The sequence below is a fragment of the Sapajus apella genome, unplaced genomic scaffold, assembly GCF_009761245.1.
Source record: "Sapajus apella isolate SASKATOON/1434 unplaced genomic scaffold, GSC_monkey_1.0 scaffold30, whole genome shotgun sequence".
NCBI classification, from domain to species: Eukaryota; Metazoa; Chordata; class Mammalia; order Primates; family Cebidae; genus Sapajus; species Sapajus apella.
The window spans coordinates 523,953-645,952 of record NW_022436970.1 but is presented as its reverse complement, the minus strand read 5'-3'; the positions used below and the strand labels follow the sequence as shown (position 1 = coordinate 645,952).

The 122,000-nt window shown below is 37.0% G+C and overlaps 1 pseudogene; it reads right to left on the bottom strand.

Annotated features, from left to right (window-relative positions):
• Window positions 1-29,687: 29,687 nt before the first annotated feature.
• On the bottom strand, window positions 29,688-101,963 carry LOC116561683 (annotated as a pseudogene).
• Between the last annotated feature and the right edge of the window lie 20,037 nt (window positions 101,964-122,000).

Here is a 122,000-nt window from a genome sequence, read left to right as displayed (position 1 = left end):
GGGATTACAGGCACGCGCCACCATGCCCAGCTAATTTTTTGTAGCTTTAGTAGAGACGGGGTTTCACCGTGTTGACCAGGATGGTCTCGATCTCTTGACCTCGTGATCCACCCGCCTCGGCCTCCCAAAGTGCTGGGATTACAGGCTTGAGCCACCGTGCCCGGCTCTGCTTTTTCATGAACTCAGCAGAAGCCTGACTCAAGGTCTCCTGCTTATGATATCTTCTCTCCACCCCTAACTAACTTCCCCAGGCTCATGTCGACCCATCTAGGCAAAATAATGACCTTCCCAAAAATGTCCAGACTTAATGCTCACAGATATGTTAGGTAATGTGGCAAAGGAGAATTAAGATTAAAGGTGGAATTGAGTTGCTAATTAGTTGACCTTAAAATAGGGAGATTCTCCTGGATTATCCAAATGGGACCAATGTAATCAAGGGTCATAAAAAGTGGAAGAAGGAGACAAAGTGAGCCTCAGAAAGAGATACGACTGAAATGATCAGAGATATGCAATTTTGAGGGCTTTGAAGATGGAATAAAAGGACCATGAGCCAAGAAATGTGGGTAGACTCCAAAAGCTGGAAAAAAGCAATAAACCAGGTTCTAGAGACCTGTAGAGGGGCTCCTAGAGGCTCCAGAAAGCGCTTAGTCCTGCCAATATCTTAACTTTATCCTAGTGAGATCCATGCTGCACTTCCAACCTTTAGAACTGCAAGATAATTAATCTGTGTTGTTTTAAGTCACCAAGATTGTGTTATTTGTTATAGCAGCCATAGAAACCTAATATCTCATTTTCCAGGTCTCAGTGTGAATCTCACTTTCCAATTTAAATTAATTCTTCTACTTTCACAACCTCTCCAGTACTGTGTTCTTTCTTAGGACTTACCACAGTTGGTCATTAAGTATTAATTTTGTGATCTGTTTAATATCTATCATGCCTCTTGAATCCAAATTTCCACAAGGGTGGTAACTGTGCAATTTTCATCATCATTATATCTCTAAAACTGGCATATGGTGGACCTTCAGTGAGTATTCATTGAATAAACACATAAAATAATTCTACATGTCTACAAGGTATTTAACAGCTTAAAAAAAAAATCAAAGTTCAGAAAGGTGTAGGCTGCAGATTTGGAATCCAGACATCAGTCAATATCATATTAGATCCAGGTCTTCCTTCTAGGCCTGTGGCTGGGTCATTCATTATCCCTTTCTTAGCAGAACTTCTAGGGGTAATTCCTGCTAACGGTTATTCCCTCTCGGTGAATAATTCTGTCCTCAATAACTTGTGCCTTTAAAGACACTAGAAGTTCTGCAGCTCACATTCAACACCTTTCAGATTTGACTGAGACCCACAGGCTACCACATCCATATCTACTCCTAAACTGATCCACTTGAAACCCCAATGCTTATTCACAAAATAAAAAATAAAATAAAAAAACAGGAAAATAAAGAATCTTAGCCTTTTTTAATTTTGACCTTTAAATAAAGAGATACATGTCAGGGGTTCTTCATAATTTAGATTTTCTAATTCAGAGTACTCGATAAGAGTCAATCAACCAGACAACAATCAAGCAGTGTCCCTCTCTTATCAGCTTTGCCATGACCTTTCATCATGCTCACCCATGCACACGCTCATTCATTCGTGCATGTACTCAGTAAATGTTTGCTGAGCCTTTTTCTGTGCCAAGCCCATGTTAAGCCCTTCATAGGCTTTCTTTTTCATTTAATCTTTGCAACTGCATTTATAAGCAGGTAATATTAGTCTTCCCATTTCACACCTAAGGAAACTGAGCTTCTGAGGTGTCAGAACTTGCCCAAGGTCACACAGGCAGTGAGTAATTGAGTTCCAGTTTTCCTCCTAGCAAACTTCTACTTTTCTTTCAAAACCCAGATTCAACATACATCACCACTTAATCACATGTTTTGAGTGTGGCCTTGGGAAGCGCTTCTCCTGTCTTCTGCCCCCATCGCCCTCAGTCTTGCAAGTAAATGGCTCTTAGATCAGTGATTTGTGATTATCAATATTTACATCTATCTTTCTAAAATTTGAGCTCCTCATGGTATGAAATGATAGAGAATTTTTTCTACCATCATCTCTTAGCTAAAAAAATTAGTGAACTAAACTACTTAAAGGTGAAGAAAAACTCTTGGCATCCATAAGAGGCCAGGAAGTGTAATTGAGGACTTTTATTTTTTTCTCTCCCATTTTTGGTATGCATGATTCAGGCTTAAATAACGTCTGAAAACTCATACAACTGAAATTAGGGAGAAAAAGGAAAGTGTTCCTCACCTAGCACGGTGCGACATAACCTCAGTTAATACCTGCCCATCTCCTCCAAGAGTCACACACCATGCCAGTACTAGCTCACCCAAAGCCTAGGCTGCCCTCAGGCCTCCCAGGCCCCAGAGAGGCCTCTGTCTCAGAGGGTGGAGCCACTCACTTTTTCCAGGTAAGGGACTCACTGTAAAATTCAGGTCAGCCACACAAAAATAGCTTGCTCTAGGGATTAAGGGAGGGACTGAGGAGAGAAGAAAATCCAGGACACAAGAATTACCACAGCTTGGGGTGTTCAGACTGTGGGTCCTAGAAACAAGACTCAGTCTCTTAGTGGCATCCAGACTCTGTATCCAAAATGGAGGTCACAAAGCCCATCCCCTAATCCATGATGCTTAGAAACTGACATCTCTCCATAATAGAGCTTGTCCAGCACCAATTATTAAGTAGGAAAAAGAGGCATTTGTATTGTAAACCTAAAAAAAATAAGAGTCATTTATTTACATTTCTTTAACAAACACTTAAGGACTTACTAAATTCCACCATCCCTAGCTTTGCTGGGGCTGACTAGTGATTCAGAAAGCAGTACCTGAATAAGGAGGAAGTAGCTTCCAAAGACCACGGCCTTATACAATAAGATAGATTTCCTAATCCCATGATCACTGAGATCACTGAGGCTAAGGAAGCCAGACTGTCTTTTCCTTATAAAGTGTAATTGACTTTTTTTCTCTTTTTTTGTCTCCCATTTTTGGTAAGAATGATTCAGGCTTAAATAACATCTGGCATATGGTGAACTTTCAATGAGCATTCATTGAATAAACATAGAAAATAATTCTACATGACTGCAACATATTTAACAGGTTAAAAAAATCAATTATCATCATTTTAACTGGCATCCAATCATGTAAATATGCTAGGGAACAGATAATTTACTAAAGAAGAAACTCCAAAAGTTAACAAGCATAGGAAGAGATATCCAAAACCATGAGTAATCAGACAAAAAAGCAAATGAAAACACTAAGGCAACACTTTACACCAGAGAGTCCCTACCCTGGCTATGCATAAGAATCACCTGGAAAGATTTTTTTTAAAACCTAACAATGCAGGCCCTACCCTGAGAAATTTAGATCTAAATATCCTGGGTGGTGCTTAGGCATTGCTTTTATTTAAAAGTTCCTGGGGTGTTTTTCTAGGTTTTGCATAGCTAGAATTAAAGGCCTATTGCACTGGCAAAAAATGCAAAGCTGAATAAATGCTGGGCAGGGTGGCAGCAATTTTAGAATCTGGACTACAGGTCCTTGGTCAAATTAAGGCCACACATATCTATGATCCAGCAATTCTGCTCCTAGGTGTGTGTATGAATATATGTATGTATGTATACACACACACACACACACACACACACACACAGAGGCATAAATTATATAATTTATACGTGCATGTGTATTATACATAATTCATGTGTGTTAGATTCACTCATCCCTCTGCACCTACTTTATATTATATATTTAATATAAATGTATATATAACCTTATACACACATACATAGATATACATACCTAAATATATGTGTATATGTGTGTGTATATATATAATTATACATATAACTTTATATACTTACACACTAACCCTATATATAAAAAACCCTATAATGTGTGTATAAAATTATATAGCTTATATTATATATAAATACATACACTATATATATTATTTACATATTATATAAAGTGTCTATAAAGTAATACATAAAGTTTTATATATATATAATTGGTTATAAATATATATACTTATATATTTATAAGTATAAATATTTATAAGTACAGGCTCAAAAATAATATTTCTGGGCCAGGTTCAGTGGCTCTTGCCTGTAATCCCAGCACTTTGGGAGGCCAAGTTGGGCAGATCACTTGAACTGAGGAGTTCAAGACCAGCCTGGACAACATGGTGAAATACAATAAAAACATGATAGACTGTAATCCCAGCACTTTGGGAGGCTGAGGCAGGTGGATCATGAGGTCAAGAAATCAAGACCATCCTGGTCAACAAGGTGAAACCCCGTCTCCACTAAAACTACAAAAAATTAGTTGGGCATGGTGGCGCGTGCCTGTAATCCCAGCTACTCAGGAGGCTGAGGCGGGAGAATTGCCTGAACCCAGGAGGCAGGCGGAGGTTGCGGTGAGCCGAGATCACGCCATTGCACTCCAGCCTGGGTAACAAGAGCGAAACTTCGTCTCAAAAAAAAACAAAAAAAAAACATGATAGAAAAGATTTTAAAAGGTATATCTGTGTAAGACACCATGAATGGAGCCTGCGGAACTGAAATTGCTCTGGGTGAGTCAGTGAATAAATGTGAAAACTGAGGACATTATCACATACTACTACAGATTCTATAAACACTGTACACTTAGCTATACTAAATTTATTATTTATTTATTTATTTATTTATTTATTTTTGAGACGGAGTTTCGCTCTTGTTACCCAGGCTGGAGTGCAATGGCACGATCTCGGCTCACCACAACCTCCGCCTCCTGGGTTCAGGCAATTCTCCTGCCTCAGCCTCCTGAGTAGCTGAGATTACAGGCACGCGCCACCATGCCCAGCTAATTTTTTGTAGTTTTAGTAGAGACGGGGTTTCACCGTGTTGACCAGGATGGTCTGGATCTCTTGACCTCGTGATCCACCCGCCTTGGCCTCCCAAAGTGCTGGGATTACAGGCTTGAGCCACCGCACCCGGCCCCCTAAATTTATTTTTTAATGTTTTTCTTTCTTCAATAATAAATTAACTGTAGTTTACTAAAACATTTTTGCTCTACGATCTTTTCCATTTTTTAACTTTTTGACTCTCTTGTAATAGCACTTTCAGCTACTATCCTTATTCTGTAAGCTTTTCTACTTTAAACATTTTGAGTTGTAGTATTTTTAAAACTTTTTTATTAATAATAAACACAGAAACACACACATTAGCCTAGGCCTACACAGAGTCAGGATCATCAGTATCACTGTCCTTCATCCCCCCATCTTTCCTCACTAGAAGGTCTGCAGAGGCAGTAACAAACCTGAAGCCATCATCTCCTATATCATTGCCTTTTTCTGGAATATCTCTTTAAGGTCCTGCCTGAGGCTATTATATAGTTAATTTTTTTTTATAAGGAGAAGGAGCACAAATTAAAATAATAAACATTTAGTATAGTGAACTAATAAACCAGAAATATAGTTGTTTATTATCATTATCAAGTATATGTGGTATACCTAATTGTATATACTGTATTTTTATATGACTGGCAGCACAGTAAGTTTCTTTACACCAGCATCACAAACACATAAGTAATGCATTATGATAAAACATGCTAGAAATTGTTCAGCTCTATTATATAATCTTATGGGATCACCTTCATACATGTGGTCCATCCTTGATTTAAATGTCATTATGTAGAGCAAGACTGTATTTTATAAGTTTCCTTCTAGTCTTTTACTATAAATATACAAATATAGAAAGTAAATGAGTATATTTTTATTAAAAAAGAATTATGCCAAACCCATAGCATAACTCAACTTGGTTTGTACCTTGAATACAGTGTAACAGACTTCTTTATATAACATTTCATCTTGATCTACTTTGTATCATGAGTGGCTATACAATATTCAATAGTATGAAAAAAACTATAATGTATCTGATCATTCCCCTGCTCATGTTCTTTGATTTTCAGTTTTGCAGTATTACACATAATAAGACAATGAACATCATTACACAAATATTCATGCATATTTGCATGATTATTTATTTAAAATAAGTTTCTGTAAGTTGAACTGCGAGATCAAAGGGTATGTGTGTTCCTCATTTTTTATAGGTTCCATTTACTTGAACTTACAGAATTTATATCAACAACACTATTAATCTTTTCATATTTTGCAATTCTGATCGGTAAAAAAATCACATCTCATTGTAATTTTAATTTGTGTGTCTTCTTTTCAGAAAAATTATGTCAGTAATTGATATAGAATAGGCCCTCATAATATATATACATATTATTATATATATATATAAAACTATTATAATAGTCCAACTAGAATAAAGAATATTATACAGGTAATACTATAATAGGCTGCATAAAGTAATAGCTTTTTTCATCATCTCAGCTAAAAATTATCAAATAACAGAGAGTGCCAAACTTAGCTTCTGGTTGAATGCTACTGTTTGCAGTTGCTACTTACATACGTTAAGCACTTAATATACGACAGGAATTAGATTCATTACTTTTTGTATATTATCTCATTTAACTCTCACAACAACATATGAAGTAGATGGTGATAGTATCTCCATTTTACAGGTAATGAAGCTGAGTTATATATAAATGTAAAACTTGCCCAAGGACACATACTGGTAAGTAGCAAACAGAAAATAAAACCAGAAAATCTGACTCTAGAGTTCTTGTCCTTGACTGATATACTCTGCTGATCACAGTGTACCACACAGAACCTATGAGGGCTTTATCTCTGCTTTTATAGTAATAAAGAATAATAGATAAAGCTCCTAATTTTAAGCATAATTTGAATAGAGGAAGATATGTGACACATGATTAGGTAAGTTTTCTGTGATGATTAGTTGTCTACCTAATATAGAAATACGATAGCAATATTTCCAAGTTACATTGATTTATAAAAACTTATCAATTATCAACTATCTTTCCCAAAATGACAGGTCTGCCAAATAACAAAGGAATTAAAATTAAGATTAAATTAAAATAGGAGGCCAAAAATTAATGTAATTTAGAAATATTATATCTCTGTATTTTTGTACTTTTTTTAACAAATAATTTGTGTTTAAAAATAAATGTTTATGTAAATTCTGCATCTGAAATTATCAAAATAACCCCCCCATGTATAGGATCCAAGGAGTCTTACGTTGTGTTAAAGTGCTATCTACAGCAATCATTGAAATATCTGCACAAAATATGTCTGCAGGATATTCCTTTCCATGTTTATTTCAACATCAACTCCTTACATTAAGTGCCACTCCATCAGCCATGGTCCATGTTTACTCCGTGGTTATTTTCACTCATTATTAACATCTCTTGGAATGCAGGAAATATTTCTGAAAGGAAATGAGCCAGGCAGACATATCTGGAGGCTTCACAGATGGCATTTTTTTTAGAATAGTTTTGTTTTCATTTTGCTATTGAAAAGTCCTTCTAGACCCCTTTGCAACATGCAATAATGCACTCACATTAACCGATACATGATGCGTGCTTCTGCTATTTTTCCTCTGCCTCGCTTGGCAATTAAACACATGATTTCCCTGCAAATGACTATAATTTTTTGCTTCCATAATATTTATGTCAACTCCAAAGGAGCTGGGAGTTGGCATCCTGAAAACCTGACCATCTGAGGCAATGGCAGAAGCATGTAATTTCATCTGTATCCACTAATTACTGGATGATCAGAACACCAGAAATAAAAAATCATATGCTAAAAAACCATAATGTGTGCCCTCAGCTGGATAAATCAGTAATTTGAAGCTATGTGCAAATGAGCACATAACTTTCTGAGTGATTTATTGCTGTTTTGAGAATACAGACTGAGCTTTGAAAATATCTCATTTGACCTGAACTACAAACTTTAAGATGACTGTGAATTAAAGCCCCACTCAGATGATAAAAGACGTCTATAGAAGTGGCCCTTTCTAGGTCAAAAGGTATGATGAGAGAGCACATGTTTTGCAGAACTGTCCATGAGATTGTCTAAACAAGGTGGCAATAAGTTCAAGGCAGAATTCAGACACTGAAACTCCCATAGTTATTTGTATTTCTGCATTTGAGCCTCGTGAAAAGATGATGATGTGCCATTTAAGTTTTTGTTGCATCCCACGAACTACTAGCTCCCTCTTTTCACATTCTAAGTTCACTAGGCCTTCAACATTAAACTAGTCAAGTTGCCCCATTTGCATATGATGAAATTGAGGTAAAGAGAGATAAAATTATTTTCCCTGAGTGACATATTGAAATAGTGGCAAATGCCGGCCAGGCACGGTGGCTCACGCCTGTATTCCTAGCACTTTGGGAGGCTGAGGTAGGTGGATGATGAGGTCAGGAGATTAGACCATCATGGCCAACAAGGTAAAACCCTGTCTCGACTAAAAATACAAAAATTAGCTGAGTGTGGTGGTGCATGCCTAAAATCTCAGCTACTCGGGCGGCTGAGGCAAGAGAATCGCTTGAACCTGGGAAGTGGAGATTGCAGTGAGCTGAGATGGTGCCACTGCACGCCGGCCTGGTGACAGAGCAAGACTCTGTCTCAAAAAAAAAAAAAAGAAAAAAAGAAAAGAAATGGTGGCAAATGCCAACTAGGAGGCTGACCCAATCATTCCAGAGCCATTTCCACATCATCATACAGGGCCCTGACAAGTTGGTTCCTTGCTTCACTGTAGAGGATTCACTTTGGTTTGTTGGACTGGGCCTTCCCCACTCATGGTAACTGCCCTGACCAACAGACAGACTCCCAAGACCTAACAGAACCTCTTCCCTGCTCTGAACTTCCTACCACATTCCTGGTTTATAGTCACTTGGCAAAGATTTGGTGGACATTGACTATTTCAGTAAATAAACGTATATTGAGATTTATCATTCCCTAGGCCCTGGAGCTATAAAAACAACATGCAGTCAATTGCTGTTCTTCACGGTAGTTATATCCTATCAGTCACCACAAACAGGAAATTGGCAAATACTGAACCATTGCTCCTAAAAGAAATACTGGGCTAGGTTCCTGAGAGCCTTTGGCTACAACATTTGAATCAAATGATCAACACATAATCTTGTTTTATGTTTGTTTCTGTTTAAAAACACCTAACATATACTGCTAATACATTAACACTGAACTCATGGCAACAGCATTATAACTCATGCCTGAACAAAGCTTATCTAGTAAATGCATTTTCTTTTTTTGAGATAGAGTCTTACTCTTGTCACCCAGTCTGGAGGGCAGTGGCACGATTTCAGCTCACTGTAACCTCTGCCTCCCAGGTTCAAGTGATTCTCCTGTGTCAGCCTCCCAAGTGGCTGGTATTACAAGCAAGTGCCACCACACTAGACTAATTTTTGTACTTTTAGTAGAGACAGGGTTTCACCATGTCGGCCAGGGTTGTGTCAAACTCCTGACCTCAGGTGATCCACTCACCTCAGCCTCCCAAGTACTGGAATTACAAGATAAATGCATTTTCTCAGTAAGTAGTGTAATGGCCTTCTTAAGCTTAGGAACACTAGACAGCACATCTTCACTATATTTGAAAGCTTTAACCACAAAAACATAAAAACTCAAAATACAAGTTACTAAATAGAGCAGGAAAGGGACACTTGTCTATAGTACAAGCAGAAACAAGAAGGCAGAACATGTCCTTGTTTGACCTTACCTAAGAACATGCTTATCAAGAGACTCAAATATTTTGCCACTTTGCACATCTTCATGAATGGCCACAAGAGCACCTCGGATATTGATTTTAGAGTTACAAATAAAATGTAGTAAGTAACCATTTACAAATATAAAATCCATGAATAATCAGGATCAACTTTAACCCCTGCTCCTGATGAACCCATAGAGCTAAGTGCTGCAAGAGTCAGAGGAGAACACAGGTAGTAGAGTAGCTGGGGAAAATGTCGTAGAGAGAGCACATAAAATGGGTTTTAAAGAACCGGCAAAATCTAAATAGACAAAAAGGAGTGTTCAGGTTGATTCTGTTTTTCTTTCTGTTATTCTCTTGTATAGTAAGATAAAAAATGTTCTCTCTCTTCTGGAAAATCTGTTTTAAGGGTCTTGCTACCTTAATAAAAAGAAGTAGGAGTTAGTTACCAGACATGGCCAGTGTGGACTAGAGCTCAAAACACCTTTTAGATCTCTTGTGTCATATAATTAATAGAGCAATATATATTCCCCTTAACATCAAACATAGCATAGGGTCATAGAAGAACTGCCAGTGCAACAACAGAGGCATTTAGCAATCATGGCTAAACTTATAGGATACAGTGAAGGAATATCGACAGCTTCGTAGTTCCTGCCTTAAGGGTAAAGCAACAACAGGATGTGTCCATGGTATTTCTGAAAGCTCCTAGTCAACCTGGGAAGGATCATGAGCTCAAGAAAGGGGACCTATGACCTTCATTTATGAATTAACAATCAGTACCATCCACACAATCCCTTTCCAAAAAATAACTTTGGTCATATTAACTACTGGAAGGCCCTTGTTAATATGGATCATTAGACCAAAAGCCTGTGCTATTACAAAGACCTCTGTCAAATTTATAATTGGATTATTAGACCAAAAGCCTATGCTCCTTATAAAGACCCCTGTCATTGGTGGTCTACTAAAGAACTCTCACTGGCTTATTATACTGGGTATTAAAATCCTGGTAGTATCAGGGGATTCATGACTATTCCAGGGCCAGCTAAGCAGATAGATGATTGCTTAGATATTTTCACAGTCCTTCTTCTCCAAAGAGAATGAGAAGGAAAAGAAGAGATTGTAATGTGTGTCCGTCAAATGTATTGTTTATAAACTTACCTTTATGAGAATTTGATGGGACTAAAATTTGGAATTCATAGTCAAAGTAGGATTTAGAAGCTATATAAGAATTCTGACATAACTACTTTCAATATAATTACCTTTCCCTGCTTCTCCTTCTTTCTCTTTTTTTCTCTAATCTTTACACTAAATCAAAATAACACTTTACTAGCAAATGCAGAAAACCCATTATATAGTCATTTTGAGGTTTTCTATTTTTAAATATTAACAGACAAATAAAGATTGAATATATTAAAAATATACAATGTGATGATTTGATGTACATGTATATTGTGTGATGATTACTACAATCAAATTAATCAACACATCCATGATCACTCATGCTGTACATGAGATCCCAGAACCTGTTCATCTCATAAATAACAATTTGCACCCTTTGATCACTGTCTCCATATTCCCCTCATCCCTACTCCCAGACCCTGGCAACCACTTTTTTCTGTTTTTTGTAATTTCAACATTTTTAGATTTCACATGTAAATGAGATCACCCAGTATTTTCTTTTTCTGTGTCTGGCTTATTTCCCTTAGCATAATGTCTTCTGGGTTCATCCATGTTGTTGCAAATGGCAGGATTTCCTTCTTTTTATGGTTGAATAATACTCTCTCTCTCTCTCTGTCTCTCTGTGTGTGTGTGTGTGTGTGTGTGTGTGTGTGTGTCTGTCTGTCTGTCTGTCTGTCTGTCTGTCTGTCTGTCTGTCTATGGTTAGAATATGTCTCCTCGAAAATTCATGTTGAGACTAAATCCCCATTGTGGTAGAATTAGGAGGTAACGTCTTTTGGCAAGTAATTAAGTAAGGAGGGCTCTGCCCTCACAAATGGATCAGCGCCTTGTAAAAGGGCTGAAGGGAACTAGCTTAGGCCCTTTGCCCTTCAGCCTTCCACCATGTAAGGATATATCATTTGTGCCCTTTGGAGGATGCAGCAACAAGGTGCTATCCTGGAAGCAGCAAATGGGACCCTGGTAAGACATCAAAATCATCAGTGCCTTGATCTTGAACTTCTCAGCCTCCAAAACTGTGAAAAATGAATTTCTGTTCTTTATAAATTACCCAGCTTCAGGCATTTGTTATGGCAGCACAAATGGACTAAGCCAGAGAGAGAGAGAGAAAAAAGAGGGGGGGGGGAGAAACATTTTCTTTATCCATTCATTTGTCCACAGACACTTAGGTTGTCATCATATCTCGGTTACTATGAATAATGCTGCAATGAACATAGTGATACTGATATCTCCCCAAGATACTGATTTCATATCCTTTAGATGTATAACCAGCAGTGGGATTGCTGGATGGTATGATAATTCTATTTTTAATTTTTTGAGGAAACTCCAAACTGTTTTTGGACCCTTGTTTTATACCATATACAAAAATTAATGTTAAATGGAATAAGGACTTCACTGTAAGATCTGAAACCATAAATCTCCTAGAAAAAAATACAGGAGAAAAACTCCTTGACATTGTCCTTGGCAATGATTTTTCAGATATGACACCAAAAGCACAGGCAACAACAGCAAAAACAAACAACTGGGACTACTTCAAATAAAAAGCTTCTGCACAGCAAAGGAAATGACAAAATGAAAAGAAACCCTACAGAGTGGGAAAAAAAATTGCAAACCATATTCTGATAAGGGATTAATATCCAAATCATATAAGAAACTCATACAACTCTAGAGCAAAAACAAACTTGATTTAAAAATGGACAAAGTACTTGAATAGACATTTCTCAAAGAAATACATACAAATGGTCAATAGAAGTATAAAAATGTGCTCAACATTGTTAATTATGAAAGACATGCAAATCAAAAACACAAGGTATCACCTCACATCTACAGGCTGGCTATTACCATCATGTATCCTTCTGAAATTTCTCTATCATTCTGGTTACTTTAGTTAGGCAAAAAAAATTTATCTCTAGATAATTGCTTAGCTTAAATAAGCTTGAATAAATAGAGTTCTAACATAATTCTGGAGAAAATATTATGAAGATATCAATGATCTTGAAATTAATTTATATTTTAATATATAGTTCAGAACAAAGTCTAAAATATACCTGAAGGAATAAATGAGTGAGAAAAGCAAAGTTTTGAAAAAATTCATTAATAGTAAAAATATTATCAAGCCCTAATTTAGAAAACATTTTAAGTGGGTTACTTGCTGTCAAATATAGCTGTAGATTAATAGAGCAGAGTGAAATTCAGGAGTAGGCCTAAAAGAATATAGTTTAGCATATGACAAATCAGAAATAAGTGGTTCTACTTCAATAGATAACTGTTTGGAAAAAATACATCAAATCAAATTATTACCTCATACCATATGCTAAAATGTATCAGATAAATTACAAAGTTGTAAAGAAGGATATTACTGGAAGAAGTATAAGGCCTATACAATAGAGGGACAGCACCTATTTGTGCCAACATAAATGACTATATAACTCACTAAAGCTCTCCCACTACAAGATACCAGGAAATGAAACTATGGAGCAATACAGGGAGTGTGGAGGACTCTTCGTTATAGTAGAAATCAGGAACTGAAGTCATATCTTCCATGAAACACTATTTTGGATTTTAATGGCCTCAGCAGGATTGGGGTCAAAGCACAAGGTGAGGAAATGAGATTGAGAACCCCACAAATTTCAGCTATACCCTCAGAGACTAGCCCTCACTCAGGTGTAGAATTAGAATGCACACTTCTTCAATGGGACCAGACACTCCAAGCAAGGGCATTACTTCATATTTCCCAGATGATTGCACCCTAGGGTATGTAGCAGATGCAAATGCTGGTTCTCTTTGTGGAAAGCCATTCTCAACCCAGGCTTCCCAGGGTTTCCACAGAGAGAATCTCAGTAAACATAAAGTCACAATCAAAAATTTCAAAATACACAGGAAAACACTGCTGAATCATTGTCTATTTTGGGGGTTAAAAAAAGCACAATTAAAAATAACACTAATAAAATCAATAGCTAAAATTTATGGAGCATGCATTAAATGGCAGATTCTGCTAACTGCTCTATATACATTATCCCATTGGGTTTCCTATAGTAACCCTTTAAGGCAGGTAGTGTTATCTCCCATGTGTAGAAGCCCCATCATGTATCAACTATTAGCAAATATTAGAGCAGTTTGGTGGTCATGTGCTCACAGAGAGACAGAATTTCCCTACACTGAGGGCTAAATTATACCTGATGTAATACCACTCTCCTTGCCAGTGATAGGTTTAGGCACAGGCATGTGATGCAATTTTGGTCAATGAAACCTGAGAGTGTGTTTGCTTGATATTTCTTGCTCTTAAAAAAATAATGCAAAAATATGCTTTATTTTTGCCTCTGGAATTTTCCATCTGCATATGCTGAAGCCAGCTTGAGACTTCAAGAGAAACCAGTCTAAGGGTACAAGCCAACAGGTTGAGAATAGCAGTGCAAAAAGATCCAAGAATCTAAGTCCAGGGTGGTGTGGAGCTGCAGGAACTACAAAACTTGCAACTACCACACCTTTTTCTAGACCTGTGCTTCTCAAAGTGGGGTCCATGTAATAGTAGCTGTTGTGAACTTTGTTAATAGGCCTCAATAAGATATCATATGCTATGCATAAAGCAGCGTGCCATTTTCTTCGCTGAGAAAGTCTCATTACCAAAAGAAAGGTTAACAAATAGTGGTTACTTATCTACAGACCTACGGGTGTTTGTTTGCTTTCCCTTCTGAAGCAAGCTACTTAGCTCATCACTAGCTGGTATAAAATAGTTTGCAAACTGGCATTTAGAGTAGCACTGTTGGAATTTTTTTTATTATGGGAAACAGTAATTGCCTTTATTGTTTTGGTCATTCATATTTGGGTTTTCCGTGGTTGGCAACTGAAAGCATTTGAACCAATGGTGATATCAAATATGGTATGTTCGAATAACAAGATGTTATGCACCCATATTTCCAGGAATTATTTTGTAATACGCCTACAAATATTACATTAAAAAGTAGGATACAAAACTATGTATGCAGTATGATCTCACTATTCTACATACAAGGTAACATATACCAAGAGTAAAAGAGATACACCAAAATGTTATTGGTGAGTTAGCTAACTAAATAGTATTAGGCACATGCTATTGGTTAATGCTAAAAGTCAAGGACATAGTTCCCCAAATTTTTGTACATATTTTCCAAAAGTGCCAGAATGAACACATATTAATTTAATAATTGTTAAAAATTTTTAAATGTGCCTTTTCAAAGTAATAAATCCCTACACTAAAAGAAAGTTAATGTTCTGTTGAAACTATTTGGCTTTTTTAAAAAAATGCCAAAGGGTTAAAGACTTAAATATCACAAATTTAAAAATATAACAAGTTATTAAGAAATATATTGATAAATCTGAGGTGAAGAGGAGACTTTCATAAACAAGATGAAAAACCCAGAAGTCAAATGCAAAGAGACACACATTTTCACATACATAAAAATTGGACAATAAATAAAGTCAAAAGATAAATGAACTCATAAAAGATTGCCCCATATAACAGACAAATACAAAATATGTTATCTATAAAAATAGAAATTATAAAACATACTATAAAAATCATGTCTTCATGTTGATAAGGAAAAGACACAAGCCAATAGAAAAATGGGCAATGGATATGAAAGACAAGTCTCACAAGAAAAAAATCTAAACTAAAAATATACTCAACTTCACTTGTTATCACTGATCCAAGTGGTAGTACTGATACAAATTCATAATCCAAGAAAATATAATTTTCCCCCAATATATTGGCAAAGGTTTTAAGAAAGCAGTATCATCCAGTGTTCAAGAATATGCACAAAAACAGAAGTTGTATACACTGCTGAACAGTTACATTTTGCTGGTAAGGTTACAAAATATTACATTTTTAGAATGCAATCTAAGATTTAAATAACTATTGAAATTTAAAATATCTTTTTTTTCGTCTTTTGATTTCGCCTTCTTTTAAGAATCTATCTTACAGAAATAAAGGCACTATGATACAACAATATATATACAAAGATGTTTGTTGCCAAGTTGCAATTCTAAGAATTGTAAACCACCCCTGAATGCCCATCAAGGAGGGACTGGTTGAATAGGTTATGTGTTATTCATACTATTTGAATATATTGCAGTTATTTCTTGATGGTTTGATATCCATTTATGGTATTCCAAATATCCTGCTAAGTTACATGCTACTTATTTCAGTGATGCCATCTCCACCATCTTTCATTTAGTCACACATCTCAAGAAATCTCTTCAATACAGGTTTTATTCACCAAAGAACAGCCTCCCCAAGACCCTCAAAAAACACCTTTAAATCTGCATTGACTCTACTGCTTGGCTTTTCAAGCATTTCCATATGATCACTAGAAAAGGACTCTGAGGCCATCAGCACTCTGTTTAGAGAGATGATTTTATAGACCTACCTGACATTGGCCTGACCTCTTTCTTACAAGGAGTCTGTCTGGTTATGGTTTTCATGGTATTTGTCTTCTCTCCTGTGAGTAGAAGTAATGGTAACCTACTGCACATAGCATCTAATATCCTATGAGGTTGAGCACATTGTATCACCCTTAAGGCATATGGATTGTAGACAGTGGTATGTCAAAGAAAATTTGCACCAGTTAAAACAAGCAGAGAAGACTTTGTTCAAGACTATTGCAATAGTGGAGAGAGATTCAATTTAACTCAACTGAAACAAAAGGAATAACAGATGTTAAGCATTGGGCAGAGCCAGGGAAAAGGCACTGCAAGATATTAGAGGCGAGGCTGGTCAATATGATAAAGCCATCTGTACTTGTAATTGGTGCTTATCCAAGTTAGGCTCCTACTCCGCCACAGAGATGGGGAGACAAGGGTGCTATTTTCCTTGATGATTACATCTAAAAGGGATGGTTCCCAGATCCTGAAGAAAACAGTCCTGGGTTGAGCAACTAGCAAGACCCTGGGAGAATATTTCAAAGGGGCAGAGAAAGAATTGACAACAGAAATTTTTCTAATGTAAATGCCCTAAGAATCCAAGAAGAGCCTATAGTAAGGAAGAATCCTATCTACAGTTTAGTCAAACTAAAGGGACTCTGAAGTTGTCTTGGCCCGGTGTTATGACGAGTGCTTAACAACCAGCTCTTGGGAGGGAGGGCCTGCTTTATAGCCTAGGACAATTGCCAAAGTGTAAATAAATGTTCCCACAATGGCCAGTTTCAAGCTGCCAACATGATGTTACTGAATGCAGAGTTGGAAGGCCATGATGACAGTCAGCTCATGTTGACAGTCAGACCATGTTGAGCTGACAGGAGATGGCAGAAGCTCCCCACTGGCTGAAAGACATGTTTACTCTGTCCAGCCCTGAATATGGCCCAGGAAAGATATCCATGATGTATTAAGTAAAATCTGAACATTGTTACTCTGCATAAAATCTAGAATATTATTCCATTTTTAAAATGTGTATATGGCTACAAATTTTGATATAAGCATAAAGAAAGATGAAGAGAATATACATGATTAACAGCTGGTTTAATTGTTTATGGTTATGATTTATGTCCCTGTTGGTCATTAACTAGTTCTGTGTCTAACCCAAGAAATTTATCCTAACATTAACTGTAAATACCTAACTTCTCCAAAGATCTTTAAACCTGTTTTTAAATCTTACTGGTTCTCTTGGTAATTAATGAGTTGAATACAGTATCTGATATTCTTTGATATGTGTCCCTTTTATATTTGCAAGAGAATCATTAGAAAACCTTCTTGAAAATTATGCTTTAACATTTTGTTTATTGCCTGCCTCCTCAGATTACCATATAAGTGCATGACTAGTGCCAACTGCCATTCCAGGCATGTTGTGAGCACAAAACTTTGAACATCGAGAATTTCATTTTCAGAAATTCTAAATTATCTTGAACATCTTTCTTCTTTCTTTTAAACATGATCCTATAAATCTCTGCTTCTCTTTGACTTTCTTTTTCCTCATAAGAGCTAGAGGACACACAGGCAAGAAAAGGGAGTTTAAACTGGTTTCTGTTCTGTAATGGGACGTCTTTCTTTGTACAAATTTGTGGTCAGACAAGGTACTTAAATAAAATGTCTAATGAAAGAGAAAACGAATCCCTGAAAAGTACCAATAAATCATGCCTGTTGCACATATGAGCAGAGGCAGGTCACTTCAAACTAAACAAAAAAAAAATGTGGTTACTAGGAAAGTCACTGACTTGCAAAGAAAACTCATCTTATGGTTTTCATCTATTCATTAACTGAAGGAATTTTTATGAGAACTTTGCTCAACTCATTTTAAATCAAAGTTTGTCTTCTCTCCAACCAGGAGTAGAAGGAATGAATGAAGAAAACATGTTAGAACAGGAGGAAAGAATGATTGGGTTCTTATTTTCCACATAACCAACCTTGATGCCTGCTTTGGAAGTTTAGTTAGCTGCCAAATGGATGGATTCAAAACTCCATTGAGGCAAGGATTTGTGCCTTTAAAACACACTAGGAAGGATCTTGGGGAACTCTATTCAATAGAAATACAATGTGAGCCACAAATGCAAAGCACATATATAATTTTAAATTTTCTAGTAGCTACATTTCAAAAAGTAGAAATAAAAGTGAAATTAATTTTAATATTTTATTTAACTCAGTACATCCAAAATATTATTAGTTCAATGTGTAATCATTATTTTAAAAATGAAATATTTTGCCTTTTCATGCTAAGTCTTTAAAATTTGGTATATACTTTATACTTACTACTCATCACAATACAAGACTAACCACATATCAAGTGTGCAATAGCCACACATAGCTTGTAGCTACCATACTGACCATGGAGCCCTGAAAGAGGTTATCTTTTTCACATAGCCCTAGACTAGTCATTTGTATCTACCCTTTTGCAATCCAGTGGTATTGCTGGAGAAGTTATCTTAATCTGGCTAGGTGAGAAGACAGAACCAAAATTTGTCAAAAGGCCACCAGAGTTCATAGGGAGCAATGATTTTTTTTTTTTTTTATCATTTTGATTCCTGCCGAGAATAAGGCTTTAGGCCATACCTTTAATCAAAAATGTATCCCTGAAGCAATTTCTTCCTGAGAGCTTTCTGTCATATATTAGTTCACTTCAATGATGAAGGCAGTTTTAAAAAATGATTTAGAAGTATGTGAAGGGTTAGATTTTATCATGTATTATGCTTTGGATTTTTAGGCTTCTTATTTTGCTTCCTCTAGTTCTATGGGAATCCACACAAGCTAAAAATTATTCCTTGGGTCACCAAACTGCTTTTTCCCAGTATCCTCATTTTAACCTAATGATCATAATTGTTTCTAATAATAACCATAATTATCCTTCATATTTATATTGTTTTTTCACACATATTATCATGTTTGAGCCTCAGAGCAATTTCATGAGATAAACCCAGCTTATGGGGGAAGGGACCATGATTCCCATTGGGGTCTGGGGCTTAGCTTTTGTAAGTGGGGAAAAAAATCACAACTGAAATAGGTCTTGGTTCATGAACATGTGTAAACAAAAATTTTCCTGAGGTGAATTTTTAGATATTTTTGGTGCTGGTTTTATTTTTTTTAGAAAAGTTAATTATAACATTATTAATATATAATCGTGAACATTAGGCTGCACGAATGTTTGCTTATGAAATTTTCTTGGACTTAACCAGTTTCCTATGCCTATTAAACAAATCACCACTTAAGTTTTCTGTCTCCCCAAGGCAATGATTGGAAACTATTCAAGAGTGAGTAACCCCTAGCCTATTGCTTGACACACAGTCAATTCAAAAAATACTTTAATGAATTAATATACTAATGCATGAATTTGTTTCCAGCCATTTTAAATACTCATGTTGAGGCAATGAAGAAGGAACAAGCCATAGAATGTATTTGTCTTATTTCATTGAAGAGGAAACTTATACACAAAAAGGTCATCTTAGGTCAAGACCCAGATGTCTAGTAGAAACATAATCCAAACCACATATCTAATCTTAGATTTCCCGGTAACCACATTTTTAATGTAAAAATAAACAGCGAAATTAATTTTAATGATAAATTTATTTATTCCAATATGTCCAAAATATTATTTCAACATGTAGAAAATGTCTTTTTTAATTGCTGATGAGATAGTTTACATTATTTCATTCATTTCAAATCTTGGACATTAGCTGTGTGTTTTATACTTGCACTATATTGCAGACTGATTCCAGTGCCTACCAGCTACATGTGGCTAGTGGCTATTTCACCAGATGCTAGAGTCTCTATAGCAGAGAGAAAGAGAATGTCAGCCCTATTGTCTTCCCATTCTTCACCATCCCACACATATTTATTAAGTATTCACCTTTATGTGGTACTGGAGGTAGAATTTGTGGGGGAAAATCACATGAGGCCCTCAAACTGTCACATATTTGAGGAACACTAAACAGAGAAATTGAGTATACAAATGGACGATGGCCAGACCATATATGATAGTATAACTATGACCCACAACTTTTGGCAGCAAGCAACCAGCCAGAGAAGCCAAAACACAACCTAGGCAACAACAGGCCTAGACTGGTCAATGACTGTCAGTTTTCATAATTTTTGCCCTCTCTACCAACTCAGGACTAACCAGAGAAAACCAAATATACTCCCCAAACCAACCAGAGAGAAAAGCTACTTCTAGGTAGCCCCTTCAGCTGCCTCATGTTGACACCTCTGACTGGGGACACCTGAAGCCTTCTCTGTTTTTCACTATTAAGCTTTCCCACTCCTCTACCTGCCTCTTTGTGACAAATACAAATGATAGTGGCTGATGCCCTTCAAGCTCTGAATAAAGAGTTTCTCTTTGTTCTCATATGAGTACTATTTATTTGTTCCCACAGAACCATCTTCTCATAATAATTAAAATAATCAAATGTCCTCTTAGTTTTTCCTATGGGTTCAGTTTTTTATTTCATTAGCATCATTCATTCATGCAATGACTCTTTGCTGTGTTCTATCAGGTGTTAGCCATTGTGCTAAGTGTTAGAAAGTAAGTAAAGGACCAAAGATCCTTTCTAGTCTTTCCCTCAGGGAACTCAGAACTTAGTAAAGCACACACAAATAAATGTTTAATAAGCTGTACTAAACACTACAAAGGAAAAACGCACTATGAATAAAAATCTATAATGAGACTTCAACATTTTAATTTTTGTAAGATGTGACTGCCAATTCTTTGCAAGAAAAAACTCTTACCCTGCTACTTACTTGAACCTCAACAAATACTTGGCAAAATAAAAAATATTATTTTCCCAACAGACTTGCACATTGAAGATCAGATATTTTTCCTTGTCTCCCTATTTTCTTATCCCATTTTGCTTTTTTCTCTTGTTACTTCAATAAATAACCCCAAATGGTTTTGGCATTTCTTCAGCAAATGATAAAAGAAAGAAGACAAAAATTTTCTATTAAATAAAATAACTATGAATCACTTGGGAGTAGTCTAAATAACTGTTCTCTAATTTTATGTTTATTAATAGTTCCCATTTTGCCCAGGCAAAGAACTGTGCTATGGTTTGATTGCATTAAACCTGAAATTTTTTCATCCCAGCTGAATTTCAGATAGTTCAAAAACCAGACGTGTTTTCATTTCTTCACTTGGGCACTCTAAAAAATTTTACTAAAATTAATTTTAAATCTTGGAAAAATACATTGACTCATAGTTTTCTTCTACACTTATTTGAAAACCACATACTTTTCAATGGTTCTTTCATTTACTATACCTGAATCTACATGGATTCTCTTTGATTAAGAAAAACTCAGAGACCTAACCTGAATATTTTATAAAATAATGCATGAAGCGTTCTGAGATCTGGAGCTCTCATTAAAGGCATCCAACACTTAATTTCCCTTCATAAAGGCTTAAACAGATTATCTGAAAATTTACTTTTAAAATGTCAATTCTTAATTATATGTATGCTTTTATTACCCTTTTGTTGCCAATATCCAATACCCAGGGAGTTCTCATATCTAACTGATCTAACATCATAAAATCTAGACTGACTCAATTAATTTAAATTGGAGGCACAGCAACATATCTGTCAACCCCACTTAATGATAAGTCAAGTTTATCTTTCAAGACCATCAAATAATTTAGATTTTAAAAATTGTATATTTTATGAAATTCTAATGTAAATTATCAAATAAAATATGAAAATTCTAATAACACACATTTATCAGAAAAAAAACTTGTGAAAAATAAAAGCCTTTGAATTCTTCAAAATGAAACAAAATCAAACACCAAAATGCTATTACTCTCAAAGGGGAACTCTGAATTCTTAGATAATTCCAAGCAATAACTGCCAGAAGAACTAGAGTTTTTGTTTATATTGTCACTTGTAAAAGAAGTGCTTTCATTCAGAGCTTAAATACAAATCATAGTAGATCATTTTATATCCTATGAAAATCACATCAGTTTTGTAAAGCAGTATAATCCTTCAATAATGAACAAAGAAGTAAAACAGGAATAGATACCATTATAATCCCCTCTTCATTTACTGCTTCAGAGAACCCTCTTCATTTACTGGTTCCTTGTACTTCTGTAAATCATGCTTAGAAGGGCAAGGGCCTCCCTGCATACTGAAAAGAACATCTTTCCTGGTTGTCTGTCTGTCTGGGTTTTGCACAATGTAAGAAGGCTTTTCCTGTGCCTTATGAGCAAGTCCCTGAAGCTTTGGGGTAAGAGATCATAAATGACAGACAAGAGTGTTGCTGTTTATCCACTCATGACTGAGGAAGGAGCCACAGAGATCTGAAAGGGTCTCTGACACAGGGGTCACAGATATCCTGACATGGAAATTCTCCCTCAATTTCAAATATATGCTCTCTTATTTCTCACTGTCCTTAAAGGAACAATTTCTAAAAGAATAATTCTTCCTGAGAGATAGGTCATTTTACTCTTGTCCTCTAACAGTGATATGGTTTGGCTCTGTGTACTCACCCAAATCTCTTCTCGAATTGCAATCCCCAGGTGTCGAGGGAGGGACCTCGTAGGAGGTGACTGGATCATGGGGTCCTCATGATTGTGAGTGACTTCTTATGAGATCTAACGGTTTTATAAGTAGCAGTTTTTCCTGGTATCTCTTTCCTACTGCCTTGTGAAGAAGATATTTGCTTCTTCTTTGCCTTCTGCCATGATTGCAAGTTTTTCCTTAAGCTTGAAGTTTTTCTTCAGCCATGTGGAGCTGTGAGCCAGTTAAACCTCTTTTCTTTATAAATTACCCAGTCTCGGCTATTTCTTTACAGGAGTATGAAAACAGACTAATCTGCTCAGTATGGAATTTAGTTATTTCTTCTTCCAATCCAGTAAATCAATCCTCACTTAATGCTATTTTCAAGACCCTTCATTCTTTAAGTCCCTACTTACCTTATTGTTTTTTTTCTTTTTTCTCACTAAATTTCTCCTGACTACTCCTAAGGCACACTTTCTCCTCTAAATTTCTGTAGCTCTTGCTATGGCTACCTGTCATCAGACATGTAACCTACGCTGTTATTATTTTTTCTGTTTTGTTTTTCCAGTTGGTGTATGAACAGAAACCATTGTCTTAGATTTAAATGTTAACATGCACTTGATCAAAAATACCCAAAGCAGTAAAAGTCATCCCAAATGATGTTTTTTAAACCCAGGAGAGAAAAAAGCTTTGCATGAGTTTACATTGTAGAGTTTAGGTTATATTAAAATAAACTAATTTATAAAAATGCTAAAACTTCTTAGCAGAAAGATTTATAATGAATTTAGTAAGCCCAAACTCTAATCTTCTAAACTATGCCTTATTTATGAAGAAATAAATATACTACCTGGAGAAGTTGGTAGGTCTAACATATATAAAGAAACTTTGCCATTTGGACTATCTGAAATTTTCAAGGAATAATCCAACAAGAGCAAGCAAGATCTTTTTGTTATATTTTTGCTTTTAAGCTTGTGTTGAATATTTCTTAAATAAAAGTTTTTACTCAGAGAGATTCAACAACAACGACAAAAACTATCAGAATGTCCTAAGGAAGGTGAGAAATACAAGTATGTCACCAAATATCATGGTCTCCCACCAAATGGACTCCCACTGCTCTATATTTCCTGCAGTTCTTCCAGATCTCTTAAGCAATTGATCAGCTCGGTCAAGTCCTACCCAGCACTCCATTACAAAACTGCAAATTAAGACCTGGAACCCAGCAGCATTTTTGTCATATGTCTTGGTTTAGCCAAACCTGTGAGGTTAAACAAAGAAACCTTAAAGAAAAAGAGACACCACAACACTTCAAAGAGTGAAAGAATAAATATCCTTTACATGAATTGAAGAAGGTTCCTTTTTAACTCTTCAGAAACTCAATAATGGCAGAGCACAATGGCTCACACCTGTAATCCTAGCACTTTGGGAGGCCAAGGCAGGTGGATCATCTGAGGTCAGGAGTTTAAGACTATCCTGGCCAACATGGCGAGACCCTGTCTCTTCTAAAAATACAAAAAGTAGCCAGGTGCAGTGGTGCATGCCTATAATCCCGGCCAGCTACTCCGGGGGCTAAGGCAGGAGAATCGCTTGAACGCAGGAGACAGAGGTTTCAGTGAGCCGAGATCCCACCACTGCACTCCAGCCTGGGTAACAGAGTGAGACTCTGTCTCAAAAAAAAAAAAAAAAAGCAAGAAGTTCAATAATAAACATAGCTGATGCTAGCAGTGCTTTGAGCCATGAGCCTGTCTCTTGGCATGTTGCTCTATACTAGCTGCTTTACCTCAGTGTGCTCATCTATAAAGCGGAAATACTGTATAATAGTACCTCACAAAGTTGCTGCAAGGATTAACAAGGGAACTCATACCATATGCAAAGTATCCTGTATAAACTAAAAGTCATCATCTACTTCTGATGTTTTAAGTCAGTCCAACAGGCTTTAACTAGTAGGTAACAGTATATTTAAAAGACAGCCCTATTGTTATACTAGTTAAAATATTCCCAAGGACTTTCCTTGGGAAATAAATAAATGCAATTGCATTTATCTCTTTTTATTTATTTCTGACCTGTTGTGGTTCACACTCGGACTTTGCATGATTCTGACCTTCTAACACCCTATTTTGCCTCTGGCTTTGAACATAAGTTGTTCTTAATCGCCCCATCCCATGAAATGCCTCCCCAAATACTTTGTCTCAAATTAGCCTTCTGCTACCAATAGCTTTAAATAACGCTATTCTAGGGTTCAGTGTCTAAATAAAGAACATTCAAATACACAATTGAAATGTAATAGGAGCCTAATATTCTTACATTAAAAAAAATAATAAAACGTTGATTTAAAATAATTTTAGATTTGCCAAAAATGTGTAAAGTTAGTAGAAGGATTTTCAAATATACCCTTTGCCCAATATCGATTTCCTTAAATATACCATGTCACATTACTATGGTACATTTGCCAAGCCTAAGAAACCAAAATTAACTATTAGCTAAATTCTAGATGACTTTTTTTGGATTTCACCAGTTTTTCATTAATGTCTTTTTTCTGTTCCAAGCTCAAATTCAGGATTCCACACTCCATTGAGTTAATGTGTTCCTTTAGTCTTCTCTTGTCTCTGACATTTTCTTCATCTTCCTTTAAAATAAGAATGAGCTAACACCTTTGAGGGTACTGGCTAGGTCTTTTGTAGAACGTTCCTCAATTTGGGTTTGCCTCATGTATTTTTCTTACCATTAGATGGGGTTATAGGTTTTTGGAAAGAATATCCCCTAAAGGTAAAGCACCCTTTCTCATCACAGCATTTCAAGGATACTGTATCTGATACCCACATGACATAATTGAGGCTATCAGCCTTAAAGGTTAGGTAGTTTTTGTCAGGTTCTCCACTATAAAGTCACTTTTTATCTCTCGTCTTTGGAAGTGCAACTCTTACATTTTTCAGAGACAGGCAAATTTAAAACATGCTAGGGGAAACTTAAGGGACAGCAACCAAAGAAGTAGGAAGAAAACCCAGAGAAAGTGTTGTTCAAGTAGCCAGGAAAGATAAAGGCATTAGGGGATGAGGGCATTGTGAACAATGTCAAATGCCCCATGAACTAAACTAAGATAATTACCGAAAAATGTGAATGGGAGGTAGAAATGACTCCAGTAAGAGCAATTTTAATTGTGTGATGGAGCAAAACCAAAATGTAATGGGATAGGCTAATCACAGAAAATGAACCTAGAGTGTAAATGACTGCAAAGAAAGTATGTGGAACCAACTAACGGGGGATAGAGAGGGAGTCACAAAATCAAAAGAAGTTATTGAGGATTCTGTGTTTTGTTTCATTAACGTAGAAGAGACTTGAGAAAACTCATATGCTGAGAAGAAAGAGATCACAAAAAGGGAAAGAGAAAGCTGGGGGTTAAAGATAAAAGCAACTTTAGTGGGTAGAGTAAGTGTACATGGCCATCACAGTATCTATCACAAAGTTAGTTTAGTCTCCAATATGTCTGAATTATTACTGATTACTGTAGTTTGTTGAGAATTCTCAGAGATTTACTGAGATAGAGGCTACCAGCTCAGAAAGCACATTCCTTTATAAAAATAAAATAGTGATTATCATCTTTCACTGGCGAGAGAATTTAAGAGGTATCTAAATCTCCAAGAAGCTATTCTTCTAGAATTTTAGATGACTGTTTGGACAAGTTGTTGATTCTATTTAGTAATTCTCATACCCTGGTTAAAGGTGCTTCTCTAGCCAGGAAGGCCAGAAACTTGAGATAAATTTTGGGTTTCTATTGACATTCTGTTTAGTAAATACCTTTGGTTCTTTTGCTTTCATTTTTTAACATGAGAAAGCATATCATAACATATTCTGTGACAAATATCACTGCTTGTCAGCAACTTGAAATTAGGAAGTAAAAGTTCATTTTACTAAAGCATAATATTTTCTTTTTTAAAAATATTAAAATTTATTCCAATGTTCTTATTTTTCCTGGGACAAACACAGAGGTTTTGGTATTGGTGGTGGTGATCTTTGAAGAGGATGTGGGCAATTCCAATAAAGTAAGTAGATTTTTCAAATGTATGTTTTAAATATGAACTAAACACATAGTATGGGACCAAAAGTCTAATAAAACATCATAAATTTAACACAATGGATGACTTTGAACAGAACTTATATAATCTGCTACAATTGAGCAATTTTTCTTCTGAGAATTCACAGTACTTTTTGTAATGGGTAATGAATGAATATGTTTTGGATACATATTGTAAGGGTAAAAACCATGCACATTTATATTATATGCAGCAGCAGCAAAGCAGCAAGAGCACACGTTAAGCTAGAAAGATGTTGAAGAAAGAAAAAGCTCTCCTTAAAGGCAAGTTTAAGTCTTATTCATGTTTATATTTCTAACATTTGGTACAGTGCCTAAATTCAAAATATTTGTTCTTTGTTATATTAATTAGTGATTAAAGAAATACACAAATATAATAATCATATGAATCAACAAATAATCAAACATGACTAGCAAAATTAGGTTGGCTAAGGATCAGTCTTATTCTCAAATTCTATGACTATCAAAAGGTCTCTAACCAAATAGTATTCTCAAGAAGCTAAAAGGGTATTGACAGAGAATAACCTAAAGATAGATACTTGTTATTAAGCTGTTTTATTTGCACATAAATAAAATCAATCAAATGATTGATTTATCTAACAAAGGGAAAGCAGGATATAAAAGAGAAAGAAGAGTGAGGGAAAGCAGGCAGATGCAGAACAGCAACTCATGGTTCCACATTTTTGGAATAAAGTCATTAGCTGGCAACAAGTAGAAGAGCCAGGCTGATCTTCAGTGAACTGACTAAGGATATCAAAGAACATACTTTGGAGGTTCTAAACAAGGGGTCAGCGAACTATATGACCTAATGGCCAAGTCTGGCCTACATGGTTACCTACCGTGGACCAGGGCCAACATGCCTGTTCATTTGCTTGTTGTCAATGGCTGCAGTACACTGCAGTGACAAAACTAATTATCTACAACAGAGAGCATGTCACTTAAAAAAGAGAAAATACTTACTCTCTGGTCCTTTTCAGAAAAAGTTGTCAAGTTTCCTCTAAATACACTAGTTGCAAGACAGAGTGTCAGATTGTGTTAAAAAGCAAGACCAAACTATGTACAGTTTCCCTTTGGTATCTATGGGGAGTTGGTTCTAGCATGCCTTTTCAAATTCCAAAATTCATGGATAGCATTTATTTAAATGCCATAGACCCTTATATAAAATGGCATGGTATTTGCATATAGCCTACATACATTCTCCCTAAATAATCTGTAGATTACTTGTAATACCTGGTACAATGTAAATGCTATGTAAATAGTTATTATAAAGCATTATTTAGAAAACAATAAGAAAAATGTCTGTATGTGTTCAGTACAGAAGTAATCATCCTTTTTTCTGAAAATTTTTGATCTATGGTTGGTTGAATTCACAATGCAGAGTCCATGAATATGAAGGGCTGACTGAGTGACAAAAAGCAACTTTAAACACCTAGGTAAGCTAAAACTAAAAATATGGAGAAAAGCATTTCATGCAAACATTCATCAAATAAATCTAGGCTAGCTATATTACTATTAAGCAAAGTAAACTTCTGACAAAGAATGTCATTAAAAATAAAGAGGAGTTACTCAGGAAGCTGAGGCAGGAAGATCACTTGAGCCCAGGAGTTTGAGGCTGTAGTGTGCTAATGTTAGAAGTCAGACATTAAAAACAATGATGTGAATCTGTATTTATTAATTTGGAAAACTATCAAAGCTATATTTTCTGAAAAATAAATGGATTTTAAAAAGTCTTAATTTTACTTGATAGACAGGCATGGAAACATATACACCAAATATGAAAAATAGGTAGCTCTGGGTAATGAGATTACAAATAATCTGTTTTCCTCTTTGTGTTTTCGGTACACTGATTTTTTTCAACAAAGGTCATAGTTAAAAATATTCACATACATATATTTATTTAACTAAATATTCACACACATACCTACACATCAGGCATTTCCTGACCAGTAACTTCTCTTCTTGGCTCTGGAATAAACGTGGCTGACCACCAGGTGGTCTCACTTCATTCCGTGCTTATGGGAGGTGAGCACGTACTCTGCTCGCCTCCCACCCTCAGTGGGAGATAAAGGACAACTGAGCTCCTTCAGACCTGTGGGGTTGATCTCCAGGTTTCACAAATCTCCAGAGGGCCATGAAAGCAGTGACAATAACCCAAGAAGCCCCCAAAGAAACAAAGTCCTCTCACAGTGCATGCTGAGTGGTGGGGAGATGAGCATGAAACAAAGCCAAGACATGAAACAAAGCCCTCCCTCTGTCATCCTATAAGTGATTTGACCCAAATAAATGTCTTCCAAAATATGCCACAAGTCAATGGGAAATTTTGTACTCTATGAGTAACTAATCTTATTAACTATTTGGGAAAACAGTCAATTTTTGCAATCAACAGTTGTGATTCCCATGTATTCCCACACACATTCAGTTATTTGTGTTTCACAAGCAAATGAGGTAGGGAGTACAGGATGCCCTTTTCCCATCTGAGGTCACTGAAATTCAGAGACGTTATATTGCTCCTACAAGACCTCCTAATGAGTGAACATTAAAGCCCACATTCAAACTTACACCTTCTGGTCTCCTGTCCTGAGCCCTTCCCTCCACAACCAGGGCACCCCAAGCTAGCCTGATTATAAAAATCACCTGAGGGGCTTGGGAAATAATTCAAAATTCCAGGCCAGCCTTTCCCCTGATCGTGATTCCAGCACAACTGAGATTGGAAATTTGTGGGTTTAAAAACAAACTCACCAGGTGATTTTCACGATTGGGTCAATTGGAGAGATGTTAACACATTTATCCCTTCTAAAGAAAAATATATATTCTCAGTCCCTACTGGGTTGTTAAATGTCAAGGTTAAGAAGACAAGGCCAGAGCTTCTGCATGGGGAATGGTCTGTCCAACTCTAAATGGTAAACCCTGCCCCTTTTTTGGTGTTCACATTTGTCTACCTCTGGCTATCCTCACCGTAGGCAGCAGAAGCCACACTTCAGCCTTGATAACTCCCCTACCTTAGTTGATTCCACCTCCTCTGCATTTGAGTTTTCTTTCAGTGGCCTGGTTCCCTGATCTCTTCCATCTCTCCCTGAAATCTACTGTACGAAGCTCCTTGCAGCTCCAATCTCAGAGGCTGGCCCACAGGCTGACTCAATTTCCTGTGCAAGTCAGCAGCAAATCAACCATTAAACAATACCTACTTGCTACAAAGAAGCTTCCAGAAGTGCAGGTTCTTTACAACCGAGAATATAAGAAGCATAGCCCCACCTCACCTATATGGATCTATCATTTCTTCTCCTGTGAAGGAATTAGGCTGCTGACAGGACTGTTCTGTGTGGATGCATTCATGACTGGCTGAAAGAGCTAACGGGAAGCCAGTAATCCTCCCAACAAAACACCCTTTCACATCTCTGATGCTGTCTCCTCACCCTGCATGCTGAGGGGCTTAGCTTTGGCTGCTCCCATTGGGTGAATCTGCCTGCAGCTGTCTCCCAGCAATCCTCATCTGGGCTGGGCTGTGGGAAATCTGTTCTCCAATCCCAACTTCAAGGTCCTGCCGTTGTGTAAGTTGTCTCCAAGACCTGTCAAATTTGAGCATCACATGAGGCATATATACATAAAGTACTTCGGGCATCATAAGAAGGCATCGATCACTTCCAGCCAAGGGAATTTAGAGAATTTATCTGGCTGCAGTGCACTTCATTTGGACCTTAAAGTGTGAGGAAATGGATTTGAACATCAGAATGTTGGGAGGACATTATGAATGGAGAGGAAAAAAAACAGAGCAACCACAGAAAAAAAGGAAAAATCATAGTGTATGGGAAGAAGGAAGTTTTAATTATTCTTTGCTTCCCAAAATTAATTCTTAGCTAGTTAGTTTTTAATGCAGTTTTATAGGCTTTAATTCTCTTTGGAAAGCCAAACTTATGAAAACTGTTTAAAAAAGAAAATTACGGAAAAGGAACTAATTGTTATAGAATACCTTCTAAATTACCTCATTAAATCTTCAAAACAACACCAAAAACGTATTATCCACTTCACCATCCTCCCCATTTGACAGATGACAATAATGAAGGCAAAGAAGTTAATTTGTCCTGACTCACATCTCTTACCAAAAAATCAGACAAGAGATTTAAACTGAGCTCTGTTTGCCCTAAACCTCACATGGTATCTACTAGACCACCATTGCCTCTAGGATAACATAAAGAGGTCACATCACTATTGTAGAACATTCACCAGCTGAGATCTGTGCACCTGTGGTCTGAAAATCCTCATTAGAACAGAAAATTTAGTTTTAGCAGGATAGCATTATACATCACATCAAATTAATGGTATCAATTTGAATTTTATACGTTTTAAAGTCTCATTGTGAAATTTATAAAAGTTAATTTTTGTCTTATATCTGTTTCATAGCTAAAAGTATAAGGAGTGCATATGTAGTTTTATAGTTGTACATTTCAAGTAACATTACAATAAAAATATATTTCAACATTCCAAGTTTATGAGATTTTTTTAATCCATTAAAAGTTCTCCACATAAGACGTCTTCAATTCTGAGGAAGTTGTATGAACGTTACTCAAGAATAACCATTGGCCATAACAGGGTTTTCTCATGCAGATGAGTCTCTAGAACAGCAATGTGTCTGTATAATGAACGAGCTGAGATTTTTCTATGACTTCATCTTCTTTCTTTTGCACCAGAGCAGAAAACAAAGCCCAGGGTGGTGTGTCCTGTGAAGTTGAAAGCACTATGCTCATGTCTCTTAAACTGAAGTCAAACTTGTTGGGGAAGAAATTGTTTTTGAAACCTATATTATTTTTAAATTTCAAATTTTTACAGAAAATAAAAAGTCTTGGATTTTTTCAAGTTTTTCCTCCTGAGTAAAGAAGTAGGTGTACCATATGTATCCTCTGATCCCAGAAATATTATAAATGTAAGACACTTTTATCACTTTCGTTATCTGAGTGACGTTCTTCCAATGCATATTTTATATTTCTATGACACATTTTACAATGCACATATGTATCTTAAATACTTCTAATTTATGTACCCCTTTTTCTTTTTGTTTTCTTTCCTATTTACAACCCGTTATTCCTATCATGAAGTTAAATATTTAAGAGAGAATTCCCTCCTTTAAAAAAAGGAGAAATCTCACGTCCTGTCTGGCGAGTTTTCAAAAGTAAAAAATCAGAAAGCCATTGACTGCCGCACCTTTTCCACACTAGGATGACTAACTTTAATTACTCAGAGGATATTAAAGTGACAGTGTGCTTTATATCCATTATTCCAGATCTAAACCCCATTCCTTCTGACCCAGATGACCCACACATCATCCTGCAGTCAATACCTAATGGAAGAAAGTTCCAGGGAACCCATTTCTATTTATGACCAAAGACATGTCCCCTTTCACCTCATTTCTGCTTTATGCTTTTTCTTCAGGCTACTGAACTCTGGAAAATTTCCCATATCTGCCCCTTATCACCATATTGCCACTCATTTGATGATCATTTGATGATCACCAAATCTAGCATCTAGTTTTGATCCTGGGTGTCTTCTTCAGACACAGTTCTGCCCTTGTTTTGACTCCAACCTCGTCTGGTTGTTGTGGATGGCCAACACTGAAAACACTGCCCAAGTCTCTGTTCTGGAAACTATACCCATCTATGACACTGGCAGGAGCACCAGCCTTGCTTGCATGGCTTCCCTTGATAGAAGATTATAAATATTCAAACATAAATTAAAAATAAAGGTTCAAATATCAGTCAGCGTAAAATAGCACCTTAATATTTGATAAGGTAAGGAATAGAAGAATATATATAGGACAAAACTATCCTGTGTGGTCATCTTCATATCAGTTAATCTGAACATAAAGAATGAAGAACGCTGTTTCTGAGGGAAAGAGACATCTGCTGCGACTTCCACTGGTCCCACATAAAGACATTCCCACACAGAACAATAACTCAGAGGGACTTGACTGCTTCATTCACGATACCCACGATACCCAGGGACAAGTTTTCGCTGAAGCTAAGGACTTTTTATTCATGTTTCAAAACAATCATTTTTTAACAGCTTTATTGAGATATAATTGACACACAACAAATTACAATATTTAAAGTATACAGTTTATATGCAAAGGTGAAACCATCATCAATACTAAGAAAATGAACATATCCCTTATCTCCTAGAATTTGGGGGGGCCTTTTTCTAATACCTCCCTCCTGCTCCTCCCCACCACTGCCCATCCCCAAGCAACCACTGATCTGCTTGCTATTGCTGTAGATAACTTTGCATTTTCCAGATGTTATATAAGTACAGTTACACAGAACATACATTTGTAATCTAGATTTTTTCATTTAGGATTATACTAAGCTTCATTTATGTCATCACATATATCCCAAGTTAATTCCTTTTTGTTGCTGAGTAGATTGAATTGTATGGATATACTATAATTATTTATCCAGGTGTTGATGGACATTTGGAGTTGTTTCCAGTTTGGGGCTATTACACATAGAGCTGCTATGAATATTTGTGTACAAATCTTTATATAGACCTATGATTTCATTTATCTTGGGTAACTACCTAAGAGTAGAATTACTAGGTCATATGGTAAGAGTATTTTTAACTTTCAAAAGCTGCCAAACTGTTTTCCAAAGATGTTATACCATATTTTATGTTCCCCAAAGCAGTGTGGTTACTCTACATCCTTGTCAAGAGTTGGAATGGTAGGTGTTTTCAATTTTATACATTCTAATTACTGCAAAGTAGTATTACAATGTGATTTTGTTTTGTATTTCTCTAATGACTAAATATGATAAGCATGTGCTTATTTGCCATCAAATATTTCCCTGATGAAGTATCTCTCTCTTTTATGAGGAAAAGAGGATTTTATGAGGATTTTAATTGGATATTGAGTTTTGGGAATTCTTTGTATGTTCTGGATATATTTCATTTATATAATATATGATTTGCAAATATTAGCTCCCATAGGGAGGCTTGTCTTTCATTCTATTAGCTGTGCTTTTTAAAGAGCAGAACATCTTAATTTGAACAATGCCCAATTTATCAATTTGGTTTCTTTATAGACCATACTTCTGGTATCTTATCTAAGAAATCTTTGTATAACCCCAGGTCTCAAAATATTTTCTTCTATGTTATCTTCTAGAAGTTTACAGCTATATAAAACTGTATACTTCTGTATATAGACCTATACAATTTAGGTCTGTGGTCCATTTTGAGTTAATTTTTTCATATAGTGCAAGGTGTTACTTCAAGTTTAGTTTTTTGGTTTTTGTTGGGTTTTTTTTGCATTTGCTGAAGTCTTTTCTTTTTCCACTGAATATACTTTACCTATTTTTGAAAATTAAAATGACCATATATAAATGGTTCTACTTCTCAATTATTCATTTTGTTCCATTTATTTATTTGACTTGACACCAATACCATATTAACTTTACTCTTGTAGCTTTATAAGTCTTGAAGTCAGATAGTGTAAGTCCTCCAATTTGATCCACTTTTTTAAATTACTTGTGCTGCTACACATACTTTGCATTTTCATATGAATGTCAGAATAAATTTTCCATTTCTATAAAAAATTAATGAAATTTTTATTGAGGTTCCATTGAATCTATAGACCTACTTGGGGTGAACTGATATCTTTAAAATATTGAGTCTTCCAATCCATAAAGGCGATATGTGTTGCTATTAAATTAAATGTTTAATTTCTTTCATTCATATTTTGCATTCTATAGTGTATGAATACTTTATATTTTGGTGCTTTTATAAATGATTTTGCTTTTAATCTCAATCTGTTATTTATCACTAGTTGTATTACTTTCTTGTTGCCACGATAACAAATTATCACAAATTTAGTGGCTTGAAGCAATAGAAATGTATTATCTTATAGTTCTTAAGGTAAGAAATCTAAAATTTGTCAGCAGGCCTGCATTCCTCCTAAAGGGATCTATTTCTTTGGCTTTCCCAACTTCTAGAAATTTCCTGCATTTCTTGGCTTGTGGCTACACATCTCTCCAACCTCTGCTTCAGTGTTCACGTCTTTTTCTCAAACTCTCTCTCTTATAAGTACCATTGTGGTTACATTAGCCGCATCTGGATGAACCAAGATAATCTCCCCATCTCAAAATACTTCACTTGGTAATACCTACAAAGTCTCTTTTGCCATAGAAGGAAACATACTCACAGGTTCAGGAGTTAGGTAATGAACATCTTAGGAATGAGGCATACTATCACACTAGTACATAAAAATATGATTATTGAATATTTTACATTCTGCAACCTTACTAAACTCACTTATTAATTCTAGTATCTTTTTTGTAGATTCCGTAGTACTTTCTACATATATGATTATTTCATCTATAAAAAAGACAATTTTACATATAGTTTTCTAATCTATGCCTTTTATTTCATTTTCATGTCTTATTGCACTCATTAGGACTTCCAGTATGATGTTTAGAAACAGTGGTAAAAAAAATACTTGTGTTGTTCCAAATGTTAGGGCCACACTTTATTATCCCATCTTTCATTATTAAATATGTTAGCCAGAGGTCATTTTATACACACACTTTGTGAGGTCCAAGAACTTGCTTCTAGTCTGCAGTAGGCTGAGAGAATTTTTCGTGAATGAATGTTAAATTTTATTAAATGATTTTTCTACATATATTGAGATGATCATGTGGTTGTTTTTATTTCATCTGTTGATAAAGTGAAGTACATTGATTGATTTTCAAATCTTGAAAAAATTGATTTTCCAATGAACATTGCATTCCTGAAATAAACCCTACTTGGTTAAGATACATTTTCCTTTAATATTTTTAGATTTTATTTACTTTTATTTACTTAAAACTTTTAAGAATTTTTTAATCTATACTCATGAGTCATATTAGGCTGCAGTTTTCTTCTCTTACAATGTCCTTTTCTAGGTTTGGAATCAGGGTAATGCTGACTCTATAGAATGAGTTGGAAAGTGTTCACTCCTCTTTCATTTGGGGAATTATTTTGCATTGAGTTGGTATTCGTTTTTAAATGCTTGGTAGAACTCACCATTGAAGCCATCTGGGCCTGAAGGTTTTTTTTATGGGAATATGTTTACCTGCAAATTTATCTTCTTTAATAGATACAGGGCTATTTGGGTTATACATTTATTCTTGAGCGAAGTTTGATAAGTCTTTTAAGAAACTTACCAGTTTCATCTTTGTTATTGAATAAATTGGCATGAAGTTGTTCATACTATTCTCTGATTATCATTTTAATATCTGAGAAATCTCTACTCATATCACCTCTTTCATTATTGATAGTGATACTTCATCTTTTTCTCATGGATAGTCTGACTAGAGGTTTATCCATTTTATTGATCTTCTCTAAGAATCTAGGTTTTATTTCATTCATTTCCTCTAATTTCTGTTTCCATTTTATTGATCTCTCAGGTCTTCATTATTTTCTTTCTTCAGCTTACCTTGAATTTTATTTGTTCTTCTTATTGTAACTTCTAAAGATAGAAGCTAATGTCATTAATTTTAGATCATTCATTTTTTTCCAAAGGAGACATTTAGTGCCATAAATTTCTCTCTAATTACTGCTTTTGATATATCCTACAAATTTTGGTATCTTGTTTGGTCATTTTCACTCAGTTCAAAATATTTTATAATTTCTTTCTGATTTCTTTTTTGACCCATCTATTAGTTAGTTTCCAAATATTTGAGGATTTGCTGAAGACATTTATGTTGTTGGATTTCTAATTAAATTCCTTTCTGGTCAGAGAAGATACTTTGTATGATTTTTATCACTTTTTATATATATTTGGCTAAGAATATTATCCATCTTCATAAATTAGACATGTATCCTTAAAAAGAATATTCTGCTATTGTTAGATACTGTTCTATAAATGTCAATTACATCAGGTTGATTGATAATGGTAAGTCTTCTCCATCCTTACTTTCTATATCCCTATCTTCTATCTACTTGTTCTATCACTTATCATGTTTGAATATTTAAATCTCTTATTATAATTTTGGATTTGTCTATTTCTGCTATCAGGTTTTGCTTCATGTATTTTAAAGCTCTGTTATTACCTGCATAAATATTTGGGATTGTTATGTTCTATTAATGAATCGACCCTTTTATCATTATGGAATGGCCTTCTTTATCCTTGATAATGTTCTTTGTTCTGAAATTCTACTTTGCTTGATGTTAATATAGCCACATCAGCTTTATTTTAACTAGCAATATCATGACATATCTTTTTCCATATTTTTATTCTTAACCAATTTTTTGTATATTTTAAGTCAATTTACTGTCGGCAGTATATAAATTGGGTCACTAATATTATTTTTCATCATCATTAATATATTGTTCCAAAAGCCTAATCTTGGCTTCTTTGGAGGTCAATTCTTTTTTATTTCCAAATATTTGTAAGCATTTTAAATGTTTGAGGGAAATTACCTTCAGAGAATGTACAAAATTAAATAATATACTGATATCTTTGCTATTCAAGGACCTAACTAATGTTTTTACATAAATATTATATTACTTTAAAAAATCAAGGACTCCTACTCTACCTTTTGTGAAATTACTAAGTAGGACCACATTATAGGGGCTGTCCATTGTCTGAGTTTTCCTAGTGCAACTTGTTAGCCTCGCCCCTACCCCATCCCCACATAATTACCTTTAAGAAGTGTCAGCCAGCATGGTGGCTCACCCCTGTGATCCCAGCACTTTGGGAGGCCAAGGTAGGAGGATCATTTGAGCCCAGGATCTTGAGACCAGCCGGGACAACAGAGAGAGACCTCCTCTGTACAAAAAATTTAAAAACAAATTAGCTAGGCATACTGGTATGTGCCTTTAGTCCCAGCTACTTAGGGAGCAGAGGTGGGAATATCACTTGAGCCTGGAAGGTTGAGGCTGCAGTGAGCCATGATTGCGCCACTGCACTCCAGCATGGATGACAGAGCAAGACTCTGTCTCAAAAATAAATTAAAAACAAGCAAAAAAAAAAAAAAAAAAAAAAAGAAGCACCAATAGGATTTCTTTGCCTAGAGAACATGTCCATTTACCTAACCAGTAGGCTCACAATGTATGTCAGTATTCTAAACGAGGGCAAGTGGAAACTCCTGTAGGAAAAATTTCAGATGCATGCCCTGCTGATGATGGGTCAGAGTGTTCCTCTAATAATAATAATTAAAATAATAATTCACATTTGTGAATTGCGTACTATGCACCAGGGCTTTTGCTATTAGAGTCTTAAAAGCATTATCCCATTTAATCCTCACAACAACCTGAAATGTAGAAGCTATGATTATCCTCATTCTGCTTCAGAGGAAACAGAAGCTTAGAGGAGTTTATAAAGTGGTCCAAGTCACTGTACACATCAAACAAATAAAATGAAGGAATAATAGGCCCCAAAGAAAGAAGCCAGCTAGCCTTTCAGATAAGAACACAAATACAGCAACAGTCAGATGAATATCAACATTAATTTGAAAATTCTAAAAGGAAATTATAGGAATTTCCACACAGACCAGTTCCACTATCATTAGACCTTCTAAAAGAAATTGCTCTCCAAGAATTTTTACCTACATTCCTCCTCCTACAGAATTCATCTATTTCTTCTTCACATAGAAGACAGAGAATGAGAAACCATTCTTCATCCAATGTCTTTTGCTTTTTATAAAAGAAGTTATTTTCTTCATATTTCCATCTTTTCAACTTTCATGATCAATCTGATTGTCTAATTTCTCTCTCTTCCAAAATTTGTTTAAATATACATATCTTCAGATTTTTCACAACATTAATAAGGGGATTATACAGTAGGAAAAATTGCCTGACTTCTTTAGGTGACTCAAATTTGACAAATTCAAAATTTGTGAACTCATCTTTTTGACAACAGGCTGTATACACTTTTGAGTTAATGAATAAATCTAGGGCAAAAAAGTTGCCAATGTGCTCAAAAAGAATGAAAAAAAGGCGATTTTTTTATCCCAGGAGCACATACAACATAGTTGGGGTTCTGCAAATCATTTTATTTTTTTTTCTTTTATATAAACTTTATAGGTGATAAAATGCAAATGAATTCCTGTGTTTAGGAAACATCATGTTTAAGTATAGGACAGAGTATAAAAGGAGCACTAAAGACCTAGCAGGCGATCCAGAAATTTGTTTATTTTTTTTTAGAAAGTGCATGTCATAGTAACTCATCTCCATCATAGCTATCAATACTCTCTAAAACTCAGGGAAGAGCCCCTTTAGACAATTACAGTTTAGGAAGGTTGTGTCCTCCCCACCTACATTCTTATTATCGTATGCCTTCTTGATCCCACTTAGCCCATTCCCATGATTAATCTCAAAGGTCACTGACTAACTCATCAGCTTCATTAACGATTACTTCAATCCAGGATCTACCTCTAAGAAGAACTTGTGTTTATCAAAGCATTCATCACACCATGGAAGAAGGAACCATTCATTTGTCTCTCTCATGGAAAGCTCCCCTGTGGCTGAAACAATGTCTTGTTCACTTTCCGTTTCCTAAAACTGGCAACATGGCATTAGTGCCTGGGAAATAGGAGATACTCAGTAAACATTTTGAATGAGAGAATAAATTCTGCTGGAAAACATGTACAAGCATATCATAGTATGCACTCCCTGACCACCATCATATAGTTTTAAGACACTGAAGTTGGGAGAGGCGAGTGTTTCTCAATTTTTATTCTAGAGATTTTATTTGCTAAAGTATGAATATGAATTAGTACAATTGGTAAGAGAAGTGATCTTGGTATGTTTTTCTACTTTAAAAAGTCACTAGAGTTAATTTCACATTTTATATCCTATAATTGATCTCTACAAAGAATATCTATTTGAACTCTGAATATGCCAATGATTGATACATAGAGACTGCTACCATATGGGCCCTTAATTCCATCAGTTTCATCTTACAGTTTAAAAAGAAAATAAACAAGCATGCACACCCTTGTTTACAATGAAAACACATGAATGGAACAGTAGAGAGATTCATTAAACAATACAAAATTATAGCTAAATAGAGGAAACAAGTTCCAGTGCTCTAAACCACCGTAGAATGACTATAGATAGCAATAATATATAATTTCAAATAGCTTGAAGGAGGCTATTGAACTTTCCTGATACAAAGAAATGATAAATGTTTGAGATGCTGGATATACTAATTACCCTGATCTAATCACTACAAATTATATATATCAAAACATCACTATGTACCCTATGAATAGGACAATTATTAATTGTCAAGTGAAAGAGTAAAATTTTTAAAAATTTAAAAAATAAAGTAGCATTTGTGGTAAACCACAAATGTTTTTAAGTGTTTGGCAACAACCTGGATTTTGCGTTCTTACTAGGTTTATGCATAAAACAATTATCCTGGGGGTATTTAATTTTGGTTTTTACATGTTTTTCATTTATGTCCTTCTTTCTGACTTTAAGGAAGTATAGTTGAGAGTGACATACTCAAGAAGAGCAGAGGATGTAGTAAGGCAAGAAACTGGCAACAACAAAACCATTCTGGAGAACAATGGTGAGCATGCACCACCCACTGTGGACATTTAGGGACCATATCATGGAGCAACAGTTAAAGTTTTTGGACTATTATACCTAGATAACTTTTTTAAATGACAAGTAAAATTAAAAGGCTCCTTGAAAGGGTATTAGAACTTTTCTTAAGCCCACCATAAAAACTGCAGATACAGCTGCATTTGTCAAATCTGTCCCATATTAACTTATTGGTGAGCTGAGCAGTTTTCCTTGTACAAATAATTTTATGGCTTCTTTCAAATGAATTTTTTTTAGAAAGGAGTAACTTCCTAAATTTATCCATCTCATAAGGCCCTTTGCTGTGGAGATGGGCATGCCTCTTAAATTCTTTCATCTTCTTTGTCAATTCTAATGATGTGTCTAGACATGCATAAGGAAGTTAAAAATTGAAGCAATCAACTACATAATTTGGAAAAAAATCACATACAGCTGAAATATTGAGTTGATTGGATAAAATGAAATAAACTGCCCACAAGCCTTCACTTTTCACTGCTGCTCAGACAGAATTCTTGTCTAGGATGCAGTAACAGGGCTCAAAATTGGCAAAAGTCTATGTAATCCACGGAAATTGTTGATAATCAGCTCAGCCTCACCACAGAAATAGAGATCACTGGTTATAACAAAATAAACCACCTGCTCTCCCTGGTCACAATTCCTCGACCAGATCCTAAGTATGCATGTACAGTACTTTCAAATAACTGGATGGATATTGGCATTCCAGCCAAATATGCAGATTTGATGAACATGCAGATATGGCATCTGATTGATTTTCAGATTCTCTATATATTTATAAAATGTCTTTTAACTAAACCTTGTTCTACAAATATAAAAGCAAAACTGGAACACTTAGGCATTGAGTGGACTTTGGGAGACAGGAAGGAAAGAAGGTTCTAGGAACACTACAGATAAGTTATCCCATATAATCTTCAAAAAAATCAGCAAATTTCTCTGTTCAACAAAAAGTGATTGAGTGCCCCTATAAGAACACAATCTAACTTAAAAAAAGACATGACTTCTGCTCTCAAAGGGCTTACAGTGAGTTGACAGCAAATAATCACCACAGAGCTCTGTGCTCTCATGGAAAAGACTGTAGTTCCTAAGAGTAGATGACAAAGGAAGCTGGCCTAGACCAGGGATCCCTCATTTCGGAGTTGAGGCCATAGAAGCTCAGAGATGTTATGTGATTTTATCAAAGTCACACAGTCAAGAAGGAATGGAGGTAGGATTCCTTCCCAATCTTTCCTGGCCCCAGATCTCTTTCTCTCTGCTTCTATTTTGTATGTATGTGGTGGGGATGGGGAGACTGCTTATTAAGTTGACTGCATGAGAGATGGGAGGCAGTTACAAAACTGGGAGGATTCCTTGCAGCAGATTGTACCTACTTTTGTTTTTCAGCCCATTCAGTTTAATATTTCCTGAAAAGATCAATTCAATTCTGAGGAAAAAGTTTCCAAATGCTCACAGGACTGGTTAACTATGCTTTTATTTCTACATTGTACCTCTTTGGCTCCATGCTGGGACTTGATGTGGGTAGCTGAGTTGGTCCATGAATTCTTGGTTGGTCATTATCTTTCACTGTTGTATGTTACAAATGCCATTCAAAAGATAGTGATGAAATACTCCTGAGATGCAAAGCAACTACAAGTCTTATAGTAAGAACATGGCTGCCTGTCTTTGTGTCTAGAAATTAATGTTAGATGGATTCTACACTTACTAGGCTAGTATTCGAGGTGGCACATATTGACCAAGTTTTTCACATCTTGGTACGTCATGATCAGAGTGATCAACTCGTCCTACTTTTCCCAGTACTTTCCTAGTTTTAAAACTAAAAGTCCAGCATTCTTAGAAATTCCTCAGGTCCAGGCAAACAAGGATGGTTCAACACCCTAGTCAGTGAGCTACTCAGAGATCAGAGTCCTATAGGATGACCATAATTTTGGAAACACAGACAAACAGACACAATAAACAGATCAATGATCTTACATTAGAATACATGGGTGTTCTATGACATTACATGTTCAATGAGTTGTTTCTCATTAGCAACACATATTTCACTATGCTGAGCAGAATGGAAATGAATGTAATGCATTAATGCAGCGTTTCCATCAATCCCTGTACATGCATCTGCAATGTGTTGCCTCAGATGATTTGTGTCTTTGGTATTCACTAAGTAAACCTATGCTTTTAGCCTACTCTGGAAGACATAACGAAGGTCTTCATATCTGGGAAGTAGGCACCTCACTCCACACAGCCACATCTTTTAGTAAGTTTTGTTTAACATCATCCCACCAGCTATGGGATAGTGCGATGGGGTGTCATGCACCACCCTACAGGTCCTACTCCAGGAAACCTCCCACAGCCTGTCAAGTGCAATCAGCACTTGGTGTCCTGGTTTTTTTGTTTGTTTTCGGGGTTTTGGTTTTTGTGGGTTTTTTGTTTTTGTTTTTGTTTTTTTGAGACAGAATCTCATTCTATTGTCTAGGTTGGCATGCAGTGGCACAATCATGGCTCACTGCAACCTCCACCTCCCAGGCTCAGGCAATCCTCTTGACTCAGCCTCTCAAGTAACTGGGACTACAGGTGCACACCACCATACCTGGCTTATTTCTGTATTTTTTGGAGAAATGAGATTTCACTATGTTCCCCAGGCTGGCCTTGAACTCCTGGACTCAACTAATCCACCTGTCTTGGCCTCCCAAAGTGCTGGGATTACAGGCATGAGCCACTGTGCCCAGCCTATATTTCATGTCTTGATAAAGTCAAATAAGGTGTGTTTTTAGACTTTATAGCCACACTGTGATAAAACAACTCCCTGCCTTTCTAGGTAGTATTTATAGTAGCTTTTGTTTATTTTTGTTTTCATAGAGGAAGACCTAAAATTAACAGGTAAGGATTTCTGTTTATTTGTGTTCATATTTTCTTAGAAATAAAGTTAAGGGGCCAAAATTGATATACATTTAGCTCAACTTTCTCTACTGAGTTTATTCTTACCAATCAAAGAAGTTGCAATATGTTGAGTACCAAAATCAAATTGTTTTATTAATAGACGTACACAACCTTAATACATTGAGACTCATACTATCAGTTTCTTTTTCAGCAAAACAACTGCAATTATTGCATGAGAAACTATAGATAATGACAGTCACCATCTGGGTCAGTATCTAGTCTCCAGTGGGCACAATCTCCAGATTCAATTTATGTGTTATGTTATGTGCAAACCTCAGGTTTTTAGAAACTTAGCACACCTGCAAGATGATCAACAGAAATTGTATGCAATTAACCAAGGACAGGTTAAGGATAAAAGTAAATAATTATTCCAGGGTGTTACAGGAAACAACCCATAGCCTGAAAAACATGTTTAGTCATGATTGTTATAAGTGATTATTTTTCTCTCTTTCTTACAAAAAAAGAAGTGAAATGTAATTTTTTGTCAATAACATGTTATTTTTTTCTCAGTGTTAAGTTAATTTAGATGTTTGAAATAAGCAAAAACCAATAGTTAACAATTCTTACAATTTTCACTTCCAACATCGTCAAACAGAGACAAAGCTAGTCAAGCCAGTATCACCTTAGAAGGAAGAACCAGACTGCTTTGCTGCAGATATTACTCTGCTTGCCCCATTCAGTGATTGAAAGTCCTTGGAGGGCTCGGGTTCTGCACAATTCTAGGCTAGCACAGGTATGTATCATTGGTCTTGTTATTATTTTTAACAGTTACCAATTATAGAATATTGGTACCAGACTCTGTCTTAGACTGGCTGCATAAATTATTATAAATCCTTCCAACAATGAATGGTAAAAATTATTTTTCTAAGATTTTACAGATAGGGATAGAAGTTCAGAGGGGCTGAATAACTCTGCAAAGATCACCCAGCAGCAGTAGTGGCAGCAGAATCAGGTATGCATGTTTGGGATTCTCTACAACACACCCATATATATAGCACACTGCTTTCAAGTGTTACAACATGGCATAAATTAATATTTAAGTCACAGCAAAACTTTTGCTTCTCTCAGAATTCTCTTTAGAAAATGGCAATGTTAATTTTGTAAAATATTTTGTTTCATCTTGTAAATGGGGTATAAACATTATCCAGACTATTTTTCTGGTGATATTTTAAATATTATAAACATTAAACTCTAGAATTCAAAAAAAATTGCATGTTGTTTGCATCTGGATCAATTTTATTTTCAAGACATAAGTATTCTACATTTTGTTTGAAGTATCCTAATGTCTATGAAAAGTGTCATTAGTTGGAGGCCTTGCAGCATTATTTCTTGTCATCGTTGACAGGGACAGGAGCCAGGAAAATGCTAAGCAGAAGAGGCCAGGTCTCCAGGGAGGGCCCCACCCTCAAATCTGAAACTGCAGCCTATAGTGAGAACTTACATCTCTATTTTCCTACTCGAATGCTGCATTTTCCAAAACCACCCACAGCCTGCCCTGCCCTCTATCTTGTGCCGCCCATAAAAACCCCAGCCTCAACAGGCAGAGAGAGGAGAAACAGCTGAATGTCGGAGACTATGACTGAGCTTCAGAGAGAAGTGACTTGACATCACATGGATGGCTTGAAAGCATAGCTTCAAAGAGGAGTCTGGCCATGGGGCCTGCACAGTTTTGCTCCTGCTGGCGGCACCCAGAAGTACTTGTTCCAGCTCCCGTACCCACTCACTTGCATTCACCCCTTCCTGCAAGGGGTGAGGCACAGCAGGTCCAAAGCTGTTGCCTACTTCTAATGCCCCTGCACTCCAGTTCCTGCCTATGAAGTAGTCAGGGAACTATTCTGCTTCATTGTGTTTTAATTATTTTCACCTTCTTCCAAAAACCAATTAGAACAGATCAGAATGTTAAAACCTATGTGAAATAACACAGCTAATTTTTTATAATTATAAAATGACTAGAAATAGATGTGTTAAGTATCCAAAATAAGATAATAATTGAAGTTAGGCAATAAATTAAGTTTTGAGTTTCTATCAGTTATATGAAATAGGTAAATATGTGTAAGCATATAATTCTTGTTTTTTGTTTTATTAAAAACAAAAAAACTTCTTGGAACACTCAAATATTTGTCTGGCAATAAATCTTAAAAAAAAATTTAAGATTACAATAGCTACCATTTAGTAAGTATCCATGCAGCTAGGCCCTGGGCTTAGTAGTATATGTATATTACCTCTTAAGAAATACAACCATTAAATACTAAATCTTATTTAAGATCTAGTATTCAGTAGCAGAACAGAGTGCCTACAGTTAACAGAAATTTACTGCATATTTTAGAATAACTAAAAGAGTAGAAATGGAATGTTTGTAATACAAATGATAAGTGCTTGAAGAGATGATACCCCAATTACCCCAATTTGATCATTATATACTGTATGCCTGTATAAAACATCACATGTACACCATAAATATGTACCACTACTATGTATCCATAATAATTAACAATAAAGAAATACAAAAATAATATTAATCCTTCCAATATGCCTATGGAATATAATTTTTAAAAATGTTTTTGACCACATTTTGGGAATTATTCTGATTCATTCTTCAAATGGATATTTTTACCTGCCTTCTATAAAAGCAGAAGATGTAGCATTAACTATTAATGCAGGAAGAACATTTCTGAGAATTGAGGTAAAATAAAATATATGGCCTGGCATATTTTAACTTCTGAGGAGCTGGCTTACTGAAAAAAAAAGAAATTAGAGAAAGAAAGAAAATCCTTTCACCATCTCTGAGAAATATCAAATACCTTAAGAAAGAGTTTAGCATATGCAAGACTGCAGTCACTTTATAGATGAATCCCCTAACATGTTCCTGTGTCATGGTGCTCTTTATTGCCCAAAAATCTCTCATATGCAAAAACCAGTGTTAGAATGCTGTAGTCTTGCTAAAACTTCATATTTATAGAATCTGTCATCCTGCCTTTGCTTTAAATAAACTAAATTCATATTTTGTAACTTGGAATAGGTAACATTCACTTTAGAACTTGCAGATATACACTGTTTTTTAAAACAGGAAATATGATTATTTATGACTTTGGATAGACTGTGGGAATTTGTCTTGTTATTGTATATTCCCTTTCAAGACTTTCTGTTTTTCTTATCTGAGATAAGCAATACCTATTTTCTGCAATTCTTTTTTTTTTGTACTTTTTTAATGAAAATGAAGTAACCACTAATAAATAGTAGTAAGTAAGGAATTTCGCTTCTTTATTTTATGTATTGTAACATTTTTAATGTTTGGACCCACCCAATCCAGGCATCTGCCATAACATTTACATAAAATGACATAGTATTTGTGTATCACCTATGCACATTCTCCAATATACTTTAAATGATCTCTAAATTACTTATAATATCCAATACAATATAAATGCTACATAAATAGTTATGATACTGTTTTATTTGTATTACTTTTTATTATTGTATTCTCAGTTTTTATTGCTTTTTTCCCCCACATATTTTTAATTTGTGGTTGGTGGAATCTGCGATGCAGTGCTCATGGATGTGGATAGCCAATTTTTACATATGTATATATACACTTTCTCTCTCTTTCTCTTTCTCTATATATGTTTATATATATACACACACATCACACAATATACACACACACATTATACACACATATATCCTATTGATTCTGTTTCTCTGGAGAACTCTGACTGATACAGAGGCTTTAAATAGCAGACCAAGTAGCAGAGCCTTTCTTCTGTAGGTAATGGGGAGACTTCAAAGATTTCCAAGCATAGAAGTGACTTGACCAGGGCTAAGCTGAGCTATAGGAATCTGAAAGTGGAGTACAGTATAGTTTAGAAAGGATAGATCAGGAACAGGATGACCAATTAGGAATCTACTACAAAGATCTAGTGTGACAGTATTGAGAAAGGAAAGAGAACAATCGATGGAAATTTTCAGAAATAAAATCAATAGAACTTGATGACTGGTTAGAGGTGGGATATGAGCAAGGGTGAGGGAGAAAAGAACAGATTTGAGATCAGGGATCTAAAAAAAATGGTGATGTCCTTATAAGAATGCCAAGAAAATTAACTGATTTATGGGAAGATGTTTGTGAGTTCGACTGGAAATATTAAATTTGATTTGCTAGTGGGATATGTAAGTCAATTAGACCACTGAAAAAATGAGATTAACATTAGAAGAGAAACAAGCATAAACCCATTCATTGAGAAATTACTATATGCTAGGTTCAGTGCCTAGAACCTTACAGGCCTTATCCAATGTAATCTTCCCAAGTATTCTATAAAAAGAAACTTTTCATTATACAAATATCCCCCTTGTACAAAAAAAACTAAAGCTTAGGGAGTTAAGGCTTCTAGCAGAGTGCATGCACCGTGAATCAGGGGAACAAAAAGAAGGCCAGTGTGGCTGGAAGGCTGTGAGCAAGAGATGAGAGGGGTAGAAAAGGAGTCCAGGGCTGGGGGTGGTGGTTCACACCTGTAATCCCAGCAATTTGGGAGGCAGAGGTGGGCAGATCACCTGAGGTCAAGAGTTCCAGACCAGCCTGACCAACATGGAGAAACTTTGTCTCTACTAAAAATACAAAATTAGCAAGGCATGGTGGCACATGCCTGTAATCCTAGCTACCCAGGAGGCTGAGGCAGGAGAATCACTTGAACCCGGGAGGCAGAGGTTGTGGTAAGCCGAGAGTGTGCCATTACATTCCAGCCTGGGCAACAAGAGAAAAACTCCATCTCAAAAAAAAAAAAAGGAGAGAGTCCAGTCAGAGAGGGCCTCTGTAAAGGTATTTGTATCAATCTGAAGGGTGAAGAGAGGTCACTTGGGGAATAGGGGACTTGTTTTTTAAAGTGACTTAATGTTTCAGAAGAATCACTGTGGCTGCTGTATGAGAGTAGACTTTAGGGGCAAAAGTCTACTTTTCTGGAAGCAGGATGGCAAAGTAAGAGGCTCTCGTGGTAACTCAGAGCAGAGAACATACTTTGGACCAGGGCAGAGGAGACAGGGTTGGACTGGGTTGAAATTAGAGTCTCAAAGCTTTATTTAGGAACTCAGTATGGAGTAATAGAGATGGGAAAAAACAGGTATGATTCCAAGGTCTCTGGACTCAGATAGTGAAGGCTTAGCAGTGTCATTTAACAATATGGGAGCACAGCTCCGAGGAGGGAGCCTGTAAGAGCAAGGGTGAGGGAGAAGTAGGTAAGAACAGGTTTAAGGTCAGGGATCTAGAAAAATGGTGATGGCCATGGACATGTAGAGGTTATCATCATAACTTAGTTGTAATAATAATATCCCATATCTGAACAGGCTGGGAGTAGATTGATAAGGCAGAATCTGAAATACTGCAAAGCATTCTAGAAAAATACTCTCTGCTTATTACCCATGAAAGATGATCCCTTTGTTATTTTTATATGTGAACCCAACTATGTTATAAACTCTAAACTAAACAGAACTGCACTAACATGTCATATGCCACACCCTAATCAAAGCTTTGGAGAGCTCCAGTGATGGATGAGGGGCTTAACATTTCCCTAGTGGAGAGGAAGAAGCCAATGCAAACTTAGGAATCACAACATGGGCCATTATTTAATGAGGACCTACTGTGCTGTCTACTTGTAGGTTTCTTTTAAATGTCATGATAATCATATGAGGTTGATAGTATTATGGCTCTTACTATATAAAGAAATTAGCTAAGCAACATATTAGAAATATGTTGCTAAACAGAGTAGAGGGAGAAAATAGAAGCCCAGGGAACCAGTCAAAAGTCTATTTACAATAGCCCAGGTTTATTAATGAGGGATGCCAGCAAAAATGAAGGAAATGGAAACAGTATTAGAGGTGTGTTATATTAGAATGTAAGCCTCAGGAGGGCAGGAACATGATCTGCCTTGATCACTATTGCACTTTATTGCCTATAGCAATGCCTGGAGTAGACACTCAATGAATATGTACTAAAGAAAGAATGAAAGAATCATTCTATTCCAGCTAGTCAACATGTCTATCATCTTCGTGTGTGTGCGGTAACAAGATTTTACTTAAGATTTAACATCTTAGTAAATTTCAAGCAAATGATATGGTATTTTTAACTATTGTCACCATGCTGAATAGTTACCAATTTTTAATAAGTTCTGGAGATCTTGAACATGGTGATAATTTTTGACCAACATCTCCCCACTTCCCTCGCCCCCCATGTACATGTATATCAAAATACCAAGTCATATACTTTAAATATACATATATATATCATATTTACATGTCAATGATATCCCAATAAAGCTGTTTAAAAGTGAAAGAAAGAAATAGAGGGAGGCAGGAAGGGGGAGAGAAGGAGAAAGGGAAAGAAGGAGGGAAGAAGGAAGGCAGGAATGAGGGAGGGAGGGAGGAAGGAAGGGAAGTAAGGAGCGTAGGAACGAGGGAAGGAAGGGAGGGAGGGAAAATGTAAACAGCAATTACACACTGGGACTTTTTACTGTCAAACTTCACACGTTTTCAAAATGTCTGTCTAGTTCCTTTTAAGCAAGCTCCCTTTTCTCCATCTAAACTTGCCACCTAGTATTAGAATTTTTTTCAGTATCACACCCAACTCTGTGTTGGCAATTTAATATAATTACCATTAAGTGTTCCTTAACTTCTTCCTCATTCCTCAAAAGTTACCCTAAATGTTTGAAGGTGTGTAGGTTTTCCTGGAGAGATAAAACACCCAACCATCACAACTGTAAATTGTTGTTATTGTTGCTCATGTAATCACTTTACTATAGCTCTCTATATTTTTTCAATTGATTTATACTTACATGTGACTTTATTAATAAATAGGAATTAAGCATAAATGGAATTTTTTGTCCAAAAAGATATTTTTATTCACTATACTGTCTATACAAATGATTTATTTTTAAGTACATTGGTATCTATTACTGCCCTAAAGATGATATCTAAACGTACAAATGCCTGAAAATATTTTTTTAAAGAATGTACTAATAGAAAGAAAGAAAATTCCCAGAAAATTCAAATATCTTGGTAAACTCTGCTGACAATATGCACTGAATTTAAGTGAGTTGTGTTAAAATAAATTTGGCATATGTTGTTTTTCTACTCTGTGTTTTCAAGGCCTCATCTTCTTGTCTCCTTTGCTTATTTTTCTTTTTCTCTTTTTTTCCTAATTAGTTACATATGCAAGAGTTTAGGACTCAAGATCCCAGTATTATCACTCTGGAGAATTCTTAGCAAAAAATAAATCACTAGCTTTCCTGGAATATTGTTTTCACTAATTGCTTCAAAAACAAACATTATCAGAGATACACTCATTTTCAATGAAATAAAATAATGTTTCTCCCAACAAAGTTGTCCTTGAGAACTCTAAGTTTTCTATATTGGACAGTGTCTAAATGTTGTTGTTAGCAAAGGTTAAGAAATAAGAGATGATTCTGTGTTTTAGTGCAGCATAGGACACTGGTTAAGTAAGTGCAAGGCCCTGGGGTCAGGCTGCCTAAGTTCAAGAGTGGGCTCGGCTGTCTGTATTTAATCTCTCTGTGTCTCAGTTTCCTCTCTAAAAAATTAGGATGTTGATGATAATAATAGTATAATTATAAGATCTTTGTGAGGATTAAATGGGTTAATTTACATAAAGAATGATGATACCTGACACTTAACAATTATTTCTTTCTAAAACACACACTGATGATAGACCACTTTGAAGAAATCAAAGTGATAAGATTCTTTACTGATCTAGGATTTCCCAGGCATGAAGATTCCCATTTAGAGAAGTTCATCTGCATTTTCTGATTCCAATAGGAACTAGCTATGGTCATGATATATTAAGTTCCAGGGGAAAGAAACAAAAACAAAAAAAGTAAGATCTGTCTCGGTTATTTTGTAGATTTTAGAAGGCTTGGTGGATAATTGGTTTTTATTTAAGTTCACATTTTTTTTAAATATGCAAACATCTGGCCCCAGCTCTTCATGTCCTGCCCCAAGAAACATTTTCTTAAAATTTTTATTTGGCTAATATCCTCTATTTGTTTACTGTCCTCTAATTGTCTTATTCCATTTTGAACTGAAATTTCACTAATGCCTGAAGTCATATATTAAGGATTTCTCTCCTTTTTCCTTCAAATCCAACCACCATTTCTCAGGCTCTCATAAAGCATTGTTGATTGATTGCTACTAAGGCCTTAACTTTGTATAGCACTTTATAATTTACAAAGCACTTCCACATATACCATTGCATTAGATTCTCCTGAAAAAGTATCTATATCTTCCAGTTTAGGAAACTAAAGTTGAGGAAAATTAATCTGTCAAAGATAACAAAAGCTAGTGAGTGAAAAAAGCCAAACTTTGAGCCCATGTCCTCAGAGAAAGCCCATAATTATTTATGCTACACATTCCCCAGAACTAGCTTCCAGTTCTCAACCTCCACAACTAGAACACTCTCAGGTATGCCAAAACCCTCATTTTTACACATTCAGTGGTAAAATGGATTGTCCAAGTCCAAAGTTTGGAATTTAGTGTCCTGACTCCCAGCCCTGTGTTCTTTCCACAGATAAGAAATAGTAAGATATAGAAGAGAAAGGATGACTGGATAATAAAGTTGATGACTATTTGCACTCACACCCAAAATTTTGACTAAGTGATTTGCAAACCCCTATAATTTTAACATGTGTACGTTCTTTAAAAGAAACCTTGTCTAGGGTTTTTGAGCTGAGTTTGTACAGATAAAGAAACCCTGTACATTTATTCACATGTTGTACTTCTCATCTTCCTTGATACAGGTTATGTGCAGTTTCTGATTTTGTTGAGACTTACTCAGACATTTGCCTTTGGTGTGAAAGATCAATATTTTCCCTTCAAATCGATTAGCCATGAATTAATTCTAGTGTAACAGATATGATTCTCAGTGCACAAGCGCAGGTGTTCAAGAAATATTATCATTTTATTGCTTTTTAATCAACTTAATATGGTACCAAGCCTGCATTTTCATCTTAGTTCTTTAAGAACTCCCTCCATTCTCAGATTGCAGCAGAATCAATGAGGGTTATGGGGAGTGCAGAAAAGGTAGGAAGAACCTCTAGCCAACAACTTGTAGCAATGACCATTGACATCTTCATTCTCTAAGGCCAGAGTGTTCCTGGAAGGCCAGAGACTCTGGTCTCCATGCCATATCTGTAGATGAGGGATCTTCTGTAAGTCCAGAAATTCCTGTGTCCAATATCTCTCTTCCCATAGGTGCCATTTTTTCTGGCGCTAGAAAAATGGGAATCTTCCCACCTCCTCCATCATTGCCTTAATATAATGCCTTCACTCCCACTTCCCATGGAACACTCAAACCCCCCTTCTTATCAGTTAAGGGAGAATCTTCCTCCTAGCTTTCTCCAGACTCTAAAAGACCTTATCCATTTCCTTTTTCCTGATAGGACATTTTCATTAACCCTTAAATCCTCAAGTATTTACGAAAATAAAGGAAAGAAAAGTAGGGCTGCTTCTCTTTACAGCCCACAAAAATCCCTTAGCTGTGAAATAGGACCAGCTAATATTTCAGTAATTAATTCTGACATACTACAAAGGTCTTTGAAATAAGGCATTGACACAACATCATTTTACATGAAACAAGATTTAACAAGACTGACTCTTCAAAACTATAAAGTCAAGCATAGTGGAAAGCATGCATTAAGAAGCATTATTCAAGCATAAAATTCCAACAGACCTTGCACAAATGGTGCAAAGCTGCTGGATAAACCCTAATCTTTCTTCTGGGAGTGAAGTAGGTGATGCCATGATTGCTGAACCTTGCTTAACAGAAGTAGAAATTGCTGACACACCCAGTATACTTTCAGATGCTCCCTGAGCCTTTCACACCTTCACATTTATTCATCTCTTCCAAGGCTCACCAAAGGGGAAACAGAAACATCCTTTGGAGAATAAGAAACAGATTTTACTTAACTTTTCCAAAATTATTTGTCCTTAGCTGAAGAGATATTTTTTGAGTACCAGTAAAATAATATTTGGAGGGATCCGGGGTTGGGAGAACAGGTAAAGATGGAACAAAAGAGGAAGGATGACACCATCAAAGCCTATTTTCCTAGACATCAGCAAAACATAACCACTTCAACCTCATTTCTCTGAGTGAGGAGAAAAAAGAAAAGCAAAAGAACTGTAAGGGATCATCCAAATTCTATATTGCCAACTTGCAAGCTTAAAAATCATTTAAAACAAATATGGAAGAACTACAGAGGCTCCAAAGTTTTCAAAGACAGAAAGTTATCGACAATTTGTTGATAGCTCTTGGAAGGATATCTCTCTCCAACCTCCTTAACTTCTCCAATGTTTAACTCATTACCATTGGACTAATGTTAACACTTCTTTAGGAGGTACTACTGGATTTGTCATTAATGTTTGCTTTGTTTATTTTTAGGCACTAAGCTTTGACCAAGTATTGAAAAATGAACTAGACCTTGAAATTATTTGCAATTCTTTAGCTCAGATTTGTCTATTCTCACCCCATTTATTTTTTAGTTGATCATTTATTAAGATCATCAGTATTGATATTTATTTTATACTTTGGGTTATAATCCAATATTGTCTTATTTCTTTTGTTGCCCAAATTGTTCCAGCATTATGAAATTTAAAAAAAAACCAAATATTAATTATTTTTAAAACAGCAATCAAAGACAATCGTATAAAGATTAGTCTTTTCCCAATTTTTAAAAAGAAGCACTGAGACTCAGAGATCTTAAATAATTTTCAAAAAAAAATGATTTGAACCCTTAATTACAAGACCCCAAGGCAAGTGTATATTTTATACATCATTGCTTCCAATGATTAGCAGAAAACAATAAAGAAAGGCCAAATTCAGTGTTTGACTCATATATGCATGAAAAATGAGTGGTCCATTAAAACAAAATTATTATAGGACAAAAATGTAAAATGAGCCAAAATGTAATTGTTTCATGTTATTCCATCTGGCCATACATCAAATTATTGAAGAGCAAGTAGATGCAAAAAAATTAAAATAACAAAAATAAATAAATTCCTACAAAGAGCAAAAATACCTTTGAGGAATAAACTAGAGCCATACATATGCTATTCATCCAGGCATCACCAGGTGGCTCAATGTCTCCAAATTTTAACAGGCCAAAAGTGACCGATTTGAATTCCCTCTCCTTTTCATCAATTTCTTCTATCTGTCTCATTTTAAAAACTCCCTTTTAAATCCCCTGGATTTCATAAGTGAACAGGACCAAGCAGTAAGGACATAAAAAGTGATTTAGAAGAATTTAAAAGGCCAGTTCAAATCTAAATTCCCCCTAGGCTGAGTAAGAATTGTCCGTGGTACCCTGGTAGGAAAGCACATGGAAAAGAGGTCACGAGGAGAGGTAGGGTGGGTCTAGCCTACCTTACCCTAGTCCCAGACAAGTAACTCTGAAACACAGATACTTCAAAGAAGGGAATCCTAACTCTCAGCACCTGGGAGTCCTCCTTTCCTACACACTTTCCCAATGCATGCAGTAAATTTAAATCTTTATAGTCAGAATTTTGACTCCGAAGGCTGGAGTAGCAAAGTCCACCCCTCACCCTCTCCCACCTACATCTGTGTTCTAGCTGTGTCCCTCGCTGACTCCTACCTGGCTCAGTCACCTTTGTCTACCCTCCCTACAATGATAACGTATCTTGCTTCACTTGGTCCTTACTTCATTTTGGATCCAGGGTTTTAGAATCTCCACTTTACATAGATATAAATTCTATATCAGGTAGAATTAGATTTCACCTGATCCTCAATGCAGCTAACCAACTTATTCTACCAGACAGATACAGTGCTTTAGAACAAAATTTAAATAAATCATTAGCTCAGAATGGCATCCTATGAAAACTAGTTCTATGAAAAGGTTGAGAGCAGATTTCCAAAAGTGACTGCACACTGAAATAACCTGTTAAATCATAAGACCCAGGCCATGTTCAAGACCAATTAATTTAAAATCCTTGGGAGTGAGACTCAGACAGTGGCATTTTTATAATCAAGTTTGAGAACCACCATGTGGAGACTCATGACCTACTACCAGGGACTAGGCTGGGTTGGCATTTATTTCTAATTAGCTTCTGGAAAGGAAATAGCTGATGCTGTGAAGAAAAAAACCACTTTGTCTGCCTTTGTAACACTCTTCTATTATATCTGTTCAACTTGTAATTTTTGGTAACATAGTCTTTGAGACCCAAATGATCCTTAAGTTCTGAAAACTTTATTGGAGTTAAACATCTCATTTGCTTATAAAGAAAGATGCAAGGAGACAAGTGGAAGGAAAGAAAAAATAAAAGCTATTCACCTTAATGGTTGTCACTTATAAATTCAGTGTTTCCATATAACATTTCTGTCTTATTTTGATTCCGGAGGGGAACTGTTGAAGAACAGAGCTGTTGGGAAAAGGCAAGTCTTCAGCTAAAAATAACTGCAGTCATGTGACACATAATGACATTTTGGTCATGTATACAGAATAGTATACATGACAGTATTTCCATAAGATTATAATGGAGCTGAAGCGCTCCTATTGCCTGGTGATGTCATAGCCATCCTAATGTTGTACTGAAACACATTACTCACCTGTTTGTGGTGATGCTGGTGTAAACAAACCTACTGCACTGCCAGTCACATAAATGTCTAGCACATACAGTTATATGCAATATAGAATAATTAATAATGATAATAAATGACTATGTTACTGACTCAAATATTTACTATACTTTTTATTGCTACTTTAGAATGTACTCCCAACACTTTGGATGGCCAAGGTGGGGAGGATTGCTTGAGCCCAAGAGTATGAGAGCAGCCTGGACAACATAATGAGATCCTGTATCTACAAAAAAAAGAAAAAAGGTGCCAGGCATGGCTGCACACACCTGTGGTCTGAGCTACTTGGGAAGCTGGTGCAGGAGGATTGCTTGAGCCTGGAAGATCAAGGCTGCAGTGAGCTATGATTGCACCACTGTACTCCAGCCTGGGTGACAGAGCAAGGCTTTCTCTAAAAAAAAAAAAAAAATTAAAATTAATTAATTTTTAAAAAGACTGATGATGTATATTTGGAGATCTCTCTCTCTCTCTCTCTCTCTCTTTCTCTCTCTCTCTCTTTCTCTCTCTCTCTCTCTCTCTTTTTCTTCCCCCATCCCACCCTCTATCTTTTCATCTCTCTCCAAAAGAAGAAGGCAATCTGAAATAGAAAATATTGTAACTGAACAATGTCTTTTATGGGATAGAATCCCTTCGTAAATGGATATAAATAATTTTATCTCTTTTATTTGACTCTGGGGATGGCCATATTTGTCATCTAAATTTACAGTTTTCTCTGTTTTTAGAATTCCTTCTAATAGCAGAGATTGCTAACTATCCCCCAACATTCATCCTCCTCTTTCCATAGACAGGGAGCCTTTGAGTACTATCTGGCTTCTTGGCCACCCAGAATATAGACAACAGCCTCCCTTGCAGATGGATGGGGCCAGATGACTAAGTTATAGCCAAAGGATGATTGTGAAAGCCACGTGTGCAACTTCCAAGCCATGTCCTTAGAAAGACCCTAATAGGATATAGACACAATGGTGCACCATCTTGGACCTTGCATGCAGCTGCTTTGCAGTGGCAGAACCACAAGGTAGAAGACTAGGCGCTCTGTCCCTGTCATGAAGAAGCACCACCATAACAGCTCAGATTTTCATATGGCAGAAAAAAAACAAACTTTCATTGTGTTAAAGCTATTACTAGTATTGGGTCTCTGTCTCCATAGCTAAACCTATATCCTAATGAATACAACCTCCAGTTTATTCCTTCAGTAATGATTTGTGTTAGTGGTATGGTATAGAATTACATAACAAAGTAGTAAAAGATACTGTGTTCTTCTCAACATCACCATTTAATTGATGCCAACATTATGGTAGCAGCATCATATTATAGGACAATGGCCAGAGGGTCCAGGCAGTGATCATCTATGAAACAAGCAGAGATCCAGAGCCAAGTTAGGTCTCATGTTCCCAGAGACAGGAATGTGTGACACTAAGAAATAGCTCAGGAAAATAAAGATATAATCCTACCTTTCCCTAAATAGACTAAAGAGAGAGAAATCGTCCTTGGACATGTATGTCCACTTGTATTATATCTAAATCTGAACAAATTGAGATGGGGGCAGAAGGGTTAGCACACAAACCCACGTCAGGGACATGGGACAGATTTGAGGTTAAGTGTCCACTCTACCACTGGCTAGCATATGACCATGGGCAAGTGACTTATCCTTCCTTAGCCAGAATTTCCCCATTTGTAAATGGAGTTGGTAGCAGCTAATTTCCAAGGCTATTTTGTGAATTAAGGTAAATAATACTTGGTAGAATGCCTGGTGTATAGTAGGTGCTGAATACATAGGCTTAAAAAAAATTTCCCACTCTAGCTAAGAGAAAATCATTACTTTTCCTCAAAATATAAACCTTATTCATTCCTGCTTTGGGTCACACTTTTCCTCCACTCATCTAAAGGGCCTTTCTTTTCCCCCTCCCTGCAAAGTCTAACCAGAATCTTGCCTCCCTCACAAGGCCTTAGCTGATCCTTCTCTCCCTTCTCTGAAGTCTTTAGATGTATTGTCTTGTCTGTATCACTCATTGCCACTTAATCCCACACTGTTTTTCATTGTAACGTAAGACATTCATGTTCGTTAGGTCTGTCTTCCATTGAAGTCTAAAGTTTCAGAGTATGTTCTTTTCCTTCTGATCACACATCCTATTTAGTTCAACATGGTGTGCTCCCAAAATACTAATTAAAGGGATAAATGATACCCTTCAAACAAATGTGCATGTGTAGCTTACAGAGAGCCAAGTAGAATAAATGTCATTCTATTCATATACTGAGTAACCAAATGGCAGAATACCTTAAACTTTAAAAATCAAATTAATGGAATTTTGACATTTGCAATCATGTGCGAAGCCAATACCATGTACTTTAAATTTTTTCATGACAGGAATAGTTCCCTCCCTAACAGCAGGTAGTTCTTGCTGCATACTCATAGCTGTTTCCCCTGCCATTTTAAAGCCCATCATGATGCTGTATTTTGTTGGCTTTAATCAAGTGATATCCATTAATTTCTTTGTCAGCCATTTATGTGCTAAGTAAGACTTGGGTCATCAAAAATAAATAATTCAAAGAATTGCCAATATAGTGCATTTTGCTATTCACCTACTTTTTGTAAGCTATTATATTATTTTGCTAGGTCTTCCAGAACAAATTACCACAAACTAAGTAGCTCAAACAAATGAAATGTATTGTCTCGCAGCTCTGGAGGCTGGAAGTCCAAGACAAGGTGTCAGAAGGAATGGTTTTCTCTGAGGGCTTTGAGGAAGAATCTGTTCCATGCCTCTGCCCTAGTTCCCCATGGTTTGCTGGCCACTGGCATTCCTTACCTTATGAAAACATCACCCTATCTCTGCCTTCATGTTCACATGATGTTCTCCCTGTGTGCCTGTCTGTGTCCAAATGTCCTCTATTTATAAAGACACAGTCATATTGGATTAACTGCCCTCTCCCCACTCAAGTCTGATCTCATCTTAACTAATTCCCTCTGCAACTACTCTATTTCCAAATAGGGTCACATTCTCAGGTACTGGGAGTTAGGACTTCAATGTGTAAATTTTTGAGGGGACACTATTTAACCCATAACAGTTATAATACCTGTACCTGTATTTTATGTCCCAAAAACAACACATGAGGAAGACAAGAGACATCTGCATTTCATTAAAAGTGTTACTTCATGTGAAGATATAAATTATAACTCTGCATATTGACAGTAATTGATGTTTTCAATGCATAAGTCAATTTATGTAAAGAACTTAAAATAGTGCCTGGCAATATAGTAAGTTCTTGACAAGTGTTAGCTATAAGTAGTAGTAGTAATAGTAGAAATATTCATATTATTAAATTTTAGACTTAAAATCAGAGTATTCAATGTAATGTCAAAAATAATTTAACCTCAGCCATGAGTTTCAATAACAACTGAAACCTAGAAAAGAGGGGAGGTTTCCATTCACAGTTGCTACAAAGAGAATAAAATACCTAGGAATACAACTTACAAGGGACATGAAGGGCTTCTTCAGGGAGAACTACAAACCACAGGTCAAGGCAATCAGAGAGGACACAAACAAATGGAAAAATATTCCATGCTCATGAATAGGAAGAATCAATATCATGAAAATGGCATACTGCTCAAAATAATTTATAGATTCAATGTTATTCCCATTACACTATCATTGACATTCTTCACAGAATTACAAGAAACTAGTTTAAAATTCATATAGCCAATACAATCCTATTCAAAAAGAACAAAGCTGAAGGCATCATGCTACCAGACTTCAAACTATACTACAAGACTACAGTAACCAAAACAGCATGGTACTCATACAAAACAAACACATAAGCCAATGGAATAGAATACGTACTCAGAAATAAGACCACACATCTACATCTGATCTTTGAAAAATCTGGCAAAAACAAGCAATGGAGAAAGGATTCCCTATTTAATAAATGGTGCTGGGAGAACTGGATAGCCATATACAGAAAATTGAAACTGGACCCCTTCCTTACACCTTAAACAAAAAAAAGACTTAAATGTAAAACCCAAAACTATAAAAATCCTAGAAGAAAATCTAGGCAATACCATTTGGACATAGGCACAGGCAAAAATTTCATGACTAAATTGCCAAAAGCCATTGCAACAAAAGCAATAAATAACAGATGGGATCTAACTAAACTAAAGAGCTTCTGCACACAAAAAAGAGACTATTATCAGAGGGAACAGGCAATCTACAAACTGGGAAAATACTTTGTAATCTATCCATCTGACAAAGGTCTACTATACAGAATCCACAAGGAACTTAAAAACAACTTTACAAGAAACAACCCCATTAAAAAGTCGGCAAAGAACATGGACAGACACTTCTCAAAAGAAGACATTAATGCAGCCAACAAACATGAATATAACAAAGCTCAACATTACTGATCATTAGAAAAACACAAAACCACAATGAGATACCATCTCACACCAGTCAGAATGGCAATTCTCAAAAAGTCAAGGAACAACAGATGCTGGTGAGATTGTGGAGAAATAGGACCTCACTTTCTGGTTTATAAAGGGAGATTGTGAGACTATGTGTTAACATATGAAACACACTTTGAACAGTCAGTGCCTGCCCACAGTAAGCACCCAAAATATGTTTGCTATTTGGCTCCCCTAAAGCCTAGCCCACTGTCTGACATAGAGAGTGTTGTTCAAGAAATATTTCTGGAATAAATGAATGAATAAATTTATTGGAGGAAACATATTTTTCTTTGCATCTCTCCCAGAACCTAGCACAGTAACTGATTAACAAATTTATATTTCAAGAAAGGCTGTAAGACAAAGGTTCCACCTAATGGAGAAAACAAAGTCATTAGGGTAGCATTCTAAATGCTCAAGAGAGATTTCTTTTTTGTCAGAGATCTTCTTTTCAAATAGTTCTATTCAAATAACATCTCAGTAGTTAACTATTTAATTCTCCAACACATGAGATCTCTCTGAAGTTTACCTCATACCAAAATAAATGTTTACAAAGGAGGCGTGAATATAGACAGGAATGTGAAGGAATCCATCCTTCACTGCTAAAATTGATTGATTTTCTACACTATGTATGAAGCTGCCACTACATCTTCCTCAGAAATATTGAAGCCATTCTTTAATAACAACTCAAGAAGCATTAGAATTTTGGAGCTAATCATTAGTTTGTGAAACATGGCCAACAATTAGCAATAGGCAGGTATAAGCCTGCCCAGAATGTTATGGGTGGAGAGTAAGTGGTGTGGATCATCCCACTCAGATTAATACCAGTGTTATTTAAAAACCGTTCTGTACAAGATTGCCCTGATTTTGTCAGATATTTGTACTTTATCTCACCTAAGAATTCTTACATGTGAAAGAGAACTCCCAGAAACATAAGGATGAGATTTTGGTTCCAAAGATGACAATAAAAGAACACTGGTTCTAGTTCCACCCCCTTGTGAACCATATGACTTGTCCCTATAATTCAAAGATTTAATATCTCTGCAATGGGTCAATAATTTCTGCCTTGCTTCTACTAGGGTATCTGCCTTGCCTACATTAGGGAATTGTTGTAACCATTTATTCATTTAACAAGCATTTATTGAATACTTACTCTGGGCCAGGCTGAATGAAAAGTATTAGGCTAAAAAGGCAAATTTGATAGGATCTCCCAAAGATATATACTAATCTAAACTGAAGAATGGATGGTATCATTGCATTGTTATATATATAGTTGCATTTGCTATTTAAGAATGATAAAGAGAAAACCAAACACGACATGTTCTCACTCATAAGTGGGAGCTGAACAATGAGAACACATGGACACAAGGAGGGGAACATCACACACCAAGGTCTGTTGGGGGATCAGGGGCAAGGGGAGGGAGAGCAAAGGGACAAATATCTAATGTATGCAGGGCTTAAAACCTAGATGATGGGTTGATAGGTTCAGTAAACCGCCATGGCACTTGTATACCTATGGAACAAACCTGCACATTCTACACGTATATCCCAGAACTTAAAGTAAAAGAAAAGAATGATAAAAAGAAAGATCTTTCAGCAGATCATGGTCTGCTTCACAATGTACCCCACAGGGAAGGGTTCACCCTTATCTCCACTTCCACTGTATTTTGATTTGACCTCCCACAGAGAGGCCTTCTCTGGTCATTGTATCTGAGATATTCCTCCTGTCAGTGTTATTTTTTTTTTAAGCATGGCACCTGTTAGTTTCCCTCATAGTAAAATTTATAATTACATATTATATGCCTGTGTAGTTACATATTGCTTATTTCTGCTATAAAACATGCATTCCATGACATCAAGGATTTCGTTCTTATTGTATTATTCTCATCAGTACCTAGTATAATGCCTGGAGGGGAGTAGGTGCTCAATGAATATTTGTTCCATACTTGAATGAATGGATAGACAATCATGTTCCAAAGAGTCAGCCCAATTGAAGAGTAACAGGTATGATGACTTGAAAATAATAAGACTGAAAATGAATCCATGGAGGTTGTAGACTCAAATTCTTAGCATTAGTCTGCATTTGTTGCCTATTCAAAGGTAGAAAAAAGCAAAAGATTTATGGTATGCTTATTATTTTGTTCAATACTTACAGAAACAACCTTTCCAAATTGGTATTTTTAACCCTATCTTACTGATAAGTAAACTGAGGCTTAAGGAGGACACTAACTCAGGGTCTCATCATTGGTAAATGGCAAAGCCTGTTGTTACTCTTTAACCACTTGCTTTCTGCAGATTGATAAACTACCCCTAATCTCTCCCATTAGACCCAAAAAATATGAGAGGAGAGAATGCAGGAGAGAGATTAAGGCACAATCATTCTTGCACAGCAAGGAGATGACAGTTGACAGTACAGTGTAAAATTCACCTCCCTTCAAAGATCAGAAAACATTGAGTCAAGTGTCCTCATCCCATGTGTGAAAAACTCAGAGTAAGTGATTTTGTCCAAACTCACAGGCTTCTGCCCTGTATTTCTTTGTAAATTATCAGTAACTCTCCAGTCTAAAGCACTCTGCTTCTTTAGCTTTCTTTCCCTGCTCTTTCCTTTAGTCTTTTCTTTCTCTGTAAGGAAGCTATTTAAAAAGCACAAAGACCAAGCAAGAAAAGAGTGTCTGTGTTTACAGAAAGAGGATTTGGACTTCAATAAAGCTATTATAAAGCTTGGTGCTTTATAATAAGGTTTTCATGCATGTGTATTAAATTCCCCTTTGGAGACTAGAGCTACGGCCCAGAAGTCTACAGGAAATCTTTTTTTCTTTTTTTTTTTTTTTTTTTTTTGCAGAATTTCCCTAAGAGCCACAGCTATCCCATTTGTAAAACAGAAACTTCAGACTAATCTGCAAAAACTTCTCTGGTGGTGTATGAGCGCCACCTGATGCCCATAGGCAGGGTGGCTTCAGTTTCAGGCTGGTTACAGGCTTGATATCCTAACCACAAAATGTCATCAAAACATGAGGCCATCCACTTGGATTCCATGAAATTTCTCGTCAATAACATGGAGCCAATAACATCCATTATAGCTGTTAAAAACTTCCATCGTAAATATTTGTTTTTATATGAATTTGTACTCGGGACCTGAGTCGCATCTCCTATTTTAAATGTATATTATGTCATCTCTAAGTTTATTAATTCAACTAATATTTGTTGAACGCCTATACTATTTGTGACACCTCATTCTTGCTACTGCAGAGGGAACAGAAATGAATAAAAAAGAAAAATAAAAGTTCTACCTCCAAGGAGTTTCCCAATCTGCCAAAGAAATAAAACAACTTTATGACTTAGGGAGAAAAGTCAGCATAAGTCAACATTCTAAGTGTTATGACTGGAAAAATCTCAGGGAACATCCAGAGAAGGACTTGCTCTCTGAGATGAGAAGACTCATAGAGGCTTTGTTTAATGTGGGCAAGAGATCATCCGGAAGATAACCACACTGGGGAAGGATTACTTCTCTCCTTGAGGCCAGTGGCTTAGCAAGGGTGGGTTGTGGTAGGTGAAGACTGGCCTCTTTACTGAAACCTAGGGGCTGGGGGAGTATTGGAGACCCAATAGCACAGAGAGAAAGATGAGGCAGAAGAAGGCAACCCAGGCACAATGAGAACTTCCTTCTTTTGTAATAGGATGAACATCCAAGTGTTGATGATGTGTGTCTGACCGGCTGACCTACCAACCGACTGACCTGCCAACAGACACCCAAAATGACACAGACAGATGAGATAAATGAGCCCCAGATAATGACTCACAGATAAATGAGCTCCACTGTGAGCCCTTCATCTAGCAGATCTCCCTCCCTGAGACACCAAAATGGGGCTTTGAATTTAGGAGTGCCTCCTGGCAGAAGAACGAAGGCCCTCTGCACTGACCATGATTTAATCAGAGTTGTCTCCTTTCCATTACATACTTGCTAGTTCCCTATCCATCTTTTAATTGACAGAAGATTCTGGAGCACACAAAGGCTGTGAGAGGAATACTTGAGCTGGAAACTGTGGAAGGAATCAAGGTCCAGGTCCTCAACATCCAGGTCTTTTCTTAAAAGTGATTGTTCTGGCACAGCCTCTGATGGTGAGGTAGGGTCCCCTCCATCACCTCCCCTTTTACAATCCTCCTCTCCCTCATCACAGAAGAATGGCATGGCCTTACCAAGTTTTACTGTGGAGCATCACCTCAGGCCAGAAAGACATCCAGGTCACTAAACCCATGGGCAATTTGAAAAAGCATGACCCCTGAGGAAGAGCTCTATGAGGGCAAACAAAGCCAGTGAAATACAAAATACGGAGGAGGCAAAGTCATATTGCATCCAAATGACAAACTCCGGCGAGTCTCCCAGCCCATTTGTATTCCCATTCCTTGTACTCTCCCTTCCTCCCTCTATTTTAGGATGAGAGTTGAGAATTGGGATGGTTATCCCAGGAATGCATTTGAATGAAATGTTAAAGATCAAGGAAACCAGTTTTTGTCAGAAAGAAAGCTTAATTTTGCTGTTTGGGTTGACGATGAGAAATGGTTTTGTCAATTAATTGCATGGTGGGCACATTCTATGAAGACATAATTTGGGTAATCTTCACTTTGGTTTTCTAATGCATCACCTTCTTTTCCTCCCTCCCTCCCTCCCTCTCTCCCTCCCTCCATTAATTCATTCCTTCCTTCTTCCTTCCCTCCCTTTCTTCCTTCCTTTCCTGCAGCTTTCTTTTATAGCTCCAAAAAACGTATTTGAAGCACAGATGTAATATGCAATAATCTGATAACTGTATCATTTGCAACTATTTAAGTTCATGATTTTTAAAATTTCTATGCAAAATATAAATATGAGAGGGTTTTCAAATTATTTGGAGGTGATGCAAGCCAGGAGGGAAGGAAGAAAGAAATGTAGGAAAGGAGAGAAGGAGAAAGGGGGGAAAGCAATGCACTAGAAAACCAAAGTGAAAGTTACTTAAGCCCTGTCCCATTGTCATGTTTACAGCCCTAGAACCTGAACCAGACAAGGTGTAATTTTCATGCTTTACAGAGTTCTCAATCCCTAACCAAATGTCCACAATTTGAATGAGTCAGGATACCAGAGACACTGTCTGCCTGTATGACAGGGCCTACGTAAGAAAGACAACCAGTTCAATATACTTTAACCCCCTGTGTCCCAGATTACCTACTTTTCTGTGTGTTTATGAGTGCGTGTATGTGTTTGTGTGTGTGTGTCCTACTAAAATACTTTGAAATGAATAGACAACCCTAGAGGCAGTAGCAAATGTTCTTGTTCTTCTAGGGCTCCTGTGACCAATTTGGGAGTAATCCCCTCACTTGATAACCCATGTTGCTTCTGGCACACCTTCACTCATAGATACAGAGGATTATAGGAATACGCATTCCCCATATTTTATTGGCTCTTACCCTTGCCTACCATACAGGTCCCTAAGGCCCTCAAATCCCCCATGTATATTTTTTAGAATACCCAAGGACTGCCTCAAATGGACTCACACAGGTAAGCCCAGTTAGGTACCACATGGAGTCCCCCAGCCACCAACTCTGGTGCCAGAAAGTGCTGCCACACCCTCTGACAAGCACCTGTGCCATTTCTTCTGGGGAGGTCTGCATCCTCAGCCCGTCCCACTGCCTCTAGGTATGATGATTATGCCTGGAACCAATGCTCCCTCTGCCAGGGACTATCCCATTTTCCAGACCTAGGAGCCCATGCTGCTAATAGCACACTGTTCACCATGCTGCTTCTCTGGACCCCTGAAGAAGTCAAAGTTGCTCTGCAATCTCTAGAATCTTCAGCATGCAGATGGCATGTTGCATTCCCTCAGCAAGTAGGGAGAGCCCCTTTCCTGTCAGGGGTTATGCTCTGTTAGCTGCATGCCAAAGAGGTTTCTCAACCACTAATAGACATAGGATTCAGCTGTAGCCACCCTGCTAGTACAGAAAACTTCCCCAGAGACAAATCTGAATCCCAGCAATAGATGTTGCCTGGTTTTGAGCAATGCCCCATCCACTAAGCCAACTAATAGTATGGCCCTTCCCTCTGCATTTGCTGCAGAGTGCCTCTCTCCTTTCTCACTTCACACTTGCACAGCAATCAGGTTTCCACCCCCACCCTTGTACAGGAGCTGATTAAAAAAAAAAAAAAAAAAAACGGAACAGTTGTCATTATTTGCAAAGATATGATTTGTATAGCTAAGAAACTCAACTTTAAATATTTTCTAAGAATTATTAGAGAGCTCAGTAACAGTCAGTTACAATGTTAATATACTGAAGTTGATGGTTTTTCTAAATATCAAATATAATAATAAAATATACATTTGAAATCCATTTGTATATAAAATATGTTGTAAGAAATGAGAGAACACCACATGAGAAAAACTATAAAATTCTTCAGAATTATATAAAATATGACTTAAAATACGATTCAAAATACCATGTTTCTAGATGAGATGGTTTAATATTTTTTAAATACCAATATTTTTTCAATTATATGTTTAATAACACCCCAATAAAAAAAACCAGCATTCCTTTTGTGAAAAAAATAGTATCAAGTTTATCTGAAAGAATAAAAATACTCTAAGATTATAAGTGAAAAGAGTAATGAGTGAGACTTGTCCTTCCAGATACTGAAACATATCATTGAGCAAGGCCATACCACAAAAGACAGACAAATAAAGACAATATATTTTAAATAAAAGCAACATTTTGAATCAATGGAGACAAGATGAAATATGTATGTAGTAGTGATGTTAGACCACAAACTAACCCTTGGATATATAAATAAAAGAAATTCCCTACTTAAGATACCAGTTAACTTCTACTACATAATAAGGGCAGGACTCAGAACTATAGGCTTAAAAGCATCACCAGCTGTCTAGTTCACTTTTCTGTGGGTCATCAGTTTGGCCAGGACTCAGCAGAGAAGTTCCTCTGATCTTCGTTAGGCTCATCACGTGTCTGCCATCAGTTACTGCCCAGCTGACTCCTTGGTCAAAGGCCAGCTGGTCTAAGACAGCCTCACTCATGTCTCCAGAAGTTGGCTTGCTATCAGCTAGGTGATGAGAGTACCAGGGCCATATGCATCTTATTGCCTAGCAGGCTTATTCCTATGGCACTGTAGGGTTCTGAGAGTCCAAGCAGAGCATGAAGGGCCTTTGAAGGTCTAGTCTTGGGATTAGCAGAATATCATTCTCACTACATTTGGTTGGTCAAAGCAAGTCACAACGCCAGCCCAGATTTAAGAAGTGGGAAAACAAATTCCACCTCCTGATGAATAAAACAGCAAAGTCACATTGCAAAGGGGGGTTCATACTCAAGAGGGTGCAGAATTGTAGCATTTTTTAAATCAATCACATATACTAAACCCAAATACGTAAACTCCAAATTCTGTATGTCAATGTACTGATAAAATCATAAACATCTTAGAAGAAAATATGAGTGACTATTCATACGAGGGATTGCAGACACTTTTCTGAGCAAGAGAACAAAACTACATCCCATATAAGAAAAGGTTAAGGCCAGGCATGGTGGCTCAGACCTGTAATCCCAGTATTTTGGGAAGCTGAGGTGGGTGAATCACTTGAGGCCAGGAGTTCAAGACCAGCCTGGCCAACATGGTGAAACCCCATCTCTACTAAAAATACAAAAATTAGCTGGGCGTGGTGGCATACACTTGTAATCCCAGCCACTTGGGAGGCTGAGGCGGGAGAATCACTTGAATTGGGAGGCAGAAGTTGCAGTGACCTGACATAGCACCACTGCACTCCAGCCTGGGTGACACAGTAAGACTCTGTCTCAAAAAAAAAAAACAGAAGAAGGAAAAGAAAAAAAAAAAAAAGAAAAGGTTGACATAGTTGACATCTAAATATCTAAAACTTCTGCATGGTCAGGAAATCACCATTAAAAATATAAAAGGTAAACCAGGTACAATGTGCAATACTAACATAGGGTTAATTCTTAAAGAACTTTAACAATTTGGCAATTTAAAAAAAGAAAAATAGACAAATGATAATTTATAGAAGTACAAATCACAAATCTGAATAAAGATGTAAAAAGACGGTCATCCTCAACAGTAATCAAAGACATCTACAATTAAAACAATAATAATTTATTATTCTTTGACCATGGGATTGGCAAAGATTAAATGATAATTCAGAGTGTGATTAAGAGTTTGAAGTAAGGAAATTAATACACTCTTGGTGAAAATGTAAACTGGTAAAGACTCTTGGATGGCAGCTGGCAACAGCAAGCAACATTGTAAATGTGTATAACTTGAACTCAGCTATTCTGTATCTAGAAATATTTCTATAGTATCCATATGCAAAAATTGGGGGCATGGGAGGATGTGTGCAGTGGCAGTCATTTTTCCATTTTAATTGGGATAATTATTAAGAAGGTGACATTTGAGCAAAATCCTGAAGGTGTGGGAGACATTGGAATCTGGATGGAGGAAACCATCAGAGCAAATGCTATAAGACGCAAGTGTGCCAAGAGAATTGGAAGCTCCAGCCCAGAGGCTAATGTGGCTGGAGAGCAGTGAGTGACCAGGAACAAGAGAAGTAAAGATGGGGTCAGAGAGTTTGTTGGGGTGGCCCATGGACAGGGGGACATGGGGAGGGGCAGAGAACACAAGATAGATCACATAGGACCCTGTAGGATTCTGGCTACTCTCTGGATGACATGAGGAGCCACTGGATGGTTTTGACCAGAAGATGATATGATCTGACTTAACTTAAAGAAAAAAATCCCTCTACTTTTCTAAAATCAGGCTGAAAGTGGGATGCAAAGGCAGAAATAGGAAGCCACGTTAGGAAGCCCCTGAAGCCAGTCGGGAAATAAATATGACTCTGTTCAAGGTGGCAACAGTGGAGGTAGCAAGAATTGGTCAGATTCAGGATTTGCTCAGAGCAAACAGAAAATGTAAGAGAAAGAGAGAAGGCAAGAATGATTCCAAGGTTTTTGGCCCAAGGATAGAATAGATAGGATATTTGGAAGGATAGAATTGCCACAACCCAAAATGAAAAATGCTCAGAGAGAACAGACTTAGAAAAAAATATTAGAAATTGACTCTCGTTTTTGTTGAGTTGGAGATGTTTATTAGACAAGCAAGTGGATATGTCAAGTGGGTAATGCATGCAAGAGTCTAGAGTTTTAGAGAGAGGGTCTAAAGGAGAGATGGGCTTAGCCCGGTGGAGGAGCAAAAGCAAAGACCTCCAGTGTCATCACAAGTCAAGGGACAAGTCATCCAGGAACTGTGGGATGTGGATTAGGCATGTATATTATTTCATCATGGTCTTCTTTACAGCATGAGAAAGGAGAGCTGTGCACTAAAGGTAAGCCTAAAGTAACATAACAGTCTTCACTATAGTATCCAGTGTTCAGCCTAACATTGCCATGAGAAGCACTAGATGAAAGTTGCCATTAAATTACTTCCTGACCAAGTACAGTGGCTCACATCTGTAATCTCAACACTTTGGGAGGCTGAGGCAAGATGATTGTTTGAGGCCAGAAGTTTGAGACCAGTTTGGGCAACACAGAGAGAACCCATCACTACAAAAAACAAAATAATAATTACCTACACATGTTCGTGGTGCGTGCCTATAGAGCCAGCTGCACGAGAGGCTCCGGCTGTGAGGCTGGAGGACAGCTTCAGCTCAGAAGGTGGAGGAGGCAATGAGCTACAATGGCACCACAGCACTTCATTCTGAGTGACAAAGCAAGACTGTGTCTTAAAAAACAAATTCCTCTGCCGGGCGCAGTGACTCAAGCCTGTAATCCCAGCACTTTGGGAGACCGAGGCGGGTGGATCACGAGGTCAAGAGATCGAGACCATCCTGGTCAACATGGTGAAACCCCGTCTCTACTAAAAATATAAAACATTAGCTGGGCATGGTGGCACGTGCCTGTAATCCCAGCTACTGAGGAGGTTGAGGCAGGAGAATTGCCTGAACCCAGGAGGCAGAGGTTGCGGTGAATCGAGATTGCGCCATTGCACTCCAGCCTGGGTAACAAGAGTGAAATTCCGTCTCAAAAAAAAAAAAAAAAATTCCTGAAACAGCATGACCACTCTCCAAAGCTATGTTCCAATAATGAAGAGAATCAAAAGAGGTGGCAAGCACATTACAGGTAGGTTAAAATATCTAAGTGAAACCAAAGCTTTACAAAGTTGTTGCGTTTTACCTCTCATCTCCACAATGAGACCTGAGGTTCTGTTAACCAGGTAACATCAATTTCTAGAGCAGTTATATCATTACCACTCTCGTGTGCTTTGTAGCTAGGAAGGCAGCTTTTCAGGCCCCAGTTTTCTCACCTGAAGAAGGAAGGGATTGGACTAGGTCATTGAGTTTCAAACGCTTTTCTGTTTTGTGTGGAGCAGGGCAGGGTGAAAGCTGGTAGCGGCATTGAGCAGCCAGCTTGACTTGACTCATCCCTTCTCCAAAGACAACTCTATGGAATCTGCTTTGGGCACTATTAGGAGCACAGCCCGAGCTTCCTGGACTAGCTGGTCCAGATGGTCCCCTTCTCAGCTCTGAGAGTTCCTTTTTTTAATTGAATATAGTTTCAGGGTAGCATAAAGTGACAGTGAGGGCCTGGAAGGCTGTGAATATAGTACAAACACGTACAGTAGCAAACGTACTCACAAAGGAAGAAGTTTACTACAAACAGGAAGTCTCTAAAATACAGCAAGAAGTCATGTGGCATTCTAGACACTGGGATGCTGTAGGAGGTGACAGATAAATCTGGCTGGGACACTTAGTGGACAAGAATTTTTCTCTCCTTTAAACAAAGACACTTTGGGGAAGAGTTTCAGCTCTAATTCAAGTCCATATGAATTTCCTATATGCCTATTGTAGATACATGACTAATGGAGCTGCAGCCCTACTTGAAATTCTTCATGCAAATCAAGTTGCCCTTAATCAGTGTCTGTCCCAAAATACCTAAATTCAAATTTTCTACTCATCTTCTACTCCTAAGTCCTTAAGAAAGAAGTCTCTGATTCCCTATGACCTTTATATGTTGGATGTGGGGAATTTTTAGTGCCTGTATATACTAAAAATAAATTTTTTAAACATTTTTTATTGTAAATATAAAATTTAAATTTTTTTTTAAAATATATAAAAATTTTTAAACATTTTATATTGTAAATCAGAATAGTCCTCATAAAAGAGGAGCGTAAAAGGGGCCTCTCTGAATGAGTCATCATGTGTAGAGAAGCTTTTGCAGAGAGGCAGCCAACGTCAAGTAGCCCAAGAAAAGACTTGCCAGAGGATTCACTGGCTCCTACCCCATATTCCACCACTCTGACTCCCGTTCCTTCTGTCACTGCAGTTACCAGAAGCTCTGTATCTTCTAAAGCATCTAAAATCACAACAGCCATAACTGTTTCCTCCCACTTCCTCCAATATTCACCTGCAGTCTAAAATTTCTCCCAGTGCTGCAAATGCCAGCTGTAACATACAAAGAAGTATTCAGAACAGAATGCATATTTCTCATATATGCTTTGTTTCATGACCACTTTGACCATAACTTTAAAATCTAAGTTGACTGCATTCCAATGAATATTCTTCACCTTTAAGGCCAGAAGAGTACATTGAAAGAGTGGTTGGACATCCTATTAATTTTCTTGATAGCACATTAGGAATTGAAGTTGACAAATTCCAAGAGCTATTGGCTTTATTTTTGCATAGTGCATGAAAATGAATGGTTTTGACTAGTGTTCAGTAAAAACATGACAAAAATTACAGAGCTACTAATATCAATTTTGTACCATAAATTGTTTTGGAAAAAAAAAATCTTCATAAAATTGCTCAAACTTGAATTGATCAGAGCCCGTGGATTGCTTCATCTATGCTATGTGCCTATGCAGTTTAAATATCTTTCTCCTTCTTTCTTTCTGTCAAATCATATAACATGTTGTTAAATTGAGTGATATATTTTATAAAGCATTAATATAGTCAGACTCACCAGAAGAGGGGGGGAAATCATGAACAAACCTGTATGTTTATATAGGCACTAAACAAATTATCCCTTTATGAAAGCTAGTAATCTGTTCCAGAATTCCCTCCTCCACTTCTCCCTCTTTAATTAGAGGGAAAAGAGTCCTATTTGGGAAAATGTTGCCATGGGGTTTAACATAGCCAGTGCACCTGGAATCTACAAACTCCTCCCACTTGAGGGCTGGGTTATAGTGAAGAGGAAAGCGTAAGGCACCGGTTTGGAAGTTTTGTTGTTGTTGGTTGGGCTTTTATTTGAGACAGGGTCTCACTATGTTGCCCAGGCTGTTCTCAAACTCCTGAGCTCAAGTGATTCTCCTGCCTTAGCCTCCCTAGTAGCTGGGTTTACAGGCGTGAGCCACTATGCCTGACTTGAAAAGAACAGTGTTAAAGGAAAAGATGCCACAGGGCAGAGGAGAGCTGGCTTTGTCTTTTCCTCTTTTCTCTTCTTAGCTTTCAGTCCTCACCAGATAACTGCAGAGGAGATAGAGCAGGGACAACTTCAGCCATCAAAGCTACAATGAGGACCTGACTTAGAGTCACTTTATACTACATATATGTCATGGGTATCATCACTGAATCAAGTAGGTGACAGATAAAATCCAAGTGTTTTTTATCACAGAAGAGAGAAGAAAAAATGGGAAGCATAAAAATTAAAGAGGAAACATAAAATGAAGAAATTAATGAATTTCCCAAACATAATGTTGAGTAAAAGAAATCAGATATGAAAAAACACATTTAGTATGATTTTATTTACATAAAGTTCAAAAATAGGCACAAGTCTTTTCATCATATTGGGAAGTGGTGGCTGAAGCAGGCACAAGAGGACTTGGAGTTAATGTCATGGTTCTTGATTGTGGTGCTGTTTAGATGGGCATGGGCATGGGCATGTCCAGTGTGCTGAGATCCATCAGGCTGTACACTTAGGATGTGTGCACTTTTCTCCATGTATGTTTGTACTGAAATAAGAAGTTAAATGTTAAAAACCTAAGGGGTAGTCATTGAAAATATGGCTGAAGTAGATCATGCCTGATTAGAAAAGTGTCCATTCAAAAGCAAATACTTTATAGAGAAATGCACAGGTCAAAAAAATTCATTTGGAAGAAAGTTCAAGATTTCTACTGCAGCCCTTAGTCAAGTCATGGCATTTTAAAACAAAAACCATACCTACACTTTTCTCTTTTGTTTTGTGTGTTCCTGCTTCTCTCTGTCCTGTAACTGTCTATGTATTTAAGAACTCCTTCCCACATCCAGGCTAGTTGGGAGCTCACTACTACATACTTGTAAAACCATCTCCAATGGCTTATTTTACAAGATAAGAAAAAGTATACTTGAAAGGGTAATCCATCCTGGTTGACAGGAATTTTTTCTTGTTGGCTTTTACTATCTAAAACTCTTTATGAACAGAGACAAAAGTGTCTCCAAGGACAATAATGGTTTGAGCAGTGCTGATACTGGGGAAAAGGTTATCTAGATACAGGAGACATTTAAAGGCTTTACATGAATCCCTTGAGACCAATTTTACTAGCCATTGTTCTATTTTTCTTTTAATTTATTCCTGACACTTTAACACCTACAGCACTCTGCATCCTTAATACCAGAACAAAAATAAATAAAAATCCCTTTTTCACAGCTGCCCAGTTTCCTGAAAAAAGATACAAAAATTAATACTTGATTACTAATTGCTTGGATTTTTTTTCTGGAGGATGATTTAAAATTTTATCTTTTCATTAACTGATATCAAAAATGGGCTTTTTGAATGTGTGCTAATGCAGTGGCTTACAAAGAATCTAGTGGCTTCCTCACTACAGCCCACATAGTACAGTATTCTATGCATATAGGCTGAACATTGCAGTTTTTTTCTTTTCAGCATGAGCTACTCCCACGCTCTGAACCGAGAAATAATCTGAGTACGTCAGAGTCAATTAATAAAATAACAGTTTTATTGCCAGTAGGATGAAGTTGAACATACTGAATCAAGAGGAGAGATGTGAACGACACCTGTTTAAGCCATTTGGGTTTCTTGCTAATGTCGAAAAAAAAATTAATACAAGAATTTAAACACTCTCATCTGGATGTTTAAACTTTAGGGATTAGAATAAAGCCCCCTTCCAAAAAAGCGAGAACAAATAAATGTTAGGTGATTTATAAAAAAATTTGAGGACTTAAGACATTGGAATAGGAATCACTGAAGAAGTGTGTGTTGCCTTCTCTGGAAATATTAAAGCTTAATATAGATCTACCTGTTTAATTTTTTTCATATCTGTTAGTGCAAACTCCCTAACAAAGTCTAAATGAACAAACATTTTTTTTGATGCTTATGATGTGCCAAAGGCTGGGTTCGTTTATCCAGGAAAGGGATAGGGAGGGAAGAGAAAAACAGAACTGAATACAAACATTTAAATTGTAAATTATCTGAGGCCACATCCTATGTCTCTCATAGAATCCTAGCACAATGTTAAGCACATAGTAAAGGCACAATTTTTTAAATCAGCAAGAACCCAATAAAAACAAACATTGAGTAATATTGTATGATTCCATTTATATGAGGTACCTAGAATAGGCAAATTCATAATAACAGAAAGCAGAACACAGGTTACCATGGCCGGGGCAGGGGAGAATGACTTGTTTATTGGGTATAGAGTTTCTATTTGGAATAACAAAAAAGTTCTAGAAATGGATGGTGGTGATGGTTACATAACATTGTGAATATACATAATGCCACTGAACTGATCATCTAAAAAATGGTTAAAATGTTTAATTTTATGTTATATATATTTTACTACCATAACAATTTTGAATAAAAATAAAAAACAAGTACTGAGTGCTTGGCTAGACAGGAACAGTGAACTGTTTTCTCAGGAGGCTCTGACCACCTCTTCAGAGAAGCCTCTGGAACTCAAGCACTCTGCATGTGGGAAGCCCTGCAAAGCAGCAGCAGTGCTAGGGCTGGGGCTGGCTGATTTGTAGGGGATAGAAGCTGTCCATCGCACTTGAAGATGACGTATTTGCTAATAGAGACTTCTGCTTCCTGTGAAGCAATCTTTCACACACTTGAAGACACTAGCCCCAAAAAATTACAGAGTGGAGGTAAGAAGACCTGAACTTTGGTCTCAAATATCTTACTTGCAGTCTGGGCAATTTAGACTTCTCAGGTCTCAGTTACCATTTCTACAAATTAATGGGACCAGATGTTACATGGCCTCTACAGCTCTGCACTTCTCTGATTCAAAGGTATCCCTTAACTGATGTTTTCTACATAGTTTCAACTTAAGTACATGATGAAAATAGTTTCCCATTTCTTTGGCCATCACTATTATTTTCTGGATTCTCCAGTTTCTTCCTGTTTTCTTTCCCCACCCCGCCCCTAGAGGATAGTGATCCATAATACACCTATCAGTTTCATAAAGATATGATTAGTAAAAATATGGAGGATACATCACTTATAAATTCTAATTATAAAACAAAATCACTGTAACTTTTTCTTTTTTCATTTTTTAAGCAATAATACTATATTGCCTACTTGTCTTTGACCATTGATAAATTATGGTAGTTGAGAATCAAGTTATATAGTAACAGCAACTATTTTCCTTTCCTTCAATCATTTGGGTGATAAAAAGCAGCCCAGTGACTCCTGCACCCATAAGTAAGGATGAGAGTATGAACAAAAAAAGTTTTATAACTACTTTCCACTATTTAGAAGCAATAAGGAGCATGCAGTGGTTCTTTACCTAACCTGTAGTTCCTGTATTCAAATTAAATTCATTCTATTCAGTTAAAGCTGCTGTTAAAAAGAAAATTCTATTTAAAAATATTTTTCAATATCTAAGTATATTTTATGTACTATAATTTATGCATCAAATTCATCATGTGTGGCTATATCATAGAATGTATGTATCAAGTTGTCAGGGTGAATTCAGTTTTAAAAGAGATTTTCAGTCAAAAGTCTGTTTTTTGCCTACATGATAACAAATATCAATCTGATTGAGCAATTCACACTTCAGTGCATTGAATTTTAAAGTAGATACAGCAAATGCCCTAAAAGCACTTGAGGGCTAGTAGACAAACTTACCCTGAATAATAAAGTAGTATAAAGAAATAGCATCTCAAGAAAGGAAAAAAAAATTCATGAAGTGAAAGAACATATTTCCACTGAAAATAATATACCAACAATATTTCAGTGGGGTTGTTTTATTAGGTTATTTTTATTTTTAAGGGTTTTCTTTTTTAAGTTCACAGTGGATTAAATTCCTAAATCAGACTTTATTATTATAAGAAAATAGAGAAAGTTCCAGCATTATAATATATTATCTTTTCCCTTTTTTTTTTTTTTTTAATTGAGACTGAGTCTCACTCTGTTGCCAAAACCTGGAGTGCAGTGGCACAATCTCAGCTCACTGTAGCCTCCACCTTCCAGGTTCAAGCAATTCTCATGCCTCAGCCTCCCCACTAGCTGCAGTTACAAGCGTGCACCATCATGCCAGCAACTGTTTGTATTTTTAGTGGAAACTGGGTTTCACCATGTTAGTCAGGCTGTTCTCGAACTCCTGACCTCAGGTGATCTGCCCACCTCAGCCTCCCAAAGTGCTGGGATTATAGGCATGAGCCACCATGCCTGGCCCATTTTTTCTTTAGGTAATGATAAATCATACCTGAAGAATGCCTAAAAGGAATTCAATAATGTCTCAAATACACAAAACTATTAGAACAGATTTTATTCAAAATTGCAATGACAAAATAATATATAAAGATGCAAAAATCTTTATTAAATGACTACATTGTAATCTGATACAATATTTCCTGATATAAGAGAATGAATTATGAACTGGTTATAGCATATTTTTTAAAACGCAAAGTAAAACAAAACTAGTAGATAAACTCTGCATACATTATCATTTACGTTTTATGATTATTTTCTATTTGGACATCCTCTTCCATATACCCATTGCCCCATGCTATTCACTGCATTTCTCAACTACACTCCTCCTCCTGGATTGTGAACATTTACTATAAAGTCTCTTTAAAACACCAACACTACACAAACGTCTCATTGCTACCATGCTCTCAGATTGCCTAGCTCTCCCAGAAAATGACAATAAGCTAAATTCACAATAAGGTGGATCTAAGGGATAACAGGTCTTTTCCAGCCTGATTCCTCCCTTCCCCACCCTTACCTTTCACCACTGGGCCTCTATTTTCCAGCCACAATGAACTGCTTTCTCACACTTCCATACCTGGGGCTCCTTCAACCTTCACTGTGAAGCAGCCTTCACACATACACACTCCCTCTTCCTCTTCATGTTTTGGCTAACTCTTAATCTTCATTTAGAGCAATTCCAGGAAAACTTCTTGACACCCTCTACCTCGCACCCCATAGCTGAATTTGGTGTCTCATTGAGGTATGCATGTACACATATATCCTTTGTATCCGTGTATGTACATATATATCACTTACTATAATGTATATTTATCATAGCATTATTATAATGTATCACTGTTTTGTCTGTGTCTTTCTATAGGCTGTAAGCTATTTCAGGACAAAGATCATTTAACAGTCAATTTTATATCACTAACATCTAACATAATGCTTCACTTCTAGCCATTGTTTGTAAATGTTTAGTAAATGAATAGCTAGATAAACAAATAGTGAAGGGCAGAGAGAGGTTGTCCTGTTCCTGAAGTACATTATGGAGGTCCCTACCTCCCCCTGGAAAAAGTGAGCTATTCCTGATTTTCACTAAATTCTGTACTTACAGTCAAGAGAACTAACCATTCAGAGAGAGAGAGAGAGAGAGAGAGAGAGAGAGAGAGAGAGAGAGAAAGATTCTTTGTAGCCTAGGAGGAAACAACCTAAAATATCTTTTTAAAAATCCCACTAGATCTTAAGGCAATGACTGAAAGGGGTTGGATCAAAGGCATTAAAACCCAGCCATATATACTTTAGAAGTTTATATAGGGTAGCCCAGAACTCATGGTGGTACCCAGTGCACTGCAAGGATACCAAATACCTGTTGAAATAAACTGCAAACAAGACCAGACACAGTGGTTCATGCCTGTAATCCAAGCACTTTGGGAAGTCGAGGTGGGTGGATCACTTGAGGATAGGACTTTGTGACCAACCTGGTCAACACAGTGAAACCCCATCTCTACTAAAAATATAAAAAATAGTTTTTATAGTTTTAAACTATAACATAAACTGGGCATGGTGGTATGTCCCTGTAATCCCAGCTACTTGGGAGGCTGAGGCATGAAAATTGCTTGAACCTGGGAGGTAGAGGCATTGAGCTAAGATCGCGCCACAGCACTCCAGCCTGGGCAACAGAGTGAGACTCTTTCTCAAAATAGATAAATAAATAAAATACATTGCAAACAAAAACTAAGCCCAGATTAGGCCTAAACAAATTATTTTTTACTTAGGACAGTAACCCCTAACTTGAAGACTACCAGCTCCAGAATGATAATAAGGTATCCTTGAATTCACATTTGTAGGCAGCATTACCAATAGACAAACCACATGCTTCTCAAACACAGGGATGACTATTTGTCAAGTATAAATAGATGATGGTGTGACTAATAAAATCCAAATACATTTAAAGATGGGGTATTGAATTTATAATAAGTTTATCATTAAATATTTTCTCAGCTAATATAAAATCAGTGTTAATGAGTCCTTGAAAATATTGGCATTATTGAAAGTATCTCGTGCCAATGAAAGGATTGAGAATTGCTAGTCTAGGGTTCTTTATAAACTCTGCAGAGGAGGTTTGAGTTTCTGGGTTCCAGTGCCTTAATATGTATGTAGGTAGGCTAACCTCTTTACTTCCTTTCACAATGATTATTAACAAAATATTTGCAATGTATTGAGTTTTACTGATGGACATAACAAGAATGGTTTTACATTGGGAATAATAAATCTGAAGTAATAAAAGGAAAGTAAACAACTATATACACACATGCTAAAATCCATATAAAAATCTATTAATTTATTGGGTCTCCTCCATAGATCTGCTAATCTACAGAGTGTATTGAAACTTTCCCTTAGCATGAAGTGCCCATAGTCACTGACAGCTAACTGAGCCCCTCAGGCTGCTTCAAACATGCTTTCCCACTTCCATTTTGTAAAGAGATCCAAGCTCATTAACCAAGTGGTCCTTCTTTAACGACAATAACAAGAAATGAGAAGGAAGAATAATTAGCAACTCACCAGCAACTCTAAGGCAGGTTGATTATCTGGTCCTCATAAAATTGGGGACTCTTGTTAAATTCATTTTGCTGCTGCCTGAAGAAAAGCTGAACCAAGATGTGGTCTGCTGTAGCCTGGATATAATCGTCCATGTCAAGGGTTTGCAGCTGATAGTGTAAACCAAAAGAAGGTATGTCAGCATCTAACTACTCAGATCCCTGCAGAGATCTTACAGCTGTCAAGGCATTTGTAGTACTTCACGGTACTTGGCAACCTGCACATCTGACCTCCTGCAAATGGTCACCTTGTGTACTAGTCTTGCCTTGCCATGGAGCACTCACCTTTTCAACTCTGTGTGGTAGGAAGAGTCTGATGACTAGAGGGGCCGAAGCATCTGAAACTTTTTTAGAAGGGACCTCTGTCCTACTGGGAAGTGATTCTCCTTAAGGATGGAGCAGGACCATCTGTCTTCCCATGAGCTGGGCCTAGAGACAAAAGGGCTTCTGAGAACTCCATGCCCAGATGGCCTCTTTCTGCTGGGGCCAGTAATCACCATCTGCCGAGCCTGGATGTCCAGTGGGCTGGGCCTGATGCTCTATGTCTGCCTTTATCCCCTATATGACTGTTGCTGTCCTTCTCTCTCTCCCCAACCCCCACTCTTCTCTGATATTACCTCTCTTTCTCAGTCTACCTCTCAATTTCTGTGTGTGTGTGTGTGTGTGTGTGTGTGTGTGCATGCATGCACATCTACCTTTCTGTTTCTCCCTGTGTCTATGTGTGCATACCTCTGTGCAGATCTGCCTCTGAATCTCTCTTGTCTGCATGTGTCTATGTTTGTGTGTGTTTGTCTTTATGTAGGTCTGTCCTTGTGTGTGTCTGTCTTTCTCCTGGGTACAGGTCTGTCTGTATGTGGGCATATGTGTGTTTGTGTGTCTTTCCTTTTTTCTCTCTGTCTCTCTTCAGGTCTCTGTCCCTCTCTGTGTGCATGTTTGTATGTCTCCTATTTCTGTATGGCTGTGTTGTTTCTCTCTCTTTGTGTCACTCTCTTTGCATGTCTGCTTCTCTGTGTCTTTCTCTTTATTTAAAGCTGTATGTCTGTGTGTGTATGTGTCTCGTCCTCTGTGCATCTCTCCATATACCTATCTCTGTGTTCCTCTGTCCCTCTGTATGTGTGTGACTCTCTCTGTGTTTCTCTCTGGATATATGTTCTCTCTCTCTCTCTCTCTCTCTCTCTCTCTCTCTCTCCCTGTCTATCCTTCCTAACTCCTTTTTCCCTCCATACTCCTTATGCCAAACACATCCCATCAGAGGCATTTCCCATCACTTACTGTGATGGGGGGCAAGGGGTACTATCCTCCATCAAGGTGCAAATCAGACATTCCTGAGGGTAGGTGAGGAGTGAAAAATTACTTCTACCCCCAAATTCTGATTCAATTATTTCTTTCCTGGTATAAATCACTTCTTGTTTTCTCTCATTTGAAAACTCCATATTTCACTTCTCTTTTTAAAAGATTTGTACTCTCTAATTTGGGATTTGTATTTAATGGTTTTTAATTGTCATTTTTATCTTACTTTTGTATTTTTAAGCTCTAATTTATTGATATTAGCTTTTCAAGTCACATTAAATCTTGTTTATTTTACCTCCATATTAATTTCGACTTTTAACATTTTACCATTGTCATATTTTGCACATACATAACCTTTTTATTCTATTCATTTTTCAATTCTCTTCTTTTATTCTCCCCTTTTTAAACTTTAACTTGCTCTCTTTCAGTTTTCCTTTCTTTTCTTATTTAGATTTTATTTGATCTGATTTTCTTTATGATTTGTTCCTATAATGGCCATTGAGAATGATGACCAAGAGGGCAGCAGTAGCAGTGATCCCAAAATTAGGGGTCATCAGAATCCCTCCTCCCCACGAACCCCTGCCAACAACATCTACAGCCAAAGTTCCACGCTTTCTCATACAACTCTCCATAAACCTCTCACCAGGTAGACCCAGGAAGGTTTTGAGACCCAAGGGCTATAATTTGCCAGTCTCCCTCAAAGAAGGGAGGGCATCATTCTGGAAAATGAGTATCACCAAGATTAGATGCACCTTTGGGCTTAGACCCTATTGAAGAGACTGCAGAATTCATCTGTGCTCCTCCCTGGAGGCCATGGTGGGTCTCCTTGTAGGAAGAACCACAGCCAAGAGAAATGCCTGTCTGTTCCTGGACTCACCCCAAGGGGTCCCAAATCAGACTGTTTTACTTCCCACCCAGTCTCAAAAGACAACCTAGTCCTAAGGATTTTTCAAATCTAAATTCCACAGTGAATCCTTGTCTCTCAAACCCATCATTTCATTTAATTAAGGAGCCCAGGGGTGATTTTTTTTAAAGCAAATACCTATTTAATGCAGTGAACAATTTACCTTAGTCTATGTTTTGTATACACAGGTCATCATAGATTTCTTAAAATAAAGAATGAAAGGGAAGAAATGCTACTCCACTACTCCTGAAGTTTCTCTTCATATAGAAGAAACTCCATTTCTCTTTTTTTCCTCTCCCCATGCTTTTTCCCTCAAGTACACTTGAAAAGAATAAGTTGGGCATGCTCACTTCATCTCCTACCTCTTTTTGCTTGGGAGCTGGCAAATCTTCCAAGAGCATGCTCCTTTACTTTATGCTGTAAGGTATGCAAAGACCTGCCTCAACATGGGGAGGTCTATCCAATTCTGGGGACCACTATTAGGAAACCCACCTGCCCACAATATTAATACATTCTCTAAAACTTGACTTATTACTAATAAAAGTAATTTCATGGATCTCTATATATTGACATTTTGATCCTTTTTCTGGGTTCCAAATTTGGAGCACTAAGACTGAATGTGATATATTGGATCCCTTTATAAAGAAATGAGAAGACTATTTGATTCTCCTGTTCACATGTTGATTCATCCAGTTTATTCATTTATTCATTTAATAGACATTTAATGAGGGCTCCCTTTGGTCCAGACACATTGCTTAGCAGAATATTATGAAGAACACTGACACTTGCAATCTCTCTCTAAGTCACTTATTCTCACCTGGTCATCAGGTTTGAAGGCAAGAATAAAAAGCAAATTCTAATTACATGTGCTCTTAATGTAGTGCTGGGCTCTAACAGCGAAAAATATCACATCTCCAATATGAATGTTGGATTCTATGGTACCCTAAGTGCCAATAATGACTACCTAAGGGAAGAAAATACTGTTTACTTAACTTTAAGCAAATAAAATGTACACTTGTTTTCTTGGTGAAATTATAGATCATACCTCTTGACTCTCCAGAGAGCCTAGTTTAGATGATCAATTATATGGATACCATCAGAAAATCCAATTCATTATTCAATCAAATATTCATTAAGAATAAGTATTAATAGTGAAGAACAGATGAATAAAAGCACATGATTACATAGAAACTCCTTAGTAAGCGAAAGAGGGGAAGGTAGAGGTCATCTTTCACATAAAATCTCCTAGTCCCACAAAAATGAAAAGAGATTAAAGTAAGTGCTCCTTAAAATGTATTAGTGAGTTCAGTACATAAAGTATCATGAAAAAGGGCATCAATCACCATGTTCTAATTAAGGGTTACAAATGATGTTGCCTGACACAACAGGCAGAAGATTTACATTTCAGTGTTTTACCACCCCCATACCTCCCTTTGCTTCCTCTGCTTGGGAAAAGTCATCTTTCTAGGATAGCAACATCCTAACAATCTTCCTTAAAAAAGTTAAAGACTAAATTTGTACACAAATGCTCACACACAAACAAAACAAAATGAAGTCTAATCCTTGAAATATAATTTGTGAAAAATCACAATGCCCTTTTCCAATTTATTAAAGCTTTCACTTCTAAAAACATAAAACAAGACTTTTGCTATGATAACATAATGAGTAAGTTCCAGTCTGGTTTTAATTCTTTCTTTCAAGATGGAGAAAGGTACAGGCTAGAGAAGCCCATTTCATCTTTATATACTATTGTTGATTTCCCCAGGGAATTCCATGAAACTCTGGAGGAACCACAGTCAAATCATTATAGAAACATACTACACAGCTTGGCTTTTCTTAGGGTACCCATATAATTGATCATCCAAACCAAGTTTTCTGGAAAGTTAAAGAGGGTGATCAATAACTTCACCAAGACAAGTATATATCAGGGGTACCCTAGACAAACTGGAATGTACGGCCACCCTACTGAAGCTCCATGTCTCCCCAGCTACCCACACTCACATTACACTGAGAGGCAATCTGTTACTTCACACTCTCCCAAGGGCGGCACCTTCCACTATGCATTACCTGAATATGTAAAACTGAAAACCTACTCTCCATCATTGTGATAACATCTTTACCACTTCTGAAATATTCCTAGCCTCTTCTCATGCACATCTTGAATCTTTCTGTCTCATTAAACTCAGAAAGTACCTAGTAGGATCTTCATGGTTTTCTCCATAGCAACTATGCCCAGAAAGCCATTAGGACTGAGTCCTTTTTGTTATTAACAACTGAAACAAAATGAAAAATACCTCTCATTTGCTTGTTTCTGCTTTAAAAAGTAAATCTCCCCCCACAAAAAGTTTAGAGATAAATTACCTTTCCATATCCACTTAACACATAGTGCATTTCGTTTGCATTAAAATGAAAATGTGGCTGTTGTAATCCATCATAATTCTGGTATAATTTCTGAATGTAGTCCAAGTGAGGGCATCTTGATGCTTAAAAAAGTTAAAAGGAACAAGAAACCCCATTAGCCAACATCCTACTCAGCAACTTAGCAATTCATACAATCATAATAAAAATTAATATTTATGCAGCCCTCACCAAGAACATGTAATTTTCTATGTCTTTTATTATGTCACTGCTTCCTCACAACAATCTTATAAGGTTAGTGGTATTATTCACTCCATCTTACACATGATGGAATTAAAATCCAAGTTGGTTGAGGAATTTACCTAGGTTCTCACAGCTAAGAAATGGCAGAACTAGGATTTGAACCCAGAGAATCTGACACTGCAATGATACAATATAACCAGTTGAGCATTTAAAAACAAATGAAAAGAGAACTCTCACAGGCATCCAGTCTTTTAATTAATATGATTGTCTATACCAGAGAAGTTTAGTTCCTAAATCCACACTGAAGACTCAATTAACCATTTATAATGATCAAGTCAACCAATGTTTGACTGGATCTTTCCTTTTTCTTTTGTCCAAAAGATTCCTGAATTCGATTTACAGTAAATCTCACATTTTATCCATCTTAATGCTCATCAAAACAATGTTCTCTATTACCTGACTCAGGAACTTATTAAATTTTTTTCATTGTTTCTTAATTTACTTCCATTTTTCCAATATTGTGCTTTTTGTATTATTTCTCTTTTACTAAATTTTTTTCTTTTTTTTGAGACGGAGTTTCGCTCTTGTTACCCAGGCTGGAGTGCAATGGCGCGATCTCGGCTCACCGCAACCTCCGCCTCCTGGGTTCAGGCAATTCTCCTGCCTCAGCCTCCTGATTGTTTCTTAATTTACTTCCATTTTTCCAATATTGTGTTTTTTGTATTATTCCTCTTGGAAATTGATATTTTTAGCCTAAGTCAGATGAAGTTTAACAACAAAATAAGATAAAGTACTTCAAAATAGTACTTTGAAAGAAAGCCAAATTTAGTCCCATTAAAGTACATAGCTCTTCTATATTCACAGAAAACTTCTGTAGCAGGAATGGCTGACACCACATTGCATGGGCTCCCAAGATAGTAACCTAATACAGCCAGATATTAGCCTACCTTCTAAGTTATCTTGACGTTTCTAACATAGAGTGTCCTCTTTAGAATAAACTCTCATACGGCACCTGACTAGAAAACTTGAGTCATCCTAAACACCAATCTCTACCTTACCCTTCAGGTCAGCCAGTGATCACGTCCTGTCTGCTTTACCTCTAAATTATTTGTTTTACACCAATTCTTTCCCTCTCACAACTGCTGTAATGCAGTTTGTCCAAACTGAAAGGACTTCAAAAGTTCCCCTGACTCATTTCCCTGACTCCCATCTGGCCCCTTCTAATCCATTCTCTACAATTCAACCAAAGTGGTCATCCCTTTAAAAAGCAAAATAAATTTGTCACTCTCTTATTTAAAAACCCTCAATTGCTCCTCTTTTCAATCAACTTACTGTAGAAACTCATTAGCACAGCTTCCAAAACCTGCATGATTGGACGCCTCCTCCAGCTTCTCTTGCAGAAACCCTGGGCGCCAATACACCCCTCATACTTTGGAATCCTGTGTCACATTCTCTTTTGCCTCCAGGCCTCTTCTTAAATTGCCTACTCTGTTGAGAAGTGTGTTTTTTTCAAATTTCTCTTGACTATGGCCCACCTTAAAAAAGCATATGTCAATCAAATAGACATATATTATCATATATATAAATAATTAACTAAAGTATTCACAAAATAACGTACTATACCTTTAATGTCAAAGAAAATCTCCACACAAGGCTGCCTGGAGACTGCCTATAACTAGCTTTCATAACCAGTTCTGCCAAGTTGGAAGAAACATTGACCCCTTGATCTTATTTTTGCTTATGAAATGTTCTAATGAAATTAACTCCACCTTCAGGCTGAAATACATAAGGAACCACATAATATACTTGTGAAACATTCGACAAATTTTAGTAATAGAAAGGTTGGTAGCTGAGGATAGGGTAGCATTAGCACCAGTGTGGTTTTCATGTCCTAGTCAGAAGAGCTGAATTCAATTACCCTAACGCTTCTGATATTTATGAAAATCCCCAATGTTTTCAAAGTATTTTGAGTTTAATTGGGTTGGTTTTTTAAAATAAACTCCTGGAAATGTACATGTTGTTTCCCATACTTGCCAATACTCTACTTAATGACTCATTTCTTCTACTTCTCCCCATAGCATTAGCCTAGGGTCCACTAAAGGTAGATCTCAAAAACTCACTATATAAATTTCTAAGTTTACCACTATATAAATTTTCTAAGCTTACTCACTATATAAATTTCTAAGCTTACCTCCCTCCAGTTGCCAATCATAAGCCATCACCAATTCTCTTCACCAACAGTCGATGCACTGTCTGAAAATGCAATAAAATAAATAAGTGGGGGGAAAAAAAGAATAAACATTTCAATATACACATACACACAAAAAAACAGACCTTACCTTCTGCAACCAGCATTATCAGTGAGCATTCCCCAGTGATAATGTAACTACAATTCTTTAGGAAAAGTATGGGCTTCTCTGTATGAAATTAAGAAAACATGATTACATTATCTATAGCAAACTTCTTCCCACAGAAAGAATGGGTGAGTTGATGACTCTTCAGAAATACAAATTATAGCAAATTTTCTATTAATTATATCGTAATCTTTCTGCCAATACATTATAGTTCCCTATGGAAAACTTTCATAAAAGAAAATATAAACAACTCAATTTCAACAAGATTTTGTCATTAGGAGAAATATAAGATGTACTTTTGAGTCCATTATCCAACTGTTATTATATATACCTATTAATCAATTTCCCCTGGACTTACCTAACTGCTTCCCTAGAAACAAACACTCATGCCCTTTTTGTGCCTATGTAATACATACCTTCAGGGTGATATGTGTTTTCAGATATGGTACCTACCTTACGTGACCTGGAAGCAATGTCTCAGTTGCAGAAAAAAATACATCATCAACATCCAAGGTCTGAAGTTCATCATGTATGGAAAAGAAGAGCAAGAAGAAACAGTCTTCATTCCCCACATTCTTTATCCAGTATGGTATATTTTTAGGGAAGGAGATTACTTGGCCAGCAGTAACATTGTATGTAGTAATTACTTCACCATCATCATCAACCACCCCAATCTATGCTGTTCCCTAAAATATAAACAGAAAAACTAACCAACATCATTTTGGAGCAATGTTTCTCAACATCTTTTCATTACCTTCCCTCTAAGATATGCTTTTGGACTTGTCTATTACCACCCTAGGCAATTTTAGTGCCATTCAATACTGTGCATCAGTATACTGTATACATCTATTGTTTATATACTCTATGTATATCTATTCTTTATGCATAAAATGGTAAGACTTTTGTCTCCTTCAATAACCAGTTGTTGCCCTCTTGGGGGCAATATCACCTTCTAGTAAGACTGCAGGTTTTACACTTTGGGAGGCCAAGGCAGGCAGATTACCTAAGGTTAGGAGTTTGAGACCAGCCTGGCCAACATGGTGAAACCCCATCTCTACTACAAATAAAACAAAATTAGTTGGGCATGGTGGCACATGCCTGTAATCCCACCTACTTGGGAGGCTGAAGCAGGAGAATAGCTTGAACCCGGTAGGCAAATGTTGCAGTGAGTGGAGTTCGCACCAGTGCACTTCAGCCTGGGTAACAAGAGTGAAACTCTGTCTCAAAAAACAAAACAAAGACAAAGACTGCATGTTTTAAAGTTTAAAAAGATTGACGCCACTTGGGTAGAATGTGTGCATGTTCTTAGTTGGTTGTACAGATATGAATGCATGTGTTTGTGTGTATGTATGCATACAGATATGTGTGTGCTTTCCAGATAAGAAAAAGCCTGCATACAATTTTAGTAATAACAGCTAACTTGTAGTGCCTTTATTATATGTCAGGTATTCATCTGATCAATTTATTTATTTACTTGATTCAACTTGATTATTCCTTATGTCAATCCTATGAAGCACAGTAATATTATCATGCCTATTTTACAAAAGAGAAAACTTTGGAGAGAATATATTTTTCCAAGATTACTTAGCTAGTCAATGGAAAAGCCAAGATTTGGACCTAAGCAGTATGGCTCCAAAGTCTATACTTTTTATGAATACTAAACCATATTTTGATTCTGCTTATATAAAATTCTACACTTTCTCATTCTCTAATCTGTTCCTCAGTATTACCCTCTGAGGTAGGAAGAGAAGATACCATTATTTCTGTTTTACCAGAGACTCATGGTCACATAGTGGAGCAGCCACAGGGGTGGATGAAAAAGAAGTCTTTGTTCTGTCTGTGCAGACATGTATAACTCGAATCCAGCTGGGTATTAATGATGCAGGGGAAAAGTGACCCTCTACAGAGCTCACTCTTCATCCACAAGCAAGGAGCAACAAATGTGTACCTATTCATATCAGGGCACCTATTACTCCAGATACAGAGCAGAGATACAAAGGAGTTAATGTGATCTTCATGGTAAAGCCAGGCCCACCAGCCAGCTTGCCCACCCTACTCTCAGGGTTCTTTGAAAAGCTTCCGTAAAGACACTCAGAAGCAGAAGCAATCTCCCTGGACGAGTGCAGGAGAGGGACTTCTTCACATGCTATTGCTTGGTTTCTTATCCTGATTGTGAGAAACAGTAATCCCACAATTATCTGGGTATCTGGAGAATATTCAACTCCATATAGCTCACATTATAAACTCTAAGAACTGCCTGAACAACCTCCTCAGGCTGAGCTGAGTCCCAGGGCCTATTTTCTACTAGAGAATGCTCCAGACCAATTTCCTTAGCTTGGAGTTTGTTTTTAGGGGTCCTCCTCCAGGAAAGTCTACTGAGCTGCCTTGTTTCCTACTGCTCTGCCACTGCTCAGTCAAGGCCATGAAAACAAATCTTTTTTAAAGATTATTCTCTTTTACATATTTTTTCTATGTGGAAAAAGACAAGAAGTCAGAAAACATGAGCTGTGTCCCAGTGAATCCAGTGACCACAGTTTATCTTCAGAAAAACCACCTCATTTCTTTGAGCTCCTATTCTCATATGAGAAAAAAAGAAGAGTTTGGTCTCATATAAAGGAAACTCTAAGCTCTCTTTCTGTTGTAAACTCTAAAATTGAATGCATTTTCCAAGAATAAAAAAGAGAGCTTTTTTAACTACAACAAAAATATTATGTAAAATTGGCTATGCATCTTTAACTAAATCACCAGGTTAAGACCAAACTCTGAAAGTTCTGTAAGGGCTTAGTCACTACTGCTTCCCAGTGTCTGGAATGCACAAGGAAACCAATAAATACTTTTGGGAATTAATGAATTATTTTAAATTCAAGTAAGGACACTCATTTTGCCTCCAGCTATCTCTATTTCACTAGACTTCAAGAACATTCTGAAAAGTCTGAACCACAAAAGGGCATCCAATCGGCCTGATCTTAGAGACTCCAGGCTGAACACAGCAAACTCATTTGTTATTCTGGTTGTTGTTATTTTCCTTAGAGAAAAACTACTATTTCTTTGATCATTAGATCAGAGCTGCCAGTTTTAGCTTTGGCTCAGAGGACTAAACAGTGATCTTATTTTAATAGTGTGTGAAAAATGATTTCATACTGAAGAAAAGAGTTCAAAGTGATGCCAAAAATAATTTAAACAAACAGACCAATGCTTCAAGGCTAACTAATCTAGTCGAATATATAGCCAAAGCCTAAATATTTGTCTACCTCTTAGTTAAGCAGGTTTTGCAACAACTAAAATCATATTCTCCAGCACAAACAACACAGATGATCAAGAGCAGAGTGTGGGCAAACTAGTTATACCTGAGCAAGACAGCCATGTTCATTGGCATTGAAGTGCCAATGAAGGGCCCGGAGGCCATTGCTTTTTATCCTAAGGGTCATTAATGTCATTTGTGATCTCCGACTGTTCAAGCTGGTGCCAAAGGCCTCTTCTTCATTGCTGAGATCATCTTTGACATTGTTCCTGCACCGGGCCCACCAAGGAACACAAACACCTGGAAAACCACAAACAAGCCACCATAAACATGGAGTCCATCCCCTAAGGAGCATGAGGCCACCATGACCTATAGAGTAAGAAGGAGGCAAAAGGGAAAAGGCAATCAATGGTGGTGAGGTGAATTTTGGAGTCCTAGAAAGGAAGAGGAGGAATGGGCCCGTAAGAGTCCGGGAATGGTAATAGTAATACATGCAGCATTATCAGTGTAGATCCTGTTAGACATTAAAAAAGACACCTAGGTTGGCAAGAGAATAGAGTAATTTCCATTTGTCCACCTGCCATTCTCTACTCTAGTCAAACATGGAACTATTTACTGAAGCACATTTCTTTCTGAGGCCAACATCAACACAACTCTCCCCTCTTCTCTATATCTCACCCTTCCTTTATCCTTCGGCTCACAGTTCATTCCTTCCAATAGAGAAGAAAGTTTGGCAAACATGCAATGGAAAGGTGGTTTTAAAGTTGCCATTGAGAATAATTATTTTTCCTAATACGTGTGTTTCATACATTGGATTTAGGTAAGTAATGAAGAAACTGAAATCCTGGATCAATAGCTTTTTATACTGTGGAAATCATTGCTTGCAGAGGCCAGGCTTCAGGTTTGAAATGAATGTCTGTATGAGTTGCTAATATAGAACAAGGGGAGAATCAGCACTCCCACTGCTGTGGTAATGATGCAGACCAAGAGACACACCAGAGAAATGCTTACCGGTGACCATAGCCTTTTCTTTCCCTAGGAAAAATTAGAAAGCCATTATTCTCTACCCATGATGCATTAGAAATATTGCCTCCTTTCTCGGTTCTTAAATTTTTCTTTATACTAACTTCAACTAAAATTGACTGACAAACATGATGAAAAGGGCTATTTTTTAAAGTATATTTAAAATTTATATTTTAATTATTTCATGTTGAATCAGGACATGATCAGAGCAGAGGGTACTACATTTCTTAAGATTATAGCTGGCTTAAAGAGTCTTTCTTGAGCTCTGTGTTAAGGGTCTTAAGGGGAACTAGTCTTAAGATATAAACACAGAAATTCTGCATTATAAAGAATACTAAAGATTCTAGCTTAACTTCTATGTCTCATTTTCCTGATGAGGAAATTGAGGCCCAGGGTGGAACAATGTCTTGTGGAAAGCCACATTATTATCTGTAATTGCAGATATAGAAAGAATTTCTCCTGATTCCTGTTATTCCACTAAATCAAAGTATTATCACTGCATATCATTTCAGGATCAATTAATTATATTTTTTGTTTTAGAGATAGGGTATCATTATGTTGCCTAGGCTGACCTCAAACTCCTGGGCTCAAGAGATCCTCCTGCCTCAGCCTCCCAAGTAGCTGGGACTATATAAGTGCTCATGACAACACCCAGCCAGATCATTAAAATGTAATACTGATGATCCAGCATTCTCAAAGAAAAGCTTACATTTACACACACCTCTAAGGTCATGTTTACATTTTCAAAAGAAAATGATGGCATATAACTTTATGTAACTAAGGGTAATGCTTTGCTAAACATTAATATTTCTTCCTTAATCAATGGCCTTGATCAGTGCTTCTCAAACTTTTTTTTACTGTATCCACATTAAGAAATACATTTCTTGCTGTGAGGCAGTACATGTACATATATACATGCACAAACACACATATACGTACATACATACACACTACTGAAACGAAAGTTTCACAAACAATATTTGTTATTGTATTAATTTTTAAATGCCAGTTCAAACCCACTATATTGATTTCATGACTAGTGGATTACAACTTGGAGTTTGAAAACCCCCTGGATCCCTTTAAATAGAGGAGAGGAAAAATTATTATTCTGCCTCCCCAGATTGATAAAGCAAATGTTAAAAGAAGGGCAATGAAAAACAAGCTGAACAAAAATAAAAAAAAGTTTCCCCTTTTAATTTGGCTGCAGTTCAGTGACCAGCATGAATAAGACACTGCCCCTAGAAAGCCCCAGTTAAGAGGCATATATTTTACCTGGTTCTAACAATCATTAAGCCAAAAGCACTTATTAATACTATAAGCAACAATTCAAAAGGAATTGGGCCATTGAAGAGCTAAATGGGGTGTGAGTTTAGAGTTTATGAGAGAGGGAAAATCAGAAAATGTTCAGAGCAGGAGATGCTATCTTTCTGAAGAGGGTCACTTAAGAAGAGCTGATCTAAAGAGGGGTTCTTGCCTGAGCTCTGCATAAGGTCTTAGAGAGAACTAATCACAAGGTATAAATCCCCACATTACCATTCTAGAGATAGTGTTTATCATCCCCATAGACAAACTATTTTATTTGCATCTTCATACATTTCAAATACTGAGCTGTCCACTGGCAAAAAGGAACAAGCAATTCACTGAAAAAGAAAGGAGAGGGGAGGAAAAGATAGCTCTAGCAAACTGGGAGATCCCAGAGGAGAAGAATGAGGATTCTTAAGTAAGGGAGTACTTGTATAGAGCTGAACATGAAGGACATGAAATAAGGAAACCGTCTATCCAATTATAATCTTGAGTTTAAAAAGTCCTTGAAAGAATTGCCAAATGAAAAACCCATAAAACACTTCCTTTTGTCCCCATCTCTTTGCCCACTGATGACACATACAGAGATAGTAACAATAATAACTCACACTTATCTCCTTCTCTCACTATGTGCTAGGTGCTGTGCAGAGTGTTTTACAAACATTATGTAATATCATTCTTACAGTGATTATCTGATGCCGTGATTATTTCCATTTTATAGATGAGGAAACTGAGGTATAGAGAGGTATGGTAACTGCCTCAAATCACAAAGCCAGTTTAGTATTGGAGCAGAGCACCTTTTGTCAAAATATTCTTTCATGACATTGGTTCTCTTTGACATTTTATGGGGGGGTGGTTAGCCTAGTAAACATTTTTTTTAACCCAAATCAATCTTATTTCTTAATAATGTAATTTTCTTAATATTTTATGAAATCATCCTGTTACCTAAAAGTTAATCTTTACAGAAAATTCATTTTGCATATTTTTTTCCTGGTGATGAATGGTGGCTGAGTAATCTAAAAACCTTACTATAATCCTCAGAACAATCAGCCCCTCTTCTTTCCTTCCTACCTTCCCACTTTTACTCCTTTAATAAACATGATAAGAGTGTATACAATATTCCAGGCTGTATGCCACTACTGTACAACATTAAGAGAATTTTGAGTAGCACATAATTTAGGTGGAGAGACAGAAAAGAAAGCAAATAACTACAACAAAATGTGCTAAGTGTTATGTAGAAATATATACAAGGTCCTGTGAGTATACAGAAGACTGATTGTATCTGAGAAAGTTAAGAAGGCAAGTTTCATTGAAATTGCAACTGTGAGCTGAGCCTTCAAATCTCAACATAGCCATACTAGGTGGGCACACTTAGCCAATTACATTCTAGTCCAAATTTCTGGCTTGTCTATAAGCAGCTGTATGACAGACCATATGGTAAGAATGTAGACCCCATCTAGGTCAGGCAGCCTTGGCTCCAGAAAGGCTATAGGTTAATCTATGATCAAGTGATGGAGAGATGACCTTGGGGCTTTCCTACCATGTTTGATCAAATCCAAAATACATATTTTTCCACATTTTAATATCTCTGAAAATGAGATATGTTTTAAAATGAATGGTCTTTTTGACTCCATGAAATATAGTGTGACCACTTTTTTTTTGGTCTTATCAGACAACAGTACTATTTGAATCTTCAAAAAAAAATTCACACCGCCATTTACAGTTCTTTCTTGGAAATGTGAAAATGCAGCCTTCTGTCATAAGCATTATCTGGGGGCTGTGCTTAGCATTCCTTTAAATGGCAAGACAAACAAATCATTAACTAAACTACACTAAAACTCACTGAAGCACTGAATCAAAGAAAGCTGCAACTGGATATGGTCCTTTTGATCCTTGCAGATAAGGAGCCCAAAGAGGCTAAGTATTTTCCCCAAGGAAACAGAATAAGTCACTGGCAGAGCCAAAACAAAATCCCAGCTCACCCACCGTCAGCCAGAGCTTTCCCTACAACTTCTATTTCCTGCAGAACTTCATGCCTTTAATATACATGCAAATGGTTCAAGGTGAATTGAAACTGTACAGCTAAAAGCAGGAATATTTTTAAAATCATTTTAATGCACATAAAGGTAATTCTGCTGGATAGTCCAGAAACCTCCCACACTCCCACCAATAAAGGGAACACCGGTTTTTCACAGAAACCTCAGAAATGCAGTGAGTTCTTCAGACCATTAAAAATGCTTGGCAGACTGGGAAGAAAATAGGCAGAATTGTAAACTGAGCCAGATTCTACAATAGGAGCCAAATCACCGAGCAAGTGCCAGATGTATAGAATAGAAAACTGGTGACCATACTTAGATTTCCTTATAACATATCCAATCACACACCTAATAATCACCTTTAAACAAGAGCCATGCTACTTATATGTTGTGGCCATGGACAAACATGGACTAATCCCTCAAAATTGGGAAGAATAATTAACGAATACATGTCCAATACTTCTGTTTTCACTTCAGTGTTTAAATTATTGTGCTTCCAATCATAGAAATCAAAAATATTTCCTCAGGTTCACTTACACTTTCAAATGGAAAACATGCTCAATTCAAACATAACTAGGACATATGAATATTTTTATTTACCAGTGCCCAGGCTTATACCCAAAATATTTAACAACCTATTTAACAACCTTGTTAAATATAAATTTTTAACAAAATATTTAACTACTTAAATATTTAAGAACTTAAACACTTATGAACAGAAACAGTTAGCTAGTATGGCCACAATAGCATGTACTAGATGAACATCCATTCTGCAACCAGGGCACAAGTGCACAGTGAAGTCATGAAGAGTCCAAACTCTGGAGCTGGACCACCATAGTTCAATTCCTAACCCCATCATTTAGTGACTGTGTGGCCTGGAGCAAGTTATTTAGCCTCCCTGGACCTCAAGTTCTTCATCTCTGTGATGTGGCTAATAACATTGTTCTCATAAAAGTCTGAGAGGATCAAATTAGTTAACGGATTCAAAGCTTGGGCCTGCACATAGTAAATGTACAATAAATGTTAGCCTTGTTCCTCTTAAATAAGCACAAGTAGACTTGCCACTTCAATAATATCTATATTTTAATTGGTATAATAAGGATACCCCAAATTCAGAAAACAAAAATTAACCTTCCTAGTAATTCAAAGTACTACATCCTTACACATTACCTTGGGCAATGTATAGAATTACTCTCATTTTACAAAATTTATTTTACTCTAATTTTTAATTTACTCTAATGTTAGAAAATTAGAGTAAAAACAGCTCCTTACATTCAGCTAATAGTAGAATTGTAACTGAAACCCTAGTTTTCTTACTGCCATTTCAGCAAGCTTCCCATTTGGACCATATCTAAGTACTACAAAGCTGTGACACTGTCCCTTATCCTTTAATCCTTTCAAAAAAGCCAAAAAAGACAAATGGGATCTAACTAAACTCCACAGCTTCTGTACAGCAAAAGAAACAATCATTAGAGTGAACCAACAACCAACAGAATGAGAAAAAAATTTTGCATTCTACCCATCTGACAAAGGGCTAATATCCAGAATCTATAAAGAACTAAAACAGATTTACAAGAAAAAAACAAACAAACCCATTCAAAAGTGGGCAAAGGACATGAACAGACACTTTTCAAAAGAAGACGTATATGAAGCCAACAAACATATGAAAAAATACCCATCATCACTGGTTATTAGAGAAATGCAAATCAAAACCACATTGAGATACCATCTCACACCAGTTAGAAAGGCGATCATTAAAAAATCTGGACACAACAGATACTGGAGAGGATGTGGAGAAATAGGAACAATTTTACACTGTTGGTGGGAGTGTAAATTAGTTCAACCATGTGGAAAACAGTGTGGTGATTCCTCAAGGACCTAGAAATAAAAATTCCATTTGACCCAGCAATCCCATTACTGGGTATATATCCAAAGGATTATAAATCATTCTATTATAAAGACGCATGTACACATATGTTCATTGCAGCACTGTTTACAATAGCAAAGATCTGGAACTAACCCAAATGCCCATCAATGATAGATTGGACAAGGAAAATGTGGCACATATACACCATGGAATACTAGGCAGCCATAAAAAACGATGAGTTCGTGTCCTTTGTAGGGACATGGACGAATCTGGAAATCATCATTCTCAGCAAACTGACACAAGAACAGAAAATCAAACACTGCATGTTCTCACTCACAGGCAAGTATTGAACAATGAGAACCCATGGACACAGGGAGGGGAGCATCACACCCTGGGGTTTGTTGGGGGAAAATAGGGGATGGACAGTAGGGGGGTAGGGAGGTTGGGGAGGGATAAAATGGGGAGAAATGCCAGATATAGGTGACGTGGGGATGCAGGCAGCAAACCACATTGCCATGTATGTGCCTATGCAGCAATCCTGCATGTTCTGAACATGTGCTCCAGAACCTAAAGTGCAATAAAAAAAAATACACACACACACACACACACACACACACATATATATATATATATATATATATATATATAATCTCCAAAATGGGGGACATGTAGAAGATGGCAAGAATTCTTAATATTTATATAACTGTCAGATCCACCAAAACTTTATTTTTTAATGAAGGAAACAGAACATTATCATTAGACTATCACAGTAATAATTGCTGCAGCAAGATCCCTTGATGAGTGCTAAAATTACTGATTGAAAGGTAAACTGTAAATAATATTTGCACATTCTTAAAGTATTTCTCTCAAATATTTGATAATTGCCAAGGTAAAATAGTAATTTTATTTTATTTTTTAAAATTTTTTTGTAGAGACAGGGTCTTGCCATATTGCATGGGCTGGTCTTGAACTCCCAGGCTCCAGTGATCTTCTCACTCCAGCCTCCCAAAATGCTGGGCTTCCAGGCACTTTAGGGTCACCGTGCCTGGCACTTTTGGTGAACCACTGCACCTGGCTGGAAAATAGTGATTTTATAGTGGAAGATTCTGGAAGACACCACCTTAGCCAAGTTATCAAGATTAACATCACTTATAATACACATCGACATCACATACCCCTGATTTGATGCATTGAGAAGGGCAAATCCCCTCCGGTCTATGGTAGCCTTCACTAGAATGCTTAATTTCACTCTAATCATGAGAAAACATCAAACAAACGCAAATTGAGTGACATTTTACAAAACTACTGAACGGTAATTACTGAGTCTTCAAAGTGACAGGATTATAAAAAACAGAAAGACAAGAACTATTACAGATTGGAGGAGACTAAGGAAATGTGACAATTAAATGAACTGGATTCTGGAACACAAAAATGACATTACAGGAAAAACTAGTGAAATCTAAGTAAGGTCTATAGTTTATAGTATTGTGCCAGGTTTTTGAAAATTCTTTTATCATTATGTGGATGTTAACATAAGGAGAAGCTGAAAGAAAGTTATTCAGGGAATATCTTTGCAACTTTCAAGTCTAAAATCTAAAATTACCTCAAAATAAAAATTAAAAAGAAAGAAAAGGGGAAGGAGGAAGGAAAATCATGAAAAATATCCATTACATCTTTTCCTTGGGCACATGACTAGTCTATATTTCCCACCATCCCTTACAGTCAGGTTTTGCCATGCAACTGAGTTTTAATCAACAGACTATGAGCAGAAATGCTCATTGTGTGCCATTTCCAGGCTCAGACATTAAAAAAAAAGAAGATAATCCCCCACTATTCCCCCTCACACTTTCAGCAGGTAGATGCAGTGATTCCCTGGTGGGAGAGCAGATCTGCTAGATGGAAGGAGCCTAGGTCCCCAGGTCAGTGTAGAGGAAACCCACCTGCCAGGGAAAAACACCCATCTCAAGCTCTTTGATATATAAGCAATAAAGTTCTGTTGTATTCTACCATTATACATTTGGCAGGTCTATTTTTCAGCACAAACTAAAATGAAAACATATTTATAACTTTTCCAGCACTTATTTCCCACTAGGGCATGCCACAAGTTTTATTCTTTCAAATGTTTATCTCCATCACAAGGGCTAGACATAACTAATAATACATTTGGCAAGTACAAAGAGCTGCTGATTGCAATATATGTTAAAGGGAGAAACTGAATATATAACTCTTCATTATATGACTTTAGTTTATCTTCCTGGAATATATCCAGTCACAAAAGAATATTGTTTTCCTCAGAAAAAATGAGCCAAGTAGATTCTTCTTTATGCCACGCTGGTAAAGGAGAAAAAGCAGTGCTACTAAGTTCCAATAAGAAATTTTCCCCATCTCTATGTTAGTCTGCCTTTATAATCATTCAGGTGGAAAAGGTTGATAAGACAATGTTGGGCAATTCTTTCTAATTACTCCCTTTGAAATGTTTACTACTAACAGGACCAATCAATGTTCTCATTATGCAAATATTTCTTATCTACTGTTCAACTTTCGTATGACCACTGGATATCAAAGATGTATGATAATGTACTATGTAACAAACACTGTGAAGAATTAGTAAATTTAGAAGACACAGACCCTTGCCTCAAAGATGTTACAATGTATGATTCATCCCAGCTAACAAATGTACAAGGAAAATTAAACAGGAAAAAAATGTGTTTTATGGTACCCTGAGAACATGATGGGAAAATCACCTTACTGGTCCCATAGATAAATAAGTACTTTAAATGTTTTATCACCTCAAAATCAATGTCATACATTTAAATTCTTTTGTGGGAGAGGCTCAATACATATTCCCACTCCTCCTACCCTCACCATTACCCATTCCAGAAACACCCTTGCTCTTAGGAGAACCCTAACCCTGCAGGCATTGGGTAGGTATGGGCTTCTAATACAGGCCATCAGAGAATGCTGGGAAGGATAGCTAAACTTGTGAAATTAAAAAAATTAAAATGTTTTATTCTTTCAGCTCTACTCTACATAGCAATACAATTTTAGGCTAGTTCCTTAACCATGCTAAGTCAGTTTCCTCATGCATATAAAATTATGACTGGATTAAATGTCTGTCTAGCTCTGCCACTTGAGTTGGTGATATAATTATTTTGAGAAATAACATGAAACCACTAGCTTCCCGGTACTCCCATTTTTTTAGGATTCCATTGGACATAATAATAAAGATATTCAGGCCAGGCACAGTGGCTTATGGATGTAATCCCAGCACTTTGGGGGGCTGAGGTGGTCAGATCACTTGAGCACAGGAGTTCAAGACGAGCCTGAGCAACATGGCAAAACCCTGTCTCCACCAAAAATACAAAAATTAGCCAGGCATGGTGGCATATGACTGTAATTCCAGCTACTCAGGAGGCTGAGGCACAAAAATCACTTGAGGAGGAGGTTGCAGTGAGTCAAGATTGTGCCACTGCCCTCCAGCTTAGGTGATGGAGTGAGACTGTCTCAAAAAAAAAAAAAAAAAAAGATATTCAACATTCCAGAAATTTGTTACCCCAAATAAATAATTCATAATGCCAATATAATAGCATAATAGAAGTCAAACTTCAGGATGACTACTGAGTGATCAGATGGACAATAAGAACAGCTGAGTCCAGCTCCAGAAAACTTCTGTTATAGCTCACATGCATTCACTCAACAAATATTGACCGAGCACCCACTATGTCCAGGACATTGTTCTAGATGCTTCAGTTTTACTGGTAGACAAAACAGACAAAAATTCCCTCCCTCGTGCTGCTTACATTCTAGTAGAAGAATCATAATTAATTAATAATTTAAGCAGTAATTTACATACTGTGTTAAAAAGTAGTAAGTACTATGAGAAAAAAATTAGGCAGGGGAGGCAGGAGTGTATGATGTCAGAGGGATCCATTTTAATTAATAAGGTGATCATAGAGGTCTTTTCTGGAGTTTAGCATAGAGTTCTATGCTAGCCTCAATTTTATTGGTGATACACTGTGTGCCTTTAGGCAAAGAATATATATTCCTATGCCTTACTCTTCAGATAAATGGGTAAAGTCATAAACCCCACCCCTTGCCAACAGCCCACTTCAGGAATAAGAACCCTTGTTTCCTTGGAAGAAGATTGTGTCTACTTCTAGAGTAGGAAAAAAAAATCAATAGAATCCAGTACATTCTTCTGTCGCAAGAGAACAATGATGCTTTCAATAAATGTCAACACCATAGAGGCTTTCAAGGGCATACAAAGCAAAACTGTGACAATCTGAGCTTCAAATATGTAATAGCTATATTGTGGTTAATTGGAATATATTAAACCTACGAAAGGTCCTATGTTCATAGCGATACTCAAAGGATAAAAGGTAATATAGGATGTTGATAAAGTTAGTTGTAATATAAAAGGATAAGGTAGTAGAATGTATGCTATATTTTAATAAGTAGAAGAGTATTACTATAAGAACTTTGTTTCTTCTACTAATGATATATCTCTTTATAAATTAAAAATATACACTTTTTCTGTTTAGGCACAACAGTAGACAAAGAGGAGGGAACCACTTCAGAAAGTTATGATACAAATCCAAAGAGAGATAGGAGATGGTATTATAGAAAACTTTTAACTCACCATAAAATGAAAAGGATTAGCAGTTGTCTCTTCCTCTCCCATTCAGGGGGAAATAAATATACATTTAGATTTCTCACAGTCCTGGCAATGCTTCCACTTCACTCTTTCTTCGCCTGCCATATTTGCTACAGATCCACTCCAGAGAGATGGGATAAGATCTATCCATTAATGAACTCCTTCTAGTTAAAACTTAAGAGATTTTAGGTAATTCTTCTGACAGATGATCAATCCACTGGAAGCCAGGTCACTTTTCAGACTTTGTTAACACTTCACTGGCCTTCACACACCTGGAACAGTCTCTTCCTTTGACATCATCTCCTTAACTTGTATACCACAGACTGTAATTTTTTAATATACAGTGGAAAAGCCTGAGTTTTAAGAATGAAAAAACCAAAGAAGCACTAAGTATGGTCCTAAGAATGAAGCAACCAATTAAAAGGCACCCTTTGTCAAAAGCCATTACAGCACACCACAGATCGAATGACATGCATCAAGTGCTTGTTCCATACAGACGGCATGCTGAGAAGCTGAGAATGCCAGAAAACATAAACCATGATCTCTATCCTCAAAAAGTAAGCTGAAATTTTCATTTTCATAGAAGCTACCCTGGGGAAAAAATTAACATACTACAGAGAAAACTCTGTATCATTCCAGTGCCCAATGGTCATACCAATGACCCACAAACATAATGTGAGACTGTGGGTAATAACTGCAGGATCTCTGAGGCAATTATACAAGTTTAGGGGAACATATTTTAAACAATGGTCCATGTATATTTGCTGACAAACACTGACGTTATGGCTGCCATTCATGGTGGCACAGATTCTCACCTCTTTTGCATTCTTAGTATGAATGAACGCTGTCTGTAAACATGGACTTCTTTTGTGAATTCACAAAGCTTTGGAAGCAAAAGAAATTATTTCTTAAAGAATAACAAACCTTCAATGGTTACAATTTCATTTCTGGGTGGGCCACTTAATGCCTCCAAATACAGAGAGTTCCTTCTGAGCATGGTTCACTGTTTTTACCACCAACATGCTAAATGCCATTTCCTTTCCTTGCTCACATCTGTCAAAACTCTCTACTATCCTCAGATCTAGATTAAGTGCTCCTGTAATACATCCTCAACACACCCTGAATGTTTCATTCAAAGTGTTTATTTCAGTTAATATTTATAAAATTACTAGTTACATGAATGCTTCCTCTGCCAGATTATAGATTGCATAGAGCAGAGACATCATCATTAAAGCTTAGTATAAAACCTGGCACTTACTAGGCTTAAATGAATAAATGATCGACTCTTGTGTGATACTTACAGTTTAGTACAACAACATTTCTTACCCTGAACCACTAACAAGAAGTGGCCAATGCATCCAGCCTTCATCAGCCTCTCCTTCTCTTACCCTTCTAGTGTGCTGTTAACATAGGAGAAAATGTAAGTGGTCAATGAAACCATATTCAGTACAGTTTTTAAAAACATAGATACGGTATAGCAGTACAAGATGCAAAATACGAAACATAAATTTGAATTCATGTCATTTTCCAGCTCCATTACTACCAAAAACAGTCAAACAACAGTTGCAGTAACTGTACTTTTGCCCTACATTCACTCTCATGTGTTATGCTAGTATCCAGACTACAGTACCTAATACTATTCTTTACCATGAGGAGCAAGAACTCTTCTTTCTGTGGAAGGAGGCTGTGTCTACATGTAGGGCAGGAAAAAAATCAGGAGAGTCTGGAACATCCTGCTGCTGTTGCCAGACAGCAATGATGCTTTCAAGAATGTCAACACATTTGAAAGGAGGCTTTCAAAGGCTCACACAAAGCCAGACTGTGACAATTTGAGCTTCAAATATGCAATAGTTATATTGTGGTTGATTGGAATATATTAAACCTGTGAAAGGTCCTTTGTCCATGCTGATACTATAAGAATAAACGGTAATAGAAGGTGTTGATAAAGCTAGTTGTAATATAAAAAGATAAAGTAATAGAATATATGCTATATTTTAATGAGTAGAAGGATATTAATATATAGTACCCTTTGTTTCTTCTATTAATGATATATTTCTTTATAAATTATGAATGTATTTTATTCTGTGTGGGCACAACAGTAAACATAGGGAAGGGGACAGTGAGAGAACTGAACAGTCCTGGGGAAAGCAGATACAGTACCCAAAACAGAGAGGACTGAGAATTACCCACCAATGGTCACATACAGTAACGTGGAAAAAAGAGTGCTCAATGTTCTTATCAGCACCTGTGATCATGCACCATTACTAAGTAAATGAAAGGTTTGGCTGTGTATCAAAAATGATGGATTAGCTAAATTTCTATATAGAGGGGATAATTACAGAGCAAATCATCATCTCCTAGGAGAAAAAAAAATATTCTAGATGATCTTACTAATTATAGTAAAATTCTTTAAGGAGTGAATATGTTTTAATAATGCTAACACGGCCGGGCGTGGTGGCTCAAACCTGTAATCCCAGCACTTTGGGAGGCCGAGGCGGGTGGATCACGAGGTCAAGAGATCGAGACCATCCTGGCCAACATAGTGAAACCCCGTCTCTACTAAAAATACAAAAAATTAGCTGAGCATGGTGGTGCGTGCCTGTAATCCCAGCTACTCAGGAGGCTGAGGCAGGAGAATTGCCTGAACCCAGGAGGCAGAGGTTGCGGTGAGCCGAGATCGCACCATTGCACTCCACCCTGGGTAACAAGAGTGAAACTCCGTCTCAAAAAATAAATAAATAAATAAATAAATAAAATAATGCTAACATACCCAGGCATTAAAATACAATAACAGGACAATGGCTCAGGTACTGCTGGCTATGGGAAATTTAAAGACTAAATTATTTTTGTGATAACACCAGTCAAAAGTTAAAATCAGTATGAACAATAGGTGCTTAAGGGTCTCATGGTACAATACATAAAACTTCACTGTAAAAAGAAAATGAACTCCATGTAATGTTCCTATAAGCAGGTCTAATATCTCAACCAATAATTAACCTGATACTTCATTCCTATGACATCACATGAAATTACAAAATCCCTGGGAAAAAAAATCAAAATAATAAGACCCTAGGAAGCTATCAAAATAAGTACAACACTTGGAAAATATAGGCTCTAATACACAAGCACAAATTAAAGTCATGGTGCTGATGTTTTAGGTTTAAGCATAACTCTAGAAATAGTTTTGAAATCATTGTATTTGTATATAGTTTATCTCCTGTTTAAAAAAACATCAGATGTACTAGTTTGAGTATAATTTAAATTGCTTCAGGGAATTAGTCAACTTGCAATTGTTGTTTAAATGCTTGGATAAGTTGGGTTTTTAAATTTTATGTATTTAATAATTCATCATCAAACTGCATAGTGGTTGATGTTGTTTTCCATGTTCAGAGGTCTCTGGGACAAAAGACCTATCAATAAGAATTTAAAATATATAGAAAACTTCAGGACTTAGGCTGCAATTGAGTCCACAAAGAATATAAGTATTCATATATATTTCTGCCATGACTTAAAAGGTTATTTCAACCATATATATATTCAAAGAACATTTTGCCAGAGCAGGAGTTTAGGCTTTGTAGTCCTAGAACTAAAATCAAAGATATTACATAGGTACTTACATACCAAGAGAGAAAATTAATTTCAAAACAAATTTATAGAAAAAATTTAAAATATAATAATTGAGTATAATTTGTTATAATACAAGTCTACTAATAACAAAAATCGAACTCTTCTTTCCCTTCTTTAGGAGGTAACATTTTGCTTAATTGGGGTTCAAAGTTAGTGTTCCTTGTCATCAAACCCAATTATAAATGTTCATCTGCTAATGATGATCAGTTGAAAATTTCATCTTTGAAAATGTCTTTGTACACAGATAGGTACTGCCCAATAGTAATGTCAATCCATAAACATATTATTTTAGTTGAACATATTCATCATTAGAAAGCATTTATGAAATTATTTTAGATTCTTCTCTTGATATTTGCCTTTCAGCATGTCATTACATTAATAACCTCCAATTGAAGGTAAGGTAAAAGTTCCTCAATTGCACAAATAAATGAATGTTTAATTGCATTTGAATTGAGGTCCAAAAGTGCTGCTGAAACTATAATTTGATCTTGGAAATTACATCCACTGCAAGTCTGTGTAGGAGTGGAGATTTCACTACTTGTTTTAGCATTTGAAAACATGAGAACTGATTGACATTACTTGTGATTCAAATGTTAACTGTCATCAAAATAACTTTACCACAGTATAATATTTGCATGTATGTGATGTTTTACCTTGTAATTTTAAGTGGAATTCATTAAGAAACATTACGAAATCTACCTCGAGTTAATTTCAAAGCCATATAGTGTTCCTTAAATGTTGAAGTTGATTTTTCTCATTCTGAAAAATTTTAATTTTCCCCTGAACTCAGAAGTATCATATAAACTTAACTACTAAGTTATCAAACTGCTGCCTAGCAGGGCAAGAGAAAAGATTAAACTTCTATTTCTGACCCAAAAAAATGCAGAACTGATGATGGTTATATCCACAAGAGTAAATGAAGTTCACTATTGATACTATTGGATTAGTAACATATGGTAGACTCAAATATTTTCGGCAAAGAACTTGCTAATGAATAATGCCAGGAATAGGCCTTAAACATTCCACATTTTGACAAGATTTATAAATTTGGCCAACTAAGCTTTTTTTCTGCTTCACACATATTTTTACCACAATGAGTTCTAATAAATCTTAGCAAATTCCATTTCAAGTTTCTTGGTTAGTGTTTCTCAAATTCTTTGAAAATATTCCCCCTGTAATTGTAACTTGCAGACTATTCATAGAGACTAATTATTTAAACACTTCAAACTTGGTATTGACTCCTTAAATAAAAAACAACTGAGCAATATCAGTAACATCACTGACTCATCAAGAGACAAGAAAAAATAAAACATTGAAATGAATTTTTCTCTGCTTTTTATTTGACTACTGGTGTCACTCTCAATGTCTTTAACTCTTTGAACAACTGTTCTCCCCAAAGGGCTAATAGTCTTAAATACGTGTATTTTCTCTGCACGCATTCCTTCAGTTGCTGCAACTGAACTCAGTTTAAGTAACCTAATATTAATAAACAGATTTCTTTACTTGATTAACAAATGAGCCACTCAAAACTCAGTGGCCTCATTTTAATTTTTTATTTTTGTAAAGAAATTCTACAGTGATGATATTAAATGTTCTAGTTTATCTCACTCTTGCTTTTCTGTGAGTTGGAAATATTGTGATAGATCTTCAACCTAGTAATGTTAATGTATATTTGTATTATTTTAGCACAGCTGTAGTGTCAGTGCACAATGAAAACAATGATTTGCCCTCTAATTTAGTAACGAAACAATCTACACTCCACCATGCCTAAAAGTATGACATTTGAAGTTCACTTTTCCCATCTTGTTTTGGCATGACGGCTACGTACTGGCAATAACAAATAAATACAATGCCATTGTGGCAGGCCAATTCTCCCTGACAATCACACAGACAGGCCTGCATAGCACTCCAGCAACACAGACAAATTTCCATAGAACTGCCTTAACATCGAGCAAATAGTTAAATTTAGGGAAATCAGTGCCCAGGCATCAAACCTAGAAATGAAACATATGGTCAGTAGGAGTCTTGCATGGACTTCTCCCTAAACTGGAGCAAGCCAAAATAATAGAGGCAGTCTTACATTCCTAGTGCCAGGACCTGTCTGAGAGTCAAGGTAACAGAGGCAGCTGTTTTAATGGATTCATTGGAGAGTGCAAGGCAGCTCTCTGGACCAAGCTGTAAAGGAGGTAAGATAGAAATAATCACACCCGTACCACAGTAGACAGGCCTTGAAAGTACTGGGGCCCTTTAAATTGAACTTAGCAAGCATTTTTTGCCTCTGATCTTCTAGTTGAAACAAAATTAGTTACCAACAGATTTAGGCGAATGCTATACTGCACATAGGCACATAACCCCAACCTATATAAGCACTAAAAAAATTGTAACACTTTGAGTTGGTCTGGTGGAATTAACTCTGGGCTTCTCCCTGTATCCGGTTACAGCAATAAATTCCCTTCTTTCCTAGTTTGTCTACTTCTCATTATTGGGCCTCAAGAAAATGCCGCCAGATCCAGCTTGGTTCCAGTAACCCTATGGTACAGTTGTAAGTGCAGCACTCAAAATGCTGTCAAGTAATAACTACACCACTTTAATTTGTAGTGTGTGGAGCAGCAGTGCAGTGATGAAAATACCATATATGGTCTTTGTTGCAACTAGTCAGTACTGCCAATCCAGTGCAAAATCAGCCATAGAAAATATGCAAATGGGCCAGGCGTGGTGGTCTATAATGCCAGCACTTTGGGAGGTTGAGGCAGGTGGATCACTTGAAGTCAGGAGTTCGAGACCAGCCTGGCCAACATGGTGAAACCCTGTCTCTACTAAAAATACACAAATTAGCCAGGTGTAGTGGCATGTGCCTGTAATCCCAGCTACTCAGGAGGCTGAGGCAAGAAAATTGCTTGAACCTGGGAGGCAGAGGTTGCAGTGAGCCAAGATCATGCCACTGTATTCCAGCCTGGGCTCACAGAGTGAAACTGTATCAGAAAAAAAGAAAGAAAGGAAGGGAGGGGAGGGGAAGGGAGGGGAGGGAAGGAAAGGAAAAAGGAGGGAAGGGGAGGGAGGGGAGGAGAGGAGAAGAGGGGAGGAGAGGGGAGAGGAGGGAAGAGAGGAGGGGAGAGGAGGGAAGAGAGGAGGGGAGAGGAGGGGAGAAGGGAGGGAGGGAGGGAGAGAAGGGAGGGAAGGAAGGAAGGAAAGAAGGATGGAAGGAAGGAAGGAAGGAAGGGGGGAAGGAAGGAAGGAAAGAGGGAAGGAAGGAAGGAAAGAGGGAAGGAAGGAAGGGAGGGATCAAAATGGGCCAGGCATTCACACCTGTAATCCCAACACTTTGGCTGCCAAGGAGGGACAATAGCTTGAGACTAGGAGCTCAAGATCATTCTGGCAATATGTCAAAATCCCATCTCTACAAAAAACAAAAATGTAGCCAGGCATGGTGGCATGTGCCTGAAATCCCCTCTACTCAGGAGGCTAATATGGGAGGATCCTGTGAGCCTGGAGTTCAAGGCTGCAATGAGCTGTGATTGCACCATTGCACTCCACCCTGGACACAGAGCCAGACCTCGTCTAAAAGAAAAGAAAATACAAAAATGATTAACGGTGATTATGTTCCAAATAGCCTTTGTGAAGACTAAAGTTTAAATTTATTTTATCATAAAATATGATACATCTTTTAATTTTTATCTAACTATTTCAAAACGTAGAAAACATTCCTAGCTGGCAGGCCATATAAAAACTGGTAGTAGGCTAGAGTCAAACTGTATGTTACCTACCCCTTATTTGGAGTACATATCTTACTTCTCCCACTTCCTGGTTCAAGACCTACAGTGATTTAGAAAGGTACATGGTCAGAGCCAGTTAATCAGCATTGATTGGCTCCTCATCCAGGCAGGGTAGATCCTGCTTTATTAAAAGGATGATTATTTCTACTAGATTGCTAATAATCTAGTTCCAACAGAACCAGTGATTGGCCACTTTTAATTACCTTTTGGAAAACCTCCTAGTCATGTCTCAATTTTGACATTTATTATAAATCCGTCAACATCAAAATCATTCCTAACTTGCCCACTTTTTATTCAAGGTCAGATGTGTGGTCCTGAGAAGATACTGTTCAAATTATTGAACCAGATCCTTGATTTACTTGTGTCTCCCAAATAAGGAGGCCTGTGGAAGGATCTGGCTCATTCTTGACAAGTGGGGACTTCCAATAGCCAGGGAACCCCTACTACATAGTTGGTGCTGTGTTTACACTTTTTCATTTGAACCTAAGATCATGGGTCATAGAGAATGCTGCTTTCCAGAAACTAGAGCAGGGACTCCAGCTCCCAGGTACAATTCAAGATCTGTCAGTTACAGTGATTTGCTCAAAGTTTCTATCTCATCCTCTTTTTTTTTTTTGACCCTTTCTGCCTGCCTCTTTCCCCATCTCACATTTTTTTTTTTCCCCTGACTTAAAATAGGAGAGACTGATTCAGTCCACTAGGTACACTTGATTTAATCATACATTTAGGAGGGATGCCTCAGGGTAAGAAGTAATAAGGATATTTCCTTTGAATCTCTGCTCCTAGCTCACTATGTCAAGCCTATGTCTTACTCAAGACCCAAAGCTAATTATTATTATACATTTTACATTCTCAAGGACCACCCCTTTAGACTGGCAAAAGCATGTGCCAAGACTAAAACATCCTTCCTTTATGTGAGTGCGGGGAGGATAACCAGGGAGAGACCTGGCACAATGTGAGATTATTAGTGGTCTAACAGGAATCGTGGGGCTGAGGATGCTGTAGGGGAGTTGGGGCCAGAGTCATAATGCTTTTTGCCTACATCAGGTTTACAGTAGGAGAAAGGTGCCCTCTAGTGGAATTAAAAAGCATAACAGTTCTTACTATTAAAACATCTGTTTCTACAGGTAGTCATTACTGACTGAAATTCTGACGCCATGTGCTGGCATAATTATTTTTACCAGTAACAACTAACATAGATTACTTATTACATGCCAGGAATTGTGCTAAGTAAGCACTTTACAAGCATTACCTCACTCAATCTTCACATCTGTATGAGATAGATACCATAGCTCCACTTAAGAAATTGAAGATCAGATGTTTAATTTGCCTAAGATACTCTAGATAATAAGAGAATAAACAGAAGACAGTTAAATTTTAAACGCTCCTAAGAAAACTGCCTCATAAAACCATGTACATGCACGCGCACACACAAATACACACACACACACACACACACACACACACAAGAACTAGAGAAATTTCTGAAATATCTGCAACTCTTTGCTCATTTTTTCTTCCCCTATCTTTTTTAAAAACCATTTTATTAAGGTATGATTGATGTTGCTTTGCTTATTTTTAATGGAATATCTATTCTTCTTTGTCTTGGAATAAGTAAATCTGTTTCTGAATAAAGCTTTATGTTTCTCCCAGGTTTCCCTTTTAAAAATTACTGAATATTTATGATTTAAAGGGACACTGACTTTTCATCAGGGGCACCATCATGAGCCAGGTGACTGTCACCAGTGCTTCTGGAACACCTGTAAAAAGATAATTCTCTGTCTTCATTTCTGTTTTCTTTTGCTTGTGTCCCCCACCCCCAAAAAATCATTCAATAAATTAAATATTGTCTACTACTGCAATCTAAAATAAATCAACAGCCCTCTTAACATCGTTATAAAAACAGTATATTCTGGGAACTTATTTTACACTAAAACATCATACAAACTTCACTAAGAGTAGCTTTATCTCTGAACAAAAACAATAAGCCTGCATTCTACCTTTCATTACTATCTAAAGAAATTAACACAGTGTATTATTGCCATGTCATCAGGTTTTAAGGACTGGCTACTGGAAAGAAAAAAAATAATGGTTGGTTTTTGTATCTGAAAAAAGTTCCACTTACTGCAAGCACAAATTAATATAGGGACTAACAAAAAAATTAATATTCATTTTAGGCTGCATCAAAATGCTAATCCCCTTCCTTTTGCCCACAGAATAAATCTAAAATTTTTGGCTGAGTATATCAAGAGCCTCAGTTGGGACCTGAAGCCACCTTCTTAGCCTCATTCATTGAGAAAACAAGTATTTTGGGAGCATTTTACATAACTGCTAAGCGCTCTTCTAATTGTTAGGGATACAATAGTGAATGAAACAAAGGTCCTAACCTCAATATTAAAGAAAAATAAAGGAGGAAAGAGGCAAAGAGTAATGGCATGAACAATGGTGGTGGTTAGGGTCAGCCTCTGGTAAATGACATTTGAGCAGACACCTGAAGTGAGAGAGTGAATCATGGAATATTTGAGGAAAGACTATCCAGGTGGAGGGAACAGTGCAGAGGTCTGAAAGCAGACACTCGTGATTGTAGTAATTGAGAACAGCAAGACCAATATGGCTGAATTATACAGCAAATGGAGTGGTAGAAAATGCACTGGCTTTATTAGGTGAGTGTACTGAGAGATATTGGCATATCGTAGAGCTTTCTAGACCATGGCAGGAACTTCTGTTTTATTCTGAAAGGAAGGAACTGGAAATTTTAAGAGATACAACATCATGTTACATGTTTGTAAAAGATTGTTCTTGCTGTAGTTCTTGCTGGAGAATAGAATGGGGAGGAAATATTTTTGCCTTACAGGCAAAAGCAGCTTTATGTCTTATTCCTAGTGTCTCCTCAACCAAATGTATTACAACTTTGGCAGTTAGTATTTTCTGAGATCATATGTGTCAGGCATACCCTTTCTCAGTTAACCCTCAAAACAAAAGTGCAAAGTATGTATTAAAAAAGAGAGAGAAAACAAAAAAGGGCTTGGGCAAGGTCAGGATACTTGTCCACAGTAGAGAGCTAATAAAATAGTGGAATCATAAATCTGTTGATCCTGAAGCACAGATTTCTTTTACAGCACACACTATTCTGATTCAACAAGTTCTGTAGCAGGCTTTTCGCCACTCAGTTTTTGCACACATATTATCTCTTGGCTAGAAAAAGAACACCCTTCTACTCAATTTCCTTGATGGTAAACTTCTGTTCATTTTTCTATATCAACTCAAGTATCCCCTCCTAAGTTAAATCTTTCCTGGTGTTTCCCAGGCTACTTAGCTGATCTATCTTCTATGCTTCTTCATCATTGTTCTATCTTCATTTATCTGAAACAATAGTTACCTGGTTGTAGTATACATTTCTCCATTTATATATTTCCTCCACTGAGTTCCTCATTGTAGAGTGATGCCTTATTCGTGATCACTGCTCCCCCAGCCCCCGCCACACACACACCAAGCACAGTGCCAGGAGTCAAATAAATACTAGTCAAATAAAGTATTATAATAAACTATTAAACATAGAGTCTCCACATTCTACTCTATGAATTCTGGACATCTGGTGCCACATTAGAAAAACTGAAAGCTGGAAAGCATCTAGAAAAGTGAAACAATAATGAATAAATAAAACTTTTACCAAAGAAATAATTTAGAAACATTGAGCCTAAATGATGGAACATTACTTCCATTGATTTCAACATTAGGAATACTGAAATATGTATATGAAATTGTCTTAAGAGGCAAAATTAAGAGCAAAATGTGAAGACACAGAAATGTAAATCATGACTTAACTGAAGCAAGAATATGCTAAGAAACAAAGTATTAGATTTGCAGAGAATTTTCCATTTCCAGAATTGTTTATATAAAACTATATGACCATCTTGATGAAAAGTAATGAAAGGAATACTCCATGCTCCTGATATATTGAGGGTACCATTTATGTAACTCCAAAATATATACAGTAGACCCAGATTTATAGTTCATAAAGTATTTTATGAAGTTATAAAATTCATTAAATTTTGAAAATATTGGCTTAAGGTTTTTCATGGTTCCTCAGTTTTCTAAATGACCTGATATTTCCACTACCTTACCCATATGCCCACATTTCCTGGACAGGCTGTGCAATATGTTGCAAAACAAGGAGGGCACAGGAGGATGAGATATTTTATATTTGTTTAGCAATCCTGCCTTAGGGAATAAGTCCTTTCTGCATGTTTTCCTAGCCCTGTTTCTTATAGGGCTTTACCTGGAGAGTGAGTTTTCTCCTGCCTATCTGTGCAGCTATATGTGTGGTGTGTATGATCTCTGTAAAGAGAGTTCTAATTGCAGAAAATCAAACACCACATGTTCTCACTCATAGGCGGGTGTTGAGTAATGAGAACACGTGGACACAGGGAGAGGAGCACTACACACTGGGGTCTTTTGGGGTGAAATAGAGGAGGGACAGTGGGGGGTGGGGAGTTGGGGAGAGATAGCATGGGAAGAAATGCCAGATATAGGTGAAGGGGAGGAAGGCAGCAAATCACACTGCCATGTGTGTACCTATGCAACTATCTTGCATGTTCTTCAAATGTACCCCGAAGCCTAAAATGCAATAAAAAAAGAGAAAGTTCTAATTAATTTGGCCTAAAGAAACATGGCATTTAGATCAAATATTTTTTAAAGGGAAGATAAAAGCTGTGGTACCTTTCATTTCATATGACTTTAATCTTTGAGCAAAAATAAAACAGCCTTAAAGATTATTGGTAAAAAGCAGATGCCATCAAAATGTAAATAGGTGGACTAAGTCATGCATGTCAAATGTAAGGTATGCTAAGTGTTTTGAGGTTATACACTGCTTTTGGGGTTTTGAGAACCCTCTGACTTGCCTGCTGCACAACTGGTTAAGGCCTGTGGACATATAAAACTAATCACACCCTTAATTATGCTGGAAGGAGTCAAATCTTGGCTATACCTGGCACACAATTAAAACAATTTACCAGGTTTTACATTAAAGCTAAAATTGCTAGGAGTTACCATTATAATATGTAACTGAAACTACTAGAACTATATTTACATGTCAAGTGTATAAGAACAGTAAAATGTGTTTTTTAGTAAAAGGTTATAAGAAGGCATGGAAATATAAATTTTTACCTACGGTTAAAGGATTGTTTTAATTAGATAAGATAAAGCTGAAGGGTCAAACTAGTTATGAAAGGATTGTAAGAATAAATCTTGCAGAATATGGTTCTCTGTGTGAACATATTGACTAAATTCAAAAAAGGTGTATGATTTTTCTGTAAATTGAGCATTAAAATAAAAGCACAACAAACTATTCTTAAGGTGCTAATCTGCTCTTTACCAAAATTTGTAAAGGGTTATAAAAGGTTTTGCTTCTTTAAAATTTTTGAGTAATTATTTTAGCAAAATAACTTATCATAATCTGAAATTCTATTTCATAATACCAAGTGCTTTGAACTTCTAACACATTTAACAGGTTTACCAAAATCAAACTTCAGTTGCAAAATTGTCTTTCCTGATGCCTACCTTTTTGGATGGATCAGAGGACCCCTGAAACATCCAGAAAAGTGGTAAACAGGGTTATTTGACATATTCAGCTACATGAGATTGCCAAAATGATGTTCAGTCTTCTTTAGGTTATATTTTGGTGAATAATGCTAATATATCTTACAAAATTATATGGAACTTCTAAAATTCTAATGTCTACATATATGCCATCAATCATAATTAACGTTGTTAAGCTATTGTAAGCCACAGAGATAACCAAACTTCCTTGTCAATTGTGTTTCTAACCATAACTACCCTGGACATTTTGCTATTCACAATTATCTTGTTTCAATCCTTTTCAAAAGATGATTTATTATAAGCCATAGGACTCTGACCAGTACTCTCAAATACAGGTTTCTGATAACTTTGGAGACTGTGACATTGGTATAAAGGAAAAATATACAGGACTCAAAGAGCTGCAGTGTTCATGAATATCAAGCAAAACAAGAGTTAACTAGACTGAACTCAGGAAACTGAAGCAAATCTTTTTGACTTTTGCTTGGAATATTGCTGACCCATGTTTTGTTTTTCAGAGTCAAGGAAACTTATTTTGAGCTATTTATGGCCTTTAATTAATTAAGTTATACTCCTGTGAACAAAATTTGGAGTATGTTTATTTCTTTCTGCCTGGTTCCTCTAGAATATGGAAATTATCTGTGAATACTGTTAACTTATTATTTGCTTCAGTGCAATAGAATCCATTTTTCTTCTGCAACAGGATGCAATTGGAAAAACTGGCTATTTTACCAAGGCCTGGACTAGAATGGTATGCTTCCCTTTAAGGAGTCAATCTTGACTTGCAGAGCTGCTAAAAGTCCCATAGGAAGAACTGGCTTCATACCCTTACCTACATAGGCCCTGTACAGGGTGTGTGGTCAGTAAAAAATGTCACTTTATCACAGGCCTAGGGCATCCAAGTTTATTTGGGACCATAAGAGGAGAGAATCACCCTATTCACAGGTATTTGAAGATAAAAACCCCAGCTGAGCTCATCTTCAAAACGTCTCATCTGAGACTCCCTGTGGAACAGAGTTCCATCAAAGCCAATCCAAAAGGACAATGTAGAAATAATTATCTTGCTGCACTTTATGCAAATAATCCAGTCAAGTATAAGACTAAAGTCCATTTTGGAAACCACTTAGTCCTATGATGATTTGTGTTTTTTCAAAAAAATGAGGACTAATAAGAGAGAAATTGTATCAAAACTCATCATACATTTATTATTAAATTCTAAACTCATTTGTTGTTTTTAAGCTTTTCCCTAAATTTTAGACTAACCCTACTCGTTCTTGTGAACCAACCATCAATCTCCAGTTGCAGCTTAGAAAGAACACAGGGATGGGTAATGTAAAAATCTGGATCAATATTCTAGTTCTGAGTAATTATCCTGCAAATCCTGCCAGGTGATGGGAATAAATAGGATGCCCATTGTTTGGAGGTTTGCTTCTTGAGAAAGACCAAGGGAGTGAACCAAAGCCAAGCACCATGCACCCAAATCTTAGCAGCATAACTATAGCCAGCAGTTATATGGCTGTATTGCAAGACATCCTTTTCTCTCCCTTGTTGGAGGAGGATTCAATTCCACAGCTTCATCTTAGCATTTGGCTTATGATAAGTAGTCTATGCAAATACCCCTGAGACATATTTCTATACCAAACTCAGTTTCAAGCTTCAACTCAATTTCAAGCTTCAGGTCAAAGCCCTAGGAAGGGAAACTCGATCTAAGGGATCCAGAGGCAGATGACAATGAAAGTTAAAAGGCGCAATGCAGGTGAACATGGCTGGTTCCTCTCAATTAAGCCAAGCTTCCTATTTCATGGCTAAAGGCCATGCTAGTATCCATGGCATAAATGAGATCTAGGGAATTCAAGGCTATGGACAGCAAGGGAGATATGACATATGTGGGAAGAGTGGATAATTCCCACCCCCAGGTCCCCTGTTAACATGAGTGAAAGCCACATTAACACCTATGGTGGCATCTGCCAAGGTCACCAGGACTCAGAGATACAAGAATGGAAGAGGGAAAGAAAATGCTATTCCTTCTCTCCCTCACAAACCCCAGGTATCTGCTAAAAAGAGAAGGGAACCAGGGATGCCTGCTACCCTCTTTCTAGATAAGTGGCCATTCTTCTTCAGTTTGTACCCCTTTCAAATGCATCCTGAACCCCTGGGACTCCTTTGAAAAGCACCTTCTTTTTTCCTTCTATGTCCTATCTTCACAGATAGGTAATTTTGTCTCCATACTACAGGGCACTCCCTTCAGATACAGCCTTCAAACTGGGAGAAGTTAATTTTCCAAACCTTAAACTAGTTGACTTAGGATTGGGCTCAGGGGAAGGGAATCCAGAATCCCAGCATGCTGGTAAAAGGGTAAAAGTTTTTATTACCAGTCAGGCTTTTGACCAGCCTATCCCTGTGCAAACTGGTAAAGGCCTTAGGATCTTTGAGCTGTCCTTACCCCTGTCTTTGTTTCATTTTGATTCAGGTTTTTGAATAACCTGGCCATCAAACTCCAAATGGTCATGCAACAGGAGCCTCCAACAATGGCCCCTTCTGCTGAGAACCCTTAGGCCTCTGAGAAAGTTCTTACTGCCGTTTTCCCAAAACAGTGCCCCCTGTCAGTAGGAAGAAGTTAAGATCGGTCTTTGTCCTAGATCATTATTCTAAAGGCAATTACGTACTTTAGAAGGGTATGAGACAGCCAGGTTGGAAGGGGTCCGCAGAGAAATTCCAACTGGCCTGTGCACTAAGAGGAGTGTACACTGGGGTGGAACCACAGTGTGCAGTGCAGAAGAGCCTGGCCCCTCCTCTTCCTGGGGAACCTATAATTCAAAATGTGAGGCAGAAAGCACACTAGCTGGGACTCTGGCTTTGCAGAGAGTCCCTGTTTATTTTCCTTTTTGCCCAATAAATTCCATTATTCTTACCCTTCAAAGTGTCTGCAAGCAAAATATTTCAGGGCCATGTGACAAGGATCCAGCTCTTAGCTAAACTAAGGAGTAAGTCCTGCAACAGTATGATGCTACAATGGTGGATACATGTCATTATGCATCTGTCCAAACTCACAGAATATACAACATCAAGAGTGAACCCCGATGTGAACTATGGACTCTGGGTGTACGATGAGTCAGTGTAGGTTCATCAGTTGTTCACCACTCTGGTGGCAGCTGTTGAAAATGGGAGTTCACTCATGTGCAGAAGCAGGAGGTATATGGGAAATCTTTGCGAATAAATTATTTTCCTCTTCATTGTGCTGTGAACCTAAAAAGTTTTTAATTTAAAAAAAATTATCAAAATGTTTTTAAAAAGAAATAGAGTTTCTAGAATCTCACATAAGTAAAGACTGTGGTCTCTTTTAGCTTGAACTTACAACCTTCTATAGGAAACCGGGTTTAAAATAATCAGTCAATACTTGAAGCCACTATGCAAAATGTACTTTCCTTTTTCTTGATTCTGTAAAGTAGTATAAGAGGTACTATCATCAAGGAGATAAAACAGAATCAATCATCTAATATATTTTGATATACATTTCCTTGCCTAGGAATACAATGTAGTATAAGAGGCATCATCCAAAACATTAAAACAAAATATAACAGCTAAATGAATGACAGGAGAAGTAAAAAGAAAAGCCAACTTATCACATTTCAATGGATAGTTGAATGTTTGGGGACAAAATAAAATATTTAGTCAGAGCTTTAAAGAAATGTAAGAGTAAGCTTTGGATAATATAGGAGGTCAGTCAGGGTGATGGGAGAAACTATAGGGAAAGATGTAAACTTTCTTGAAAGGTCAGAAGGTTTTGCAAAGCTTTGGGGGACAATAAGCTGAAGGTAGCTGTTCTCTTACCCTGAGGCAAAGGGCAAGGAGTAGGTACCAGGGAATGTAGGGGAGTTTATCTAAATAGGCTTGTTTATATTGTCTGGAAACTGACCTTTAATCATCCATGTACAAGACTGCTCCCTGCAAGAGGAGACAACAATGTTAATTATGCAGATTGTTTTGGCTCCAGGCTTTCAGCATTACATCTGTACTGAATAAAAGCGAGCAGTGCCAGCTTACGGAGACTGTTCACTCTGCAGGCAGTCCCCTAGTCCTCTGGTGCTCTTTCACTACATACCTGTGTCAGAGTATGCAGTGAAATCCATCACTCCTTTCACCCGTGGCTCGGCCAGAGTCTGCAAGAAAGACTGCGCAGCTGGTGCCCCCTGTGAAGAACGCTGCAACAAATCACAACGGAACCCTCGAAAATGAAGGTATAGAGACTGCGCGGTCAGTAAGTCATTGCTGCCTGCTCAGGATTTCCAAGTTCAAGGGAATTTTCAAGCTGGAGTTTCATCAAGGGACAACAGTCATCCCCTCAACAGAAATACTATATGAAAGTATTGAAACAGCTGCTTAAAGCTAGTGGAGCCTCGTTTTCACAGTCTCAATTAAGAAACCTAATGCACCGAGGCAAGCAGGTCACTAAGTTGGAAGTTTGAGATCAGCCTGGTCAACATGTTAAAACCCCGTCTCTACTAAAAATACAAGCAGGCGTGTTGATGTATGCCTGTAATCGCAGCTACTCAGGAGGCTGAAGCAGGAGAATCGCTTGAACCTGGGAGACAGAGGTTGCAGTGAGCTGAAATAATACCACTGCACTCCAGCCTGGGCAACAAAGCAAGACTCCAACTCAAAAAAAAAAAAAAAAAAAAAAAAGAGAAAAAGAAAGAAACCTAATGCAAACTATTGTTTCCCATAACCCGTGGTTCCCAGAAGAAGGCACACTAGACCTCGAGCTCTGGGAACAAGTGGGGAGAAATCTTAAACAACATCACGCACAAGTGCTACAGGTCCCAGTAATATCCTTAACCTTATGGGCCTTAGTCAGGGCTTCTTTGGCCCTGCTTGACACAGAAAAGCCTAAAAAGGGACGGGAGGAGGAACCATCACCTACTTTACTGCCTCCTCCTCCTCCCTCAACTCTGCCGTTACCGGGTAAAGATACCAAAGAGGAAACGAATATTTTTCCTGAGCCCCCTCCCCCAATAAATTGGAAAAAAGACAAGGGATACACTACAGTTATGGGACCCTGTCTTAGGCAAGCAGTATTTGAAGGGGAGCTCTTGGCCTGCCTGGTGATGCAAGATCAACAAGGCAATTGGGTGTATGAACCCATTACTTTTGACACGTATAAAGAGATAAGAAAAAGCATTAGAGAAAACAGAGCCACTAGCCCATTTACAAAAGGATTGAGACCATAGCAGACAACTTCCGTATGACCCCATGGACTGGTCAGTGCCACCTAAAACAACTTTAGATGTCAGTCAATTCCTCCTCTAGAAGGCAGAATTTAATAAATTATGTGAACATAAGACCCCTTTCCAATAATGGCCACTGTTGTTACTCCTCTCCAGCCCCTCATGTGGCTCTCTCAAATCCTATTTGGGTAGAACAGTGGCCTTTAAAGAGACAGAAATTACAACAAGCCCATGAATTAGTTGAGGAACAATTAAGAGTTGGCCATATAGAACCATCAAACAGCCCTTGGAATTTACCCATTTTCATCCTTCCCCAAAAGTCTGGTAAAGGGAGACTTTTGCATGACTTACGGGATATCAATGCTAATTTGCAACCTATGTGGCCCCTTCAACAGTGGCTTCCTTTCCCCATGGTGATTCCTTGAGATTGGTCTATAGTCATTATTGACTTAAAAATACTGATTTTAAACTATTCCCCTTGGAGAACCAGACAGAGAAAAATTTGCTTTTACAATACCTGTTATCAATAATGAATGGCCAGCTCACTGATTTCATTGGAAAGTGCTTCCTCAAATAATGCTATACAGTCCTATCATATGTCAGTATCATGTAAATCAGGCTTTGCTCCCCTAATTGCAAGATCATCCATTTTATGGATATCTTACTTACGGCCCCAGTGGAGCCAATACTTTTAAATTTATATGCCTCTGTCAAAAGGAATACACAGTTAAGAGATTTAATCACAATGCTTGACAAACTACAGATGTTCTCTCTTTGGAAATATGTTGGATACTTACTAACTTCCTGGTCAGGGACCTCAAAAAGTTAAATTAAATACTAACAAACATGTTAAATGATTATCAAAAATTCCTGGTTGATATTAACTGGCTTCACCCCACCTTGGGCATTACTACTGATAAATTACAAAACCTGTTTTCTATCCTAAAGAGCAAGGCAACACTGGACTCCTCCAAGTATTTAACCCCTGCTGCAAAAAGCGAAAGTGAGGAAACAGAGGCAAGCTATTTCTTAGCGGCAGCTAGATTGCATAGACCCACGATATTCAGTATAATTGTTTGTTTCTCCTACTAAACATTCCCCGACAGGATTAATAGGACAGATGGCCCCAGGATTACATTTCCTAGAATGGATTTTTTTACTCACATTCTGGGACTAAAACACCCTATGTCCAGCTAATTAGTAAAGTCATCTATACAGGTCACAGACAATGTGATCAATTGCTAGATTATGACCCTGCTGTCTTAAGAGTATCCTTAAGTAAAAAACAATTAGAAGCATTCCTTCCCCTTTTTCTAGACCTTCAGAGAGCACTCTCTAATATTGCAGGTCATATAGAATATACCCTTCCTACTTATCTCATACTCTTGTAGTTATGCCTACAAAGGCAGTTCACTCCCGCATACCTAACACTTTTACGCTTTTTATGACTCTGATAAAAATGGAAAAGTAGCTATCTGGTGGGAACTTCATAACTCCCTCACTCAATCTAGATTCACTAGGACTCAGAGAGCCGAGGTTGGAGCCCTAATATTGGCCCTAGAAACACCTTTTCCACTCAGCCTATCAATATTGTTAGTGACTTGGCTTACTCTATTTATGGCAGAACCTTGAGACAGCCCGCATTAAGTCCACTCTCGAGCCCACCCTGTGCACACTTTCTCAACTTCAGCAATTGCTGGATCAACACACACATCCTAGTTTTATCACACACATTCGGGCCCACAGCTCACTGCCTGGCCCACTAGTGCATGGCAATGATCAAGCAAACATGCAGGTTATGACATCACTTCTTGACAAAGCCACCCAATCATCACATGAATTTTTCCACCAGAACTAGAGAAACTTAACAAAACAATTTCAACTTACCCAAAGATTAACTAAACAAATCATTTTACAATGCCCAGATTGCCAGCTCACAGGTATGTCCCCTCCTTCAACAAGTGTTAACCCTAGAGGACTAGAACCTCATCAGTTATGGAAAACAGATGTTATGCACATCCCTGAATCTGGAAAACTAAGATATGTACATGTATCCATTGATACCTATTCCCAACTAATTAGCACTCACGCTCTTCCTGGAGAGTCCACCTGATATGTCATTAAATATCTTCTCTTAACTTTTGCATTTATGGGGTGGCCCACAAAAATTAAACTGATATGGCTCAGCTTATGCCAGCTCACAATTTCAACAACTTTGTCACACATGGAACATCTAACATTCCACAGGCATTATGTAAAAACCCCAAAGACAGGCCATAGGAGAACACACACACTCCACCCTTAAAAATATGCTCAGAAAACAAAAAAGGGGCAATAAGAGCCCTGCAACACTATTGGTACAAGACTTATTTACCCATAATTTTTAAAATTTAGATGATAAATTTCAATCAGCCATAGAGAAGCATTTTGCAAATGCCCCTCAAGACATAAAACCTGTGGTTTTATTAAAAGATGTAAATAGTAATGTATGGTGCAGTCGAAATGATTTGTTAATGGGGAAGAGGACATGTTTGTGTTCGCACCTCCTCAGGTCCTCTTTGGATTCCAGCGCAATGCATCAAACCATACCATAGTGTGGCTAGGACCCAACCCAGTACCAGAAATGAAGGAAATGATCCTACAGGACCCATAGCCCCGGACATGACCTTGGGGATGCTGAAGAACACAACTCAGGAGGCTGAGCAAATCCTGCTCCAAACACAAACACCATTCACTCTAGATAATATGTTCCTTGCTATGCTTTCTGTTGTACATTGTGACTCTCTTAGGGTATTAACCTTTCTTATTCTCACA